We start from the raw sequence: 111412 nt of genomic DNA on the forward strand, positions 1-111412 counted from the left end.
GAAATTGAAAATACAGTGTTATAATGAGTAATGTGCTGACTTTATTTTCTTATCTACCTTAGGACATTTATTTACCCTTTCTTCACTAGAGGCAGACCTTTCCCACTGCAATTGCTTTTCTTTGGCACGTTATTCTGTATCTATAATGGCTTCCTCCAGGGCTACTACCTGATTTACTGCGCTGAATATCCAAACGATTGGTGCACTGACATCAGATTTACATCAGGTAATTACAGCTGCAGGATTCCAAAGATCTAATCTCCAAGCAATTTGTTAGCATTTTGAATTACATCCTAATCTTCACTGAACATATAAGTTAAATCAGTTGTGATGGAAATCAGCATAAAACCTGCCTGCTGGCCCAGATAAAACACATAAATGTGCAGTGATTTTTTTTTTTCCCCAGCCACCTTTGAAGGCATACAATGTTATATGTTAGTCTCAAATCACCAGCCTTGTTTTACTGACACCACTCCAGAGCCTCCTACTGCTACAGGTGGTGGAGATGCAATCTCAGGCTTAGGCTGAATGGGGATGCGCCCTTGCTCAGCCAGAAGTGTCCACCCAGCAGCCACCATGTGCAGACACAAACTGTGGCCTTCTCTTCCCTGCCAGGGCTTTTTGCACTTGATGCAGCTATTCCAACTGTGAGAGAGAATAGAAGGGCAAAACCGCAGCATAAATGAGGCTTTAGAGACAAAGGGCTCTTTTTTCTCATGTAAGGCACGTGGGAAGATTAGAGATCACGCACAGTCTGGTTGTATGTTAATATGGTTCTTTTATATTCCGTAACTTAATAGCCTAGCTGAATTTCACCCTGTAAATCCCTGAGAGAACAATGGAGCAGGAGCAGCTAGGTGGCATTACACATTATGTGCTGCACAGAGCATGTTTTTTAAATGCACACATAGAAATAAAGATTAACATGGAGGTCTGAGGAAATGTTTTGGATATGACAGGCATGAAATAACCAACTTACTTTCTGTATGCTGTTTCAGACAGTGGATGCAAGTTCAGACTTTTCAAACAGTATCACATATTAAAAATCCTGGACAGTGTTTAGTAAGAGCTCCCATACCCAACAAAGAAAACATCACATCACATAACTTGCATGATAAATAAAATATGCATTTAACTTTTAAAAAAAGTAAATCAGCATTACCAGTACTTGAAATATTAAATAAAATCAAACAGTATGTTATGCCTCTACAGACAATTATCAACTTTCTCTTGCTACTGGAAGTGTTGAGGTTTTATCAGCACTTAGTCTTTCCTACACTTTGTAGCACACACCACCTCTATTTCTTTCCTTTCTTCCCAGTCACTGTCAGAGACAGTTTTCTCAGTGCCTAATGTGGCATGAAATGTAGGGCATGTCTTTTGCAGAGTTTCTCAATCAAGTGCCTCTAGTTTTTCAGCTAAATAGAGTATGGCCAATGAATCATTCTGGCCAGAAGCTGTCAGGAACCTTCAGCGAGTCATGGCTTCCTGTGCATACCCATAGCTCTGCCCAGGCAGCCTTGCTGGCAGTGGACCACGCTGCACTGAGGTGTGGGTTCCCTTCCTGGCTCCAGCGATGTGCCAGAGAAGTTTGTGTTGTCTGTGCTCCTCTTTCCGCAGTTGTAAACGAGAGTCATGGTACTTGCCTACGGCTCAGTAGTTGCTCTGCAGGAACGTCCACAGCTGCTGTCTTTCTAATCTAATTGTTTGTTTCTTAGGCCTCCTCTTGTTTCTGCTGGGAATGGGAATCAACATTCACAGTGATCTCCTCCTGCGCCAGCTGAGGAAACCTGGGGAAGTCACTTACAAGATTCCTCAAGGTATATACTTATCCCCCACCTTCTTGGAGAAAGTAGGTCAGCAGAATAGACAATGTTTTCTGACTGAATTCACAGCAAAGTGACAATAATAGCAGTGATGCCAGTACTGACCAGGTACTCCGTTCAGGTGCCCCTCTGAGCTGCAAAGACCAGTGTGATCTGACTGCAGACAGTCCATGAGAAGCAACAAAAGTATCTGGAAAACATGAGCTGTGAGGAGAGGTTTTAGGATTTTAGCCTTGTAAAAGTCAGCTGCAAAGAAGGAAATATTCTCCTCCATGCCCAGGAAGAAGTAGTCATGGACTTTTTACACTGCAAAAAGGAGACTCAAAGTGTATACTTTAGGGGAAAAAAATAACGCCAAAGATGTAAGGTGTAGAATTTCCTTTCCGTCTCCTTCAAGGTGGAGGTTGGCGAGGAAGTATGGCTGTGGGCCAGATCACTGAACTGGGAAAGGTCTATCTCTGTAGAGCAATACGGATGACGATCAAGAAGGTTCCTGGTTTTGGTCTTGACTCCTTCTGCTGGCTTGTTACACATGGTGATATCTCTTCCCTAGATTTTCTCACCTCCAATAATTACCTGCCTCTTGCAGATGTTGTGATTAGCTAAGATGCAAAACTGACATCCAGATTTTGCATACCCTAATGGCAATGGAGTTGTAAAATATTTTTTAGGCCCTGAAGAGAATTTACTAATGTTAATAATTTCACTTAAATCTAATAATGGACTTTCTTAAGCCCTTTCCCAAATGAAAATAAGTGATTGTGAAAGTGCTGTAAGTCTCTGGGTTAGAAACATCTTTGATCATTGTATTTGTACAAGAGCCTTGTATTATACAAGATCCTTCTTTGGCATGGCTCCACTGGCCTCAGGGCAGTAGGTTTAGGTTGCTGTTATGGGCTCTAAATAAGAAAGGTAGCATATTCTGCTGCTGACTTTATGGGAAAGAACTTTCCACATGCATGAGATGACTTTAAAAATTACATATTTTGTCTGTTGATGCAGGGGGACTGTTCACCTATGTTTCTGGAGCCAACTACTTTGGAGAAATTGTGGAATGGTTTGGCTTTGCCATAGCAACCTGGTCCCTACCAGCCTTCGCCTTTGCCTTTTTTACTCTTTGCTGCATCGGGCCACGTGCTTATCACCATCACAGGTATCAAACTCTTTCTCGCTGTATGCTGCTTCTTGCTCTTGGAGCGCAGTCTGCAAAATACCAGGGAGGGGCAGAGAAGCAGGGCCAGGATTCAAGATAAGATTGAAATTTAATACTATGTACAAGAAGTGTATCAGCTTATTTATGACTGGGTGAACGTAAAGCAGTCAGCCAGACCCCCTGTTGAGACAAGTGGGCCTGAGAGTTATTTAATCTGACATGAGTTACATCACTGCTTCTGCCATGTTAAAGCCTCTTTTTACTGAGCCTTGTATAATAAATGTGAACCTTTCCTAAGGGTTCCCTTGCAACCTCTGCAGTGCTCTAGAGTACATATGGTCCCCTGCTCTGAATTCCTAAAGTTTCTCCTTTGGGTCTGTCAGAACCTAAACAGTATTATCACTTTTTGCTTAATCAAATAACCTGGTGTAAATAGTTTTGAAATGCCTTTTTTTTTTGCAGAGTAACACACCAAGGTTACAAAGCAAGGCAGTTTGGAGGAGTTTTAAGGTTCTTCAGCTGAGCTGTATTGAAACTGTGTGGTTTCCTTGTGTGTATGCAGGTTCACTCTCTTGCTTATTTTCTTTCAGGTACTATCTCAAGACATTTACGGACTATCCAAAATCAAGGAAAGCCTTGATTCCCTTTGTTTTTTAATGACTGAAATATGGACTCTGTGTTCTGTTTTTATAGGGTTTTTTTTCAATTCCTAGTTTTAATGTTAGGTCTGACTATAACTAATTGTACAAAAGATAACCTGGGGTTGTAACAGGCAAGAAGGTAATTTGGAACTGAAGTTCTTATTTTTAATTACAGAGGAAATTGCAGATAGTTGTGGGCAAATGGCCTCCCCAAACAACATGTTTGCTTGTCAGTGGAGTTCCCTCTGTGGAAAATGGATATATAACTGCACTGACATCTAAGAAAAAGCATTGGCTAAAAACTGGTGCAAAAAAAGTAGAAAGTAAGCCCGTGATTTCAGAAGAAGTCTTCAGCAGCCAGTCCAATTTATAGCACTTCTGCAGCTGCTTCTTCCTGCCTTCATGCCAGAGCACACGTGCCCTTGCCCTGTCGGCACTGCCCGAGGCGCTGCCACACTTCAAAGGGAAGTAGGGGTCTCCTTTGCCAGGAAAATAACTCAGCCCATTATTTTTCATCTAAAAGCCAGCTTAGCTCCCAGAACCATAACGCAACAAGAGGATACTTGTGCTGGCACAAGGCTGGGAGCAGTGGGCCATAGCACAGGCGTGATGTGAAGTACATGGGGATGGAAGGATCTAAAGCTGGCACTCATAAGCACAGTGTCTGTGTTTCTTCCTTAAGCAATACTCTCCTCACTGTCAGATGATTAATCTTCAGCCATCAGGGTGTTGTTGTTTTTCTTTATTTAAATGGACTTTGTTAAAGCAATTGCAGCTTCATCAGGATATTTTTCTCTTGCAAATCCAGAGTTCTTTTCAGAATAAAAATTTGTCCTCTCAAAATCACTCAATTGTTATTCATTAAAAGGCTTGAGATGGTAATGTATGACCAAAAATGCAACAAATAAAAAGCTCTGTGTTGAAGAAAGTGTTCTCCAATGCTGACAATATGTTTTGTCTATGGAGAATGTTTACAGATACTCAAATTAGGAAATGATACAAAGATATTATTGAATTTTCACAAAAACACAGGGTATATCTTCTTAATTTCAGAATATAGTTACGAATTTCCCCAAAAATGTAATTAACCACAATAGGAGGAGACATCTCCATGGATGCTGATCATTTTAGTTCCCCTTTAGAGCATAAAATCCTGCTAAGAATCATGCTGAGTATCTGGAAAGAAAAAGACCAGACCTCACGTACTAAGCGTTCTGCCTGCTGCTGGAGTCACCTCATTGACTGTACACAATTTCCTTCAAAACACAATAAAATCTATGTAAAACAGAGCTGTGCTACCCTATAACTTACTGTTTGCTGAAACAAGTCTCTGTGATGTTGCTGACCAAGGCCTGCTCATGCTGGCTTCCTCCTTCTGGTCAAATCCTCCCTTCTTTGCTTGTATTACTAATTGTCTTCATTACCGTAGAGCAGAGCAGGCAGGTGAGGCTGAGTCCTATTGCACTAGTCCCTGTACAGCGCACAGGAGAGACGGACCCTTTGCCATATGTAGGCAAAGGTAAGGGAACCATGAAATAAGGCACAAGCAGAATTGTCATTGCACGGGCCCTGAATTTCACATCAACACCACAAATGTATTTTCTTTTGGTTTCCTTATTTAAATCCTCCCTATGGAAACACCCAGGGAGGGGGAGTTGCTGGGTGTGAAGTCAGGGACAGAAAGGCTGGAAGTGATGAGGATGCCGGATGGGAGGGAACAGCCTCTTCCCCAGGGAGTGGATGCTGAACGTGAGCAGCCTCACAAGTGATGAGAGAGCAAATAGCCCGTTGGTGCCCGTGTCCATGGCTGCTGCCTGCTCCATCTATTGCTGAACCTGGGGAGTGAGCAGGGACCAATCTCTGCCTCATCCTTTGGACCAGAACAGGGTTCGTGCAGACTTCTCCAACCCTCCTACCTACCCTTTCTGTCAGAATAGGACTACTCCCTGCATTTATTTTCTCTGGCTTAATATTTACACCAGATGGACCGTTACTGTTACCACTATCAGTCCTGGGACCAGATACCTGCTGCAAGGATTAGGGGATCAGGGTGGGAGAACCCATGCTGGCCAGAGGTGGGAGCTGGCCTGCCTGGAGGCTGGGTGTGCCCTGCAGCCCTGCGCCCCTGAGCACAGGGTGCCTCAGGATGCCGGATGCCTTGCAGGAGCAAGTCTACCCCCTGCCACAGGCCTTGGACACGCTGTGTGGAAAGAGGCTGCAGGTAGGAAAGGGACACATCTTCCTACTACCCTGCCCCATGGCATTTCTGGAGAGCAGGAGCAACACGTGTGCTTTAAACCCCCTACAAGCAATGACTGCACTTAATAGTGACGGAGAGACAAGTTTTCCCCATGTGGAGTTCCTCAGTGGGGCTGATGGCTGCCACCTCCCCTGCAGGAACACCAATCTGCTCCAGAGTAGCACACCTGGGGGGACAATGCTGCTGAGACATTTATTTCCTCGTCCCTTATTTTTATAAGGAAAAATACATTGCCCTTGTCTCTGGGAGAAAAACACAGTAGACGTTTTCATATTCCTCTGGAGGCCATGTGCACATACCATCTCAGAGTTGACTGTAAAATGTTTTGAAAAGCGGCACTTTTCTGACTTTCTTTGCAATGTCCTTTTGTTCTCCCAAAAGCTAGCAGAAGTGTCCTCTAATGGTAAGCATTTAAAATAGCAGCTCATTCCTTTTCTTCCCCTTTTGCAATACTGTTCTTCTGTTTGGTTTCCTCCCATCATTCACATTTCAGTTTTCCTTTATCTTCATGGATCATTTATATTTGGACTCTGTTCCCCTGGAGAGGGCCTTCCTGAGGACAGCTCTGACTGTTGCTGCTCTGCTAGAAAGACCTCTCTTACGTGGAGCTGATAACATAGCCTTCGTCCCTGCTGGCAGTCTGCTGGGAAAATTAATCCTTTCTCCCCAGGACTCTTGTTAATTTAATTATTTTTGTATTGTTCAAGTGCTTTTTTCAAAAGCTGTCTTTCCGTAAACATGTGCTATACTACTGTGGTAATACACAGACGGTTTAATCATGCATCTGACAGTTTCTTCTGTGAACCATGTTTTCTGCACCTAAGTGATCAGACAGACCACTTATTGGTACTATAATTTAAATATCTAATCTCTTCTGACAACCAAACCCAGAATTAAATGCTGTTCACTGGGAGGCAAAGAGGAGAACAATGGCACTTGCCAGCCCTCATTCCCATCTCTGTGCACCACACACACTTCAGCCTTTGCTTGGCTTCAGTCCATGCTTCAGATGAGAGGTCACTCAAGACAATAGAAAACCAGCTCCAGGCAATGTAGGGCATTTGTATCTATTGTTTTAAAGGATGTATTTTACATAATATGTTTACACAAAAGGAAAAAAAAAAAAGGCAATTTTGGCCCTTGAGTAATTGTCTTTAGAAAAAACACTCATCTGGGAGCTGCACTCCGGCTCCTGTTACTCTCCTGGAACATGAAGCCTCTTACACTTGGCCAGAAGCCCTGAATACTTCTCTGAAATACCAAACCACGGTGTGCCCTGGAACCACAAATACCGAGTAACTCCCTAAGTAAGTAGAGTGCTCTAATGGTTTGGGCTCAAGATTATCTGTTTTGTACTCTTGATGGTGTCACTGATTGACTGATGAACTTCAGCAAGGTACTCACCACTTTTGGGGTTGTTTTCCCTTCTGTTGTTTGTTTCTGGAAATGGTCTTGAAGGCCAGGATTTGTTTTCATCGTACTTGGCAAAGTAATCCCAAACTCAACTGAGGCTTGTAGGTACCAATATAACACAAATAGCCTGTTGCATATTCTTGGGACATCATGTTATTATAATATCATAATATTGCAAAATACTCTAAAGACATGTAAGATCTCAAAATGCACTGAAATGCATCTTAAGGAGATATTTCTGTGATATTTCATCACAGAAAAATGCTAGTACATGTCACCCATTGAACTTTAGAATGATTTGCTGACAGCAGAGGGATTGCCTACTTGTATTTGATTCACTTGCCAAATTAGCAAAATATTTTTAATGCAAACCGCCATAGAGTCTCATTTAAATCCAAGCATATTCCTGGAAGCCTGATATCCTCTCTTCTTTCACTTCTGGGGTCCTCCTTATCTCTCAGAGAAGGCTTTTCTAGAGATGTCTGCTCTCAAACTCAAACACTGCTGTCCCTGCATAAGTAAAGTGATCTAGAAAACATGAATCTCTGATAGCAATTCAGGGCCAGGGCCTGCCAGTTCCTCATAAGTAGTATCATACTCTGTGAGTAAAAGCATTGATGGCCACTGAGCACCTCAAGAATATGCCATTATTCACTTATAAACAGATGCAGCAAGTCTCTTCTCTCTGGGAGTAAAGTCAATGGGCAGACATCAAGAAGTGCCTAATGGTGACACCAGGAAAAGTAAAGGAAGATGTTAAGGTCTGGTTCTGGTTTATGTTACCACAAGTTACAAGTGCCTTTCCAATGAACCTGTCTTCACTACTGTAAGTCTAAAAGGTAAATGAAAACAACACAGTTTTCAGAAGTTCATTAAGTTAGTTCATTTGCATACTCAGAAGAGAACAGACTGAGCTTAACTGACACCAAGTTTGGAATTCTCCTAGCACCATGACTTTCAGCCAGGTGCTGAGGCCTCTCCTCACCAGCAGAGACATTAGGTCCTTCAGGCAGTGATTCACAACACCCGAACTTCAAGCCCACAATCCTACGTAGGAGACAGTTGTGCTAGAAGTACACCCCAGTGAGCCCACATCCATCCGTGAAGGGCATATGCATTGCTTACAGTCAGGTGGAAGACAGCTGTGTTTGGGCCCTCTGGCCCACAGTGTCATTCCCAGAACCTGAGCTTATCCTATCTGAACACTTCCCATATCAGCTCCATCAGCACAGGCATCTGCCGGGCTGCTTTTCAGTCTACTTGGCTACTTTTCCCAAGTTTGCCATGTGAAATTACACATAATATTGTCACAGCCATGTTTCCCTACTATACCAAACAAGCCACATTTTCTTGGACTGAGTTTTTTTCACCCTGCAATGTTGTTGCCACGAGGAAGGGCCCCTCGCTATATGGGGATGTGCTGCATTTTCATACTGTGTCGTTAGAGATGAAGAGGCTGCTGAGGGGTTCATTTTAATGGGTTCGCAGCAACCTTGTTTGGGCCTGAAATGAGTCTGGATGGAGTGGGTTTCCCCTGCCTGGCTGAGTGGTGAGAGCTCCACAAGCCCCCCATCCTCCCATGCTGAGCCCACCAACCCCCAGGAGCTGTTCACGGGCTCCCCCTGCCCACAGGGCAATGAGAATCACATCAGTGAAGGGGAACTCAGCTCTCCAGTAACCCCAGGAGAGTACTCCTCATCCGCATCCTCAACCTCATCTTCTTCATTCTCACCCTCCCTAGCTGGGGACTGCCGCGGCTCGAGATGCTGCACCAGAGCAAAGCCTTCCTCGCCCGCTGTGGCCAGGTACACGTATGCTGTCCGGAGTGAATCTGCTTTCTGTGATGGAAACTTCTCAAATTATTCCTGTCTCCCCGGCAAGAGAGCAGCTTGCGGATGATTTGGTAATCTGCCTCTGCCAAAATAGTACCTCTGCCATTTGACCAGAAAATCTGTGTTTCAGATCTCTGCAGGAACAGAAAACCTGTCCTTTCACCAATTACAAACTTGGAAGGCGTTCAAGCAGAAGAAACCAAGAAAATGTTCATGGTGAATTTCTAGAGATGTGGGAAGCTGGCTCCACCAGGCCCATTTTTAAATACCAGCAAACATCACTCTTAGGATAAAAAACTGGTTTGAAGGAATTAAAATACATTTGCATCAATGGAGCTGTCTGATCTAAATCCTCTTTTCCCTCTGCTGGGAATTTCAAACTGGCACTCTGGTACTAAATAGGAAAATGTGTATTTCAGCACTGAACGTACTAATCCTGCCTTCTGTGCAGCAGGGTGAAAACTTACCCTCATGTCCTGGCAGCCTTGCACACTGAGAAATGTTTCTTGAGATGTTAACTGAGCTATGTCAGGCAGTCTACTTATGTGTGATACAACTTGGGCTTCACAGCCAGCAAGCTAGAACCGCAGCCCAAGTGTTCATTAGCACATCTATAGACAAAGTTAAAAAAGAGCAGAACACGGTGACTGTCCCAAAACTGAGATGAACACCCTGGAGTTGCACTAGGAATGTTGGGCTGAACTCAGGCTTGGCAACCAGCACTTCTCAGCACATCAAATGGAGAAATTCTCTGTGACTTCAGCAAGGCTCTGGTTTCACTCATGTTTTCCTCTGTTCAGATATATCAGTGGCCTGTAGCCAGTGATTTTCAGCACTGTTCCTACCCAGTATCCAGCTATGTGTTAGCCATAGCAACTCAGGCAAGCTGCTTTTCATAAAGCAATATTGCCATTTTCCCCTGTTTCTGACTGAGATGCCATTTCACAGGTATTTTCAGAATTTTTTCTCTGCCTAGGGTCTAAATGCATCACCTGCAAGGGGGAGTAGAATAGAATGAGTTTGTATCCCTAGGCCTTTCCCTTCTCTTTGTTATCAGAGTAACTCTTTCCAGTCTGGTTTAGCCACCAGTTCAAGTAGAGATTGCTACTCCTGCAGCCCAGATGAGCGCATCTGCCATTCTGGCAGGATTGAGATCAACCCACACAGCTCTTCCTCCCTTGGCATTCCATGAGGGGAAAATCTTGCACCATTTGATCCCACTTGATTAACTTACAGTTTGCATTCGTTTTCTCTTGTTCGTGTGCCAAAAACAACCTCCTCGAAGAGTTTGGGTTAGAAAGGCTACCAAGAAAAGGTATACTAATTGGACTTCCTTTATAAGATGAGGTGGATCCTGGTGCTGCCTCAAACTTAACCATTTGTCTAAATCTCTTCTGTTCTTGTAATCCAGACATCATCGGGTTCTACCTAACTAATTGTTATCATTAATGTGCAACCAACATTCAGTGAAACCGAACTACACCTTCAGGCCAAGCCCTGGCTTTACAGGGCAGTTGGTGCTATAGCACTGTGTTTCCTGAGGTTTTCTAGCTGTGAGCACACCTCATCTGAGGTCTACTGACAATGTGTCATTGCTGCTACTCAGAGAACATCCCTGCTTCCCTGGGTGAAGCAGTGACTGGGAATTGACTAAACTGGAATTTGAGTAAATCAAAGGAATGGCTTTGATTATGCCAGATACCCCAGACAATTAGTGCATTAGAGAGGAGAAAAGACCTGAACTGCAGCAGAAAACCTGCCTGGGCAAGCTCCAGGAGGGTAGCAAGTGTGTGACAGTTTCTGACAAAAGCACTACATTTCCTCTACCCGACACACTTTTGTTTGGGGTCTTTTGCCGTGCTGAAACTCTGAGAGGAGGAACAGCCATGGAGGGATGACTCAGTGCTATATTGGAGACCAGGAGATGGCTCAGAGGTGGAGCTGGCTCACAGGCCCACTGCAGCCTTGTATCACAGGGTTGACTCAGGCAGTGGTCAGGCTGGAGAGGATGTCAAAGGTTGCAGTAACTTCTTCTTGGCATATTCTCTGCCTAAAAAATGTCCCACGTGTTCACCGGCTTCCATCTGACTTAATCTTCCCTGAACACGGGTGACCAGGCTTAGTCATGGGATTGAAGGCGAGGGCTCAACCTCTGCCTTTTTATGCTATCACCAAAGCTTACTGCAAGTGCCTGGTGTGACACATCTAACAACTATATTTACCTTGTGTCATGTTTGTCTCACACTGGGGACTCATCATAATCCTGAGGCTGATTAGTGCACCATGGTGAACACCCATTATACCTGCCCAGGAGATCAATGTGGGACTTGGAAGGACGTCCTGTGAAGGCTTCATCCAGCCTGGAGAACTGCTCAGCTTTAGCAGCTCATCCTTGCAAGAAGCAGCTCCTGGCACTACCTTCCTGCCAGAGCTGTCATAGGGAAGCTATTGTGAGAACCAGCTGCAAGCTCACTCTCCTGAGGCGGATGCAATGCCCTCCCCATCCTGCTGGAGACAGTTCTTCTGTAGGAAAACATGTTGTCCAGCTCCTATAACGGGAAATGGAAGGAAAGGCTAAGAAACATATTCAGAAGAGATGAAAGACTAAAGCAAACTCCTTCTCCTGCAAAAGAAAATATATATGCACCCAAAATAGGACACATTTATTTCCCTGCCTCTTCCCTGAGCTGAGGAAGGTAACAGAAGCAACGATACATTATCCTGAGGGGAAATGGTGAAAGCAAAGGTGTTTTGGGCCTGTTTCTCGCTGGGGATCAAGGACTGAAGAAGGCAGGTGGTTTGAGGAGCAGCTCATCAACAGCACGTTGCCTGAGTTGGGCCAAGCACTGCATGTGACCTGCTCTTGATGCTGGGTTTTAAACCCTTTGATATTGGAAGGGTTTTTAAATTGCAGCAAAGTGTGTTTTGGTGATGTTTTTGTCCCTCAGTCTGAGGAGATGTTGACAGTCTCACTTCCTACCAACTGCAATGCTGCAATTGCCTAATGCAATGTTGTTCACGTTACTAGTTTCTCAGAGCATTACAAGCTTCTAACCTCTCATTCAAATGATTTGATGAAAATATCATGATTGTTCTATTGCTATAGCCATAAACATCAGATGCTGCACAAGTTTTAGTCCAAACAGCCTAAACTGCCATTTACTTCAAGAAAATTACCATGACTACTTTGTATCTTTCCATTTGAGAATGAGTTCCCACATGTAGGGAATTAACTACTTTCAGATGAAATTGCTTATTACTAGTAAATGACTATTACTTTGACTCGCACTAACAGTTGCTAATACCGCAAGATGGGAAGGGAGAGCAACACATGTCTGTACCAGCTGTTGTTTCACTCTTGTCCAAAAAGCATGAAGACGTTGTTGGCAATAATGGAAAAAAGATTTTCTTTCTTCCTCTTCAAGCACAAGTATAACAGCTGTTGCTTCTGGCAAGTGTATTTTTTGCCCTATTGATATTCATCCCATACAGAATTTTATAACAGACCAAACAAACAAACAAAACACAAGAGTGATAGAAGTTACGCCATGAATCAAACTCATTTCCCATGGTTGGCACTCAAATAAGAAAAGTGAATAATCCGTCCACATGAAGCTGTAATGGCCCTGAAACCAGACCTGTCCCTTTTGCTAACCTCAGAAGAAGAGCAGCAGCAGAAGAAATTATCACCCCTTGTCACTCGGCAGGGCGCTGCCTCAGATTTCCTACAAGTCCTTTTCTGTTGCTGTACCAACAACTGCGTTCCTTCTCCCTCTTGGCAGCAAGTGGCTTTCTTGATGGAAACTTTATATATTCATCCTGCATTGAGCCACAAGAAAACGCCTGCCCTGCAACAAGGCAGCGGCACGACGGGACTCCCCGATGCGTGGCTGCTCGCCTGCTCTGCTCTCTGCTGCTGGCAGACACTTGCAAGCTCTGTCTGGTTCAAAAACACAACACCTCCTTACCTGATGAAGTAGATGGAAGCACATCACTTCGGTGGCATACACAGTTTTTTCCTATAGTTGTTCAGTGTCAAGGCCACAAGAACAGTCTTCTCAGCTCAAGCTCTGTCGAGGCAGCCTGGGATGTACAGCAACCAGCAACCCACACGGTGCTAGTCCTATGGGGCAACTAAACCTTTGCTAGCAAACCCAATCCCTATTACTACATGTCACAGAAAAAAATTCACCTTCTCAGTACAAGCAACACCTGAGGTCTGATTTTTCTTCTCTTTTTTTTTTTTTTTTCCAGCCAAGCTGCTCAGTTATCATTTTCAGCATCATCCCTGATTTCCCTCAGTTGGCCATGGGGTTTTAACACCATATGTAATCCCCACAATTCAGTTCCTTGTTTCTCTCCTTTTCACTCCGAGGACCTCACGTTTGTCCCTCTGCCCGTCTCACTGGTACATTGCACTATATGCTGGTACTGCTCAAAAAGGCTTCAGGATGAGATGAAACAATTCAAATCAGCTCACTGCAAGTCTTAAAAGACATTGACTAGTGTATTAACGACTTTGGATTCCCGTATTAAAAATGCAGAGGGTTAACCACAACAGAACTCTCAAGAACACAATTCTGAGTGCATGCCTAGGGATCCAGTGTATCAGTCTCCAGGTTTATGTTTCTTGAGTTACAGCAGTAGTTTTTTTTTTCTGGCAGACCTAACAGGCAACACAGTCCAAAGCAAATTCTAAACTTATCCCTCTATCACAGGGAGCTGATTTTGATTAATAAAGCTGACGATGCAGAGCAGCTAGAATCTATCACATATGCAAGGAACTAAGATGATTTGTGACATTTTGGAACAAACCACATTCAATCAGAAGGGCAGGGGCTGAGAAGGAGGGCTCCCATTCCCACAGTTCAATTCCAGTTGAAGTGAGAGACTCAGTTAGCGTGCATACTACAGCAGTATAATTTGTCATTTGACCAAAAATCACAATCTCGACATGGAAGTGAGTAGGTAAAAGCCAGTGATTTGTTCTCATGCAGAAAGAGGCATTAGAACACTGAATTAGCCTCTTATAGCTTGAAAAATCTATGCATCTTCATTCTCTAGAGCCAGGGCCAAGTCACAGTCACTATTTTTAGGTTGAGTTCCCTGTTGAAATCAAGGGCAACTATGGACTAGAAGTCAATGGTGCCATCTGGCCCTTCAGCAGGTCCTTGCATGCTGTTAGCTTTGCAAAATTCAAGGAAGGTGATGTTAATCACCCAGCACAGCAGCTGCTGCTGGAGCTGTTCCTTGGCTGAAGTGCTGCTCAGCCAGCGGCCAGAAATGCGTCCAAAGTATATTCAATTTAGCAGTGTATTTTTCTGAGTTTATTTCTTAAGAGGCAGCAGCTGCTGGTATGAATAAATACCCAGTTGCACATACTACCCAATTTGAAGCAAGTCTACTTGAACAAGTGACTGCAAGAACTGGAATACCTGGCTAATGTTTCTGGCTCAGCATTGGAACTGTTGCACAAATTTTGGCAAGGCATTTCTCGTTATAGCTGTTTCCCTTTCAGCTGGTAAAGCTGCAAGCACTTTGTGTGAGAGGCTGAGCATAATCCTGTCTTTATATGAAGCCTAATGAAACAGGACTCTGATCTCAGCCAGTGCATCTAGACCAAACTTGTTGAACTTAGGTTTTTTAAGCTAGATATATAAAAAAAACCAAAACCCAAAAAACAAAAACAACCCAAAAAACAGAGCTCAGCAGCCTGTTTGTCAGCAGCAAAGCCAGGGGCACACTGCAGTGACTGGCAGACTGCAAAGAAACCTCACATCTCCTCTAGGACTGCAGGACAATTCACATAGCAAAACTAGCTAAAACTTGCTTTCAGTGAGATCCCCAACCAGAGTCCTCTCAGTGACTGGTCCTGATTTAAACACTACTGTAATAAAATAGAATCATAGAATCATAGAATAATTTCAGTTGGAAGAGACCCTTGGGATCATTGAGTCCAACAATTAACCTAATTCTGGCACTAAACCATGTCCCTAAGAACCTCATCTATACATTTTTTAAACACCTCAAGGGATGATGACTCAACTACCCTATAATAATATAGTAATATATGTAGTAATGTAAATATATTAATATCACAATAAATATTACAGTAACATAAATTATTGTAAGTGAAATCATACAACTTGCTCATAATCCTTCATGGGAAGAAGCTAAACACCATGTATTTACATGGCACCAGGGTGCCAGCCATGGTGCAGCAGCATGGGGACATGCTGCATGCAGTGGCACCCAGGAGGAGCAGATGGCTCTGCTGGAGGAGCTGGTAGCAGGGGGGCAGCACCCAGCCCTACTTTGACATAATTCCTAGATTCGTCCACTGTTTGAGTCTTTGTGTGCAAGGAGAGGGCAAAGAAATGAGAAAATAAATTACTTCTTGTCGGCATTTTTTCAGGGAACCTCATGTTTTTCCCACTCACTGATGCTGAAAGCTATACAACCTGTAGCAGAAATGTTTGCTAGCAGAAGGGAGAAAATAGTAAATATACCTGTTTGTTTCCTCACTTAGAAGAAATATTTTCTTACAATCCGCAAGGAACAGCAACACAAGTTGGCAGACAAACTCATTTACAATGCTCCTGTAGGACATCAGCATCCGTTTTGCACGTAAAAGCTCCACCAACCTGTTTAACTAGCATGGTACAAAGCTGCTGGTATAGTTTCTAGTGGAGATGAGGAGACAACCCAGCTGATCTCTGTCTCAGGTGACATGTTCCAAGGAAGCTGGTGCTACGTACAAGCTGGGGCTCTCTGGCAGCGAAAAGACCCCTCCCCAGAAAGCCCCTGAGAGCACCAGGCAAAGAAGCAAGGTCTGATGCAGGTCAGGTAGTGCCAGTGCCGGGAGCTGCCCAGGGAGACCCTCAAGCTGCTGGCACTCAGCTCATTTCCCTCATGTCACTTTCAGAATAATATTTTCTAGCTTTGAAATGATGGAGTAAGAGAAGCTAAAAAGACTATTTATTCACAGTGAATCTCTGTTCCAGCAGTTAATGAGCAGATTCAGCAGACTGAGTGATGTCTCCTCCTCTAAATTGCTCACTCCCGAGGTCACTGTGGCTCTTTCAAGGGCACTAGCTTTGTGCTGTCTCTGTACGCAAGAGGATGGATTAACCTTTATTTTTCAATACTCGTGGGTCAAAGCCAACAAAGCACTGATCACTTTCTGCAAGGCACCGAGCACCCGTTGACAAATGAGGTGTCTTAGCACCTCTCAGGAGGCAATCAGCATCTGGCAGAATAAAAGGCTGCAGGGCTGAGCTACCCAGACAGCCTACACAGCAATAAATCAGACATCACAGCTGCTGTGCTGGCAAATATATTAGTTGCTCACACTCAGCAGTGCCTCTCGCACAGCTGGGCACACTGACATTAAACCTTACCTGAGCAGGGAAATGACTCTTCAGCTCAAATATTTTCAATAGCTGGTCTGTTACAGATGGTTTGAGGAAACACGGACATCCTGCACTCCCCTGCACACAAGTCATGAGGAACTTGCATAATCTGCTTCATCTGCTTAGAGAGGAACTGCTGGATACCACACACTTTTAAAAAATCTGTACTTGACAGCAATTTCAACATGTATGACCACATTCCCTGTGAAAAGAAGTCAGTTTGATTTATTTTCCTTTTTTCAGGTTGTATTTTCCAGCATTTGTATTTTTGCTACATACATTTGGATTTGATTGCTTCTAAGCTTTCCAGTTTACATCTTTTGGCATTTTGACCTAAGGTCACGCACAGAGACTATAACGACCAAAGAAAACACCTAATACCAACAATCTCACACTGATCCCTTCCCAGCTCCAGTTGTGTTAAATTAGGGCACTCCAAATTTGAGCACAGTATAAACCACCTTACACATGCATTATTTGCACAGTGATAACGAAATGTAGTCAGCAGAGTGATTTTGGTGCCAATGAAATCACCACCCTCTTAATTATTGGAGTGTTCTTATTTTACACCTCAGAAAGCTTCTGCAGGGTAGTTTGCAGCACCTCAGCACAGCAGCCCACTTCTCAGCTCCCGTGGACTGCCTGTTGCTTTGTGCTGCATAAACTGAGTTCAAAACTCCCTCTGCAACAGAAATCACAGGGAAATAGTGTTTCAGAGATAGATTTTAAGACTTTATGCTTCAGTATTAATTTATTTTGTACCAAATGTGCAAACTCATTGTTCTTTTGTTTCAATATGAAAAGTTATGGGGGTTTGTCAGAGCCATAAGAGAGACCAGAAATACCACCTCAGACCTAAACAAATTATCTTTTTTTATTTTGTGTGAAAAGCTTGATTTGGGACTAATTACTATTGAGATTTATCAGCAAAACATAGGCATAAAGACCATCACACTTGAACAGTATGATTAATTCAGCCACATTGCACATGTGCTATGTAGGAACTTTTATTCCTTGCCTATGTAAAAGAGTATTTGTTGTTTACACCATCGAGTATAAACCCCAGTTTTCTCAAGATGTGTAATACAGACCAAGTGCTACAACCAGAATGTGAATGTCTCACTTTGTTGACTCTATTGACATGACCTTCACGTTGCACAATGAGGGATATCAGTTATCATAAAGGCTGGGTGAGTGAAATGCTGCTGGAGAACTTGGCAATTTCTTGTGTGGTCAGTCACAAAAAAGCTGAAAAGAAAGAAACTGCCTGCTCTGAATTAACTGGTATAAGGTATATCCACATCAGCACAGTTTACTCTTTGTTTTGATATATTGGTCATTCTAGACACACTGAAGCAACAACGTAGCTTTACCTGCAAGAACCTAAAAACAAACATGAAAGGTAAATAAACATGGGACATTAACTTCCCTATGAAGAACTGTGTACATAAATAGGGACTCCTGCACCTGGGGGTTATTTTGTCCTTCGTTTCATGATCAGTATGGATAATTGGAAGGTCTTAGAGCAGTCTAACAAGCACCACATATGGGAGAAGCTGGCTTTGAGATTTAATTGCCTATGCGCTAAGCAAGGTGCAGCAGCAGCTTCCCAACCCGTGATGAACAGGGCGATTCCTCTAGCCATGGGTAGCCAGCTCAAAGCAAGGCACCCTTCTCTGCAATTTGTCTGGGTTCCCTCTGATGTTAGAGGGAGACTCAGGCACCCCAGAGGGACCTTCATGCTGACCCACTCAGGTGCCTCTCCTGCCACAAGACAAACAAGGTCTCCTGAAGTGCACACTCCGTCACCCAGCTACAGAGGGAGTCCAGATGACTCATTTAATTTATTGTCAGAGGTAGATGTAGGTGGGAGGGTGTATGGTCCAGGGCACTGCAGGGTTGTAAGTGAGGGAAATCTGATTTATGGGTCAGTCAGCATAGCTGAAGAAAACCAGTCTTTCGGGCACATTTAAACTAGATGCTCATCTTTCACACAGCTAAAGTTAGATGAGACAAATCCTGTCATAATGACCAGTTTGTTTCTAGAAGCAATCATCTCCCTTGGAGTTAAATCTGCATTCCTTCTCAGCCTTGCTATTGACAGAACAATATTAATTTTGGGTTAACATGAAGGTTATTGCATTGTGAAGAAATGCATGTACTTGAGGAGGAAAAAACTGCTTATGTGGGTGTCATGGTGCATTTGGTGATGGACTTGTGATGGTTCATTTACCTGGATCTCGAAGCACAAAATTAAAGCAATCAAAAATGTCAAGGGGTTATAATTCAATCAAACAGTGTTACTTTATTATTTTGGCCATAAAGCGGCACGCGATTGAGAAAGTGGAGAAAAAGGTAAGAAAAAGAAAAGGGGGAAAGAAGATTAGCTACCACCGACGAGTCTCAAGGCATCCCCACGGTCTCAGATCTCGAAGCGGCCTCCTGTCAGGACCGCGTCATGACCTGTGATCCTTTGGTGGGGAGATCTCAACGATGTCCAGTTGGGAATCATCTTTTATGTTTCTTCACCCCCTGCCTTGCTCCCATGGATTGAGGCCAATCTCCGCCTTTGTTTCACAATCCAGGCTTAACTGAGCAGGCCCGAAGAGTCCCTGCTTCGCTTGCCAGAATCTGTCTGTGCCTGCGTCACCTCACGTTCAGAGTTCTCTTACTTACTCAGCAGTGAGTGACCTCAAGATCCTCTGCAAGCCTCTGCACATGCTCTTCTTCATTGGCCTTAGTAACAGGGAGGAGGTGGGGGGCAAGGCTGGCTGAGGCAGCAGGTGAAATCCATCTTCTGGACAGCAGCTATTGTTACCTGTAGCCCCAGGTCGGAGAGACCTGTACAACACAAGTCTTTTCCTCAAGCCTCTCTCCAAGTCCTTGTACAATTCTTTCTATCAGAGCATCTGTTCTCCAAGTCTCTGAAGATGTTCAGGCAAATACTGTTCTTCAGACCAACCCTTACAGTGGTTTCCTTGCTTCTAAGTGACTGCTTTTTCTAGATCTTAAGGAGATGACATAGTGTCCCTAAATTATGAAATTAAAGCCTGAATGGCGTTAGTCAAGCTACTAATATTACTCAGAGGTTCCCTGAAGCCAGACCTTCCAGCATCTGTCATCTCTCAGCTGCTCAGCTGGGAACACGTGTGCACAAGCTGTTAGAGCAAAGATAGGTCTCTTCAGCACCTCAGTTCACACCAAACTTGTTAACCACAGGACTTCCTCAATTGCCACACACAGCAGAGGGGTGACAGAGGATCAGATCCAGAAACCGCCTTCCTGTCCCAACTGGATTTAAGGACAGAAAAGTCACATTTTTAATCAGCAGGAGGAAGATGTCTAGGCTTCAAACAATTGCCTACAATAGAGGGGGGGAAAAAGAAAAGGCATAAAATGCAACTGGGAGTATCTTTGACAATCAAACTGTTACATTTTTTACAGGTTAACTCAAGATGTGACGAACACACAGTGTGCTGCTCAAGAAAGCAGTTTTCAAGGTCTTCTCTGGTCCCTTTTTCTGCTTGAACTGAAATGTGGGCACTTCTTTCTCTCCTTTTTTAATGACTGCATGACTCTTTAGCAACTGCAGTTCCAACAACCATTTAGTCTTTTTTTTCTCTGGGAAATTCTGCAGTGCCTCTCTTTATATTAAATTATTGCCACTTTAGTGGAGAAAAGAAGAGATCCTGTTATACTATTATTGGTTCATTAAGCTTGTAATTACTTCAGATTTGATATTGAAAAGCAGTAATTAATGCTTTTAATGTGTAATATGAGTAGTGCCCTACAATTGAATGAGTACCATTTTAAAGGAAAAATAGAAAATATTTATTCCCCACTAAAGATATAGTAGAATTAAAGTTTGAGAATATTTATAAATTACTTAAGAGCAAAAAATGTCTAAAACTAATTGCTAGTATGGCATAAGCTGGCATTCTGAATCCAGAAAATTAAATTAAGATTAGTCTTTAAAAAAACCATGAAACATAAATTAAAAAAAAAAAAAATCTCAGTTGAAACAATTCACAATGAAGCCCTTCAAACAGCCTTAACTCCTGCCTGTTGGGTCTGAGTATTTTTAATAGCTGGCTTTAAAGACACAGGATATGTTTTCCAAATAGATTCCTTCTATATAATTACTAAAAGGTAGTGTTTAATTCTTGTTTTTAAACTTGTATCCTTGTAATTACATATTTGGATAAGTATAAACAAATCTCTGAGCATCCTGTGTTTATAAACAATCCTGTGCTTGAGAATAATTATTACACCACAGCAGCATTTTCTTTTTTCTTTTGCCTTTATGCCCCTGATATATGCTTACAGTTTGAACTTCATTTTAACACAGGGCTCTCTTCATATGAGGATCTGCTTGATCTTGGTACAGCTTACCGAAAATTTCAGACCATGAGCACCAACTAAGAAGTGCTATTAGTGGATGCTACTGTATGCTCTTCATGATGATTTGAAAAAAAATATTATCAAACATGCAACACTTTCCATTTTATCTTTTTGAGGCAGATCTGCAGATACTCAAGCAACACAAAGGCAAAAGCTTGTGGAGTTTCCTCTTTATCTCACCTTCCAGACTCCAGCACAGACAGTATAAAGCTCTGTCCTTGTCCTCTTTCTCTTTTGTTCCTTATCTCTGGGTAATCCAAACCACAAACATAAATTCAGCTGCTGAGCAACTTAAAGATCCCGTGCTCTGTTCTGATCAGTCTCTTTGGCCCCGCCGGTGTCACGCTGCTCAGCTCGTCTGGGAGGAGCTGACTGTGTACAGCTGCAAAACCAACACATCTTCAGAATTCCCCTTTTCCTCACCAGAAACACTTGGCAAGGGTCAGGCTTCCTCTTGTGCAGGCAAATACCATCTCACGGATGCCCAGTGACTGTGCACACAATCTCCTCCAGTCAGTCAGCAGCCAGGCTATCCTGTGCACCTTCATTGCTGGGCGTGGTGGGCTCCTTGTCCGTGACTGGCGCTCTTATGTGCTACAAATTAATACATCTAAAATGGCAACAGCATTGAGCGAGTCATGGTTGGCATTTGCATAATAATAAAAAGAATGGTAGACAACCTTAAGAGGCACAGCTGTAATTTAGAGAAAATGTATGCTGTTAATAGTGCTGGAAGAAGTTGAACATATTAGTCACTCCTTTGATGATCCTGCCACTTCTTAGAAGCATTGCAGATTTTTTAATTAATATAAAAAATACCTGTTCTAAAGTCAAATAGTGTTTTGACCATGTTACAATACATACACTCAAAGGGGCAGCATTAGACTTGCACTTTCAACTTTACAGTTACTTTCTCTCCTTTCAGTCACTAATGGTGTAACCTCAATTTTATGTTAACTTGCTGGCCTTTTTACATATGCTTTGTTGTTAAAAATAAGAACAAAACTGCAGCTAAATAGCCTACTCCTTTAAAATCCAGAGGGACTGGGGTGGGGAAAGCAGTTATCAGGGGAGTTTCAGGTATTGGCAGGGGCTTCCTGTCCTGGGAAAGAGTGAAGAAAGAGGTGAGTGTCTGCTAGTTGTCTTAGAAACTCTAACAGGGAGTCTTTGCTGTAATGGGAAACAGATCAGTCCTTACTTAAAAGAAGCTATTTTTCTGAAAGAGTATAAGGAAGTCTCAAGTAGCATCATTTAGTGTTATTACCTGTTGGGGGTTTCTCTTTTGAGTAAACCTTTTTGAGCACGTATTACTGTGTTGCAGGTTCGAACACTCATCTCAAATTTAGCTGCTTTGCTCCAAAATAAACTAAACTCATTATGGATGAGTTGAAGAAGTCTAGAACGCAAGAACTGGTTTGTAGTCTGATTTTTCACTCTTACCGTTTGTAGGGTATTTTAGGGTGTAAATGTGGGAGTGTAAGAGAAAAGGTAGGTATTAAACTCCTGGATTGACACTTAATAGCTCTGGTATTTTCCAGACAATTTGTAGCTGTAATGAAAATTATCTTGAATGTGATGTGCAATGAATCTCTTTGTGAAGAGAATATCTTTGATATTATGTGGGCTGGAGAAAAAAATAGCACAAAAGTGAAAATTCTGTTAAAATGCCAAAAACTAAAATTCTCTCATTTTGTTTTTAAAGCTGAAAGGAAGACTTAGTTCCTTAGTTTAATCAGAGAGATGACAATTAATTATGCTGTAAGCACTACTGTAAGTTCAGTGAGCTTTAGTCAACTTGTGATAATAGCAAAATACTCACATTAAATAAATTAGGTTGCTGCTACTTAAGCATGTCAGTGATCGCATTATGCTCTGTTGAAGCTGGTATGGCTAGTGGATTTTGCTTATTTCAGCTGAGTATAAGAGAAATAGAGGTCTTTTGGTAGCTGAAATAGAAGGAGTGCCATATTCTGAACAGGTACATGCAGATTGATTAAAAACTGCCTTCTGCACAGTGATGGAGGTTTGAATATGCACAACATAAAGAGCAAAATGCCTAATTCCTGGCTACCTGCAGAAAAAGATGGGGTCCTAGAGACAATTGTTAGGTGGAAAGGGGGTTGGAAGTATCGTCTGTCATCTAATTCTTGCTCAGTACAAGAAAGTGGGACTTTGCTCATCCTTTGTTCGAAAACAGTGTTGCACAAGAGATACATCGGTATGTTAGTACCATCTCATCCTAACTGAAACAACATCCAGAACATCAAAGTCATGAACTAGGATTCAAAGAACAGCAATTCACAAGTACAGTGATCCTTTTCTCTCCTAATGTTGCTGATGTTCTGCCTCCAAGAAGTAAAATCCAAAAGGGTAAGTATCTTGTCAACGTGATGGTGACATCACGTTGTGTTGTGAAGTGAATGGAAAAAAGGCTACAACCCAGCTTGGTAAATCGACACAAAGAATGATGGCTGTAAAGGATACTTTTGTACAGATAAGTACCTCCAGCTACCCTGGCTTTGGAGGTGAATGTGTGCAATAGTAATGGTTTCTATCTGTAAAAAAATGCTTATTTATGCTGTCATATCGGTATTTTTAAAGTCTGAAATTTTATCTAATGCCTACAGCTTAATGATTTTAAGTATTTTTAATTGCCAGTATTATTTCACTAAAGTCTAACTATGGCTCTGCTTTTGTGCTGTTTAGGCTGCTGCAGGCAGGTAGGAACAACTGCAATAAACTAAAGATCAGGGATCACGCAAGCCTGGAAAACGCACAGAATCCTCTTCTCATTGACACTCAGCATATTTTATGAGCAAATACTACTGGCATAAGCCCCATTCAGAGTGCTGAAGATTAGTACAGGCCAACGGCCTTTACAGATACACAGAATCACAGAATATTAGGGATTGGAAGGGACCTTGAAAGATCATCCAGTCCAATCCCCCTGCCGGAGCAGGAACACCTAGATGAGGTTACACAGGAATGTGTCCAGGCGGGTTTTGAATGTCTCCAGATTAGGAGACTCCACAACCCCCCTGGGCAGCCTGTTCCAGTGTTCTGATACCTCACTGAGAAGAAGTTTCTTCTCAAATTTAACTGGAACCTCTTGTGTTCCAGTTTGATCCCATTACCCCTTGTCTTACCATTGGTTGTCACCGAGAAGAGCCTGGCTCCATCCTTGTGACACTTACCCTTTATATATATATATATTTATAAACATTAATAAGATCACTTCTCAGTTTCCTTTTCTTCAAGCTACAGAGCCCCAGCTCCCTCAGCCTTTCCTCATAAGGGAGATGCTCCACCCCCTTCATCATCTTCTTTGCCCTCCGCTGGACTCTCTCAAGCCTCCCACACTGGTATGCAGCTCATGCTTCACTGAAACATAGTCCCATGTTCTCCCGAGTTTTCACTGGCACTGCCAAGACTGCACTTGTTGCTAAAACAGCTGTGCTTGGTACGAGTCTGTAATGAGGTGTAAAAAAAACACAAACCAAGGCTGCAAGGTACTAGTGAGGAGTTCGATTTCCAGGCTAAACTGCGGTCCGAGGCACAATGGTTCCGGCCGCAGCGCTCTGCCGAACGGGCGGGCGCTGTTGCAGGCCAGAAACTACAATTCCCGGCGTGCCCCGCGCCTTCCCGGAAGCGGGCGGGCGGGGAGCGGAAGCGGCTGGCCGCACGGCACGCTGGGACGCGTAGTGCAGCAGCGGCCGCCGCTCAGGGCCGTGTCCCGAGAATTTGAAAATTCCCGCGGTGCCCGCGGCGGCTCTCGCGAGAACTCCGCCCCCCGTCCCGCCCCCCGCGCGGCGGGTGAGCGAGCGAGGTGGGTGCCGCGCGGGGGAGGGGAGCGGCGCGGGGCGCAGCGGAACGGGGCGCGCGGCAGCGCAGCACGGGCCGCGGTCGGTTGCGCAGGAGCCCAGTGTGTCGCGGGCGGAGCCGCCGTAACCGCTGTGGGAGATGCCGCCGCTCTCACTGGCACGTACGGGGGAAAAGCGGGCTGGGGCGGGGGGGGTGGAACAGGGAGAGAAAGGTGGAGGTGGCGACCACCGCCCGCGCGCTTGTCCGCCTGGCTTCCTGCGTTCCCTCGCACCGGCCGGTACCGGCTGCTGCTGGAGCGGCTAGGCCGCCGCCTCTGGCGCAGCGCGGGCCCGGCGGGGGCCTTAGGCCGCCCGGCCGCTGTCTCCCGGCCCTTATGTAAGTGACCCCCTGGTCTGCGGCCCCGTGCCCGGCTACACGTGGCCCGGCCGCGGTCGGGGGCGGCCGGCGGCGCGGCCTGGGCAGCGCACATGGGAAGAGGCGGCTCCGCAGCCGAGAGGCGGCCGTCAGAGGCTGGGGGGCGTGGGAGATGTGGCGGCTGTCGCCGGTAGACTTCCCTCCTGCCCGGCCACCCGCCGCTCGGCTGGCGCACGTCCCCGCCTCTCGCTGCTTCGGTGACTTTTCGGAGGGTCTTCCTTTGATTTATCTTCTTTTCTTTTTTTTTTTTTTTTCCCCATCCCCCGCCCTCCTCGTTTTCGGTGTCGTTTTCCAGGAGGAGGCGGGAAATTCGCTCTCTGCGTAGAGCGGCGGTCGCGGGGAGAGGCTGGGTTTAATGGGGAGAGCAGAGCTTTACAGGAATCCAGCGCGTTTTGTGGGAATATCTTGATTTTCTGCATGAGGCATGCATCACGCAGCAAAGTTGCTGACTTAAACAAAAATGCTTGATTTCTTGCTTAATAGAGTGTGACTCTAGATCTGGAGCTTCTGCCTCTGGAAAGAAGCGTGATGTCAGTCTTTTAAGTCTAATAATTGCTTCCTGATCCTGTTTGGTAAAATTATGGGCAAGGTAGGGACTTAATTCCGTTGGGAATGCTGAACGCTGTTTGGGGTGTATGGCCAAACGTGGTATTTCATGTGCTACCTTAGGGCCATCAGTCTGGACGATGGTATCGGTCCAGGCTGGGAGCTGTGCTGTGTGTTTGGGCACACAATCCTGTACCATGTTCTGCTGAGGACACCTCTTCGTTCCCTGACATCAGTTCATTTTCCTGCATCAATTTGCTGGGTGTGTGCTTCTTTAAGACAGTGAAAAGAACTTAATGAGGCTTCTGTTAATTTTGTGTCTTCTGCCTAATAAGCTGTCGGATGTAGTTTTAGAGAAATAATGTTGACAAACCTTTGCTGGTGTGATATTGCTTTATTTTTGCAGTGGAGAGAATACTGAAGTTGGTATGAGCGAGTCAGCAAACACCTGGGCCTGTTGTGTGTGTTGCAAATGTTTTTGCTGTTCACCTTGTCAGGTTGCTGTTTGTAAAAGTATGTTTCAGAACTGGATATTGCAAAGTTGTCTGGGCAGCCTGTTCTAGGTGGCCCTGCTTGAGCAGGGGACTTGGAGCAGGTGACCTCCCGTGATTCTGGAAGCCCTTTCTCTTAGTTGTGATGTTGTGATTCTGGAGTTTGTGCTGGTAGGGGCAAGCGTTGTGATAGTGCACCAGTGTGGTATGCTGGCAATATCTTGTTAGCTCTTGTCTCCTTCGATGAGGAAGGCTGCATGTGCATTCTGTACTGAGCTGCTCAGCACCAATATCTGTCTGTCCAGGTATACCGAGCAGTGGAGAAAAGAGTGTAATTTCATAACTGACTTCAGAACTTTTGCTAGCTCAGCCAAGTTAGACAGGGACTGCCACTTCACTGAAGGTGTAGTCAGGTTAGAGCACAGCTATAAGTGGTAGCTGGGTAAACCGGCTCTAGTGTCAGCTTCTGATCTGTGTTGTTTTGGGTTGTTTTTTCATGTAAAGGGAAATCAAATCTACGATCTGCATCAGGTACAGGATCTTAGTTGTTGGGGGCTGTTGGGGGAGCTGAAATTCTCTCTTATTCTCACCTTCTGCTGCAGATTTGTGCTGCTTGGAGAGCTTGTGGAGCATCCGTGTGAGCTCTGCAAGACAGTCTGTCTGCTGCACTTGAAGGAAATAAGCCTGGTTGCAGAATTCTGATACAGACTATTTCTGTTAGGCTAGTGGCTTTTTAGACTAGAACTTGGGTTTTGGATTGAATGTAGGGGTTTTGCCTAAAACATCATGGGGAGGTTTTCTGCCTAAGTGGGAAAGAAATGACCTAGTGGTACTCGCTAAATCGCCTGCTCACTCACTCACTAAATGTTCTTTTTGCAGGAGTAAAACAGGGCAAAGTGGAAATTCTCTGAACCTGACTACTGAGGTACAGAAAGTGTCTTTTCCATCCACTGCTCATCTAATGCTTGTGAGTTGCTTAGTTGCTTTTTTTTTTTTTTTGTCTGGAGAAAATGTCACTGAAGGAGTCATTAATAATAATTCAACAAATTCTATAGTTGCCATCTTCACTTGTTATTCAACAAAGAGGATACTGGTTTTCTTAAAATAACTTAGTTTTTCTCCGATTTCTTCTTCTTTGACTTCTTCCTATTCTTTTTCCCCATTTCCTTTTGAAAATGTTGTGTGAATAGTGTCACACAATGTTCTCTCATCACCAATTAATGTCTCCCTGAAATCACTTTAGCTTCCACATCTGGCTGAATGACAGAATGACACCTTTCAGTTGCAGCCTTTTTCATTGAGATAGTGAGTCTCTAGTGCAAGAGGGAGTTAAAAGTTGACTGGGTTTGTCTTGGCTGGTGTCCTTTCTAAAAGGGTTTTTTAGCTCTCCTTGCAAACTGAGGATGTAGTTTCAGATGTGTATGAGCTGTCATAATGGCTTACTGCCACAAAGTGGAGACGGATGAATTCCCTCTCCTTCCCAATGCATTGTCCTGCCTCCTTCCTTGTACCAGCTGTGATGCTTGCTAGGTCTCTGTGCAAGACACTTTAACTTGCTAACCTGGTGGAAAACTACCTACTTTTCTGGGTTAGTAGTAGAACAAAGGAGCAGACGGAGAGACGGGAACAGTAGTAAGGCCTCTCTTTTGGTGCCATTGAAGTTGAGGTGTTCTATGAAATCATATCTTGAGCTGTGACTGACCATATTTTTAGCTTTTTCTTCAGTATGGCCATAATGTTGGCATTTGAAATGGATTTTCATGTACTACCATCAGTCAAAAGTGACATAGGCTACTTTGGGGGAGGGTTCATTTTTCAATGTTTTCGTGAATGGTCTGGATGATGGGGCAGAGTGTACCCTCAGCAAACTGGCCGATGATACAGAACTGGGAAGGGTGGTGGTGACATCAGGAGGTCATGCAGCCATCCAGAGGGACTTGGACAGGCTGGAGAGATGGGCTGAAAGGAACCTCATGCACTTCAACAAGGGGAGGTGCAAAGCCCTACACCTGGGGAGGAACAAGCCCGTGCACCAGTATATGCTGGTGGCTGCCCAGCTGGAAAGCAGCTCTGCAGAACAGACCCAGGGCATCCTGGTGGACACCAAGTTGACCTTGCAGTAAAGGTGGCTGATGGTGTCCTGGACTGTGTGAGGAGGAGCGTTGGCCGTGGGTGGAGAGTGGTGATCCTTCCTCTAACTGGCACTGTTGAGGCCACACTTGAAGTGCTGTGTCCAGGTCTGGGCTCCTCAGTCTCACAAGAGAGAGATGGATCTACTGGAGGGAGTTCCGTGAAGGTCTGCGGAGATGGTTACAGGGGATTGGAGCACTTCTATGAGGAAAGGGTGGGAAAACTGGGACTCTTCAGCCTGGAGAAGAGAACATTTTTCCAAATGTTGACTCATGCGTAGTGCGGACCCTGACTTACACTTCCCATGTTTCACATGCTTGTTTTCATGCTGGCAGAAGATACTGGAGCATATTCTGAAACAGGGTGCTTGTGACTTGAAATGTAGGAGATTCCAGTGCCCAGGCTTCAGAGCATAATCTTTCTCCACAGAAGCACAACTCATACAAATTGTATTTATTTCTAAACATTTCTCTTTAATCTTGTATTGTTCCCAGTGTCTAGTCTTCAAGACTACCTGTAACCTCCTGTGCTGTAAGGAAAACAGGTTATTAGTACATGCTGGAAGAAAGAATCATAAAACTGTATTTGCAGGAAAGCATGTAGGGTAGAGTTACTGCAATAGGCTTTGCGTGCACATGTAAGTGCCTGGCTGTACTGGTTTGTAGTGTAGGGTAAGGGTTCTGTTTGATGCCCAAGTTGGTCAGCATGTGTAACACCCAGGAATAGTGAACTATGTATATTTCTTCATGCAGAAAGCGGTGCTGTTTGAACAAGAGAACTGAATCTGGCCTGTCTTCCAAAGGCTTTTTCAATAACCCAGAGAGCTTGTGAAGCATAGTTACTTAAAGTAGCTTGTATTTCCATGTGTATGGAATATATCTTATTTAGCCTCCTATTTAATCTTGTAAATCACTTCAGCTTTTAAGGTTTTCCACAAAAAAAAAAAAAAAATCTTGACATACTGAAATGTGAACTCTTTGCAGAGCACTTACAGCAGTGTGCAAACTGTCTGAAAGGCCTAGAAATTTTTGCAAAATACTGCAGAGATGTGATAAGGACAGGCAATAGGAAGGAAGGAACTGGAATAAGGAATTATGACAATTTAAATATAGAAAAAAAAATCCATGTTTTAAAGTGCTGTGCTATATTTACACCACGAGCATATGGAAAACAACTTTCTAACTGGTGAGCTATGCATGTCTGTATAGCTTGTAATGTGAAAAAATCAACAGTACATTTTCTGGAAGAATTTGAGAATGTGGGTAGCTAATAACTGAAATATTCCTTAGTGTTCAAAATAAACATTCACAAAGTGAGCAAGACATAAATCGTGTGAAATCTGCTGGAAGACAATTGACAATAAAGTGTAAAATCAAGAGAAAGCACGAATGGAGACTTATACCTGTTACTGAGAAGCCTTTTAAAACGTTATTTTTTCAGCATCTTACTAACTTATCTGAGTAGAGTTGAACTCAGTGAATTGGGTTTTTTTCCTCATTACTTACCTTGTTAATACCCCTCTGTTGCTATTTGGTGGTCATCTCATAGGCAAAGGATTCTCCTTTTACTCTGCTGTGAGATCATAAACTGTCCTGAGTGCCATTTTTGAGGAAACGAGCTACAGGCGATGTATCTGAGATTATTCACTGCATTCTGATGAAACTTCTGTCAATCTCAAAAATGTTTATGGCTGACAGGAGTATTTCTGTTTTCTGGGTTTTTTTTGTTTGTTTGTTTTGTTTTGTGTTTTTTTTTGTTTGTTTGTTTGTTTTTGTTTTTGTTTTAATTTTTTTTTTTATTTTTTTTATTTGCAGTGAAGAATGCGAGACCTAACAGCTCAGGTAACGAGCAGTCTGCTGCGGTTTCCGGAGGTGACTATTCAAGCACTTGGGGAAGATGAGATAACCCTGGATTCTGTGCTGTTTGGGAAGTTTTCTGGAGGTGAGCATTTTCCTTTAAATTTGGTTTTGGTATTAAGTTGTTATTGCCTGGAGGTTACCTGAAGCGTAGGTTTGTAGTATCAGCTGTGTCGGGCTGGGGTTGTTAAGATGCATCATGTTTAGAGAGAACAAAAAGAATGTTTTAATGGTTAAAAATGCTAATGTTAAAACATCAGTATGGTCGAACTTTGAAATTACAGCAACCTGCACCTTGTGCTATGGAAATAATTTAGTGAAACATGCTGAGCCAGTGAGACCTCTTCAATTTTTAAATAAAAAAAAGGGCAGTTTTCAGAAAAGTAATAGCATTGTTTTGGGCCATATTTATTTGTACCGGCTCAAGGTCTATGACCATCATCATAACATCACATGCAGAAATAGTTCTCCTGTGATGTTACAGAGGCAAAACCCCCTGCATTTTCTCTTCTAGTCTGAACAAAAACAGAAGGAAGAGGGAGGATAAGAGAGGATAAGCGCTGCAGCCGTGTTTCCAAAGTATTTAATAGGATGCAGATGAGTATCCAGTGAGAGTTGCTGCAAGTGGCTAAGCAGATTAGGTAGCTGACTTTCTAGGTGATCGGGAAGTAGAGCTGGGTGCCTGTCTGGATGTCCAGGCTTCTGTAAAGGGCAGGTGGAACCTGACAGTAAATGCAGTAATTGAGTTAATACTTCCTTGGAGTTTGAAGTGGTTCTGTGAAACACGATACATTACATTGTTTCTGTGATCAGCAGGTGCGAAGGGTTGAATTTACTCCTGCAGCGCCCCTATTAAGATAATTTCTTGTTGAAGTCCAAATCCCTGCCCGAAGTAGGCACGTGTCAGGTCATATTAATGAACTAGAAAGGAGTTGGCTTAGATTTGTTATTTTTGAAGTGTGCTTGAAGACTTGCATTCCCATATGCATTTAGATGATTTCTAGCAAAACCAAGCTAAATATGGTCTAAAGCCTGTAGATCAACACATTGCCATCTCTTTCCCAAACAATCGAAATTCTCCAGTGCAGGAATGACAAGTGCAAATGCAAAATAATAAGGTGGCTAATTTTAAGATGTGTTGCTTGAGGATTTCAGTGAGTGATTTCAAGTAATTGACCAAGAATTAGGTAAGTCAGTCTTCATTTCTTTGGTACTTTCATGGGAGGGAAGGGGCAGTTACAGTGGTTGTTGAGTTGTTTTCAGTCTTCTGTTGGAAATTTGCTGTAGTCAGCTCTCTTTTCTCTTACAGGGAGAAATGGCCTGGCCTGGTTGGCGTGTGGCCCTCAACTGGAGGTGGTGAACTCATTGACAGGAGAGCGGCTCTCTGCGTACCGTTTCAGCGGAGTGCATGAGCAGCCGCCCATCGTTCGCGTGGTCAAGGAGTTTTCGTGGCAGAAGAGAACTGGACTCTTGGTCGGGCTGGAAGAAGCAGAGGGGAGTGTTCTTTGTCTGTATGATCTTGGAATATCACGAGTGGTTAAAGCAGTTGTTCTTCCAGGAAGGGTATGTGCTTTCTATTGCAGAACCAAAGCTTTTCTGTTGTTGAGTGCTGCATAATCCCGTTTCAGCTTTTTTGCTTTGGAGCATTTCTTTGTAGGAGGTGTTTTTTCTAGGTTGCATTAATATACGTTCACTTCAGAGTGTCCAGTCAAGAGGGCCTTGATGTAGAATCTTGGGGTTAATGGCACCATTATCCTTTGAGTTTACTGGTAGTAAACCAAGTTTTCTGATTTCATTGTAGAGCACGTAGTTGCCTGAATCTCCACTTTCACAAAAAGACAAAGAAAAGGAAAAGAAAGCAAAGAAACCCCACCCTTCAGAGTGTCTGTAACATACATCTCCTAAATGCTTGATTTCTGTCAGAAAGACTGTCTTTTAGCTATCTCAGACTTCCCTGGTTGTGCTGTAATGGCTTGGATACATTCCCATGATGTCATAGTCTCATTCTCTTCATGTAAGCAACGAATCAGGCGAAGTTAGTAGAACGTATTTTTTTATTACCTTAGAATCTGTAACAACCTAATACTTAGTTATTACTCAGTTTTCTGTAAAGTGATTGGGTTTGACTCGGTGGAATACAGGTGGAGGTTTGTTTGTCATGCTACATTGCCATTACTAGTAGAAAGCATGTATATTGTGATAATTTCTAAGGCTATGAGTTGAGTTGGTGCTCTTCTGTGTCAGTTTGCTGATCATCTTGATGAATCTTAGAGTTTTAGCTGGAAGGACAAGCTGTGTGCTGACATAAGCATGTAATCAATAACTAAATTATGTCTGTGAAAAATGACATGGCTTTGTTAAGCTTTATTACTTAATAAGTGTGCTGGGAATAGGAAAAGGAAAGGTTAAGAAGCAACATGCCACATCCTGAATCTGTGTCTGCAGAAGTGATTTGAAATAGACTGTAGTTATAACTATCAGTTGTATTATTAATTTTATTCTTGGTAATAGTAGGGTGTTTTACTACAGGGTGTTTCAAAAAGATGGACCCAGTTTCAAAGCAGTATGTTTTATGATGGGAGCATGTTACAGTTCATGCTGGCACAAAAACACAATCTCAAGTTGCAGGGTGTAATGTCAGGGGATCTTGGGGGACCAAGACTGTGGTGACAAGTCTTGGGGTTCCCTGTGACCTATCCAGTGTTGAGTAAGCGTGTCCATCTTTTTGAAACACCCTCTATACCCCTCAAAAATGAATGGTTCAGGAGAAAATATGAAGAAGCCTTGGGGGGAAGAGCTGGCTGTTGTGTGATGAAGGTTATGGATTTTGGAATAAAGCCAAAGCTTATCTGAATTTTAGCTCTTATTCCCTGAGTGCTGTTGATTACAAGTATGTTTGGTCTGTTGCTTTCATCTGACTTCCTATCATTTTACTGTTAGATTAGTTAGGTCAGTATAGACAGGGACACAGATCTTGCTAATTTGACTGTTAATTTGTAAATGGTGAGTGGGAGTAAGGATAAGGAAAAACAAATACATAAAACTTTCACTTGGCCATTGTCTGTATGTTTTGAACTTATTCTGTCACTCATATGTCCAAGTAATACATTACATAATCAGTGTTTTTAATATGCCTGAACATTTCTTTGATTTTCACACTAATTATTTTTAGAAGTAAAATGCAGAGCTGTTGTTAACATCACTTAATGCAGTTTTTGTTGTTACTATTTTCAGGCTTTAATAAGCACTTCAGTGCGTGGAATCTTTTCTGTGTGGGTATATGTTTGTGAACAACTAAGTAGTAGTGGTTAACATGAACTTAGAGTAGCTCTGGTCTGAGATGTGAAGCCATTAATGTATTAATACAGGGTATTTGTAGTGACCATCTGCCTGCCTTCTACTGTAAGAGTAGGTGTGTAGTCATTCAGAGAGTAAAGGAATGAGTTAAAAATACCAAACTCTCAAGCGTAGAAAGAATTTTGCCTTTTTTTTTGTGGGGTTCTGTCTCTGCTTGCCCACTGGATATACGTGTGAAATGCAGCAGAAAAGGGAAAGTGTTGATGCAGTATTATTTGAATTGGATTCTAGTAAAAGCAAATCTGAACAAAACCCATTAATTAAATTAAATTTGTTTATAATAGTTGTATGTTTCAGAATTCTTGAATTGTATTATCACAAATATTCCTGGTTTGTATGAGGCAGAAGGGCAGCATTCAGATTCAGTGAACTGAGAAGAGTTTTCTTTGTTCATTCCCAGAATGAGCTGGCAGTAGTCTAAGAGAATATGAAAAGTCAGTGCATAGTGCAGTGGAAAAATATGCAGTTGCAGGAGCTTCTATGGGGAAAATGGAAGTGTTAAAGCTGGGAAACATTTGTACAACAAAAAAAGTCTCGGAAGACAAAGTTAGAAGCAGCACTTGAACTTTGGCTGATTCTGCAGCAAGATATGTACAGTTTTTCTGTTTTCCTCATAAGGGTCATCAAGACTTGGCAGAGCAAGAATTTGAATAATCAAAATGCTTTTAATAGTCCTTCGAGTAGCAGCAAATATTGGAATTTTTATTCCATTTATAGGAAGACTGGAAAAGAATGTTGTCTAAATTACCATAGGTACTTCTAAGATTAGAATTCTCGTGAGCAAGATGAAAGGTAAATTCTGTAGCGGATTGCCAGGCAGCGTAGTCATAGCAAGTGCTCGATGGGGGAGAAAGAAACCTTTGGGGCCTAGGGGCTTGGTTATTTTTGCCCACCTCTGTGGGTAAAATAAAAAACACAAAGAAGTGGACCCCCTTATGATGCTCACTTATTTGTTCTATTCTCCTGTAAAAGTTTGTTGCTCATGTAAAGTTTCCTGTCTTCATTGTGTTGCATTTTGTAAGAAGGCTGAACGATGGCCCATGTTGTTTTGTTATCTGGCTGTAGTGCAGGAATGTCCGTGTGCTGTGTCCCTGCCCCAGCAGTCAGTGCTGTCCTGGGCTGTGCTGCAGTGTGTGCCAAAGGGTCTGGCTGCACCTTGTGATCCAGTTGCACAGGGGCTGCTCCATGTGTGAGAGAGCCAGGTGCTCTTCTTCCTCAGCTGGAGTTGGCTTTTGATCTATCAAGCTACTGTTCCTTTTGCTGTTGTTTTAGACTGGCTTTTGAAATCTTTGTTAACATTGATTAAGGTGCTGGTGTGCATTAAAAGTGTGGTGGTTTGTTTTTGTTTTTTTTTTTTTTTTTTACTGATCCAGGTTCTCCCTTGGTCACTTTCTAAAGATGTTTCATTCCCATGGAAATGGTTTGTCCACCATGCAGCCTGAGTGCTGCCTGGTCTGACTTGAAACCAGGATTTATCGTGATACCTGTTTGGCCGAGAAGGCACAGACTGATGGGCTGTGAGCAGTGGATAGCTGGATTTAGTTTTGTCCTGCTTTCTTTCTGAAGGCCCTTCCGTAGGATGAAGTTTCCTGCCAATAACTGTCTTTGTCTATTTTCTTAGGGTTAATTATTCCGAAGTAGGAAATGGAAATTGGTAAGCTGTAATAGTAGAATGCACCGTTTACACTGCAACTGAGTTCAAAAACTGTAGGAAATCTAGAAAATGGAAGGCAGTTACAGCTTTTTGAACAGGTCACACTTTGTTTTTCTTGATATGATTGGAAACAATGTTTTGGTTTTGAGCCTTATGCTCTGTGTTTACTTTCTTGTTTCTGATGTGCTAGTTCTGGCTTCACTTGTGAGTGATTTCTGTTTAGCCTGTCAAACAGCTTAAGCATTAACTTGTGGGTTTCCTGTAGGTAACTGCTATAGAGCCCATAACTAATCATGGAGGAGCCAGTGTGAGCACTCAGCACCTGCACCAGGGTCTGCGCTGGCTCTTTGGAGTGGCTGCAGTGGCTACAGATGTGGGTCATCTCCTCCTGGTTGACCTTTGTTTGGATGATTTGTCTTGCAGTCAGAATGAAATTGAAGCATCAGGTAAGCTTGCGGTTTTCCTCCTAGAATTTAAAAGAAAGAAAGCTGCTGTCTTTTGAACGACCAATATGCATCCCGCATTGAAGATACTGGTGTGCAGACACTTAAGACAAGTGATTACAGGTGGCAGTTGACCTTGTGTAGTCCTGACCTCTGCTTCAAACTGCGAGTGGCTTAGTACTCCTTCTAGTGTCCTAAATGCCCATTTCCCACCAGGTTCCCTGTGTCACTCTGATTCTTGCCAGCCAGGTGTAGGAATTTGACCACCTGAGTCAGTTCAGCTGCCTGGGAGGAAATTTAGTCAGGGTTGCCCTATTTCTTGAGAATGTTCTGCTGCTGCTGTTAGTGGCCTTGGGGCAAATTTTAGGCTTGTTTTTTAAAATCAACACGACGTGTCAAAAATAGTGCATTTGGGTGAATAAAATCTCTAATTTGTTTACTCAGACTGCATCCACTGATTCAGCTGTTCCATCAGTGGCTTCAGGAGTTGAGATCACTTCAAATAGCTTCATCATGAGGCCCAAATTCCTGCTTTACAGAGTCCAAGAAGAATTTATCTGTGAAGGTTACACTGTTAGTTGGTTTTGAAATGCGAGTGAGAACACCTGTCTGCTCTGAGTTTTCTTCTGTTCTTTGCATACAAGCAAAATGGACATAGCCAAAAAAGTGTTGTGTAAATGGGTATTTCACCTGGGATGGTAGAATCAGATTATACATCTTGTCACCCAAATGGCATAACACATTGATTTATTACCTGGTTTTGTGTGTGTAGATCTAGAAGTTGTCACAAGAATTCCTGCTGAAGTTCCACAAAGGAGAGAAACTGTGACCAGAGAAGGGAGACATCTGTCCTTTCAATTACAAAATCCTTCAGGAACAGCAATACCAACCCTGTGCTACATAAGCAGAAGCAATCAGCTGGCTGTGGGTTTTTCAGATGGCTACCTGTCCCTCTGGAATATGAAAACTTTGAAGAGGGAGTAAGTAGGCCTTGACACTTGGCCATGCCTGGAGGGGCAGGGTTCTCAGTTGTTTTCTGAAAGAAGTATATTAACGAGAACTTTTTCAGGGGCTGAAATTTTGCGTATAATCTTGCCATGTTTAGAAATACTCCCCTCCCTGACCTTTTTTTGTTTTGTTTAAAAAAATACTTGTAGGTACCATTCCCAGCTTGAAGGAGGAAGGATTCCTGTCTATGCCATTACTTTCCAAGAGCCCGAGAACGATCCTCGGAATTGTTGCTACTTGTGGGCTGTTCAGTCTACACAAGAAAGGTGAATAAAAACTTACTATAAGCCGCTGATGTATTTTACTTTCTGTTTGTTCACATACAGTTAGGACATGTATATTTGTTTTGTTTATTTAGCAGTGGAGGATATTTCCTCAGGTACGGAAGTTGTTAAGCTTACAGTGCGGTTTTTACAGGGTTGAACAGACATGAAGAAGGACCTACTTGTTCCTACCTTCTGAAAGCGGGCAAAGCAACAGAGGCTTTATATTTTTGCCTACATGAATTCCTTTGTTTCTTGAAGTCTGCTTCACCATTGTATTGAAAATACCATGAGAAGTATTTGAGGCTGCAGATCTAGGATAGTAAACGCACTGATAAAAGAGCCCTCTGACCCTAAAGAAGGGTGATGACGGTGTTGCTGATTCCCTGGTGCCAACTTCAGCAGCCTTTGGAGCCTTCATGTTCAGTTCCCCTGGGAGAAAGGAATCCCTGTTCAGCAGAAAAGTCAAGGGTTTCCTGCTGGACTGATGAATCAAACCAGTATGTGGAAGGGTGCAGTGTGTGCAAGAGAGGGACTGGAACTTTGGTGGGAAGAGAAGGGGAGAGACCTCTCTCTTTGAGCATCAGCAAGTTGCTTAATCAGCTCAGCTGTTCACAAAGTGACAATTGTTTTAAGTTTGACTTTACAGCAGTTTTGATTGAGAGCTCTTCACTGTGAAGAACTATTTCCAACAATGTTTAGTCCGTACAAGGTGTTAAAGCTTTCAAATGGTATGGGTAGCATTTGCCCCTGAAGCTGTTAGTGTCACATCACCTCGTTTTTGGTTTAAGGGCTAAATGTGACCAATTATCATGTTTTGGGAAGCGGTGTTATCCTTTTCAGCAAGAGCATGCCATTAAGAAACTTCAGTCAAGATCTAATAAGATGAGAAGGAGGACTATAAAGCAGCTTTGTACTCAAATTTCATAATTGCTTCCTTTTTCAGTGAAGGTGATGTTGTGAGTTTGCATCTGTTGCAGTTAGCATTTGGTGACAGAAAGCGCTTGGCGTCAGGACAAGTCCTGTATGAGGTAAGACGTGCATGTATGTGCAAAGAAGAAAAAGGTCATTTTTCTCTGAGTATCAGTTAAGTTGATAGGGGTCATATCTACCATCCAAATTGAGAGATGAGAAAAAAAAAATCTTTTGCCAAATCTTCTTGGGCATGGCCTTTGTGCACACTTTTTGAAAACAAGTTGTACAACTTCATGCTGCAGAATTTTGTGTTGGAACTAGATTCAGGATGTTCTACACATGGATGTCCTCTCGTTATGTGCAGTTTTCTTAGCTGCTGCAATGCCATGGCTACGGGAAATGCTAAATTTGGAAAACATGCAAAGCCTTTACAGCCCAGCTTACCCATTACGATTTCACGCCTCATTCTCTTGCGTGTCCGATGCAGTTTTTATTTGCCATTGGAAAGAAGCTCACGGGAAATATACATATATAGCATGCATATTATATTGGATATACACATTCTTTCATATTTAGGTATAATGTACGTTTTTATGTCAAAACGACCTTTTCTCTTTTCTTTTATTTTTCCCCAGAGTCTGGAATACTGTGACGAAAGGTACAGTTTAGATGTCACGGGTGGAATCTTTCCCTTGAGAGGGCAGACCACCAATACCAGATTACTCAGCTGTCAGACTGTAGAAAAATTTCGCAACCATGTTGACAGAGAGGACAGCATTAATGAAGGTTTGTTCTGATGCCTGTGTTTGGTTATTCTAAAAGAAACGGGTTTGAAATCTAAGCAGTGAATGCTGTTCTGTACCCACTGCCTGAAAGTCTTACACATTGAGTGCACCCTTGGATGACACCAAGTTGGGCAGGAGTCTTGATCTGCTTGGGGGTAGGGTGGCCATACAGAAGGATCTGGACCAGCTGGCTTGATGGACTGGGTCCAGTTGTATGAGATTTAACAAGGCCCAGGGCCGGGTCCCGCACTTGAGTCAGAACAACCGCAGACAGCGCTAGAGGCTCAGGGAAGAGTGGTTGTAAAGTTGCCCCATGGAAAGGGGCCTGGGGGTATTGACAGTCAGCTGCATATGAGCCAGCAGTGTGCTCAGGTGGGCAAAAGTCCAACAGTATCTTGGCTTGTGTCAGAAACAGTGTGGCCAACAGGACTAAGGAAGGGACCGTCCCCCTGTACTTGGCCATGGTGAGACCGCACTTCAAATACTGTGTTCAGTTTTGGGCCCCTCACTACAAGAAGGACATTGAGGTGGTTGAGCGTGTCCAAAGCAGAGCAATGAAGCTGGTTGTCCGGCATTGGAACAGACTGCCCAGGGTAGTGGTGGAGTCACCGTCCCTGGAGGTGTTTAAAAGATGTGTAGATATGGCGCTTAGGGACGTGGTTTAGTGGTGGACTTGGCAGTGTCAGGTTTAGGGTTGGGCTCAATGATCAAGGGGTCTTTTTCAGCCTAAATGATTCTATGAAACTGCAATCCGCTTGTCCATTTTTCCTCTCTGATAAGTCCTTACACCTGGAAGTTCTTATCACAAGGATGTTTGTTATTTTGTGGATTTTTTTTAAATTGTTCTTAGTAAAGGTTATGTTTCCTGAGGTGTATAACAGAATTCAGCCAAAACAGAAAGCGATGTTTTAACAATACCAGGTATGTGATATTTTTGCTGCAAATAAGAAACAATGTCTTGTCTTCTACAGCAATCTCTCCTGACACCAGTGTATCGATCTTCAGTTGGCAAGTGAATACCTATGGTCAGGGAAAACCATCTACTTATTTGGGTGTGTTTGACATCAATCGCTGGTATCATGCTCAAATGCCAGATTCACTAAGGTAGATTTTTGCTAAGGTTGTTTTCAATATCTGTGCAAATAATGCGTTTGACAGTCGTCATTTAGCTCATGGTCTTCTTTTCTTCAAGGCCAGAAGAATTCCTTGTTGATTGCCCCTATTTTGCATTGTGGTCACTGGATGCTGTAGTAAGCATGACTTCTCCAAACCTCATTTTGGATATTCTGGTACATGAGCGGAGTCTAAGTAGGGGAGTTCCTCCTTCTTATCCACCACCTGAGCAGTTTTTTAATCCAAGCACCTATAATTTTGGTGAGTATTTCACCGCTTTTAGTAGCGCTGAGCTAAGTTGATGTCAAATGCCAGTTATTTGTTTTCCTATTCCTTGCTTGTCACTGAAAAACCGAGTCAAAAAATCCCAAAGCCCTAAAAGCCAAACTCGGATTACATTGTACAAATGAAGTATATAATATAGTGAAACATAGCTGAGAGTCTGCTGCGTTTAGGGTTTTGTGCTTTTGTAACGTAGCCTGTGCAGGGATGATATTTATCAAATGAAAGGACTTTGAACTGAAGCTCTAAGCACAGCACCTCAGCAGGAGTAGAGAGAGAATTTCTACACACAGTTATGATATTTTTAGAAGAAGTCTGTAAGTGATCTGATGAAGAAAATAGCTACTGAGTTACATATTTTCAGATACTGCTGTTTAAAAAATGTGAGCTGGTCAGAACAGAACTGTGAGAGTACAGAATCTTGTCAAATGTTTGTTTCTGCAGATGGTACGTGCTTGCTGAACTCCGGAGTCGTTCACATGACTTGTACTGGCGTCCAGAAGGAGGTGATCTTTGGCTGATTCTTTATTGAGAATGTCAAGAGATGTACCTGTTCTAAGTTTTCTGTTGCACTGCTCTCAGTGCAGTAGTTCATGCTCGTCCTGCCCAGCCACTCACAGAATTGCAATCACATCCTGCCAGTTTTTTGCAGCTGGTGATGTTTGAAGTCCACACTTGGGACTGCAGAAGTACCCTTGTCTCCTGTTGAAGCACAACCAGGGATTGAAGGTCTAGAAAGGAATACAACATTGCTCTAGGAGCAAGAACAAAAACATTGTGGAAGTTAGGGAAAGCTGTTCCTTCTTTATTACCCATCAGTCAAACTGCCTGCATGATCTTGAGTTAGGGTTTTGATCTCTGATTCACTTGAAAAGGGAGGACAGAATGGAGAAAATGAAAAATTATTTGAGTGCTTGAAAGTAAATGAATTTTTTTTTTCTCCCAAGCTTGACTGTATTATAACTTCCTTGGCGCTGCACAGGTTGTGACAGATAATTTTGAATTAAGTTTCAGCTGACTAAATATTTCCAACATAAATGAGCTTCTCCACAAACAGGCATAGAAAGGGTTTTCCAAAGTGGGGTTTAAAGCTGTGTGCTAGTTTTAGTTTGTATAGAATGTCTTTTGTGTCAGTGCTGAAGGAAAAAGAACAGCCTGTGTATTGACAGAAAATTAGACAATCCTTGATTAAGCATTGCAAGGGCCGACCTTCTGTTTTACAGGAGTTTCTTTTTTTAAACTGTAACTGTTGGTTTGGTTGCCATCTTTAAGACTCTCCATAGTCCTGCTTACTCGGATTGCTAACCTACAGCATCCTCCTGATGCAAGCTTTCTGGCAGTTTAAGTGAACATTTATATTATTACTTCTCTTTGTGGTTATCCAGAACCTTAGGGATTGGATAAGAATGCTGTCTAAATCTGTGGGGTTTGATTGATGTTTCAGACCTTGAATTTTTTAAAGAAATCCGGTCCTTCAATAAGTGAAGCCATTCACGAGAGCTACAATAGGTGTCTTGTAGCTGGCCTGCTGTCTCCAAGACTAGTTGATGTCCAGCCATCCAGCTTGAGTCAGGTGAGTGCACATCAGGGAATCCAGGTCAAACGCATCCAGCTTGTCTGGCAGGGCATTAGAGGCTACAAGACAAGATCATCTGATTTTCATATTATTTGGAAGTTGCATTGAAATAGAGATCACTGACTTGATTTAGCAAAAGTGTGCGTTCTTAGATCCAAACAACTGAGCTTGACAGGGACCAGGCCTCTTAGATCTGTCTTGAGAGACCCATCTGCTGATTCTGTGCCACAGATGTGCACAAGGAAGCGTGCAGATGATCAGCGAGTTGTTGTGCAGTGGAGCAATGAGTAGGAAAGGGAGAGCAGTCTCCCCAGTGGCCTCATCTTCCTGCCTACTGGATTCTTCACCAGATTTGTGGAAGTGCCTTAGGGCAGATGACGCTTCTACCCAGCGTGGTAGCTAAAAGAAATCTCTTGGCAAGTTGGTTGAGCCCACAGCCTGATGTAGGCTCTTGCACTCTAATCAGGTGTTTTGATGTCAGCTGCAGTTGCTGAATTGTGGCTACATCATGTAGAGTCTTGTTCTGCGTTTGAGCAGACATTTCTTTTTAATGTTAGCAGGACACATTTCAGAGTTATGGTCAAGGAGCATGGTTTAGAGTTTGGTTTGCCGTTGTAAAATAGTATTTGGTGTGTTTCTTTGTCTGAAACCAGTGTTAAGAAAAACGTTGGAAATATCACATGTATTCTGATGTGTAGAAATCACTTTGAATGTAGTGAATTTACTACAAAGGGAAAGATACTTTTCAAGGTGTTTAAAAAAAACAGCCAGCCAAAGTTGTTGTTCGGTTGGTTGTTTTTAGGAAAGATAATCTAATCTGAAAGGCATACCTGGGCATTATTTTTCTATAGGATTGCCACCACATTATAATACAGTCCTTGAACAGCCTAGAATTTAAACCTGTTAGAATTTACGTTTCACTTGTGTCATTTTAGAAAATTACAACTTAATGTTTTGTGTGTCAGACCTGCTTCATGTCTTTGCAGTCTAGAAAGCTCCTTGACCTTAGTGCCCCTGTTTCCATGCAAGCATGGCAGATTTGTATTTGTTCTGTCCCCTTGGTGCGTTCCTGCTGACAAACTTAGATCCACATAATGCCTCTTGGGTATTACCAGAGGATGTTACTGAAATGATTAGTGGGAACTCAGTAAGTTGAGACTATGATGCAGAGACATGCGAATAAAGATTTGAAATAGCCTTCATTAGGTTGAAATATCAGAGGAAAGTTCCGCGTGTTGCTCACACCAGTGAGCAGTCCAGCCTGTGGCTAAATGAAGAAGAATGCGGAATTAGTTGCATGTGTACTATTTGACTTTGAGATGTCTGAATGAGTATGCAATCCGAAACAAACACCGCTGATGGTTCAGATGTTGCAAGTATGTAAGGCTCTCATTTTATTTTGTCTGTTCTGTTTAGGAGGAGCAGTTAGAAGCAATATTGTCAGCTGCTGTCCAGACAGGTTCCTTAGAACTTCTGACTGGATGCATTAAACATTGGACATCAGCAGGTAACACTTCTTACATAGTTTTCATGTGATAGATTTTTTTTTTTGTTTCTTTGAAGTTGTTGATTCATTTCTTCTTTGTTTTCTTTCTTTAAAGAGCAGCCAAGTTCTGCTGCTAACTTACGGTTTGTTCTGCAGTGGACATGGAACAAAGTGATCTATACAAAAGCTGAATTTGATCAAATATGTGAGTACTAGTGTAGTCATTCTGCAGACATAAAGTCATTCTAACTGAGCTTATTCAGTATTCTGCCAGTACATGATATTGCCTACAATTCTTTAAGGGTACTTTGAAACTCTAAAATTGCTCTATAGGGTAATGAATCTAATATTTATTCTTGTACAGGTGTTCCGCTGTTTGATGGCTCTTGCAACTTCATTGACCCACAGGCATTACAGGCTCTTCAGCACTGCCAGTTGCTTTTGAGCAACCTTAGCACAGTCTTAAACTGTTTTCTAACAGAAGCACAAGAGCTTACTGAAAAAGGTTTGTAATAATATGGTTACATCTTTGGTATGCTTGGATTTGGAATTATGCTTGGGTTGTAACTGTGGAAACATGAGCTTTTGTTGGTTTTGATGACTGGAAGACAGTCACATTCAGCTGGTAGAGAGAAGGGGCTCAGGGCTGAGAAGCTGAGACCACCCCTTAATATGGATTGAGTTCAGGGGAACAGGTTGTTGTGGGGTTCCTGCAAGTGGGTCAGGGAGGCTACATTGAGCAAGAAGCTGTGTAACCATCTGGGCTGAAATTACAGCAATTGAATGTGGTAAAGCTGAAAATTGTTCTTTTTAATTCTTACCTAGCAGTTTACAAGTGCATACAAATATTGTATTGCAAATTACTAAAACCAAGAAGCATAAATGAGTAACTTGTCAAGTAAATTACATTAGTTTCTATAGCTTTTTATATTGCCATATTGAGGGAAACTAAAGAATATCTGTTTGCTGTAGTAAAAACCTCTGCTACACGAAAAACAGTTGTCTTATTCATGAGGGTATTTAAGAGTTCAGGCTGTTTTTATTATTCTTATTTGAACCGTTAGTGAATCTAGTTCTTTGTACAGTTTGCTTTTTGGTGGTGACTGTGGTTTTTTTTCGTCAACTAAGGAGGTGATACAGAGTGAAAAATGCCAAGACAAAGTTTTCTACCATGTTAATTCACGTCTTTCTATTCAATCTGATAGAGTTTTGTAAAAACTAAAGGAATTGCATAACACAAATAATCTCATGCCTTTTTTCAGGTTTTGCAGACTTGACCAATAAGCACATGGTCACCAGCCTCATTTCCTTGTACACACAAGTGGTCGCCTGGTTCTGTCGATCCAGTCTCCTTCCAGAGGGTTTAGGTAAGCGTCAGCTCTCGTACATTGGTAACAGGAGAACATCCAGTACATGATTCGTATGAACACAAGCTTAGTTGTACTTTTGTAAACGTTTTGCTATGAACAAGTCATGATTTTCAGTGTCAGTGCATGCTGAAGGTCTGCTGGTGAAACTGGAGAGGTAACTGTTTTTTCAAATACATAGTGTAGAATACTGGAAGCAGTTTCTTTCCTGGATGTTTTTTAGAAATAACAATAAGCCTCTGACTTCAAGGAGTTGCTCTTGAGAACAGCTTTTTTAAAATGATGAACTTACACTTGCACTGCGTGTTTGGAATGCTACGTCGACTGTAAGCTTGAAATGGCACTTTAGAAGAAATTGAGTCCCATGTCTCACATGTCTTTGGGCAAAGGCAGAGACAGAATTGGCTTCTTTCGAAGTTGGAGGCTTGCCTGTGTTTCTTGATGCTTAGATTGTACGAGTGTCTGTCTTTTTAGTCAAGTATTTTGGTTTAAACATATGATATTACATCTATAAATTGCTTTTAATTTCTTGCCTGTAGATGATGATATGCATTTGTCTAGACCTTTCTACAATTATCCTCTGATTCAGAACTACTATACTGCTCATCGACAGAAACTTGAGCGTTTATCGAGGTAAGAATTACAGGAAAACTCTAAACTTTTCTAAACTTCCCTGCAGATTCAGAAGAAGTGAATGACGTTCATATCCACAGTTGTATTGGCTGTGTTTAATGCCTTTGCAGGCAATCCCCTTCAGTGATGTGCGTGCTCTGTTGAACACAGAGGTTACTTTCCTGCGTCAAAGTGTGTATATGTACCTCTGCTTATACCATTTGTTGGCGTGACAGTTGCACGCACCCCGATAAGGTCCAGAGCTCTCAAGCGGACAGCTGATGGCTTTTTATCACCTTTTGTACTCCACTGTGTTGGCCTAAATGTCCTACTCAGAAGTACATTTCTGTAATTGAGTAACATAGTCCGAATTCCATGTAGGTGGCACACCTCACCCTGTCCTGGCTATTGGATCAAAGTCACTTGCTCATGTAAACTCTTTTCTGGACTGGTTTACTAGTATCACAGTCAGCAGAAGATGGTGATGGGCTTTTGGAGACTGTGATTTTTAAAACTTCAGCTGTCCCTAATTGAAATGGCATGTGTATAGAAACGTAAATGCTGCTGCATTTCAAGTCATTATCATGTTTTTGTATGTTTGCTGCTTTCTTGGACTCGTGTGAGCTTTTTTTTGTGTGTTGTCTGGAGGAAACGTGTTACACGGAGAGCCTGGAATTAGTGTTTGGTTTTGTCCAAATTCTCGGTACCTTTTGTTGCAGAGGAAAATGGGATTCTGACTGCTTGATGATTGATGGACTGGTTTCCCAGTTAGGAGAACAAGTTGAGAGGTTGTGGCGGAGAGATGAAGGAGGAACTGGGAAATATCCACCTGCTAGTTTACATGTGAGTGATCTGCTCTCTGGAAACAACAATAAACAACCACCAACCCCTCCAAACCCCACCCAAACCCCACCAATTTAGGAAATACAGGAGGTTTGAAAAAACTTTTTCATTTCAGGCACTGCTGGATGTCTATTTGCTAGAAGGTGTTGAAGAAAGCTACAAACATGCAATTGTATCCTTTCTAATTATTTTTATTACACCTTCACTACAGGAACATAAATATACTTACATGTTTGTCACCTGTGTGTCTAATACCATTTTCAGTTAATGCTTCAAACACAATGCAAGTGAAAACATTTAGTTCAGAATGAAATCATTGACTGGGGCATTGGTTCAGGTCTTTGTACGGTGTAATTTTTATGATTTTAAATTTTTTTTTTCAAAAACTCTTCTGATATGATTAAGCAGGGTTCCTGAAATGTCAAAGATAAAAAGCCCCTTTAGTCTTTAATTTTTTTAAGCACCCCTTAAAAGCAGGCCTGTCTATGGCAAATGGCTGCTTACTAGAATGATCCACTACAAGGGGCTACATCACAGCTAAGGGATTTCTAACGGTGCTTTACCAGGACGTGATTTTTGCTGAAATATCCCTTCTCCCGAGAGAAATTATCCCTTTTCTGAGAGAGGAAGATATTTAAAAACTGCTACCCCGGAGCCATCCTCTGAGAGTATGGCCCTGAAAAGGGATGTCAGAAGGAGAAAATGACACTACTGGTGAGCGATCCACATAGCGATCTAAACCCAGTTTTAATCACTCACAGCTAAGTTGTATTGTAAGGATTCCATAGTTTACATTGTTTTATACACTCTGAAATGAGGAAAAAACCCAAACAACTGTAGGATCTGTTTTATTTTGTAATGAAGCACTGGATGTTCAGATGTGTTGAATGTCCAGCTGGTAGCTCCACTGACTAAAGAGGGAACCTGAGTTTATAAGGGAAGCAGTTAAATATGTAAGTTTACCTTTCTGAATGCCTTAGAGAAATCAAAGACTAGTATGGCTGATTTATCCAGAATGCAATTTTCTGCTTAGGACATGACTGTCTCCAGGTTATAACAGCTTAAATGGCAAGACTAAGACATTAGTATTCTCTGCCTCCTACCACTTTTATATTCTCATTTCCTTGTGTCTTTTCTAAGTGCAATGTGATATATTTTTTGTCTTACAAATTTATTTGCCTTAATTAGATACTTGATACCAGACGATTTACTTGCTGCTGGATATCATGCATTCCTTTCCAAATAAGACAGAAACTTCAATTGACTCCTTTCCAACTGCCTTTGCTATCCCTTGGGGTCTTGTTAAGCTTATTCAAGGTTTTTGGCTTCTAGATCACAATGATTATGAAGTAAGTATGTTACAGTTTAGTTACACACGCATTGCAATACAAAGCTGTCATCTGTCAAATGATTTAAAAAATTTGGTGCTTAGAAAAATCATTAGAATAATATTTTGTGGTAGTGCTATGACATCTTCAGCAATAAATTATGATGTGAAATTTTGTTTTAACTACTTTGATGGGAAGTTAATTCAAGCAAAGAAGGCATCACTGTTGATAATGCTTGATATTTGAATTCTCAGAACCATCTGTTTAGGTTATTTTCAGCAGACCAGTTGAGCACTTACATGTCCTGTATCAAGTACTTCATTAGTCGGTCATCTAAGTTCATTTAACACATGTTGACCCCTAAGAAACTTTTCACTGTTTTTGTTGCATTTGAATTCTCAGAGCTAGCTGATTAGTTTATTTTCCCCATAGCTGTTTGGTTTAGGTACTTTGCTTTTTATAGTATTTCATTAGTTGGTCATATAAGTTCATTTAACACACCCTTACTTAAGAAACTTTTGACAATTTTTGCTGCATGTGTGTATGTGTATCTTTTAACAAAGCTGATCTCTACCTACTATAGAGTGCACTGGCCCTGCTCTTTCATCCAGCTACAATCAAAAGTGTGTCATGGCAACATGTGAGAGTTCTTCAGTCCCTCATGTGCCAAGGAGAGCACAGGCAAGCGCTCAGATACATCCAGATGATGAAGCCACCAGTGTCGAGCAGCAGTGAAGTGCGGCTTTTACTCACCGTGCTGTTGTCCAATAGGTAAAGAAATACATCCCACTGTTTGGCCTTCAAGTCTTGTGAAAGGTGGAGAACAAATAATACCAGTCACAACCCCCTACACTTCCTTTAAACTTTGAACGCAGTAGTTTTGGGGCATCTTTTTGGTTATACCATTTGTATTCCTTTACATCTCAAATAAATGAATTTCAGGTGCCTGGTGGAGGCTTGGAGTCTGTTGCAGCAACATACCACCAAGTTAAACATCGAAGAGCTGTTAAAACACATGTATGAAATCTGTCAGGAGATGGGACTAATGGAAGACTTGCTGAAGCTGCCTTTCACAGAGACTGAACAAGTAAGTGTGGACAAGGAAAAAAGTGATAATCACCTCTTTGAAAAGAGAAGAGGCAGAATCCTACTAGATTTTTGGAATGCGTTATTTCTCACAGGAGTGTTTGGAGAAGTTTCTACAGACCAATGCTGGTGTCCAGAGTCGTGAATTTCTTTTAGTCCACCATCTGCAACGTGCCAACTATATCCCAGCACTACGGCTGCATCAGTCAATGAAGGTTAATCCTACGGTAAGCGTTAAAGTTCTGTCAAGTGTGCAGCCTTCAGCTAGGTGTTACCAATGGGTTTTGGTAGTAGTCACAAAAGATCCTGCATTGTTTTTTGTACCCTTCTTTGAACCACTAGGACTAAGTTTCTACACCTTAAGTTACCTCTGAACCTAAAAATTGAATAAAATATTATTGACCACGGTTGACTCCACTTAAAATAATCTGTTTGCATGTGAGGAATAAATATACATTTTCTCTCTTAGTCAATCTTATAATTCAGTTATTCAGATACATATGTGTCATGTAAGGCTTAGATTACTGGAAATTGCTTGTGTCACTCCTTTCTGTGGAATGAAGAGTATATTTTATGTCATCTCTTCTATCTTGCTTGCAAATTGATTTTTTTAGCTGAAAGCAGTCTGATGGCCCAAAATTCAAAATTTGTTTGGTATTCTTTTTCCTTTTTTTTTTTTTAATTTCCTCAAATTATAGTGTGAGCTCTACAATTCCTGACCTTTCGTGTTACCACTTTTATGACAAAAATTCATATCTAACTTCTATTTCTCAAAATAAGCAGATCAAATTTGGTGTTCTGTGAACTTCTGTTATGACTCTGTGATGCACTTGCTGTTTTCCGGAACCATAGGCTTCCAGTGAATCAAACTTATAAGGTGGTCTTGGAACTTTTTGGTCTCTATATCTGAAAACTCATCCAGCCAGATGTCTGTAGGTGGCTTTCTGTTACTTATGTTAATATCCACATCCTGTTGTCCAAGGTAATTTGCAGATGCCCTGTGCATTCAGTCACTTCAGACATTAGTGTTTCAGGAAAAACAAGGCACACCTGCTATTGTATTGTATAAGCCATTTGAAAAGTACAGGTGATAACATGTGTATCACAATAAGGTTCTGCAGAGTGCCAGAACTGTTTTCACTTAAAGGTAAGAGTTTTGTTATTATTCCCATGAGTGCCAGAACTGTTTTCACTTAAAGGTGAGGGTTCTGTTATTATTCCCATCTGCCTTCTGCTTTGCTAAAAATACCAGGTGAAGTTGGTGTGAGTTGATGGGTAGAACTTGCTGCTGCTCTGGGCAGGGCATGGATTTTACTCTGTCTCTAAGGGAAATGTAGCCACTACTTAGAAATAACACAGATAGTTCTGTGCAATGAACTTGTAATAAGTTAACTTCTTGCTTTACACTTTCCATTCATCAGAATGACCGTGATCCTCACCTAAGAGAGAGAGCCATTGCCAGAAATTCTATATTAGACCAATATGGCAAGATCCTTCCTAGAGTTCAAAGGAAGCTGGCAGTAGAGAGAGCTAAGCCTTACTGTTTGCCTTCATCGGTCCTAAGAGAAGGTGAGTTTTAAGGGGGGAAATGTGGTGGATGACTGACCGTCACTTTGGTTACACAAGGTTGATATGTTTTCTTCTTGCTTTCCAGTCTCCAGACCAAAGCCATTATCAACAGTAACCAAACAAACCACTGCAGGAAATGTGCATACACGAGCAACTTTCATCAGTAATGTGTTGTCCAAAATTGGAGAAGTGTGGGTAGGAAATGAGCAGAAACCCAGTTTCTTACATTATGATAGGTAAGCAGCCTTTAACAAAGTTTAGTCTGGAGCTACAAGTTTGGAGAGAGAGAGGAAAACCCATTGGAATGATGTCAGTGTTTTGGAGGGAAGGTGCACCTGAAGGGAGCTTTGGTTGGCTTTTTTTGCACATACAATGTAAAGTCTTCAAGAGTCGAAACATTGTAACTAATACTTGGGGGGAGAGTTTTTCTACTATGATGATCTTATTTATGCAAATACATATATTTATGTTAGGGTAAATGTGTTTACAGTATGTCAGATAGCTGAAACTAAAATGATGATTGCCATCAAGCTGTTTGTTTGCAGAGTTTGATAGACTTGATTGTGTGATCAAACACAAATCTTTTACCGCTTTCTGCCTAGTTTTGGTTTATTTCTGCCTCTATTTAAGAGAGAAACAGAATTATAAACAGCGGAAAAGAAGCTACTAGTTCTCTGATTTTCCTACAGGTGATATGGTCAAATAAACTAGAATTCTGGGATGTTTGGACTTCTGGGGAATGAAAGTCAGTGAAATTTTCCTTTTAATTCCAGTCGTAGAGTTACAGAACCACCAGTCCTGACACACCGTCTCCCTGATGCAGAGTTGTCCGATGCATTTATTGGGACACCAGCTACAAAATTTTCACAGAAATGTTCCAGGTAGAATAGTTTTACAGAATGAATATTTCCAAAAGTTGTTGCTCGTTGTGTTTGTGTGTGTTTTTCTGTGTGTTTGTGTGTGTTTTTCTGTGTGTTTGTGTGTGTGTATACTTTCTGTGTTTTCATAGTGTTTTATCGACATTTAGTTTGGTATCTATTTAAGAAAAGGTCGATTTAGGGACACAACTAAGTGGAGAATTTCAAGTTGTCCTTGCATTGAAATGTAGATAAATTTTCTTCTGACGTTAGAATGACATCACTGGTGCAATAAAAGAGAAAATGCCTGTAACTTGTTTATAGGCCTGATAACGTTACCCCAATAATGAGGATTCACCTGCATTTCTTGTTCAATTGATTTTTTTTTTTTTCTGTATCATCTCAGATTTCTGTAATGCAGTAGGGTTTTTTCATTTACTTTCATATTCCCAATTGTGTCTCTTAACAGATTGCTGGATTCGGTGGTTCATCCTATTCCTTCATGTTCTGCAGCACAGGGTGGTTGCTGGCAGTCACCATGTGGAGCTTCTGCTTCATTCATGGCATCCAGCCCTTTGAAATCAAATCTGCTCAGTTCCATCCCACAAAGGAACTTTTCAGGATCATCACAACTGAATCTACTAGAGACTCCTCTTGTTGTTAAGGTTTGTAACTTAAGAAGACAGGAAGAACCAAGCAAACCAAAAGCCTGTAAACTACATTTAAAATGAAAACACTGAAGTGTTGTATCACAAACACTGTGGGATTGAAATTGTGAAATGTTTTCAGTATCATGTGGTTATTGTAGCTACAGACCTTTTGGAAGCAGCACATTGGGAACCATCTTGAAGAGTTCAGTTCACAGGCAGTTGCAGTATGCATGTTATCCCATAGCTTTATGAAATACACTTGTTTTTATTGCATGGAACAAATAAGTTAAAATTAGACTTTTCAATACACTTAAAGATACCGTTTGTATCTTGACCATCTCCTTTAAGTGCTCAATAGCTCTGTATAATTTACCTTACATATCTAGAAGCAAGAATGTATTTGCTTCAGTTTCTTAATCTGGTCAAGTGAATGACAGCCAAGTTATGTCAGTTAAGTGATGTCAGCCAGTGACGGCTTTTTGCAGGAATTTCAGTTACTAATAGTATTCAACTATATTTCCATTCACTGCCATCAAACAAAGTCTCTTCGTGCACGAAAATTACCCTTTACCTACCTTGTTGGTGCTGTTCTTTTTGCCTTTGCATATCTGAACAAAGTATTTCTCTCTCTGAATTATAACCTTCTGCTTATTAAATATGGTCCATATCATTAAGTTAGTTTCATTGTCCTCCTTTTAAGCTGTCAAATCTTTTTTGAGCAGAGGTAAGAAGACCTGCATGCTTCTAGAGGAAGAAGTGTATTTTTACAGCAGCATCTTTTGATTTAGTCTTGTGCGCAGGCTGTTTAATCAGTGAAAAGAATAAGCTATTACGGTAGCTTTGCTGATTGCCTTTCCTCACAGCAGTGTTTTCAGTTGCTGTATCTGGGGTAACCTTTGAAGTTGTATGTCTGTGAGAAGAGCAGTGTAGAATTTGCAAAAATTACTGGGATAGGAGATAACATTGCAGTCAACAAGTTGCCATATCCTTCTTTCCTCAGGAAATTAATTTGAAAAAAGAAGCATAAGAAGCATGGGGTTTTATTATTTGGGTTTTCATACCTTTGGAAAAAGAGCAGTACAGAGGCTAAGCTTTGTCCTCTCTGCTGGCACAAACTCAGTTTGTAATTGAAAATAATACTTTTGACGAGTGAAGTTGTCTGTCTTGAAGATTTAAATGGTTTTCAATTAAATGTTTCTGTTTCTTTTCATAGAGGGCTAAAGTTTTAGCCACATCCGCTTCTACGTCTGCTTTCCCTGGGTTTACTCCTCAGTCTATTCTCAGATCCAGCCTTCGCACCACACCCCTGGCAACTCCCTCTGCATCTCCTGGACGATCAGTTACTCCTCCTCTACGAACAAAGGAATCCAGAATATCTTTCAAAGAAGAGAACTCGAAAGCAAGAGGGACTGCTGGGGTAAGCTGGGCTGTCGTTGGTGGTTTTTTACAGTTAAAGCCTTTATAGAGTGTGATTTGAATTAGATCTTTTCAAAGTTCGCCGAAACCTCTTATATTGAGAATTGAAATTATAAATCAGAATGGCAGACATGAAACTGGTCAAAAAGGTTACGTCAAACCTTCTGTAGCATCACGTGCCTGCAGGAACATATTCACCAAAAATACCGGTGACCTTGGCAGTTTTTACTCAGGTGTTGTTAGGAGCTGTGATGGTTCCCAATGGCTGGTTCAGCTTCCCATGATACCTTTTCAAATGCTGGTATGGCAGGAAGGTAGGGACTAGAGATTGAGCCAGTTGTTTGGGTTGTTAAACCTTGTGAATGAAGCATCTTTTAAAGCAAGCAAAGGCATGAGCTGCATTTCTTGTCAGTCTCTCTGTTTGCAAGGCTGGGTTTACTTCAGCTGTGGTCAAAGCAGACTCCTGATGAAAAGAGCTGTACTGTTGTCTCTGCTCTGGCTGTGATGTTCTTGGTGTTGCTTTTTGCCTTGCACCAGGGACAGGATTTGTGGAGCTGTCAAATGAAGCTGGTCCATCCAAAATTTGCCCCATTCTACTCCTTCTTTTGCTCTGTCAGTTGGATTCCTTGATCCTGCTCATCATGCAGATGCCAAATTCATGTTCTGAAATCCAGTGCAGAACGAGGGCATGTGCTAGTATCTGCATGTATGGGCTTTCTGTATGTGTACTAACAAATTGTCATAATCTAGTTTTATGGCACCTTTTATTGCCTGTTATAAAGAGTTACTCAGTTGTCACAAAGAGCCTCTCTCTCATATGTGGAGTTCTTGTAATAAAGCAGTGTGGCCAGATTAATGTACTGGTTCCATGCTACAGGCAGAGCGAACACTCAGATATTTTAGTGGTGCATGCAAGCTGAAAAGGCAAACATAAACAGAGAGAAGTCTTGAGTTGTGATTTTACTCCTGCAAAGCTTCCTCTTCTAGAAAACGCAGTGGTGAATCCAGTGAACAGCTTGAGATGGCAGTATAAACAAGCACTTACATGACCAATTTCACCTAACTCCCCAAGGCTGTGGAAACTCAATAAGTAGTCAAAAGCGCAATTAATTTTTACAGTCAGCTTTTAAAAGCTAAGATAGTGCTAGAATGAGAATTAGTTTTGTTACTTAAACTGACACTTGTAAAACATAGAAATATCATGTTTGGTTTTGGTTTTTTGTGTTGTGGTTTTTTTTTTCTTGCTTTCACAAAAAACATATGCATGTCATGGATTGTTAACTTTTTTTTTTTTTTAATAAAGGTAACAGAAGATGATAAAGCTTTGTCTGGAGCTTCATCTGAGCATTATCAGGGAGTGGTGGAGGATGTTTGGTCTGAAAGTAGAGGTAAAACAAATCTGTTTATTCTGAGCAACCCTGAGGATGATCGTGCTGAAATGGAGGAGTCTTCAGAAAGCATACCTGGAGATGGTTTGGAGAAAAGGGTTGTCAGCAATGAAAATAGTAACTTATCTGCCAGATCAGATGAAACTACTTTGGAGTATCATGATGCAAAATCAGCTGATGATTTTGAGGATGATGTCATCTTTATAGCTACTAAATCAGCTAATTCTTCCATTAAAGAAACTGATGGTTTTCAAGAATTGGAGAAAGAAGCTGACAGTGAAATGGTTGAAGATAAATCTTTCCAGATCAAACAACCACAGTCATCAGAACTAAGAGGAGAAGCTGGTGTGTTTCATCCTATGAAACTCTAATAAGATTCTGAATTTTTCAAATGTATTCAAAAGGTTGAATTACTGATGAGCACAACACTTAACAATGAGCTCTTAGAAGTGTCCTAGGCACTTCCTTCTTAGGCTTTTAAAACTCCCCTGTCATTATTTAGGTATCCTGGACATTATGAATGTATGCTGCTGTTACTGGTGTTTCTTGTGTGTAACTGCAGCTGAGAGGCAGTGGTGATTTGTAGGAGTTTTGGGAGGGATAAAAGTTGAAAATGTAGGCTTCTGATTATGCGTTAGGGCTACTTCTGTAGGCTGCAGGTTTTTTAACAGCAAGTTAACTGTATGGCATGCTTTAACTAGATTATTTGGGCTTTTTTCTTTATTTTTAAGCACCTCATTAGTGCCCAGTTAAATTGTTTTCTTCTGGAAGTTTGTCTGCTTGCTTTTCTGCCTCTTATTACAGCTATACTTTTTCCTTTTGCTAGCTGAACAGCTTATGCAGCCTTTTGCAAGCCTGTTTCAGTTGTTCTTTGGTAATTCAGCTCAATTTAACTCATTCAAGCCAGTCCAGCTTCTGAGGATGTGTTCATATGAGCAGGTCTGCTGGCAGATTAGAAGAGATGTCGCTTACTAGCTGGAGAGCAGTGATGAAGAGCTGGGAATTAAAGTAGTGCAGGAACAGGGAGAAGAAGTGCAGGAAGTTTGCTATTCCTGGGACATGTATGCAAGTCTCAGTTCTATGTGTGAGGTCTTGTAATAGTTTGTGTACTCCAGTGTCAGTGCATCTTCATCTTGATTCAGTCCTAAGTCTGAGATGATTCTGGAGGATCCTGGAGAGTAATTGAGTAATTGTTGCTACTGAAGTTCTCAGCTTCTTTTCTTCGGGGAAAAAAAACAAAGGGTTCTCCAAGTCTGAGTGTTTCTAGTAAGACAGGTGAAAACATTTGCCTGCCCTAGTTTAGCTGTCTTTTATTTGGATGAGAAACCAAAGGTGCTTTTCATTAAGAATAATGCTATGGTACTAGTCATTAAAGAATAACTTAATAAATTTTGTCGTTGCTGGACTATGGTACAAACAGTTCTCTACAATTTCAGTCCTCTGGAAGCAGTAGAGGCCAGTCAGTATAGCTCTTGTTTTGCCTGAGCTAGCAAAATTTTCCCAGTCCTGTATACTGGCTGGAAAATTAATTGTGGGATCTGGGCGAAGTAGACAGTAGAAACAAAAAAAAGAAAAGGAGGATGTTTCTAAAATTGAATCTTTTGAGATAAAAAGAGATTAGCAAGCAGTTGGGTTTCTGCACCACCAGTCAAGCAGTAGAGAAAAAAACAAAACAAGAAAAGACCTTAGAAACATTTTTGTAGAAGAGGGGAAATGGAGTCAATAAAGGAAAGCAGCATTGCTGGAATGAGATAAGTATCCTAAGAGAAATAAGAAAACTTACTACCCAATTTTAACAAGGAGGGGTGTTTTCTGAAGTTTTTATGTATGAGGTCACTAACATATCAAGTTTTGTTTGTAAACAGAATAGCAATGATCATTTTGTTTTCTTGACTGAATTTGTTTATCAGACTTGTTTTACTTGAAAGAAGAAGTCAGACTTTCTGTGCATTTGAAGTCTTGGTAGTGTTGGTTTGTGTAGATCACTATCCTAGATAAAATACATAAAGGGTCATTTTAAAATTGTGTGAGCATTTTAAAATAAATGCTGTTAAGTGCCCCAGGGAGGTCATCCATCTGTCTGTATTTGTAGGATTTGTGGAAGAATCAAGTGCTGGATGTTTTACCCTTCCTGAGGATGATAAACTGGTGTTTACAGCTGCTGAGGCTGCTACTGTTGGGACTTCAAATGAAGGGTAAGATTATAAAATAGATATATCTTTGGGTTCACACAACATGCAACTGTTGGATTTCCTGTGTTTGAAAACTATCGTTTTGACCTGATATTGGTTACTCCCTGTGTTCTTAAATGTAATGGCTTTTCTATTATTTTCTGTCTGTGAAAATAACTAATTTGGCATTAATATAAGTCAGATTGACTAGCTGTCAGTTTGAGCCTTTTTTCTCAAATCATTGCAAACTCCAAAGTATGATCATAAAGATTTGACAGTCTGCATAAAACGTGTTACAGTTCGAGGGTTACTAAGTGCAGATACTGTGAACCTAAGCCCTGCTTTTGTCAAATCTGTGGAGCTAAAAATTACCCCTGAGATTCTTGTAACTTTAGCGGGTTTCTTTTGGGGTTTGAATATTTTCTGGCAATATTTTCTACACTTCTTTTTCTTTGTGCTTTCGGTTGCCATCTGTTTGTTTATGGAAATGGAAGGACGTTTTTCTACAAGATACTTTAAAAACTGCAACTGTTTAGTGATAAAGACAATGTTAGTAAATAACCTTTCATTTCAAGTGTTAACATACACTGGTACAAACTTTGGTTCAGTTTGTTCCAGACCTCCAATATAGCAGTTGCAGTCTTTCTACAGAAGACAAATCATATATTATTCTTTAATACAGCTCTGTTGTTACGTTATTGTCTAGTGTTAGGTAGCCGGGAAGAATGTGAAGTACTTGACTCATTGTATAACATGAGTCACAAATTGAATGTAGATATGTTGGTGAAGGAACTTCTGATTTTTCTTAACTTTTCCTGTTCTGAAACTTGAACATTTTACGATGAGCATAATTTGTAAAGCTCTTCAGGATTTGTTTTGAAGCTTTATGAATAATTTCTCTCTTTCTATTCTTGAAGTGAAACAAACCACCAGGAGTCTGAAAATTCCTCTCCATTGGAAGAAAAAGCCATACCGGTTGCAATAAATCCACAGCTTTCTGAATTGCCAGAGGCAGCCAGTGAATGTACGTACAGTATGTTGGGGGTATTATGTGACTTAAGGTAGCTCAACTCCTGAAGCAAAATGTGTAGTTACTATTTTAAAAGATGCTGCATCCTCTGTACTCAGATTGTGAACAAACACTAGCTACTGGAGTGCCTCTACAGCCACCCTTTCCCCTGTTGTTCCTTTTCTCTATGGATTTGCCAGCTAATTTTCCCCTTCTTTTTTAAAAAAAAAAATAATTTTTTTTTAATTTTTTTTTTTTTTTTTACTGTGGGGATACCATCTTTAGCAGATAGATAGTTCTGGCTTCTGTTTTTTGGAGAAAGGCCAATAGATGTGGCAGAATGGAGAACTGTACTGTTGGCTCCTGCTCCTTATGTTACTTCCTGTTGCTTAAACCTGTGTCATTTCTCTAGAAGTTAAACTAAAATTATATACATCTTTTCCAGCTGTGATAAGTGTCCTTGATAGTGAGGATGTGGCCAGTAGTCATTCAGAAAATCGCAGTGAGGGGAAGCATGTGGATTTACTTAAAGAACATAACCTAGAAGCAACTGAAGCTGAAGAAAATGTTCATTTTCTGCAGGAAGAAATAACTGTTTCTAACAATCTTCCTAAAACTGAGGAGATGAATGTAAGTAAACTTTTTTCCCATCTCTACAAAATAGAAAACACTTGGCAAATTGAGGACCGTTAGAAGGCACACAAAAATCCATTTCTTTAGCTAGTTAACACAAATTAAAACAAAGGGCAGATGCGTTTTTATCCTATGCATTTTCTGTACAGCTAACACTGAATAGAACCTGTCAAGACTTGCATCTTTGAGAGCTGTCATAGTACAAAAAATCCCTACCTAAACTACTTTTTTAAAATAACCATGCACTCATTTGTTTTACTATAACTTAATTATTTGACTTAAAAACCAAATAGATTTAATGTTAAAGACCATGGGAGTAGTTCAGGAGTGTAACTTCTCAACATCAGAGACTATGTACCAAATGATAAAATTATTTGGGAACCAAACTCGTTTTCAGAACGATGTAGGTACTTAGATACTTCACTATTTATTCCTTACTAACATAAACAGAATTCCCAATAATGAGTTAATATCAGTGTCAAGATATTTCCAGCTGCCTAAAACTTTTTTTTTTTGCAAAAACGTGTATTTTTTTTAACATCTAAACTTCATAAAATATGAATTTGAGAAGGTTGCTCACATGTAGTGAAAATTAGAACTAGAGATTCTCCAGTTGTCCCAAGTTTTTCACCATTGTTCTTACTTCTTCTAGGGATAATGAGTTATTTGGAATCATTGTGGATGTCCCCTAAGTACAGTATAGAATACACTGTCAATTTCCTATAGAACTGTACTCACAGGAATTCATGATAGTCAAGTGAAACACAAACTGAAAGGCAGGCGTACCACAAGTAGGTTGGTCTTAAGTAACAGAAAACGCTTTTCAGTGTCCCAGATTTCAGATGAAGTTAAACAGGCAGTCACTTATTTGGCTCACCTCGGCTTTGGGATTAGGACAACACTGTAGAGATGATGATTATGGACTTGGGAATACATAAATCTCCTATGGGAGTAAATGGAAAATTTGTGACATGAGAAAGGGAGCAGGTACAGGAGATGGTCCCAAAGCTGCTGCAGTCATTCCTGTAGCAGTACAGTGAAGGTTTTTCTGCTTTTTTTATAACTGGTTCTTACTGTTTTCTGTGTAAACATCTGTTTCTGGCTTGTCTGCCATCACTGAATTTAGGACAAACTACTTCCTGCTTTCTTGTTTGCGGATTTGTAAGCAAAAAGGAAACTTTTTGCAGATGAGTATTTCTTGAATGTAGTGTTGAAGCATGGCGTGTTGCTATCGTATGATGCTTTGGCAACTTCTGACAAGGCAGGAGGCAAGAAAATAAGCAGATATTTGGGAGACTCCTGTTGAGTGGCTTCTCCCTTCTGCCATCATTAGCTGGCACTATAACTCAGATGGTTGGGCAAAGGTCTTTACACAGTGATTAAATTCTCTTGATCATCTTGAGTCACTTGAAATACTTAAAAGATACTATTTTTGTTCTCAACATAAAAGCCTGAGTATGTCATGTGGATTTAGAAGGAAAGAAGATGGAGGTATTGAGAATATAGGTGTTGTCTCACACACTCCCAGTGACTCTATCAAGTGCAGTGTTGAGCTGTCGGATGAGATACCCCACCAGTCTGACCAACTATCATGACTGAAACTTTAAACTGTAGTAACATAACTGTATGTTACCCTGATAGATGCAGAGTTGGTCACTCTGTGTGGATTTGTAGCCAGTCCAGAGAGTCCTTCAGTGGGATGATTTCTGCCACTTGTGCTGTGAAGCTTCTTGCCTTGCTCACGGGTGGTGGCAAATTATTATTCATGAACAGAAACGTCAGAAATGGAGCCCGTGGTGGCATTTGCTGAGCACTCTGTTCTCTGTCCCTTAAACACATTGTCTTTTGTCTCTAGTAGAGAGTACATTGTATGTTTCTAACTTTACATTTGGAGGTGATCTGAAAGGAAAAGCGGTGTTTTGAAGTTCATCTTTTTGCTAGTTAATATGTTAACAGACATTTTTTAACTTTAGGTTATTGAAGACAGTACGGTTAAGGCACAAACCTCAGAAGCAGCGCCTGAACCATCGCCCTACAGTGAACTACATCCATCAGGCAATATTCAGTGCCCCTATGATACTATAGAGCAACGGTTTGCGTGTGATTTGCCTGATAATAGAGATGGTGAATGTGATTCAGCTGAGGGAGATGGCGAGTTTTTTATATCTCAGAGTAATTTTACTTTAGTCTTGGAAGGAGAGGAAGGTGAAGCAGATATGGGAGACCCTGCATTGGCAGATGCTTCTAAACTGGCTGGCACAACAACAGAGGAAAGGCCTGTAAACAATTTAGGAAACATTGAAAACCAAGAACATGTTACGAACTCAGTGTCTACAGTAACTAGTGATCAGGAATCTCAAAATATTGCAGAGTCACTCCCATATGTGCCAGAACCCATTAAGGCAGCTATTGCTGAGAACTTACTCGATGTAATCAAAGACACAAGAAGTAAAGAATTTACATCTGAAGTTGTAGACCAGTCTTTTCATGAAAGCATAGGGAAAAAGGTAACTAGATTCCAGAAGGCAAAAGCTGCCTTAGCAATGGTGCCAGAAGGAATGGAAGATGAAACCAGCAGACATGAAGTAGAGCACGTTGTCACTCCTAGAACACGCACACGGAGACAACTGAGTAGAAACCTAATTATTCCATCGGCAGGGGTTCCGCAGCTGCTGAAGACAGATGAACCGGTTCTGTTTGGACTGTCTCCTAGGAGAAGTACCAGGCGAACAAAGGCAGCATCTGAGACTTTCAGTCTTCAAACAGAACAAAATGCTCAAGATCAGCAAATACCTGTGACCCCCGTTACTCCCAGGAGAGGCAGGAAGCCAAAACAGCCTGATTTAGAAAAAGTAGGGAGCAGCCACTCCTCCAGTGGGCCAGTATTGTCTGTCAGTACGCAGTCCGTAGCCGTTACTCCAAGAAGAGGATTAAGGAGAGCAAAGGAAGCTGCATCTGAGCTCTTGGAAGAGGCTAATGAGGAAGCATCTCTTGCTGAAGGTAACCTCATTGCTTCTGCTAATTCCAAGAGGACTAGAGGAGGAAAAAGTTCAGCAGGAGATCAAGAAACTGCCCACACTTACGGTGATCATGAGATCAAACCAGCAGTCAGTCCCAGTAGAAGTGCAAGGAAACCGAAAAGTATTAATTTAGAATTTACTCAAAGTGTTGTCAAGGATCAAGAGGTGCAACCTAGTGACCAACTCCTTTTACCTGTGCCAACTAAAAGAGGCAGAAGAAGAAAATTGAGTTTATCTGAAGTTTCAGACAATTCTGAGCTTGATGTGTCTAAATCATCGCTTCCTCAAACAGAATTTAAACTTCCTGTCACTCCTAGAAGAAGTGCTAGGAAGCAGGCACAAAGTCTCTTGGCAGACACAGAATCTCTCTCTACTCAGGAAGACATACATTCAGGTGGGAAAGTGGAAATCCTTGATACTCCTAGGAGAAGAACAAGAAGAACTCCACGTGCTCCACCAGAAAAAATGGATACTCATGAGCAAACACCTACACAGCCAAATGAGGAATCCACCACACCCAGAACTACAGTAAGGACAGGGCGTCGGGGCAGAAAGAGACGATCAATATTGGAGGAGGAGGCCTTGCCCCAAGGACCTGGTGTCAGTCCTTTGCTGCTTGAAGACATAAACCCATCAGGACATGGTGAAACACCAAGAACTCTGACTGATCGTATGACAAGAACCAGATCCCGCAATACTGCCATGCGTCAGAAACTGTCTGCTGAGGAAAATGAGTCCTTCATTTTCTCTCCTCCTCTCACAAAGCTGACAAAGAAAGGTAAGAGCACTATATATGCAAAACAGGGCATATTGCTGTTTGGTAAACTACAGAAAACAGACTGTGAGGATGGCTTTAAGTATTTTAAAGCACTTAACATGCAAAATAAAAAAATTGGAAAGAGGCAATTCATCTTTTCCCCGAACTCCATGTGACTGACTGGTGAGTTGTGGTGGGAATAGATGAGGAAGGAGGCTGATGTAAGAGTGAAATGAAATTTAAGCTTATTTTTTGTCATGAGCTAAATTTCTATCAGTTTCAAAAACTGAGGGTATCTGTCAATATGTGATGGCCACCCCTTCCTCCAGCAGAGAAATAAAGGAGACATGATTCCATGTTCTGTTCAGTTTTTAACTTAAAATGAGCTGCATCTTGCAACAACTGCACAGCTGTTTAATTATGTGATTGTTTTTCATGGCCATACATTTTGTTAATGAAGTTACTGTGCATAGGGTTCTTTTTATTAGAGTACATGATTAAAAAATTTTGAGATATGTAAGAACTGTTGATTCCACTTGAGCATAATATCTTTATGTAAGTGCAGGTAAAATCACTACTCTGGCTTATTTTTGTGTCACAATTTACTGTAAGAGAATGGATCCTAAGAGACAGTTACTAGGGAAAAAATACCTCTACAGTGAGTATTTATAAACGTGATTGGAACTTTCATTTCACAAAGTTATTGTGCTCTTGATTATCTTGTGGTGAGACCACATCTGGAATATTGTGTCCAGTTCTGGGCCCCTCAGTTCCAGAAGGACAGGGAACTGCTGGAGAGAGTCCAGCGCAGGGCAACGAAGATGATTAAGGGAGTGGAGCATCTCCTGTATGAGGAAAGGCTGAGGGAGCTGGGGCTCTGGAGCTTGGTGAAGAGGAGACTGAGGGGTGACCTCATTGTTTACAGATATATAAAGGGTGAGTGTCACGAGGATGGAGCCAGGCTCTTCTTGGTGACAACCAATGATAGGACAAGGGGTAACGGGTACAAACTGGAACACAAAAGGTTCCACTTAAATTTGAGAAGAAACTTCTTTTCAGTGAGGGTGACAGAGCACTGGAACAGGCTGCCCAGGGGGGTTGTGGAGTCTCCTACTCCGGAGACATTCAAAACCCATTCAAAACCCGCCTGGACACATTCCTGTGTAACCTCGTCTAGGTGTTCCTGCTCCAGCAGGGGAATTGGACTGGATGATCTTTCGAGGTCCTTTCCAATCCCTAACATTCTGTGATCAGCTGTAATTTAACATCACTACTCTTTTTGTATAATGTACGTGCATGTTAACAATACGTTGTCATTTTAGCTGGAAAAGAAGACTATCCTGTGCAGCTTAAGGATTTAGACCTGGACTTGTCTTCTCAATTTGTCTTTTCACCCCCTCTTTTGAGGTCAAGGAGCAAAAATGTATCTAGCATTTCCCAAATTGTGAAAGCACCAGTAAGTAAAAACTTTAGTTGTCCCATGTTCTTGTTTTGTGCTCTGTATTGCTTTTTCAAATAATGTTTTGCAATGTCTTGCCTTTTTCCTTGGATGTTTATCTGAAAGAGAACTTTAAATTAATAGCTAAACAGTGGGGGGGGTTGTTTCTTGATGAAAACTAGCTACAAAAATCAATTTTGAATCTGTTTAAGTCAATGAATATGTATTGCTTTACGTTTAACGAAAGGGTGGTGAAACACTGGCACAGCTTGCCCAGAGAGATGGTAGATGCCCCGTCCCTGGAGACATTCCAGGCCAAGCTGGACGGGGCTCTGAGCAGCCTGACCTAGTTGAAGATGTCCCTGCTCATGGCAGGGAGTTGGACTAGGGGACCTTTGATTCTAAAAGGCGCAGTGGCTTTCTTTAAACTTGGTGTGTTGCCTATTAATTTCAGAATTTGAACTTTTAGGATGGTACAGTAATTTGAGGTATAAGGTTAGTTTTTGTGGAGAGTACCTGTAATGTGTTCAGAAATAACTTTGGCATGACTTGTTCATGAAAAAAACATTGTTTTGTGTTCTGTACAAGTGTAAGAACTTGTGTATGAGTAATGTTTTTGTTGCCTTAACATAGGAGCTTCCAATTAAGGAGGAAGAGGATGCCAAATCCATAGAGTCTGTGGGAAAGCAAAAAATAAAGAGGAGTGGAACTGCAAAATCAAAAATGAAGAAAGCAAGCAAGTACGCGATTCTTTTAGACACTTACTCCTTTATTCTGTTAGTGGTTCAGCTGTTAGCCACCTAACTTCCTCTTCCTCTCCTGTCTGTGCAGTTGTGCTCTGACTTTGAGTCTGTCCAGCCTGCTGGTCTAATAGGCACCTTTTCCCCCACTTAATGGTTTAGTTTTCTCATGGAAACAAAAGAGGGAGGGAATAGAAAAGGGCAAGTGGATACTATTCTTTGCAGTGGTGGTGTACTCTTAATGGCATCTTATTCTACCTTACGAAACCATGCTCTGACAGTCTTTAGTTCCCCATACAAGGCAGGAGTGGGTCAGACAGTGAGTAAGGAGAACTGCTTGTTTCTGCACGTTTTCTGTTTCCTTCTGGCATGCTGTTAGAGGACATCTGCTTTTTAAAAGCTGGTGTGGGAGGCCTCTAAAAGCTCATGAACAGTGACTGAGAATGCTTGGGACAGTCTGGTAAGGAATAGAAGTCAAGGGATGCTTGTCTAGGTATGTTTTCTGCCTTGATCCTACCTGCAAAGAAGGTCATAAATAATTCTTTGGCATTGATTTCGTAATTCCACAGGTTTTTTTCCTTAACTAAATACTGTTGGTAAGAAAAAATCAATTTGATTCTTTCTTTTCAGAACCACAAGAAAAGGTTCTTGGTCACCTCCCCCAGTGGAAATAAAATTCATCTCTCCTTTCGGAAGTCCAGTGGATGGAACAAAAAGCAAACAGAAAGAAACCTCAGACGCAGCAGAGAAGAATCTACGAAAGAACAGAACAAGACTGTCTAATTTTCCAAAGCCAGTTGTGCGCCGGAAGATGCTGTAACTGTTTTTAAAGTTTATAGTGTACACCACTGTTTGTAAAGTCATCACAATTGTCTGGATTAGTAAAAAAAAAAAATCATCTAATTTGGGAGAGATAATTTATATAAATTATTGTAAAATTTCATAAACAAATGGTCTTCAATAAGTAACTCCATATGGAGTGCAATTTCCTCAGTCAATGCAGTTTTCTATTTTATATTAAGACTTCATACATTTATAAAATGTGTAAATACAGCTTATTTTAGGGATGTTAAATAAAAATGTATACTTCACAATATGCTTACTGTCTGATAGCTTTTTGAGTGAATAGTGGGTTGAATGGCCTATATTGCTCAGCAATTTTACTGTTGGTTTGCAAGAGTTGCTGACCCTTAAAAGTGAGGCCAGAAGCTTTTTAAGCTTTTTAAAAGTTTGCTTAGAATTGCTATGAGAAATAAACATTTAAAACATACTCGTTTAAATTTTATAAATGATGTTTGACCTTCTGGCACAAATAATTGGACTCAATGCAAACTGGTAATTCTTTACATTCACAGTTAAGTTGTACTATATTGAAGTCAGAATGTAAACAATTGTATTTTAAGCTGTGCAATATTTTTTTGTATTTGTCTTAAACTTTGGGAAAGCTGCTCCTCACTTCATAAAACCACATCACACCTCAGGTGTTTCACTGTTTTTTACAATTTGTTGTCAGCAAAAAGTTAACAAAATAGAGGGTGTGATGTGTATCAAATTTAAAGGGATATTACCCACATACTTTGAAATTTGAGCCGAAATTATTTTATAAGGTTAATTGGAATGCTATTATAATTAAAATAATTCTTGTCTGTAAACATATTTTGCAGTATTTGAAGCCTGCATATCTTATAGCACTGTAAACATGGTGGTAAAGCTAACATAATAGTCTGAAAAAGGTACAAAAATGTACAGAAATCTTAGTTACAAACCATATTTTTGAATTATTATTTCATTAATAATCTTGGGTTATGGAGTAAATGTCCCTATAAAGCTTCAATTTGTAAAAATAAATTCAAAAACCTATTCTTTTAAAAGCAGACATGGAAGTACTATTTTGATGTGCAGTCTTTTAGACAATGGATTATTTTTATGTATGTTAATTTATATATGGATGCAACTTTGAAGACTACAGAATGGTGGAACCTGACATTAAACTTTTCAATTAGTAAAAACTACTCCAGTTACTCTAAGAAATGATTTCTTGCTTAACTAATACCTTGTACCTAATAGATGAATGTATTAATAACAGACTAGGCTTGTAAAAAGTATTTTCTGGGGCCATGATTTTTCTGTCTCAGAACAGGTCATTCTAGAGAAGCAGCTGCATCCACTTGGATACTTTTTCTCCTTGGGAATATTTAATGACTGCATGAAAGCTTAAAAAATGCCACATGTTGACAGTGTGGGAGTGGCAGTTTGAGACCTTTCAGTCAGGTTAGTTATTAATTGCTCTGAATATTGTACTTGAACTACAACATAAATATGTCAAAAGGGAAAGGGACCAGGGAAGTTCCAGCAATCTTGTTAAATTTCTCATTATACAGAAATGCAATGAATAGCTCAGAAAATGGGGTAAAAGATCTTTCAAACCAGACTGGAAAATGGAAGTCAAATCTGAATATATATATTTTGTGTAGAGCACAGGAGTATTTATAGAATGCTCCGGTTCCTGATCTAAGAGAAGTGACTGATGGAATGCTACTGAAGATTGCTGAATAGGGTTTTAACATGTTCCTGTGGTTTATACTTGGAATGTATTTTTTTGTATGAAAACCAATTAGAACAAATGAAAACATTCTAGTAGCTGATTTTATCAATAATTTGTAGTACTTTTTAGCCTCTTTATTTTCTAACCAGCTCAGCTGAATTCTCATTTGGCAGTGCTTTGGAGGAAAAAGAAAGCAATCGTAATAACAACAAAATTGGCATGAGGTTTAATAACTTCCTGGAGGTTTGTAGTAGTCCAGTAATTTTTTACTGTAAAGGAGGTTTAATCCAATTATGTGTTAAAATGTTTTCCTCCATTTTTTTTCAGTTGCATAGATTCAGTGCATAGTTCTTGGGTGCTGACCAGTTTCCCCAGGGAGCAGTTTAAAAAGGAGCGTAAGCATAATGTGTGACAAGGAATGGGATTTCAGAAAGCTGAATGCCAAGGAGGGTAATAGAAGTAAAAACAGGCACTGGGAATTTTTACGTGGGGCCTCAGAAAAGCAAGAGAAGCTGGCTAACGGCGTTAGGATGGCAACTCCAGGATGGGATTAGAATGAAGTGGAGAAAATGGTTTTGGCTTGGGTGTTTCTGTGTGGGTTTGCTACAAGTATGCGAAGGACAGAGTGGAAAAAATTGTTTCAACAAGGGTGAGGAAGATCCAGGGATCCAGGCAGTGCTTCTTCATGGTGGGGATCATCTGGGAGGAAACTGCCTTTTAAAATATTAAAATTGCCTCAGTGAGTGGCAGAGCAGGCCAGAAGGCTTAACAATCGCAGATATTTGTATCTGAGATGAAAATAATGTGATGCCAGAGAAGAGCATGAGCAGCTGCGAGAGAAACAGGGTGATGCCTCCTTGTGGTGGCTGCATGCAGAAGGCTATAGGGGTGTGGAGCAGCCGTTCTGTGAGCAAGAGAGTTTCCCAAGAGCTACTGGGCACAGTTCATTACTAAACAGAGCAATTCTGAAGTTTTTCTGTAGAAAATGTAATTGCTTGAGGGAGGGGTGTGTGTTTTTTCTCCCCCTAAAGAAAAAAATAGAGTTTCTCAAGAGTGTTTTGATGCATCTGCTTGGATCTCGTATCAGATGGCTAAAAGCTGAAGCTAAATTGTGCATCTGTACCTTTGGGGCTGTAATCCCAGAGAAAATACCACTGCCTTGGGGTAGCAGACTCTTACCTTTCAGAAAGAATAAAAATAGGTGTAATGGCTGATTTTATTTCCAGGAGACACATAACGAGAAATATTAGTGAAGGGAGAATGAATATTAATAAGTTGAGGGACTGTTGTTAGAAGGACTGTTGTTAGACTGTTGTCAAGAAACTACATGTTCCAGTAGAAGTGGTTCCCTGGGTTATCTCTGAGAGTTAATGCAAATGTTCACAAGACTTTTTTCTTCAAATGTTCAGAAGTCCAGGCTGAGGAAAGTACTCATTCCAGGTTGTAACATCAAGGAGAATTAAAGCAAATCTATTTTACTTTCGATAGCCAGTTGGTACTTAAAGCGTTAACTGATTCATGTTGACTTAGTTTATTTGCTTTAATATTTGTACAGCCCCAGTGTGCAAACGAGGCTGCGGATAACTGATTTAATACCCCATCAGGACTTCCTCTCATGGAAGACTACTCTCAGGGTTGTCAGCGCAATAAATTCATTTACTGCAATTTCATCAGTTCCCATGTAACTAATCATATATAGTTTATTTGTTGATTTCTGGTCGGAACAAAATAAGCTACAGGCAGAAGCAAATTCATAGTTCCTTGTGAGTTGTTAGGCAATGCTTGTAACCTTTTGGTCTAGGCCGATCTGAAAATGCTATGAAGTAATAGAATTTCAAGTAATAAGATAGCTTATTTCTCCTTTGTGTGTGTGTGTATGTGTGTGTGTGCTTTTGTTTGTTTTGTTTGTTTGTTTGTTTGTTTGGGTTTTTTTGGTTTTGTCTTTTTGTCTCCTGTGCAAAACTTCCAGATTCCCATTCCAGGAATGCTTTTTTCACCAAAATAGCCAAGACAATGAGTCTCTCTGATATGCCTAGAGATAAATGTACTGTGGTTCCTTTTGAATTAAAGCTATTCTTAAAATAAAATGCATTTTGTGCTGTGTGGGTGACCAATACGTGAGGTAGAGGGAAAAATGCAAGTTACGGTTACTGATCTGTCAGTTCGTTCAGGTCACTTACTCCTCAGCTGAGTGTCACCTGGCACAGGCTTGTCCCACAGCAGCCATTGCTGTGGTGTGCATTGCTGTTGAACTTAGTTTAAATCCAGACTAAACCATGAGTTATTAGTGAATAACTGATTCTATTTTGATACAGCAATTTTAGTTTTAATACACAGAGAGAAGGATGCAGGAAAAGTAGGTGTGTGATTCCTATGAACGCCAACAGCACAAACATGTATGACCCCAGGAACTGAGGGCCCAGCAAAACTTGTACTTTTGATCTGGCCCATGGGTCTCATAGCAGCCTCGTAAAGGAAGAGAATGGTGTACTCCTCTTGGCAGGATCCAACAGTTTTGCAGGCCAGGTAAGATTTTATTCAAAGAACCAACTAAAAGCAGTTCTAGTTAATATACAGTTGTAGACTTGTCAGTTTGTTTATCTCCCATTGTTAACATTCATGTCAGTGTAATGCAAATGACTGGCATTTATCAATTTACTGGTTTGAAGAATTATCTAGATTTTATCTACATTTCTGTTGTCCCAGAAGTCAGTATTATTTTCAAGTGTGTTTGGAAATCTTGATTCTCAATTTAACCTGTTAGTTCCTACCAGACAGCAGTGCTTGCATATGCGTTTGTTTGCTCATTTATACTTGATTGTATTTTAGAGAGAGGTCTTTTGTGATCTTGGACAAGGAGTGTTGGAGAATGCCTGGCAAGGTTGTAACGCTTCTCTGCTGGCGTGTGGTCAGACCAGCTCAGGGAAGAGGTATTAGATGATCGGATGCAGTACAAACAGAGGCCTGGTGCCCATTGTGCGAGAAGCTCTTCAAATGCACCTGGAATCTGGAAAAGAAGCAGCAGTACCAGGTGGGATTAGCACAAAGTGTCGTTTGCTTCCAAGATTTTTCCAAGTTGCACGTATAAAAGATTCAGTTAATTTCAAATGAGCAAAAATAGAAACTGTGAGTATATGGAACAACCTAAAATCCGTAATGGATCCTATAAAATAGCATTGAATAAAAAGTTGATGTACTATAGCTAGATTTACAGATAAACCCTAGAACAATAATTTGTCACAGGTGTAATTAATTGATCCCTAATATAGGAATGGAGCATGTTACTTTTTAGTAAACCTTTTTTAACAACTGTTCCAACACTAATCTTCCTTTAACTACCATAAAGTGAGCTGATCGTTAATCTCCTTTATGTGTCCTAACTTCACTCTTACCAGCATATTCATGAGAGAGTATTTCCAGCGCCTCAGTAAAGAAAATGCTTTCCTCTGTGTGCCTTTATAGGGTACAGAAGCTTTACAGCGCCATACCTCCCCTGTACAGTAGGAGCGCTGGTTTTAGCTGTGCAGTCCAGTCTTGTAGCTGCTGGATGCTCCTGCTCCACCGGCCTCCTGCGGCGCCTGCAGTGCAGTGGGTTCCAGCGCTGCTGCAAGCACAGAGCTGCGCTCCTGTGCAGTGGTGCCTTCTGTCTGCGAGAGCACCACCCTGATTCCTGAAGGCTGCTTGTGACTTACTCCTGTGTTACTTCCCTTGAGAAAGAGCGCTCTGTTTTCCCTAACCAGCCTCCGCAGCTCTGTGCCAGCCACGTGTTTTGTGTTCCTTTGACATCATCAACTGTGCGCCCTTGTGATGAACACAACAGTGGAAACCCATTCCTTCCCATCTCACCGTATCAACATGGAAAAGCAAAACCCTATTTGAAGTCAAGTTACTGCTATTCCAGACAGTTCTTGGATAGAGGAAAAAAAAATCGTGTCCTGGATCTTTATTTTTATTTTTCATTCTTAACCCTGGTCTTAACCATTAGAGAACAGGTTTCTTTTTGGTGTTAGTGGATTTGTTATTGCATCTCTTAACATTTAATACCAGTGCCTGTTGAAGTCCGTTGTCGGCAGAGGTGGAGAGGTGTCTGCAGAGCAGGTGACACAGGACAGCCTGGGGTTGGGGCTGGTGAGGATGAGGAGGGGGCTCCAGCAGGGCCAGACACCCATGACCCATCTCTGCAGCACAAGGAGCTCAGCTCCCTGCAGCTCCTCACCCAGGCAGCTCCAGAAGCTGCTCAGCCCTGGCAGGCAGGGCCAGTCCTGGGCTCCTCTGGCAACGGGAGGGAGACATCTCTGCAGCCAGGGGTGTTTCTGTACCCCCTTTCTACAGGTGCAGGGGGAGTGGTATTGCCTGTTGCTTAATCCTGAGAGGCAGTAGGTCATTTGTTTTTAGGCACACATTTGCTGTTCTTGTATCTAAAGCAATTCTTCATGTAAATGATGTTCTGATACAGTTAACTATCACAGCCTATTTCCTTTGTGTTTCCGCGGAGTGTCATTTTCTGTATTTTACTTAATACAGAGCAATTAATTTGGTAGTTTTTCCTGCCATTGATATCATACTTTAACAGGTTTTTCTGCTGCTGATATAATATTTTAACAGGTTTTTCTGGATGGAACAATCACCAAACAGTCAGCTATAAATGTGATGGATTTAGTAGGGAGTGAAAGGCAAAATCCTCAGGATCTGAAAGGGACAGACTGAAGGAAGGAACATGTGTAAATCTAACCACACTAGAAAATGTCATCTTTTTGGTTGGTTTGTTAGTTTGTTTTTTTAAAACCTTTCCTGAATGAAACAGATTTCTATATATGAAAAAAAAATAATTCCCTCCATTCAGGATTTCTTGCTGTGTGGCTTATAAAGATACTTAAATGAATAAAGCCTGAGATGTGCTTCTTGATCCTGTTTTGTGAAATTATGGGAAATTTAGGGGCTTAATTCTGTTGGGAATGCTGACCCTGTATTTCACGTGCTGCCTTAGGGCCATCAGTCTGGATGATTGTATCAGTCCAGGCTGGGAGCTGTGCTGTGTGTTTGGGCACACGGTCCTGTACAATGTTCTGCTGAGGACACCTCTTCGTTCCCTGACTGCATCAACTTGTTTTCCTGCACTGATTTGCTGTTTGTAGAAGTATGTTTCAGAATTTGATATTTTAAAGCATCTGGATGTGGTTCTGGGCAGCCTGCTCTCAGTGGCCCTACTTGAACAGGGGGCCTGGAGCAGGTGACCTCCAGTGATTCTGGAAGCCCTTTTAGTTGTGATGCCGTGATTCCGGAATTTGTGCTGGTAGGGATAAGCACAAGGGTTTTCTACACCAGGCAATGTAGAAAAGAACACAATTTCAGAACTGACTTCAGGAACTTTTGCTAGCACAGCCACATTAGACAGGGACTGCCACTCTTCACTAAAGGTGTAGTCATGTTAGAGCATAACTATAGGTGGTAGCTGAGTAAACTGGCTCTAGTGTCAGCTTCTGATTGTTTTTTTTTCATGTAAATGGAAATAAAATCTATGATCTGCATCAGGTACAGGATCTTAGTTGTTGGGGTCTGTTGGGATAGAGAGCTGAAATTCTCTCTTATTCTCACCTTCTGCTGCAGATTTGTGCTGCTTGGAGAGCTTGTGGAGCATCCGTGTGAGCTCTGCAAGACAGTCTGTCTGCTGCACTTGAAGGAAATAAGCCTGGTTGTGGAATTCTGATACAGACTATCTCTGTTAGGCTAGTGGCTTTTTAGACTAGAACTTGGGTTTTGGATTGAATGTAGGGGTTTTGCTTAAAACATCATGGGGAGGTTTTCTGCCTAAGTGGGAAAGAAATGACCCAGTGGTACTCGCTAAATCGCCTGCTCACTCACTCACTAAATGTTCTTTTTGCAGGAGTAAAATATGGCAAAGTACAAATTCTCTGAACCTGACTACTGAAGTGCAGAAGGTGTCTTTTCATCTGCTGCTCCTCCAATGCTTGTGAGTTGCTTCCGTTATTTCTGGCAAAAATGTCATTGAACCAGTCAATAATAAGAATTTTAAAAGTCAGTAGTTACCCTCTTTACCAGTTATGCTGCCATCCAGAGATACTTGGGCAGGCTGGAGAAATGGGCTGATGGGAAACTCCCGCAGTTCAACAAATGGAAGTTCAAAGCCCTGCACCCAGGGAGGAACAACCCCATGTACCAGTATATACTAGGGCTGCCCAGCTGGAAATTGGGTAGTTAAGAACTTAATATACCTGAATGTTAAAATAAACATGCAAAAAGTGGACAAGAGATAAATTATGTGTGAAATCTACTGGGAGACAATTGACAATAAATAGTAAAGTGTAAAGCACAAGAGAAAGCACAAATAGAAACTTGTATCTGTTACTGAGAAGCTTTTTTAAATATTCTTTTTCTCAGATAGCATCTTACTAAAATATGTGGGTAGACTTGAACTCAGTGTATTGGTTTTCCCCATTTTTTATCTTGTCAATACTCCTGTGTCACTTTCTAGTGGTGATCTCATAGGCATGAGAAAAGCAAAGGATTCTCCTTTTAATGTGAGATCAAAAACTGTCCTGAGTGCCGTTTTTGAGGAAACGATCCACAGGCGATGTATCTGAGATTATTCACTGCATTCTGATGAAACTTCTGTCAATCTCAAAAATGTTTATGGCTGACAGGAGTATTTCTGTTTTCTGGTTTTTATTTATTTATTTTTTTTATTTTTATTTTATTTCATTTGCAGTGAAGAATGCGAGACCTAACAGCTCAGGTAACGAGCAGTCTGCTGCTGTTTCCGGAGGTGACTATTCAGGCACTTGGGGAAGATGAGATAACCCTGGATTCTGTGCTGTTTGGGAAGTTTTCTGGAGGTGAGCATTTTCCTTTCAATTTGGTTTTGGTATTAAGTTGTTATTGCCTGGAGGTTACCTGAAGCGTAGGTTTGTAGTATCAGCTGTGTCGGGCTGGGGTTGTTAAGATGCATCATGTTTAGAGAGAACAGAAAGGATGTTTTAATGGTTAAAAATGCTAATGTTAAAACATCAGTATGGTCGAACTTTGAAATTACAGCAACCTGCACCTTGTGCTATGGAAATAATTTAGTGAAACATGCTGAGCCAGTGAGACCTCTTCAATTTTTAAATAAAAAAAAGGGCAGTTTTCAGAAAAGTAATAGCGTTGTTTTGGGCCATATTTATTTGTACCGGCTCAAGGTCTATGACCATCATCATAACATCACATGCAGAAATAGTTCTCCTGTGATGTTACAGAGGCAAAACCCCCTGCATTTTCTCTTCTAGTCTGAACAAAAACAGAAGGAAGAGGGAGGATAAGAGAGGATAAGCGCTGCAGCCGTGTTTCCAAAGTATTTAATAGGATGCAGATGAGTATCCAGTGAGAGTTGCTGCAAGTGGCTAAGCAGATTAGGTAGCTGACTTTCTAGGTGATTGGGAAGTAGAGCTGGGTGCCTGTCTGGATGTCCAGGCTTCTGTAAAGGGCAGGTGGAACCTGACAGTAAATGCAGTAATTGAGTTAATACTTCCTTGGAGTTTGAAGTGGTTCTGTGAAACACGATACATTACATTGTTTCTGTGATCAGCAGGTGCGAAGGGTTGAATTTACTCCTGCAGTGCCCCTATTAAGATAATTTCTTGTTGAAGTCCAAATCCCTGCCCGAAGTAGGCATGTGTCAGGTCATATTAATGAACTAGAAAGGAGTTGGCTTAGATTTGTTATTTTTGAAGTGTGCTTGAAGACTTGCATTCCCATATGCATTTAGATGATTTCTAGCAAAACCAAGCCAAATATGGTCTAAAGCCTGTAGATCAACACATTGCCATCTCTTTCCCAAACAATCGAAATTCTCCAGTGCAGGAATGACAAGTGCAAATGCAAAATAATAAGGTGGCTAATTTTAAGATGTATTGCTTGAGGATTTCAGTGGGTGATTTCAAATAATTGACCAAGACTTAGGTAAGTCAGTCTTCATTTCTTTGGTACTTTCATGGGAGGGAAGGGGCAGTTACAGTGGTTGTTGAGTTGTTTTCAGTCTTCTGTTGGAAATTTGCTGTAGTCAGCTCTCTTTTCTCTTACAGGGAGAAATGGCCTGGCCTGGTTGGCGTGTGGCCCTCAACTGGAGGTCGTGAACTCATTGACAGGAGAGCGGCTCTCTGCGTACCGTTTCAGCGGAGTGCATGAGCAGCCGCCCATCGTTCGCGTGGTCAAGGAGTTTTCCTGGCAGAAGAGAACTGGACTCTTGGTCGGGCTGGAAGAAGCAGAGGGGAGTGTTCTTTGTCTGTATGGTCTTGGAATATCACGAGTGGTTAAAGCAGTTGTTCTTCCAGGAAGGGTATGTGCTTTCTATTGCAGAACCAAAGCTTTTCTGTTGTTGAGTGCTGCATAATCCCGTTTCAGCTTTTTTGCTTTGGAGCATTTCTTTGTAGGAGGTGTTTTTTCTAGGTTGCATTAATATACGTTCACTTCAGAGTGTCCAGTCAAGAGGGCCTTGATGTAGAATCTTGGGGTTAATGGCACCATTATCCTTTGAGTTTACTGGTAGTAAACCAAGTTTTCTGATTTCATTGTAGAGCACGTAGTTGCCTGAATCTCCACTTTCACAAAAAGACAAAGAAAAGGAAAAGAAAGCAAAGAAACCTCACCCTTCAGAGTGTCTGTAACATACATCTCCTAAATGCTTGATTTCTGTCAGAAAGACTGTCTTTTAGCTATCTCAGACTTCCCTGGTTGTGCTGTAAATGGCTTGGACACATTGCCATGAATCAGCCCAGCAAGCAGGTGACTTCAGAGCAGAACATAAAAATGTGCTGACTTAGGATAGGGAAAAAGAGCCTTCAGTGAGTTGTCTGACAGTCCGTGGGAAGACTGACTCTTTTCCATGTGGGTATATCTTCTGTGGGCATCTAAGTTGTAGAGGTTAACACAAACTTCTTTGTTCATTCCCAGAATGAGCTGGCAGTAGTCTAGAAGACTATGAAAAGCGAGTGCATAGTGCAGTGGAAAAATGTGCAATTTCAGGAGCTTCTATGGGGAAAATAGAAGTGTTAAAACTGGGAAACATTTGTACAATGAAAAAATCTTAGAAGAAATACAAGTTAGAATCAACACTTGAACTTTGGTTAGTTCTGCAGCAAGATATGTACTATTGCTCTGTTTTCCTCATAAGGGCTGTCAACACTTGGCAGAGCAAGAATTTGAATAATCAAAATGCTCTTGATAGTCCTTCAAGTAGCAGAGAAGATTAGAAATTTTAAGCAAGTTGAAAGGTAAATTCTGTAGCGGATTGCCAGGCAGCGTAGTCATAGCAAGTGCTTGATGGGGGAGAAAGAAACCTTTGGGGCCTAGGGGCTTGGTTATTTTTGCCCACCTCTGTGGGTAAAATAAAAAACACAAAGAAGTGGACCCCCTTATGATGCTCACTTATTTGTTTTATTTTCCTGTAAAAGTTTGTTGCTCATGTAAAGTTTCCTGTCTTCATTGTGTTGCATTTTGTAAGAAGGCTGAACGATGGCCCATGTTGTTTTGTTATCTGGCTGTAGTGCAGGAATGTCCGTGTGCTGTGTCCCTGCCCTGGGGGGTTAATTATTCCGAAGTAGGAAATGGAAATTGGTAAGCTGTAATAGTAGAATGCACCGTTTACACTGCAACTGAGTTCAAAAACTGTAGGAAATCTAGAAAATGGAAGGCAGTTACAGCTTTTTGAACAGGTCACACTTTGTTTTTCTTGATATGATTGGAAACAATGTTTTGGTTTTGAGCCTTATGCTCTGTGTTTACTTTCTTGTTTCTGACGTGCTAGTTCTGGCTTCACTTGTGAGTGATTTCTGTTTAGCCTGTCAAACAGCTTAAGCATTAACTTGTGGGTTTCCTGTAGGTAACTGCTATAGAGCCCATAACTAATCATGGAGGAGCCAGTGTGAGCACTCAGCACCTGCACCAGGGTCTGCGCTGGCTCTTTGGAGTGGCTGCAGTGGCTACAGATGTGGGTCATCTCCTCCTGGTTGACCTTTGTTTGGATGATTTGTCTTGCAGTCAGAATGAAATTGAAGCATCAGGTAAGCTTGTGGTTTTCCTCCTAGAATTTAAAAGAAAGAAAGCTGCTGTCTTTTGAACGACCAATATGCATCCCGCATTGAAGATACTGGTGTGCAGACACTTATGACAAGTGATTACAGGTGGCAGTTGACCTTGTGTAGTCCTGACCTCTGCTTCAAACTGCGAGTGGCTTAGTACTCCTTCTAGTGTCCTAAATGCCCATTTCCCACCAGGTTCCCTGTGTCACTCTGATTCTTGCCAGCCAGGTGTAGGAATTTGACCACCTGAGTCAGTTCAGCTGCCTGGGAGGAAATTTAGTCAGGGTTGCCCTATTTCTTGAGAATGTTCTGCTGCTGCTGTTAGTGGCCTTGGGGCAAATTTTAGGCTTGTTTTTTAAAATCAACACGACGTGTCAAAAATAGTGCATTTGGGTGAATAAAATCTCTAATTTGTTTACTCAGACTGCATCCACTGATTCAGCTGTTCCATCAGTGGCTTCAGGAGTTGAGGTCACTTCAAATAGCTTCATCATGAGGCCCAAATTCCTGCTTTACAGAGTCCAAGAAGAATTTATCTGTGAAGGTTACACTGTTAGTTGGTTTTGAAATGCGAGTGAGAACACCTGTCTGCTCTGAGTTTTCTTCTGTTCTTTGCATACAAGCAAAATGGACATAGCCAAAAAAGTGTTGTGTAAATGGGTATTTCACCTGGGATGGTAGAATCAGATTATACATCTTGTCACCCAAATGGCATAACACATTGATTTATTACCTGGTTTTGTGTGTGTAGATCTAGAAGTTGTCACAAGAATTCCTGCTGAAGTTCCACAAAGGAGAGAAACTGTGACCAGAGAAGGGAGACATCTGTCCTTTCAATTACAAAATCCTTCAGGAACAGCAATACCAACCCTGTGCTACATAAGCAGAAGCAATCAGCTGGCTGTGGGTTTTTCAGATGGCTACCTGTCCCTCTGGAATATGAAAACTTTGAAGAGGGAGTAAGTAGGCCTTGACACCTGGCCATGCCTGGAGGGGCAGGGTTCTCAGTTGTTTTCTGAAAGAAGTATATTAACGAGAACTTTTTCAGGGGCTGAAATTTTGCGTATAATCTTGCCATGTTTAGAAATACTCCCCTCCCTGACCTTTTTTTGTTTTGTTTAAAAAAATACTTGTAGGTACCATTCCCAGCTTGAAGGAGGAAGGATTCCTGTCTATGCCATTACTTTTCAAGAGCCCGAGAACGATCCTCGGAATTGTTGCTACTTGTGGGCTGTTCAGTCTACACAAGAAAGGTGAATAAAAACTTACTATAAGCCGCTGATGTATTTTACTTTCTGTTTGTTCACATACAGTTAGGACATGTATATTTGTTTTGTTTATTTAGCAGTGGAGGATATTTCCTCAGGTACGGAAGTTGTTAAGCTTACAGTGCGGTTTTTACAGGGTTGAACAGACATGAAGAAGGACCTACTTGTTCCTACCTTCTGAAAGCGGGCAAAGCAACAGAGGCTTTATATTTTTGCCTACATGAATTCCTTTGTTTCTTGAAGACTGCTTCACCATTGTATTGAAAATACCATGAGAAGTATTTGAGGCTGCAGATCTAGGATAGTAAACGCACTGATAAGAGCCCTCTGACCCTAAAGAAGGGTGATGACGGTGTTGCTGATTCCCTGGTGCCAACTTCAGCAGCCTTTGGAGCCTTCATGTTCAGTTCCCCTGGGAGAAAGGAATCCCTGTTCAGCAGAAAAGTCAAGGGTTTCCTGCTGGACTGATGAATCAAACCAGTATGTGGAAGGGTGCAGTGTGTGCAAGAGAGGGACTGGAACTTTGGTGGGAAGAGAAGGGGAGAGACCTCTCTCTTTGAGCATCAGCAAGTTGCTTCATCAGCTCAGCTGTTCACAAAGTGACAATTGTTTTAAGTTTGACTTTACAGCAGTTTTGATTGAGAGCTCTTCACTGTGAAGAACTATTTCCAACAATGTTTAGTCCGTACAAGGTGTTAAAGCTTTCAAATGGTATGGGTAGCATTTGCCCCTGAAGCTGTTAGTGTCACATCACCTCGTTTTTGGTTTAAGGGCTAAATGTGACCAATTATCATGTTTTGGGAAGCGGTGTTATCCTTTTCAGCAAGAGCATGCCATTAAGAAACTTCAGTCAAGATCTAATAAGATGAGAAGGAGGACTATAAAGCAGCTTTGTACTCAAATTTCATAATTGCTTCCTTTTTCAGTGAAGGTGATGTTGTGAGTTTGCATCTGTTGCAGTTAGCATTTGGTGACAGAAAGCGCTTGGCGTCAGGACAAGTCCTGTATGAGGTAAGACGTGCATGTATGTGCAAAGAAGAAAAAGGTCATTTTTCTCTGAGTATCAGTTAAGTTGACAGGGGTCATATCTACCATCCAAATTGAGAGATGAGAAAAAAAAAATCTTTTGCCAAATCTTCTTGGGCATGGCCTTTGTGCACACTTTTTGAAAACAAGTTGTACAACTTCATGCTGCAGAATTTTGTGTTGGAACTAGATTCAGGATGTTCTACACATGGATGTCCTCTCGTTATGTGCAGTTTTCTTAGCTGCTGCAATGCCATGGCTACGGGAAATGCTAAATTTGGAAAACATGCAAAGCCTTTACAGCCCAGCTTACCCATTACGATTTCACGCCTCATTCTCTTGCGTGTCCGATGCAGTTTTTATTTGCCATTGGAAAGAAGCTCACGGGAAATACACATATATAGCATGCATATTATATTGGATATACACATTCTTTCATATTTAGGTATAATGTACGTTTTTATGTCAAAACGACCTTTTCTCTTTTCTTTTATTTTTCCCCAGAGTCTGGAATACTGTGACGAAAGGTACAGTTTAGATGTCACGGGTGGAATCTTTCCCTTGAGAGGGCAGACCACCAATACCAGATTACTCAGCTGTCAGACTGTAGAAAAATTTCGCAACCATGTTGACAGAGAGGACAGCATTAATGAAGGTTTGTTCTGATGCCTGTGTTTGGTTATTCTAAAAGAAACGGGTTTGAAATCTAAGCAGTGAATGCTGTTCTGTACCCACTGCCTGAAAGTCTTACACATTGAGTGCACCCTTGGATGACACCAAGTTGGGCAGGAGTCTTGATCTGCTTGGGGGTAGGGTGGCCATACAGAAGGATCTGGACCAGCTGGCTTGATGGACTGGGTCCAGTTGTATGAGGTTTAACAAGGCCCAGGGCCGGGTCCCGCACTTGAGTCAGAACAACCGCAGACAGCGCTAGAGGCTCAGGGAAGAGTGGTTGTAAAGTTGCCCCATGGAAAGGGGCCTGGGGGTATTGACAGTCAGCTGCATATGAGCCAGCAGTGTGCTCAGGTGGGCAAAAGTCCAACAGTATCTTGGCTTGTGTCAGAAACAGTGTGGCCAACAGGACTAAGGAAGGGACCGTCCCCCTGTACTTGGCCATGGTGAGACCGCACTTCAAATACTGTGTTCAGTTTTGGGCCCCTCACTACAAGAAGGACATTGAGGTGGTTGAGCGTGTCCAAAGCAGAGCAATGAAGCTGGTTGTCCGGCATTGGAACAGACTGCCCAGGGTAGTGGTGGAGTCACCGTCCCTGGAGGTGTTTAAAAGATGTGTAGATATGGCGCTTAGGGACGTGGTTTAGTGGTGGACTTGGCAGTGTCAGGTTTAGGGTTGGGCTCAATGATCAAGGGGTCTTTTTCAGCCTAAATGATTCTATGAAACTGCAATCCGCTTGTCCATTTTTCCTCTCTGATAAGTCCTTACACCTGGAAGTTCTTATCACAAGGATGTTTGTTATTTTGTGGATTTTTTTTAAATTGTTCTTAGTAAAGGTTATGTTTCCTGAGGTATATAACAGAATTCAGCCAAAACAGAAAGCGATGTTTTAACAATACCAGGTATGTGATATTTTTGCTGCAAATAAGAAACAATGTCTTGTCTTCTACAGCAATCTCTCCTGACACCAGTGTATCGATCTTCAGTTGGCAAGTGAATACCTATGGTCAGGGAAAACCATCTACTTATTTGGGTGTGTTTGACATCAATCGCTGGTATCATGCTCAAATGCCAGATTCACTAAGGTAGATTTTTGCTAAGGTTGTTTTCAATATCTGTGCAAATAATGCGTTTGACAGTCGTCATTTAGCTCATGGTCTTCTTTTCTTCAAGGCCAGAAGAATTCCTTGTTGATTGCCCCTATTTTGCATTGTGGTCACTGGATGCTGTAGTAAGCATGACTTCTCCAAACCTCATTTTGGATATTCTGGTACATGAGCGGAGTCTAAGTAGGGGAGTTCCTCCTTCTTATCCACCACCTGAGCAGTTTTTTAATCCAAGCACCTATAATTTTGGTGAGTATTTCACCGCTTTTAGTAGCGCTGAGCTAAGCTGATGTCAAATGCCAGTTATTTGTTTTCCTATTCCTTGCTTGTCACTGAAAAACCGAGCCAAAAAATCCCAAAGCCCTAAAAGCCAAACTCGGATTACATTGTACAAATGAAGTATATAATATAGTGAAACATAGCTGAGAATCTGCTGCGTTTAGGGTTTTGCGCTTTTGTAACGTAGCCTGTGCAGGGATGATATTTATCAAATGAAAGGACTTTGAACTGAAGCTCTAAGCACAGCACCTCAGCAGGAGTAGAGAGAGAATTTCTACACACAGTTATGATATTTTTAGAAGAAGTCTGTAAGTGATCTGATGAAGAAAATAGCTACTGAGTTACATATTTTCAGATACTGCTGTTTAAAACATGTGAGCTGGTCAGAACAGAACTGTGAGAGTACAGAATCTTGTCAAATGTTTGTTTCTGCAGATGGTACGTGCTTGCTGAACTCCGGAGTCGTTCACATGACTTGTACTGGCGTCCAGAAGGAGGTGATCTTTGGCTGATTCTTTATTGAGAATGTCAAGAGATGTACCTGTTCTAAGTTTTCTGTTGCCCTGCACTCAGTGCAGTAGTTCATGCTCGTCCTCCCCAGCCATTCACATAATTGCAATCACATCCTGCCAGTTTTTTGCAGCTGGTGATGTTTGAGGTCCACACTTGGGACTGCAGAAGTACCCTTGTCTCCTGTTGAAGCACAACCAGGGATTGAAGGTCTAGAAAGGAATACAACATTGCTCTAGGAGCAAGAACAAAAACATTGTGGAAGTTAGGGAAAGCTGTTCCTTCTTTATTACCCATCAGTCAAACTGCCTGCATGATCTTGAGTTAGGGTTTTGATCTCTGATTCACTTGAAAAGGGAGGACAGAATGGAGAAAATGAAAAATTATTTGAGTGCTTGAAAATAAATTAATTTTTTTTTTCTCCCAAGCTTGACTGTATTATAACTTCCTTGGCGCTGCACAGGTTGTGACAGATAATTTTGAATTAAGTTTCAGCTGACTAAATATTTCCAACATAAATGAGCTTCTCCACAAACAGGCATAGAAAGGGTTTTCCAAAGTGGGGTTTAAAGCTGTGTGCTAGTTTTAGTTTGTATAGAATGTCTTTTGTGTCGGTGCTGAAGGAAAAAGAACAGCCTGTGTATTGACAGAAAATTAGACAATCCTTGATTAAGCATTGCAAGGGCCGACCTTCTGTTTTACAGGAGTTTCTTTTTTTAAACTGTAACTGTTGGTTTGGTTGCCATCTTTAAGACTCTCCATAGTCCTGCTTACTCGGATTGCTAACCTACAGCATCCTCCTGATGCAAGCTTTCTGGCAGTTTAAGTGAACATTTATATTATTACTTCTCTTTGTGGTTATCCAGAACCTTAGGGATTGGATAAGAATGCTGTCTAAATCTGTGGGGTTTGATTGATGTTTCAGACCTTGAATTTTTTAAAGAAATCCGGTCCTTCAATAAGTGAAGCCATTCACGAGAGCTACAATAGGTGTCTTGTAGCTGGCCTGCTGTCTCCAAGACTAGTTGATGTCCAGCCATCCAGCTTGAGTCAGGTGAGTGCACATCAGGGAATCCAGGTCAAACGCATCCAGCTTGTCTGGCAGGGCATTAGAGGCTACAAGACAAGATCATCTGATTTTCATATTATTTGGAAGTTGCATTGAAATAGAGATCACTGACTTGATTTAGCAAAAGTGTGCGTTCTTAGATCCAAACAACTGAGCTTGACAGGGACCAGGCCTCTTAGATCTGTCTTGAGAGACCCATCTGCTGATTCTGTGCCACAGATGTGCACAAGGAAGCGTGCAGATGATCAGCGAGTCGTTGTGCAGTGGAGCAATGAGTAGGAAAGGGAGAGCAGTCTCCCCAGTGGCCTCATCTTCCTGCCTACTGGATTCTTCACCAGATTTGTGGAAGTGCCTTAGGGCAGATGAAGCTTCTACCCAGCGTGGTAGCTAAAAGAAATCTCTTGGCAAGTTGGTTGAGCCCACAGCCTGATGTAGGCTCTTGCACTCTAATCAGGTGTTTTGATGTCAGCTGCAGTTGCTGAATTGTGGCTATATCATGTAGAGTCTTGTTCTGCGTTTGAGCAGACATTTCTTTTTAATGTTAGCAGGACACATTTCAGAGTTATGGTCAGGGAGCATGGTTTAGAGTTTTGTTTGCCTCTGTAAAATAGTATTTGGTGTGTTTCTTTGTCTGAAACCAGTGTTAAGAAAAACGTTGGAAATATCACGTGTATTCTGATGTGTAGAAATCACTTTGAATGTAGTGAATTTACTACAAAGGGAAAGATACTTTTCAAGGTGTTTAAAAAAAACAGCCAGCCAAAGTTGTTGTTTGGTTGGTTGTTTTTATGAAAGATAATTTAACCTGAAAGGCATACCTGGGCATTATTTTTCTATAGGATTGCCACCACATTATAATACAGTCCTTGAACAGCCTAGAATTTAAACCTGTTAGAATTTACGTTTCACTTGTGTCATTTTAGAAAATTACAACTTAATGTTTTGTGTGTCAGACCTGCTTCATGTCTTTGCAGTCTAGAAAGCTCCTTGACCTTAGTGCCCCTGTTTCCATGCAAGCATGGCAGATTTGTATTTGTTCTGTTCCCTTTGTGCGTTCCTGCTGACAAACTTAGATCCACATAATGCCTCTTGGGTATTACCAGAGGATGTTACTGAAATGATTAGTGGGAACTCAGTAAGTTGAGACTATGATGCAGAGACATGCGAATAAAGATTTGAAATAGCCTTCATTAGGTTGAAATATCAGAGGAAAGTTCCGCGTGTTGCTCACACCAGTGAGCAGTCCAGCCTGTGGCTAAATGAAGAAGAATGCGGAATTAGTTGCATGTGTACTATTTGACTTTGAGATGTCTGAATGAGTATGCAATCCGAAACAAACACCGCTGATGGTTCAGATGTTGCAAGTATGTAAGGCTCTCATTTTATTTTGTCTGTTCTGTTTAGGAGGAGCAGTTAGAAGCAATATTGTCAGCTGCTGTCCAGACAGGTTCCTTAGAACTTCTGACTGGATGCATTAAACATTGGACATCAGCAGGTAACACTTCTTACATAGTTTTCATGTGATAGATTTTTTTTTTTGTTTGAAGTTGTTGATTCATTTCTTCTTTGTTTTCTTTCTTTAAAGAGCAGCCAAGTTCTGCTGCTAACTTACGGTTTGTTCTGCAGTGGACATGGAACAAAGTGATCTATACAAAAGCTGAATTTGACCAAATATGTAAGTACTAGTGTAATCATTCTGCACACATAAAATTATTCTTTCTAACTGAGCTTATTCAGTAACCTGCCTGTATACCAGAGAACTGTAGAATCATAGGACACCAGGCTGGAAGGGTCCACAAGAATTATCTGATCCAACCTTTCTTGGCAAAAGCACAGTCTAGATAAGATGGCCCAGCACCCTGCCCAGCTGAATCTAAAGCGTTCGATGTTTGGGAATCTGCCACTTCTCTGGCAAGGTTATTCGAATGGCTGGTTATTCTCATCAAGAAAAGCTTCCATCTGTCCAATCAGAATCTCCTCAACCGTAATTTGAACCCATTACCACTTATCTTTTCCATGTGACTCCTGGTAAAAAGGGAGTCTCCATCTGCTTTGTAGCCACCCTTTAAATACTGGAACATGGTGATGAGGTCTCCCCTAAGCTTTCTTCTTTTTTCTGGGCTGAACACCCCCAGTTCTCTCAGCCTTTCCTCACATGGTGGCTTCTCAGTCCTTTGATCATCTTTGTGGACCTTCTCCGGACCTTCTCCAGCCTGTCCACATATTTTTGTTTAGTAGGCACCAAAACTGAACAGCCTGATGAGCACTGAGTAGAGTGGGATAATGACTTCTTTGTCTCTGCTGGTGATGTCCTTGCTAATGCAGCTCAGCATCCTGTTGGCTTGCTTTACCACAGCAACACACTGTTCACTCATATTGAGCTTGTTGTCCACCAGGACCCCCACATTCCTTTCCACAGAGCTGCTCCCCAGCCAGGTAGATCCCAGACTGTGCTGCATTCCTGGATTATGTTTTCCCACGTGCAAGACCTGGGAAGTATATTATATGACACATGGTTATTTAAGTGTACTTTGAAACTCTGCAATTGCTCTGTAGGCTAATGATTTAGTATTTATTCTTGTACAGGTGTTCCACTGTTTGATGGCTCTTGCAAGTTCATTGACCCACAGGCACTTGAGGCTCTTCGGGTCTGCCAGTTGCTTTTGCACAACCTTAGGACAGTCTTAAACTGTTTTCTAACAGAAGCACAAGAGCTTACTGAAAAAGGTTTGTAATAGTATCACTATCTCCTTGATATTTTTGATGAAGATTTGGAATTATGCTTGGGTCGTAACTGTGGAAACATGAGCTTTTGTTGGTTTTGATGATTAGAAGACAGTCACATTCAGCTGGGAGAGAGAAGGGGCTCAAGGCTGAGAGGCTGAGACCACCCCTTAATATGGATTGAGTTCAGGGAAATAGGTTGTTGTGGGGTTCCTGCAAGTGGGTCAGGGAGGCTACATTCAGCAAGAAGCTGTGTAACCATCTGGGCTGAAATTACAGTAATTGAATGTGGTAAAGCTGAAAATTGTTCTTATTAATTCTTAGCAATTTACAAATGCATGCAAATATTATATTGCAAATTACTAAAACCAGGAAGCATAAATGAGTAACTTGTCAAGTAAATTACCTGAACTTCTATAGCTTTCAATAATATCAGTTGTTTTGGGCATATTGAGGAGGGAGATGGAAGAATTTCCTTTTGCTGTAGTAAACACATCTGCCACGTGTCTTATTCATAAGTGTATTTAAGAGCTCAGGCTTTTCTATTATGGTTCCTGTTTTAGCCTTTAGTGAATTTGGTTCTTTGTAGGGGTTGTTTTTTGTTTTGGTGGTGACTGTGAGTTTTTTCTTCAACTAAGAAAATGAGAGCAAAAAATGCCAAGAGAAATATTTCCACCATGCTAATTCAAGACTTTCTATTTAGTCTGATGAAGGGAGTTTTGTAAAAACTAAAAGAATTGCATAACACAAATAATCTTATGCCTTTTTTTTCAGGTTTTGCAGACTTGACCAATAAGCACATGGTCACCAGCCTCATTTCCTTGTACACACAAGTGGTCGCCTGGTTCTGTCGATCCAGTCTCCTTCCAGAGGGTTTAGGTAAGCGTCAGCTCTCGTACATTGGTAACAGGAGAACATCCAGTACAAGATTCATATGAACACAAGCTTAGCTGTGCTTTTGTAAACGTTCTGCTATGAACAAGTCATGTTTTTCAGTGTCAGTGCATGCTGAAGGTCTGCTGGTGAAACTGAGAGGTAACTGTTTTTTCAAGTACTTGGTGTAGAATACTGGAAGCAGTTTCTTTCCTGGATGTTTTTTAGAAATAACAATAAGCCTCTGACTTCAAAGAGTTGCTCATGTCTTCAGCTTAAAATGCTTGCAATATTAAACAAATTATTATTAAACAACACATACCTGAATGCTTGTTTTTACAGTAAAAGCATCACCTGCATGTTTTGAATTCCTTATTGGTTGAGGAAAAAATACTTTTTTTTTTTTCTTAATGGTGAACTTGCACTTACACTACATGTTCTGAATGCTACATCAACTGTAAACTTGAAATGGCACTTGAGAAGGAATTGAGTCTCATGTCTCACATCTCTTTCGGCAAAGGCAGAAACAGAATTGGCTTCTTTCAAAGCTGGAGGCTTGCCTGTGTTTCTTGATGCTTAGCTAGTATGGGCAACTGTCTTTTTAGGCAAAAAAATCAGTTTGAAATTGTGATATTAATGCTATAACATGCTTTTACTTTCTTGCCTGTAGATGACGATATGCATTTGTCTAGACCTTTCTACAATTATCCTCTGATTCAGAACTACTATACTGCTCATCGACAGAAACTTGAGCGTTTATCAAGGTAAGAATTACAGGAAAACTCTATAACACTGCCACTGCAAATTCAGAAGAACAAGTGAATGATGTTCATATCCACAGTTGTATTGGTTGCGTTTAATGCCTTTACACGCAGTATTCTTCAGTGATGTGCGTGCTCTGTTGAACACAGAGGTTACTTTCCTGTGGTAAAATGTGCATATATACCTCTGCTTATACCATTTGTTGGCGTGACAGTTGCACACAACCCGATAAGGTCCAGAGCTCTCAAGCGGACAGCTGATGGCTTTTTATCATATTTGTACCCCATTGTATTGGCCTAAATCTCCTACTCAGAAGTACATTTCTGTAATTGAGTAACATAGTCCGAATTCCATGTAGGTGGCACACCTCACCCTGTCCTGGCTATTGGATCAAAGTCACTTGCTCATGTAAACTCTTTTCTGGACTGGTTTACTAGCATGCAGCTGATATGTCTTGGATTAGAGGACAATAGTTTTTTCTTTGCAAATGGTACTGAAAAGTAAAGGAAGACCTAAAGAAGCTTAGGCTATGGCACTGAGAATGAGATGCTGCAGTATGAGTTAAGGTAGAAGCTGCAGTGTATTCGGTGTTGACTTTAAAGTTCATCCTGCACAGCTGCTCAACTTACATACAGCGTCAAGCTCCTTAGAAGCATTACAACATCTAGTCCTCTAGTGTGCTGCTTCTGCATTTTATCATCAGGAAATTAAGGGGTAGCATCACAGTCAGCAGAAGATGGTGATGGGCTTTTGGAGACTGTGATTTTTTAAAAGTACAGCTGTCCCTAATTGAAATGGCATGTGTATAGAAACGTAAATGCTGCTGCATTTCAAGTCATCATCATGTTTTTGTATGTTTGCTACTTTCTTGGACTCGTGTGAGCTTTTTTTTGTGTATTGTCTGGAGGAAACGTGTTACACAGAGAGCCTGGAATTAGTGTTTGGTTTTGTCCAAATTCTCGGTACCTTTTGTTGCAGAGGAAAATGGGATTCTGACTGCTTGATGATTGATGGACTGGTTTCCCAGTTAGGAGAACAAGTTGAGAGGTTGTGGCGGAGAGATGAAGGAGGAACTGGGAAATATCCACCTGCTAGTTTACATGTGAGTGATCTGCTCTCTGGAAACAACAATAAACAACAACCAACCCCTCCAAACCCCACCCAAACCCCACCAATTTAGGAAATACAGGAGGTTTGATAAAACTTTTTCATTTCAGGCACTGCTGGATGTCTATTTGCTAGAAGGTGTTGAAGAAAGCTGCAAACATGCAATTGTATCCTTTCTAATTATTTTTATTACACCTTCACTACAGGAACATAAATATACTTACATGTTTGTCACCTGTGTGTCTAATACCATTTTCAGTTAATGCTTCAAACACAATGCAAGTGAAAACATTTAGTTCAGAATGAAATCATTGACTGGGGCATTGGTTCAGGTCTTTGTACGGTGTAATTTTTATGATTTTAAATTTTTTTTTTTCAAAAACTCTTCTGATATGATTAAGCAGGGTTCCTGAAATGTTAAAGATAAAAAGCCCCTTTAGTCTTTAATTTTTTTAAGCACCCCTTAAAAGCAGGCCTGTCTATGGCAAATGGCTGCTTACTAGAATGATCCACTACAAGGGGCTGCATCACAGCTAAGGGATTTCTAACGGTGCTTTACCAGGACGTGATTTTTGCTGAAATATCCCTTCTCCCAAGAGAAATTATCCCTTTTCTGAGAGAAGAAGATATTTAAAAACTGCTACCCCGGAGCCATCCTCTGAGAGTATGGCCCTGAAAAGGGATGTCAGAAGGAGAAAATGACACTACTGGTGAGCGATCCACATAGCGATCTAAACCCAGTTTTAATCACTCACAGCTAAGTTGTATTGTAAGGATTCCATAGTTTACATTGTTTTATACACTCTGAAATGAGGAAAAAACCCAAACAACTGTAGGATCTGTTTTATTTTGTAATGAAGCACTGGATGTTCAGATGTGTTGAATGTCCAGCTGGTAGCTCCACTGACTAAAGAGGGAACCTGAGTTTATAAGGGAAGCAGTTAAATATGTAAGTTTACCTTTCTGAATGCCTTAGAGAAATCAAAGACTAGTATGGCTGATTTATCCAGAATGCAATTTTCTGCTTAGGACATGACTCTCTCCAGGTTATAACAGCTTAAATGGCAAGACTAAGACATTAGTATTCTCTGCCTCCTACCACTTTTATATTCTCATTTCCTTGTGTCTTTTCTAAGTGCAATGTGATATATTTTTTGTCTTACAAATTTATTTGCCTTAATTAGATACTTGATACCAGACGATTTACTTGCTGCTGGATATCAAGCATTCCTTTCCAAATAAGACAGAAACTTCAATTGACTCCTTTCCAACTGCCTTTGCTATCCCTTGGGGTCTTGTTAAGCTTATTCAAGGTTTTTGGCTTCTAGATCACAATGATTATGAAGTAAGTATGTTACAGTTTAGTTACACACGCATTGCAATACAAAGCTGTCATCTGTCAAATGATGGCATCACTGTTGATAATGCTTGATATTTGAATTCTCAGAACCATCTGTTTAGGTTATTTTCAGCAGACCAGTTGAGCACTTACATGTCCTGTATCAAGTATTTCATTAGTCGGTCATCTAAGTTCATTTAACACACATTGACCCCTAAGAAACTTTTCACTGTTTTTGTTGCATTTGAATTCTCAGAGCTAGCTGATTAGTTTATTTTCCGCATAGCTGTTTGGTTTAGGTACTTTGCTTTTTATAGTATTTCATTAGTTGGTCATATAAGTTCATTTAACACACCCTTACTTAAGAAACTTTTGACTATTTTTGCTGCATGTGTGTATGTGTATCTCTTAACAAAGCTGATCTCTACCTACCACAGAGTGCACTGGCCCTGCTCTTTCATCCAGCTACAATCAAAAGTGTGTCATGGCAACATGTGAGAGTTCTTCAGTCCCTCATGTGCCAAGGAGAGCACAGGCAAGCGCTCAGATACATCCAGATGATGAAGCCACCAGTGTCGAGCAGCAGTGAAGTGCGGCTTTTCCTCACCGTGCTGTTGTCCAATAGGTAAAGAAATACGTCCCACTGTTTGGCCTTCAAGTCTTGTGAAAGGTGGAGAACAAATAAACCAGTCACAACCCCCTACACTTCCTTTAAACTTTGAACGCAGTAGTTTTGGAGCATCTTTTTGGTTATACCATTTGTATTCCTTTACATCTCAAATAAATGAATTTCAGGTGCCTGGTGGAGGCTTGGAGTCTGTTGCAGCAACATACCACCAAGTTAAACATCGAAGAGCTGTTAAAACACATGTATGAAATCTGTCAGGAGATGGGACTAATGGAAGACTTGCTGAAGCTGCCTTTCACAGAGACTGAACAAGTAAGTGTGGACAAGGAAAAAAGTGATAATCACCTCTTTGAAAAGAGAAGAGGCAGAATCCTACTAGATTTTTGGAATGCGTTATTTCTCACAGGAATGTTTGGAGAAGTTTCTACAGACCAATGCTGGTGTCCAGAGTCGTGAATTTCTTTTAGTCCACCATCTGCAACGTGCCAACTATATCCCAGCACTACGGCTGCATCAGTCAATGAAGGTTAATCCTACGGTAAGCATTAAAGTTCTGTCAAGTGTGCAACCTTCAGCTAGGTGTTACCAATGGGTTTTGGTAGTAGTCACAAAAAATCCTGCATTGTTTTTTGTACCCTTCTTTGAACCACTAGGACTAAGTTTCTACACCTTAAGTTACCTCTGAACCTAAAAATTGAATAAAATATTATTGACCACGGTTGACTCCTCTTAAAATAATCTGTTTGCATGTGAGGAATAAATATATATTTTCTCTCTCAGTCAATCTTATAATTCAGTTATTCAGATACATATGTGTCATGTAAGGCTTAGATTACTGGAAATTGCTTGTGTCACTCCTTTCTGTGGAATGAAGAGTATATTGTATGTCATCTCTTCTATCTTGCCTGCAAATTGATTTTTTTAGCTGAAAGCAGTCTGATGGCCCAAAATTCAAAATTTGTTTGGTATTCTTTTTACTTTTTTTTTTTTTTTTAATTTCCTCAAATTGTAGTGTGAGCTCTACAATTCCTGGCCTTTCGTGTTACCACTTTTATGACAAAAATTCATATCTAACTTCTATTTCTCAAAATAAGCAGATCAAATTTGGTGTTCTGTGAACTTCTGTTATGACTCTGTGATGCACTTGCTGTTTTCCGGAACCGTAGGTTTCCAGTGAATCAAACTTATAAGGTGGTCTTGGAACTTTTTGGTCTCTATATCTGAAAACTCATCCAGCCAGGTGTGTGTAGGTGGCTTTCTGTTACTTATGTTAATATCCACATCATATTGTCCAAGGTAATTTGCAGATGCCCTGTGCATTCAGTCACTTCAGACATTGGTGTTTCAGGAAAAACAAGGCACACCTGCTATTGTATTGTACAAGCCATTTGAAAAGTACAGGTGATAACATGTGTATCGCAATAAGGTTCTGCAGAGTGCCAGAACTGTTTTCACTTAAAGGTGAGGGTTCTGTTATTATTCCCATCTGCCTTCTGCTTTGCTAAAAATACCAGGTGAAGTTGGTGTGAGTTGATGGGTAGAACTTGCTGCTGCTCTGGGCAGGGCATGGATTTTACTCTGTCTCTAAGGGAAATGCAGCCACTACTTAGAAATAACACAGATAGTTCTGTGCAATGAACTTCTTTTAAGTAGTTAACTTCTTGCTTTACACTTTCCATTCATCAGAATGACTGTGATCCTTCCTTGAGAGACACAGAAATTTTCAGAAATGCTGTATTAGACCAATATGACAAGATCCTTCCGAGAGTTCAAAGGAAGCTGGTGGCAGAAAGAGCTGAGTTTTACCATTTGCCTTCATCAGTCCTGAGAGAAGGTAAGTTTTAGGGGGTAGCCATCACATTGGTTAGACAAGGCTGATATGTTTTCCTTCTTGCTTTCCAGTCTCCAGACCAAAGCCGTTATCAACAGTAACAAAACAAGCCAATGCACAAAATGTGTGTATTTTCATCAATAATGTATTGTCCAAAATTGGAGAAGTGTGGGTAGGAAATGAGCAGAAACCCAGTTTCTCACAATATGATAGGTAAGCAGCCTCTGAACAAAGTTTAGTCTGGAGCTACATGTTTGGAAAGAAAGAAAAATCCATCAGAATGGTGTTAGTGTTTTGGAGGGAAGATGCACCTGAAGGAAGCTTTGGTTGGCTTCTTTGCACACATAGTGAAGAACCTTTAAGAAATAAAAACATCGTAAGTAATCTTAGGGGGTAGAGTTTTTCTGCTATGTTTTTCTGGTGTTTGACTGACTTGATTATCTGATCAAACAGAAATGTTTTACCACTTTCTGCCCAGTTTTGCCTTCGTTTCTGCCTCTTTTTATTTAAAGATACGCAGAATTATGAAGAGTGAAAAAGTAGTTATCTGATGATTTTCCTACAGGTGGTATGGTCAAATAAACTTGAATTCTGGGATGTTTGGACTTTTGGGGGATGAAAGTCAGTGAAATTTTCCTTTTAATTCCAGTCCTAGCGTTACAGAACCACCATCAGTCCTAACACACCGTCTCCCTGATGCAGAGTGGCCCAATGCATTTGTTGGGACACTGGTTACAAAATATTCCTGAAAATGTTCCAGGTATAGTATAGTAGTTCTATAAAATGAGTATTTCAAAAAGGTGTCATATATATATATATATATATATATATATATATATGTATGTATATGTATGTCTGTGTATGTATACACTTTCTGTGTTTTGAAAGTGTTTTATTGACATTTAGATTGGTATCAAAGAAAAGGTCAATTTAGGGACACAACTAAGTGGAGAATTTGAAGTGGTCCCATCATTGAATGTAGATAAATTTTCTTCTGACATGAGAATGACATAACTGGTGCAATCAAAGAGAAAATGCCTGTAACTTGTTCATGAGCCTGATAACGTCACCCCAACAGTAAGGGTTCACCTGCATTTCTAGTTCATTGTATGTCTTTGTTCTGTATCATCTCAGATTTCTGTAATGCAGTAGGTTTTTTATATTTATTTTCATATTCCCAATTGTGTCTCTTAATAGATTGCTGCATTCGGTGGTTCGTCCTGTTCCTTCATGTTCTGCAGCACAGGGTGGTTGCTGGCAGTCACCATGTGGAGCTTCTGCTTCATTCATGGCATCCAGCCCCTTGAAATCAGATCTGCTCAGTTCCATCCCACAAAGGAACTTTTCAGGATCATCACAACTGAATCTACTAGAGACTCCTCTTGTTGTTAAGGTTTGTAATTTAAGGAAACAGGAAGAACCAAGCAAACCAAAAGCCTGTAAACTACATTTAAAATGAAAACACTGAAGTGTTGTATCACAAACACTGTGGGATTGAAATTGTGGAATATTTTCAGTATCACGTGGTTGTTGTATCTACAGACCTTTCAGAAGCAGCACATTGGGAACAGTCTTGAAGAGTTTAGTTCTAAGCTAGTTGTAGTATGCAAGTTGTCCGGGTTCATGAAACACACTTGATTTTTATTGCATGGAACAAAGGAAGTTAAAGTTGGATTTTCCAATACAGTTAAATACTTAGAGATACAACTTGTATCTTGAACATCTCATTATTTAAGTGCTCAATAGTTCTGTATAGTTTGTCTTGCATATCTAGAAGCAAGAATATATTTGCTTCAGTTTCTTAATCTGGTCAAGTGAATGACAACTAAGTGATCTCAGTTAAGTGATGTCAGTTTCTTGTCAAATCCAGTGATGGCTTTTTGCAGGAATATTAGTCATTGTGTTCAACTGTACTTATATTCACTGCCATCAAACTCTTATCATGCAAGGAAATAACATTTGACCTGTCTTGTTGGTGCTGTTCTTTTTGCCTTTGCCTACCTGAACAAAATATTTGTGGTCTCTCTGAATTATAACCTTTTTCTTCTTATTAAATATGGTCCATATCATTAAGCTTGTTTCTTTGCCCTCCTTTTAAGCCCTCTCAATACTGTCAAATCCTTTTTGAGCAGACATAAGAAGACCTGAATGCTTCTAGATGGAGATGTGTGGGTACTTTTACAGCAGTGTATTTTTACAGCATCACTTGATTTATTCTTGTGCAAAGACTATTTAATTGGTGAAAAACAAGCTATTGCTGTCGCTTTGTTGATTGTCTTTTCTCACAGCAGTGTTTTCAGTTGCTGTATCTGGGGTAACCTTTGAAGTTGTATGTCTGTGAGAAGAGCAGTGTAGAATTTGCAAAAATTACTGGGATGGGAGACAACATTGCAGACAACAAGTTGCCATATCCTTCTTTCCTCAGGAAATTAATTTGAAAAAAAAGAAGCATGGGGTTTTATTATTTGGGTTTTCATACCTTTGGAAAAAGAGCAGTACAGAAGCTAAACTTTGTCCTCTCTGCTGGCACAAACTCAGTTTGTAATTGAAAATAATACTTTTGACGAGTGAAGTTGTCTGTCTTGAAGATTTAAATGGTTTTCAATTAAATGTTTCTGTTTCTTTTCATAGAGAGCTAAAGTTTTGGCTACATCTGCTTCTACGTCTTCTTTTCCTGGGTTTACTCCTCAGTCTATTCTCAGATCCAGCCTTCGCACCACATCCCTGGCAACTCCCTCTGCATCTCCTGGACGATCAGTTACTCCTCCTCTACGAACAAAGGAATCCAGAATATCTTTCAAAGAAGAGAACTCGAAAGCAAGAGGGACTGCTGGGGTAAGCTGGGCTGTCGTTGGTGGTTTTTTACAGTTAAAGCCTTTATAGAGTGTGATTTGAATTAGATCTTTTCAAAGTTCGCCATAACCCCTTATATTGAGAATTGAAATTATAAATCGGAATGGCAGACATGAAATTGGTCAAAAAGGTTACGTCAAACCTTCTGTAGCATCACATGCCTGCAGGAACATATTCACTAAAAATACCGGTGACCTTGGCAGTTTTTACTCAGGTGTTGTTAGGAGCTGTGATGGTTCCCAATGGCTGGTTCAGCTTCCCATGATACCTTTTCAAATGCTGGTATGGCAGGAAGGTAGGGACTAGAGATTGAGCCAGTTGTTTGGGTTGTTAAACCTTGTGAATGAAGCATCTTTTAAAGCAAGCAAAGGCATGAGCTGCATTTCTTGTCAGTCTCTCTGTTTGCAAGGCTGGGTTTACTTCAGCTGTGGTCAAAGCAGACTCCTGATGAAAAGAGCTGTACTGTTGTCTCTGCTCTGGCTGTCATGTTCTTGGTGTTGCTTTTTGCCTTGCACCAGGGACAGGATTTGTGGAGCTGTCAAATGAAGCTGGTCCATCCAAAATTTGCCCCATTCTACTCCTCCTTTTGCTCTGTCAGTTGGATTCCTTGATCCTGCTCATCATGCAGATGCCAAATTCATGTTCCGAAATCCAGTGCAGAACGAGGGCATGTGCTAGTATCTGCATGTATGGGCTTTCTGTATGTGTACTAACAAATTGTCATAATCTAGTTTTATGGCACCTTTTATTGCCTGTTATAAAGAGTTACTCAGTTGTCACAAAGAGCCTCTCTCTCATATGTGGAGTTCTTGTAATAAAGCAGTGTGGCCAGATTAATGTACTGGTTCCATGCTACAGGCAGAGCGAACACTCAGATATTTTAGTGGTGCATGCAAGTTGGAAAGGATATTTCCAGTTACTTAAAACCTTTTAATATGAAAACATGGGATTTTAACAGCTAAACTTTGTAAAACACAAATTTCACAAGGTTGTTCACAACACCGTAGAGATGATGATTATGGGCTTGGGAATACATAAATCTCCTATGGGAGTAAATGGAAAATTTGTGACATGAGAAAGGGAGCAGGTACAGGAGATGGTCCCAAAGCTGCTGCAGTCATTCCTGTAGCAGTACAGTGAAGGTTTTTCTGCTTTTTTTATAACTGGTTCTTACTGTTTTATGTGTAAACATCTGTTTCTGGCTTGTCTGCCATCACTGAATTTAGGACAAACTACTTCCTGCTTTCTTGTTTGTGGATTTGTAAGCAAAAAGGAAACTTTTTGCAGATGAGTATTTCTTGAATGTAGTGTTGAAGCATGGCATGTTGCTATCGTATGATGCTTTGGCAACTTCTGACAAGGCAGGAGGCAAGAAAATAAGCAGATATTTTGGAGACTCCTGTTGAGTGGCTTCTCCCTTCTGCCATCATTAGCTGGCACTATAACTCAGATGGTTGGGCAAAGGTCTTTACACAGTGATTAAATTCTCTTGATCATCTTGAGTCACTTGAAATACTTAAAAGATACTATTTTTGTTCTCAACATAAAAGCCTGAGTATGTCATGTGGATTTAGAAGGAAAGAAGATGGAGGTATTGAGAATATAGGTGTTGTCTCACACACTCCCAGTGACTCTATCAAGTGCAGTGTTGAGCTGTCGGATGAGATACCCCGCCAGTCTGACCAACTATCATGACTGAAACTTTAAACTGTAGTAACATAACTGTATGTTACCCTGATAGATGCAGAGTTGGTCACTCTGTGTGGATTTGTAGCCAGTCCAGAGAGTCCTGCAGTGGGATGATTTCTGCCACTTGTGCTGTGAAGCTTCTCGCCTTGCTCACGGGTGGTGGCAAATTGTTATTCATGAACAGAAACATCAGAAATGGAACGCGTGGTGGCATTTGCTGAGCACTCTGTTCTCTGTCCCTTAAACACATTGTCTTTTGTCTCTAGTAGAGAGTACATTGTATGTTTCTAACTTTACATTTGGAGGTGATCTGAAAGGAAAAGCGGTGTTTTGCTGTCCTCGATTTCATCTAACTTAGTTTGAAGTTAGTCTGTTTGCTAATTAATAATGCATTAACAGTAATTTCTTAACTTTAGGTTATTGAAGATAGTGTGTTAAGGCACAAACCTTAGTAGAAGCACCTGAACCATCATGCTATAGTGAATTACATCCATCAGGTAATCTTCAATACAGCTATGAGACTGCAGAACAACAGTTTGCATGTGCTTTGCCTGATAATAAAGATGGTGAATGTGATGCAGCTGAGGGAGATGGAGAGATTTTTATCTCAGAGTAATTTTCAGAGCATTTACATACCTGGACCCTTGACTTCAGTGCAGATCTTTACATTTAGTTTGCCATTCTGGGGATCTTGCCCCTCACTGTAACCCTTGCCAAAAAAGTCATTGTGAAAGAGGTTCCATCCATCTGTAGTGGCCAAGACAAGTACGGTCACCAAACCAGTAACTCACATCAGGCAAGCACAAATAAAAATATATATAAGTATCTACTATGCCAAATACTATGATCCATTTAAATACAAGAGGCACTAATCTAAGTTACTGCTTAAAAGGTATCATGTAATCTAAATTTATTACTTTCACTTTCTTGGAACTACTATTATTTTAAAGTCCATTTATTCTCTCAGTGCCTTCAGTTCTGGGTTTTTGCTACTCAGTATCCCCCTGTCATAATGTTGGACACTGTGCTGGGACACATCCATGTAAATACATCAGACCCAGCAACGTGATCCATCTTTTTTCTCCTATGAGTTCCACATACTTTGATGACTAATAACAGCAGACATGATTATTTACATATTCAGTGTTATCTCACCAGGCACACACAATGTGCATTTAGAAATACTTGCACAGACTACAACTACTATGCTTTTAGAAGCTCTACGGATACAACAAAAAAGCCTTAGCACAGAAACAGAATTAAACATACTTATCATTCCCCAGAATCACAGAACCTACCTCTCAAATATTTCTGTGACTCAAGGCTTCCATTCCCTACAAATACATACTCAGGAATCAGACAGCATGAGAACCCTACAAGAGACTCCCGGAACAATGATGCGAGCAGCAGTAACCACGCTCATCAGGCAGAGTATCAAGTAGCATGAAACAGGCCCACGCACACAGAAGAACCTGGACCACATCAGGTCACGCAGCTTCCAAAGGGGACCAACAGACAAGCCTCCTCTATAGAAGCAAAAGCACATCACAGTCCTTACTATTTATCTAACTACAGAAACCCTGCTACACAGATCTGCACCAAGAACAGTTATTACACAAAGGAAAGATTCACTGATAATGGTAATACAGACAAAGTATACTAATAATAGGTGTTTCCTGCAACTCTGTGTGCAAATAGTGCTGAAACCGTTTTATCACAGAAGCATTAGATCCCATGAATGGAATGCAGTACTCTGAATTCCTGATCGAAAACACAAGTCCTCTGCAAATGGGAAATAAAAAGCAAGAAAAAAGGTTCAAATGTTCATGCAAACTGCAAGAAAGTGATCAGAATGGTCCTGCTAAGACTGGCTTTTTTTCTCAAGCATTTTTATGACGTTCTCTCTTTATGCTGAAAGCTAACCACTCCAAATTATCACCATCTCAACTGAAAATTCCATGTAATGGAATGAATTTGGATGAATTTGGATTCAAGGATGAATTTGGTAATCAGAAGAATATTCTCCTCACATTTTTTATTCTGTTCTGCTGATCACTCCTGAAATCCAACTCCAAAGTTTGCCATGTCACTAGAAGTATCTTAGAACAACTTTGAGACCCAGTAAATGAAGGGACATGTTCTTTTTCAGTGAAAAATGAACAAATCAGCTAAACTGAACTTATCTTCAGTTCTACTAGATGAGCATCTATGCATTCATGTTGTACTAAAGTCCTAAATGGATTTTTTTAGTATTTAATAATATGTTAACAAGCCATATAATAAATACAGAAACAGTTGTAAGATGCCATGTTTCACATCTTAGGCTTCTTGTTTTGCACCAGCTATCGGAACGGGGGCACATCCTATATTTTTTCGAAGCTTCCTCAGGTTGTCTGGATCCACAAGGCCGTAAACAGCTGACTTCCAGGTCCCATCATGTACACAAGCACGCTGTGACATACCATGACATGTGAATTAATTCAGAAGCTAAAGCTTTCCTGTGTTATCTTAATAATGGCCTTGGGATTATTACACGTATTACACATTAGTCCACCACAAGCTGTCCGGTGAAGCCCGAGGCCCCGAACACCACCAGCTCGTAGGGCCGCTCGCCCGCCCCATCGCCGCCGGCCGCCATGGCGAGAGGAGCCGCCGCACCCCCGCAGCGCCAGGCAGCGGCCGCACCGCGCGGACACGCCCAGGACACGCCCCTCGCCCCCCCCACAGGGGCGGAGCGCGAGGGCCGCTCGCGGGGCGGCCGTTACGGTCGTTACGGGTACGCGGTCCTGGCGGTGTCAGGGGCCTGAGCCGCTCCCCGCGCCAACCGGCGCCGGCGCCGCCGGGAGAAGTGACTTTGCTCTCGGTCCTGCAGTGAGGAGAGAGGGGGAGGAGCTCTCTGAGGGGAGTTTTAACTTACTGTCAACACATGAAAGTGTACCAGGGTTTGGGCAAGTGGTTTCAGACCCCAGCAGTTGAAGCAACGACCTGTGTAGGGAGAGGTCAACATCACTGACCCACAGCAGACATTGTCTCCTGCTGAGCACGGGTCATTACAGTGAGTTATTGACATAAGCGTTTCAGCACAGGTAATGTATGTGAACTGAGGACTCTCAGTAATCAAAAAGAAAACATTAATGACCTAGAAGTAACATGAAACACTCTCTTTCCCCTACAACCATAGCAAGTATTTATGTTTCGCTCAACAACAAAAGCAGAACAAGGGAACATCTGAAGTTCTTGTTGCAGTGGTGAGAAGCACTGACCCTGCAGAGCCCAAATGGTAAGGAGCACTCACAACTGCACAGCGCGCTGAGGTATTGTTGTGTTCTCTGTGCTTTTCATGGCCAGGCTGCCCACCTGGAGTCCAGAGGCTTGCAGCAAGTCACTTGCGAAGCAACCTTGTGAATCCTGCCCGCTGATCATTTCTCCCAGGGAACGTCTGCCATATGTAAAACATTTGTGATAGATGGCTGTATAACCTGTTTTAAAAACCTCTAGTGACAGACATTTCATGCTGTTCCCCAGGCCATCACCTCCTGCACTTTGTTACGCATATGACTGGAGACAAGAAGCTAGATCTCCACATTCTGTAGTTTCAGCTCCATACCTTGTATCTCCTGTTTCTAGAGGACATTGGTAAAAGATATAATCCCTGAGGAGTACATAAAAAGTTGGAAACATCCATGAATCTTCTCAGTCTTCCCTAGGTTAAAAAGCACTTACTATTTTGATCTTTGCTCATAGACCACTTCATATATACAATATTCTTTTTCTCTTGCGAACTCTCCAGCAGCTTTATATTTTTCTTGAAATATAGTGCCTGCTACTAGGCCCCACATTGACATTAGTCTTTACCAAATCGATTGAGAAGGTTATATGATGTGCATGAATTTATCCCAGTTTCTACATGCCCCAAATATTTGCCTTTTTTGTTTGTTTTGCAAGTGTCACACTATTGATGCAGATGCAGCTGATTTTTTCTTCTACCTCAGAGGCTCTTTCAAATCACTGCTGCTTAGCCAGCCTTTTCCCCTCTCAGATTTGTAGTGAAGATTAATGTCCTTTGTGAATACATTCTAAACATCTCACCTCCAAGGCAGCAGGAGATCCTGACCTCTAAGCATCAACATAAACTCCTTGAGTAGCGCAGATGCGGTTGTTTGTAGGCCTACACTATCAGCTGTATCAGTGAAACAACTCAGCCTAACAAAAAACAAAGAGTCAGGGAGTGAAGAACAAAGCCTGTTTCTGTGTTCTTCTTTAACCCAGATCATCTTGTTGATCTGATTTACAGAGCAACCCTGCAAAACCAGTTTCTTGTCTTTGAGGTCACTGAACATCTCACTATTCGAGCTGGTCCCTTACTGCCTACCTGTCCTTCCTACACACTGGGATAATTTCCAGCTGTGCTAATAATACTGTTGAACTTCTCTGAGCTACTTTCCTCCTACACTCAATTTTTCTCTTCCACCACCAGTTCTCAAAGTCTGCTTTCTTCAAGGCTTCTATCTTTGGTCTTCCTTTCTCCCTTCCACTTTGTACAAGCTTTGCAAAAACATTGCAACAATAAGAAATAGATACTATTCTCCTAAACTAAAGTTAACAAAAATAATTATTTCTTCCAACTTTGCATCAATATTTAAAATTGTTCAGTGACAGGAGATTGTACGGAGCCTGGATATTGCAGAGAGATTCTGATATGGCTTGCAGGGCAGGCTAGGATCCGCAGCCTTCTCTTTTCATCCCTTTCCTACAGAAGCATAGTTTACTACCTATTTTATCTCCTACTTCAATTTTTTCCTGGTTATCGCTTCCTAGGTGTGCTCTGCCAAGTACCCCCTTTCTTTGTTCATTGCACAGTATATCCCCACTGCTTTATCCTGTCCTGTACTTGTCTTGAATATGATGTTTCTGTTTGGTTGCCTCCTTTTTCTGCTCTTTCAGATACATCAGCTGGTTGTCTTCTTCTTCCTCTTCTGAAATTGCTCCTCATGATAATATTCTGTGATCATTCCTCCTTTCTTATTCAGCATTACAGCATTGCTGAAGGCTCCTATCAAAACAGTTGGATATTGAAGGTTTTTAAAAGATGCTATTCACCAATCCTATTTATCTGTATATGTGTATTATTGGTATGATGGGTTACTCATAAAACACACCGATTAAATAATTAAAAGTAAGTTAAGCCAGAGTGTTCATCACATTGTGGGGCTTTTTGCTCTCTGGAGCCCCTGGATACACTGCAAAACTTCATCCCATTGTCACTTTGAAATGATCACAAGTGATAACTATCACAATGATCAAACCCAGCAAAACTACAACACAGAAGTTCTCCCACCTGGAACTTGATCTCTGCTACTTGTGAATGCTGGCAGAGAGGTCAGGCTGGCTGCAGTAGTGTCCTGCAATCTTGGCTTTGCCATCAGCAACGTTTTCCCCAAATGTTGACTCATGCATTATTGCGGACTCTGAATTACAGTTCCCATGTTTCATGTGCTCATTCTTTTCATGCTGGCAGAAGATACTGGAACATATTGTCAAAGAAAGTGCTGTGAATTGAAGTGTAGGAGATTCCAATCCCAGTCTTCAGAGCATAATCTTTCTCCACAAAAGTGCAACACCTATGAATTGTATTTATTTATATACATTTCCCTTTAATAACTTTGTGTTGCTCCCAGCATCTAGTCTATAAAACTAGTTGCAGTCTCCTATGATGTAAAGAAAATAGGTTATTAGTGCACAACAGAAGAAATAATTATGAAACTAAAATATTGTAATACTAAATGACTATACAGTTAGAAACAAATGCTTACTGTTGATGGTTCAGATGTTGCAAGTATGTAAGATTCTAATTTTATTTTGTCTGTTCTGTTTAGGAGGAACAGTTAGAAGCGATATTGTCAGCTGCTCTCCAGACAGGTTCTTTAGAAATTCTGACTGGATGCATTAAACATTGGACATCAGAAGGTAACACTTACGTTGTTTTAATGTGATAGATATTTTTTGTTTGAAATTGTTGATTCATGTCGTCTTTGTTTTCTTTCTTTAAAGAGCAGCCAAGTTCTGCTGCTAAGTTACGGTTTGTTCTGCAGTGGACATGGAACAAAGTGATCTATACAAAAGCTGAATTTGACCAAATATGTGAGTACTACTAGAGTAATTCTACACACATAAAATTATTCTAACTGAGCTTATTCAGTAATCTGTGAGTATATAATATTACATGTGGTTGTTCAAGTGTACTTTGAAACTCTGCAATTGCTCTGTAAGCTAATGATTTAGTATTTATTCTTGTACAGGTGTTCCACTGTTTGATGGCTCTTGCAACTTTACTGACCCACGGGCATTACAGGCTCTTCAGCGCTGCCAGTTGCATTTGCGCAGCCTTAGGACAGTCTTAAACTGTTTTCTAACAGAAGCACAAGAGCTTACTGAAAAAGGTTTGTAATAATATTACTATATCATTGATCTCTTTTATGAAGATCTGTAATTATGCTTGGGTTGTAACTGTGGAAACATGAGCTTTTGTTGGTTTTGATGATTAGAAGACAGTCACATTCAGCTGGCAGAGAGAAGAGGCTCAAGGCTGAGAGGCTGAGACCACCCCTTAATATGGATTGAGTTCAGGGAAATAAGTTGTTGTGGAATTCCTGCAAGTGGGTCAGGGAGGCTACATTCAGCAAGAAGCTGTGTAAGCAACTGGGCTGAAATGACAGAAATCAAATGTAGTAATGCTGAAAATTGTTCTTATTAATACTTAGCTAGCAATTTATAATTGCATGCAAATATTGTATTGCAAATTACTAAAAAACGGGAAGCATACATGAGTAACTTGTCAAGTAAGTTGCCTGATCTTCTATAGCTTTCGGCAATATCAATTGTTCGTGGTATATTGAGGAGGGGGGAAAGAATATCCTTTTGCTGTGTTAAAAATCTCTGCTACATGAAAAAATAACGTCTTATTCATGAGTGTATTTAAGAGCTCAGGCTTTTTTTCATTATTATGAATATTTTAGCCTTTAGTGAATCTGGTTCTTTGTAGGGGTTGTTTTTTGTTTTGGTGGTGACTGTGGGCTTTTTCTTCAATTAAGAAGGTGATACAGGGTGAAAAATGCCGAGAGAAAGTTTTCGGCCATGTTAGTTCAAGACTTTCTATGTAGTCTGATGAAGGGAGTTTTGTAAAAACTAAAAGAATTGCATAACACAAATAATCTTATGCCTTTTTTTTCAGGTTTTGCAGACTTGACAAACAAGCACATGGTCACCAGCCTCATTTCCTTGTACGCACAAGTGGTCGCCTGGTTCTGTCGATCCAGTCTCCTTCCAGAGGGTTTAGGTAAGCGTCAGCTCTCGTACATTGGTAACAGGAGAACATCCAGTACAAGATTCATATGAACACAAGCTTAGCTGTGCTTTTGTAAACGTTTTGCTGTGAACAAGTCATGTTTTTCAGTGTCAGTGCATGCTGAAGGTCTGCTGGTGAAACTGAGAGGTAACTGTTTTTTCAAGTACTTGGTGTAGAATACTGGAAGCAGTTTCTTTCCTGGATGTTTTTTAGAAATAACAATAAGCCTCTGACTTCAAAGAGTTGCTCATGTCTTCAGCTTAAAATGCTTGCAATATTAAACAAATTATTATTAAACAACACATATCTGAATGCTTGTTTTTACAGTAAAAGCATCACCTGCATGTTTTGAGCTTGTTATCCTTAATTGTCTTACAAATGCTCACATGACATTGAAATAACCATTCCCTTTGAGAACAGTTTTTTTTTAATGGTGAACTTGCACTTACAGTACCGCATGCTACATCATACCTTGAAAGTGTCTTGAACCATTTTGAGCAAAGGCAGAAAGAAGATTGGCTTTGTTTTGAATGGGAGGCTTCTCTGTCTTTCTTGATGCATAACTTGTATGACTGTCTGTCATTTGAGTCAAAAATTTTAGTATAAAAATGTGATATTACTTCTCTAACTTGCTTTTACTTTATTCCCTGTAGATGATGATATGCGTTTGTCTAGACCTTTCTACAATTATCTTCTGATTCAGAGCTACTATACTGGTCACCGACAGAAACTTGAGCATTTATCAAGGTAAGACTCACAGGAAAACTTCAGAACACTTCCACTGCAAATTCAGAAGAGGAAGTGAATGGTGTTCATATCCACAGTTGAATTGGCTATGTTTAATGCCTTTGCAGGCAATACTCTTGACTTCAGTGATGCACGTGTTCTGCGCAACACAGAGGTTACTTTCATATGTCAAAATGTTTATATGTACCTCTGCTTAGTACCATTTGCTGCTATCATTTTTTGCAGCGTACTTTATTCATTATCTAACCTATATAATTTGCTGCTACTGAAAAAGATCGTGTGATTAGTATAAGATCAGTTATCTCCAATTCAGCAAAGGCCAGTGTTCACAGAACAATTGTTTGGACACAGAAGAAAGCATACTTGTGAGGATGAAAAATCATGGACTCCACACAATCCAATGTGAATTTAAGTGAAGCCATTTATTGCTTGTTACAACTCTCCTTAAGTACCTTTTGACCTGTCCACACGCTGTCAACACATCAGAAGGCTGCTTGTAATTGGTCAATAGCTACTGTTCACGCGCCACAAACTAATAGGTGATTGGATTATAAATTTCTGCACAAGCTCTAATATTAAGCAAAATGTATCTATATTACAGCTGACTTGCTGACTCTTTTCTTCACTAGATAGTCCTTCTTTTGTATTACTCAAGGTTGTACAAAGTCACGTAAGACACGTAGGCTGTTTGACTCTTGCTCTCTTGCTGGACACATAGGCCTCAGAGGCCTGTTCAGTTCAGTTCCATACAATGTCCATTAACTTCAAGAAAATCCCTCAAATATCCTACACATACCTTTTTAAAAACTTGACTGGTAATAACTGATAAAAATTGTATTTCCCTAGATCTCCTACTCACAAGTAAGTTGGTATAATTCTGCTGCTTTTTATCATCGGGGATCTAAAGGGTAGTGTCACAGCAGAAGACTGTGATGGGCTTTTGAAGAATGTGATTTTTTAAAAGTTCAGCCATCCCAAATGGAAATCGTATTTGTATAGAAACATAAATACTGATCAAGATGATACTAAAATTATCTGTGTGTTCTAGCTTTCTGAAAATATCTTTTTTTTCAGTAACAAAAGTGAGGTGCCAAGAACAAAGTCTGAAATTTCCATTACATTGTCACACAGCTGTGTATTGGAACACTCCAACTTGAGGCATTAGATTTGTGATGAAGAATAGTCCTACTATTTTGATACTGTTACCTTTCCTCTGCCAGACAATATAGGAGTGGTTACTTAGGCACTTACAACACTTTGTTTATGCTTCCTGGTATTAGAAGAAAACTTGGAACCTAAAAGGTCATTGAGACTTTTCCCTCCCTAAGAGAGTTTTTAGGATTTCTCTTTGGAACTCCACTAATAAATGAATAGGGTCTAGCAAGTATCTGTCATTCTGACTCAGAAATGTCTTCCATGTGCATTTCAAGTCATCATCATGTCTTTGTATGTTTGTTATTTTCTTGGAGTCATGGGAGCTTTTTTTTGGTTTTGACTGGAGGAAACGTGTTACACGGAGAGCCTGGAATTAGTGTTTGGCTCTGCCCAAATTCTTGGTACCTTTTGTTGCAGAGGAAAATGGGATTCTGACTGCTTGATGATTGATGGATTGGTTTCCCAGCTAGGAGATCAAGTTGAGAAGTTGTGGCAGAGAGATGAAGGAGGAACTGGGAAATATCCACCTGCTAGTTTACATGTGAGTGTTCTGCTCTCTGGAAACAACAATAAACAACAACCAACCCCTCCAAACCCCACCCAAAACCCAACGATTTAGGAAAGACAAGAGGTTTAGAGTATCTTTTTCATTTCAGGCACTGCTGGATGTCTATTTGCTAGAAGGCATTGAAGAAAGCTACAAACATGCAATTGTATCCTTTCTAATTATTTTTATTACACCTTCATCCCATTTCCAGCACACCTAACAAGTCTTGCTTTTGTTTTCTTTAAAGTGCAGGCACACTGAATAATAAATGGAGATAAGAAAATAGTCATTGGGCAGAAACTTGATTTTTAAGCTGCTGAAATGTATATAATTGCTTTTGTTGTTTGTTGGCTATCCTGAGAGGGGATTCTCTAGAGAGCAAGAGGTTTAAAAACTGCTACCCCATGCCATCTTCTGAGAGTATGGCCCTAAAAAGGGATGTCAGAAAATGAAACTACCAATGAGTGATCCACATAGTGTTTAACCCCAGTTTTCTTGTAAGTTTTATTGTAAGCACTCCATAGTTTACATTGTTTAATATACTCTGGTAATGAGGAACAAAAAAAAAGACAAAAAACCCAACAACAGTAGGATTTGTTTTCTTTAATAATGAAGCATTGAATGTTCAAATTTGTTGAATGTCCAGCTGGTAGCTCCACTGACTAAAGAGGGAGCCTAAGTTTATAAGGGAAGTAGTTAAATATTTGAAGTTTACCTTTCTGAATGCCTTAGAGAAATCAAAGACAATTTCTTTTGATTTACCCAGAATGCAATTTTCTGCTTAGGACATGACTGTCTTCGGGTTATAACAGCTTAAAATGGCAAGGCCAAGACATTTGTGTTTTCTGCTTCCTACCACTTTTATATTCTCATTTCATTGTGTCTTTTTCTAAGTGCAATGTGATATAATTTTTGTCTTACAAATTTATTTGCCTTAATTAGATACTTGATACCAGACAATTTACTTGCTGCTGGATATCAAGCATTCCTTTCCAAATAGAACAGAAACTTCAACTGACTCATTTCCAACTGCCTTTGCTATCCCTTGGGGTCTTGTTAAGCTTATTCAAGGTTTTTGGCTTCTAGATCACAATGATTATGAAGTAAGTATGTTACAGTTTAGTTACACACGCATTGCAATACAAAACTTTTGTCTATAAAATATTTGTTTTAAATGGTGCTTAGTTAATAACAGGTCTTAAAACATTAGAAGCTTTTTTGCAATAGTGCTACAATGTCTTCAACAATAAATTATGATGTGAAAATTTATTCTAATTACTTTGACAGGAAATTGATTAAACCAAAGAAGACATCACCTTTAATAATGCTTGATATTTGAATTCACAGAGCCACCCATTCAGGTTGTTTTCAGCAGAAGAGTTGAGCACTTGTCCAGTATCAAGTATTTTGTTAGTTGGTCATATAAGTTCATTTAACACACCCTTACTTAAGAAACTTTTGACTATTTTTGCTGCATGTGTGTATGTGTATCTCTTAACAAAGCTGATCTCTACCTACTATAGAGTGCACTGGCCCTGCTCTTTCATCCAGCTACAATCAAAAGTGTGTCATGGCAACATGTGAGAGTTCTTCAGTCCCTCATGTGCCAAGGAGAGCACAGGCAAGCGCTCAGATACATCCAGATGATGAAGCCACCAGTGTCGAGCAGCAGTGAAGTGCGGCTTTTCCTCACTGTGCTGTTGTCCAATAGGTAAAGAAATACGTCCCACTGTTTGGCCTTCAAGTCTTGTGAAAGGTGGAGAACAAATAATACCAGTCACAACCCCCTACACTTCCTTTAAACTTTGAACGCAGTAGTTTTGGAGCATCTTTTTGGTTATACCATTTGTATTCCTTTACATCTCAAATAAATGAATTTCAGGTGCCTGGTGGAGGCTTGGAGTCTGTTGCAGCAACATACCACCAAGTTAAACATCGAAGAGCTGTTAAAACACATGTATGAAATCTGTCAGGAGATGGGACTAATGGAAGACTTGCTGAAGCTGCCTTTCACAGAGACTGAACAAGTAAGTGTGGACAAGGAAAAAAGTGATAATCACCTCTTTGAAAAGAGAAGAGGCAGAATCCTACTAGATTTTTGGAATGCGTTATTTCTCACAGGAGTGTTTGGAGAAGTTTCTACAGACCAATGCTGGTGTCCAGAGTCGTGAATTTCTTTTAGTCCACCATCTGCAACGTGCCAACTATATCCCAGCACTACGGCTGCATCAGTCAATGAAGGTTAATCCTACGGTAAGCATTAAAGTTCTGTCAAGTGTGCAACCTTCAGCTAGGTGTTACTAATGGGTTTTGGTAGTAGTCACAAAAAATCCTGCTTTGTTTTTTGTATCCTTCTTTGAACTACTAGGAATAAGTTTCTACACCTAAGTTTCCTCTGAACCTAAAAGTTGAACAAAATACTTCACAAATCAAAAGCTGCTCTATGAAATTACAAATTAAATATTCACACCATTTTTACTCCACTTAAAGTAGTTATGTGTTACTGATGAGTTCTGATAGTAGTCACTAAAAATCCTGCTTTTTTTTCTGTACCATTATTTGAACTGCCAGAAATAAGTTACAGCCAAACCTAAATGTTGAACAAAATACTTCACTGCTCCAAAGTGACTCTTGTGAAGTTATATATGAAATATTATCGACTTTTATTGACTCCACTTCGAATAATTTGTTTGCATGTGAGGAATAAACATACATATCTATTTTCTCTCAGCCAAACTTATAATTCAGTTATTCAAATACTGATATTCAGTATTGTGTGGATTATTGAAAGTCACTGCTTTCTGTAGTTTGTCTCTTGTATCTTGCCTGAAACATTATGCTGATCCACAGGTAAAAAATTGTGTTTGTTTGTTTGTTTGTTTTGGTGTGGTGCTTTTTGTTGGTTTTTGTTTGTGGTTTTGTTTTGTTTTGTTTTTTCATTTCCTAAAGATACAGTGTGAATTTAATGTTACCACGTTTATGACAGAAATCCATATCTAACTTCTATTTCTCAGAATAGCCAAATCAAACTGGGTAGTCTGTGAACTTCTGTTACGACTCTGTGATGCACTTCTTGGTGTTTTCCAGAACCACAGTTTCTCAGTGAATCAAACATAAGGTGGATTTTACTCTGTCTCTAGAGGAAATGTATCCACTACTTCGAAACAGCACAGATAGTTCCGTGCAATGAACTTCTTTTAAGTAGTTAACTTCTTGCTTTATGCTTTTCATTCATCAGAATGAATGTGATCTTCAGTTGAGAGACAAAGCAGTTGTCAGAAATGCTGTATTAGACCAATATGACAAGATCCTTCCTAGAGTTCAAAGGAAGCTGGTGGCAGAGAGAGCTGAGCTCTACCATTTGCCTTTATCAGTCCTGAGAGAAGGTAAGTAAGTTTTAGGGGAAGTAAGTTTTAGGGGGTAGCCATCACATCGGTTACACAAGGCTGATATGTTTTCCTTCTTGCTTTCCAGTCTCCAGACCAAAGCCATTATCAACAGTAACAAAAGCCAATGCAGGAAATGTGTGTATTTTCATCAGTTATGTGTTGTCCAAAATTAGAGAAGTGTGGGTAGGAAATGAGCAGAAACCCAGTTTCTCAGGATATGATAGGTAAGCAGCCTCTGAACAAAGTTTAGTCTGGAGCTACAAGTTTGGAGAGAGAGAGGAAAACCCATTGGAATGATGTCAGTGTTTTGGAGGGAAGGTGCACCTGAAGGGAGCTTTGGTTGGCTTTTTTGCACATACAATGTAAAGGCTTTTAGGTATAAAAAATGATAAATAATATTTGGAGAGTTTTTCTGCTATGATAATATTATTTACGCACATAAATATATTTACATGATGGTAAATGTGTTTACAGTATGTCAGATAGCTGAAACTGATGATTGCTATAAAGCTACTGGTGTAGAGAGTTTGACAGACTTGATTGTGTGATCAAACAGTAATCCTTTACCACTTTCTGCCCAGTTTTGGCTTATTTCTGCTTCTTTTTATTTAAAACAAACCCAGAATTATAAAGAGCAGAAAAGAGACTAGTAGTTGTCTGATGATTTTCCTACAGGTGGTATGGTCAAATAAACATGAATTCTGGGATGTTTGGAGTTCTGGGGGATGAAAGTCAGTGAAATTTTCCTTTTAATTCCAGTCGTAGAGTTACAGAACCACCAGTCCTGACACACCGTCTCCCTGATGCAGAGTTGCCCGATGTATTTGTTGGGACACCAGTTACAAAATTTTCACCGAAATGTTCCAGGTAGTGTGAGTATTTCAAAAAGGTGTTGCTTCCCATTGTGTGTGTGTGCGCTGTACACTTGCTGTGGTTTCAGTGTTGAATTTACATTTAGATTGACATTTATTAGAGGCAGTGATTTAGGAAACTAAGTACGAAATGTTAAGAAATAAGTAAAAAAAATATAACGCCTGTAACTTGTTCATGGGCCTGATAACGTCACCCCAACAGTAAGGGTTCACCTGCATTTCTTGTTCATGTTTTTGTTCTTTATCTTCTTATATTTCTTGAACACATTTTTTTCCCATTTAATTATTTATTTTCATATTCCCAATTGTGTCTCTTAATAGATTGCTTCATTCGGTGGTTCATCCTGTTCCTTCATGTTCTGCAGCACAGGGTGGTTGCTGGCAGTCACCATGTGGAGCTTCTGCTTCATTCATGGCATCCAGCCCCTTGAAATCAGATCTGCTCAGTTCCATCCCACAAAGGAACTTTTCAGGATCATCACAACTGAATCTACTAGAGACTCCCCCTGTGGTTAAGGTTTGTAATTTGAGAAAACAGGAAGAACCAAGCAAACCAAAAGCCTGTAAGCTACATTTAAAATGAAAACACCTAAGTATTTTATCACAAACACTGTGGGATTGAAATTGTGGAATATTTTCAGTATCATGTGGTTGTTGTATCTACAGACCTTTCAGAAGCAGCACGTTGGGAACAGTTTTGAAGAGTTTAGTTCTAAGCTAGTTGTAGTATGCTTCTTGAAACACACTTGATTTTATTGCATGGAACAAAGGAAGTTAAAACTGGACTTTTCAATACACTTAGATACTTAAAGATGCAATTTGTAGATTAACCACCTTATTATTTAAGTGCTCAATAGCTCTGTATAGTTTGTCTTGCTTACCTAGAAGCATGAATGTATTTGCTTCAGTTTCTTAATCTGGTCAAGTGAATGACAACTGAGTGATGTCAATTAAGTGATGCCAGTCTCTATCAAATCCAGTGATGGCTTTTTGCAGGAATTTTAGTCATTGTGTTCAACTGTACTTATATTCACCGCCA

General features: G+C 40.8%; 4 protein-coding genes across 6 annotated transcripts in view; all 4 read left to right on the forward strand.

Annotated features, from left to right (window-relative positions):
* SRD5A2 (steroid 5 alpha-reductase 2) overlaps window positions 1-4466 on the forward strand; it is a 19791-nt gene extending 15325 nt beyond the window's left edge. Inside the window, 4 exon segments of the mRNA XM_065835053.2 lie at window positions 63-226; window positions 1719-1820; window positions 2829-2979; window positions 3570-4466. Coding sequence (XP_065691125.1) covers window positions 63-226; window positions 1719-1820; window positions 2829-2979; window positions 3570-3636 — 484 coding nt within the window. The 3' untranslated portion in view covers window positions 3637-4466.
* A 20171-nt stretch (window positions 4467-24637) lies between these two features.
* Window positions 24638-65975, forward strand: LOC136099448 (protein ELYS-like). 3 transcript variants are annotated; one of them, XM_065833668.2, is made up of 37 exons: window positions 24638-24764; window positions 27091-27136; window positions 30156-30282; window positions 31507-31760; window positions 35474-35654; window positions 36424-36631; window positions 36809-36925; window positions 37869-37953; window positions 38473-38623; window positions 39594-39726; window positions 39815-39996; window positions 40462-40523; window positions 41462-41590; window positions 43010-43100; window positions 43195-43284; window positions 43444-43584; window positions 44342-44446; window positions 44986-45079; window positions 45778-45901; window positions 46017-46073; window positions 47104-47250; window positions 47813-48000; window positions 48172-48316; window positions 48411-48542; window positions 49737-49884; window positions 49970-50120; window positions 50658-50765; window positions 51211-51406; window positions 52605-52808; window positions 54111-54540; window positions 56288-56390; window positions 57284-57390; window positions 57821-58005; window positions 59982-61806; window positions 63108-63241; window positions 63857-63963; window positions 64594-65975. In XM_065833668.2, the coding sequence occupies exons 3-37, from the start codon at window positions 30162-30164 to the stop codon at window positions 64781-64783; spliced, it is 6825 nt and encodes a 2274-aa protein (XP_065689740.2). In that variant the 5' UTR covers window positions 24638-24764; window positions 27091-27136; window positions 30156-30161; the 3' UTR covers window positions 64784-65975. The 3 variants fall into 3 exon arrangements, with proteins under 3 accessions (XP_065689740.2, XP_065689737.2, XP_065689739.2); XM_065833665.2 differs by having other exon boundaries at window positions 24639-24764; window positions 27091-27178; XM_065833667.2 differs by lacking the exon at window positions 24638-24764 and adding an exon at window positions 24779-24920 and having other exon boundaries at window positions 27091-27178.
* A 7266-nt stretch (window positions 65976-73241) lies between these two features.
* Window positions 73242-91993, forward strand: LOC136099649 (protein ELYS). Its single transcript, XM_065834086.2, has 24 exons — window positions 73242-73362; window positions 74587-74840; window positions 76383-76563; window positions 77333-77540; window positions 77718-77834; window positions 78776-78860; window positions 79380-79530; window positions 80501-80633; window positions 80722-80903; window positions 81369-81430; window positions 82369-82497; window positions 83917-84007; window positions 84098-84187; window positions 85099-85239; window positions 86011-86115; window positions 86780-86873; window positions 87850-87973; window positions 88089-88145; window positions 89177-89323; window positions 89755-89942; window positions 90113-90257; window positions 90352-90483; window positions 91632-91779; window positions 91848-91993. The coding sequence occupies exons 1-24, from the start codon at window positions 73242-73244 to the stop codon at window positions 91991-91993; spliced, it is 3231 nt and encodes a 1076-aa protein (XP_065690158.2).
* Window positions 91994-99234: 7241 nt separating this feature from the next.
* Window positions 99235-109729, forward strand: LOC136099648 (protein ELYS-like). Its single transcript, XM_065834085.2, has 15 exons — window positions 99235-99404; window positions 99500-99598; window positions 102195-102285; window positions 102370-102459; window positions 102618-102758; window positions 103550-103654; window positions 104317-104410; window positions 105983-106106; window positions 106222-106278; window positions 107069-107215; window positions 107636-107823; window positions 107995-108139; window positions 108234-108365; window positions 109351-109498; window positions 109587-109729. Exons 2-15 carry the CDS (start codon window positions 99596-99598, stop codon window positions 109727-109729), a joined length of 1608 nt encoding a protein of 535 aa, XP_065690157.2. The 5' UTR covers window positions 99235-99404; window positions 99500-99595.
* Window positions 109730-111412: the final 1683 nt, after the last annotated feature.

This window comes from Patagioenas fasciata, chromosome 3, assembly GCF_037038585.1.
Source record: "Patagioenas fasciata isolate bPatFas1 chromosome 3, bPatFas1.hap1, whole genome shotgun sequence".
Lineage (NCBI taxonomy): Eukaryota > Metazoa > Chordata > Aves > Columbiformes > Columbidae > Patagioenas > Patagioenas fasciata.

Bases quoted from the DNA above. Each gene is read 5' to 3' on its own strand.
- LOC136099448 (XM_065833668.2), top strand. From the start codon at position 30,162: ATGCGAGACCTAACAGCTCAGGTAACGAGCAGTCTGCTGCGGTTTCCG. The intron at 50,766-51,210 runs GTAGAATAGTTT...GTCTCTTAACAG, and splicing joins TTTTCACAGAAATGTTCCAG to ATTGCTGGATTCGGTGGTTC. The intron at 51,407-52,604 runs GTTTGTAACTTA...TTCTTTTCATAG, and splicing joins AGACTCCTCTTGTTGTTAAG to AGGGCTAAAGTTTTAGCCAC.
- LOC136099649 (XM_065834086.2), top strand. From the start codon at position 73,242: ATGCGAGACCTAACAGCTCAGGTAACGAGCAGTCTGCTGCTGTTTCCG. The intron at 84,188-85,098 runs GTAAGTACTAGT...ATTCTTGTACAG, and splicing joins AGCTGAATTTGACCAAATAT to GTGTTCCACTGTTTGATGGC. The intron at 87,974-88,088 runs GTGAGTGATCTG...TTTTCATTTCAG, and splicing joins ATCCACCTGCTAGTTTACAT to GCACTGCTGGATGTCTATTT.
- LOC136099648 (XM_065834085.2), top strand. The intron at 102,759-103,549 runs GTTTGTAATAAT...CTTTTTTTTCAG, and splicing joins ACAAGAGCTTACTGAAAAAG to GTTTTGCAGACTTGACAAAC. The intron at 103,655-104,316 runs GTAAGCGTCAGC...TATTCCCTGTAG, and splicing joins TCTCCTTCCAGAGGGTTTAG to ATGATGATATGCGTTTGTCT.